The 122300-nt window shown below is 42.3% G+C and overlaps 14 protein-coding genes across 21 annotated transcripts in view; 7 read left to right on the top strand and 7 right to left on the bottom strand.

Annotated features, from left to right (window-relative positions):
- Positions 1 to 8398: 8398 nt before the first annotated feature.
- Positions 8399 to 10006, bottom strand: LOC107191451 (serine/threonine-protein kinase VRK1-like). Of its 2 annotated transcripts, XM_015580508.1 has the most exons (4): positions 9838 to 10006; positions 9392 to 9759; positions 8971 to 9144; positions 8399 to 8901 (listed from the first exon to the last, which is right to left on the bottom strand). In XM_015580508.1, the coding sequence occupies exons 2-4, from the start codon at positions 9726 to 9728 to the stop codon at positions 8399 to 8401; spliced, it is 1014 nt and encodes a 337-aa protein (XP_015435994.1). In that variant the 5' UTR covers positions 9729 to 9759; positions 9838 to 10006. The 2 variants fall into 2 exon arrangements, with proteins under 2 accessions (XP_015435994.1, XP_015435993.1); XM_015580507.1 differs by having other exon boundaries at positions 9392 to 10006.
- A 723-nt stretch (positions 10007 to 10729) lies between these two features.
- Positions 10730 to 12672, top strand: LOC107191456 (coiled-coil domain-containing protein 174). The gene is made up of 2 exons (XM_015580512.1): positions 10730 to 11104; positions 11189 to 12672. Exon 2 carries the CDS (start codon positions 11191 to 11193, stop codon positions 12670 to 12672), a length of 1482 nt encoding a protein of 493 aa, XP_015435998.1. The 5' UTR covers positions 10730 to 11104; positions 11189 to 11190.
- Positions 12673 to 12797: 125 nt separating this feature from the next.
- Positions 12798 to 14228, bottom strand: LOC107191459 (non-structural maintenance of chromosomes element 1 homolog). Of its 3 annotated transcripts, XM_015580516.1 has the most exons (6): positions 13893 to 14228; positions 13657 to 13798; positions 13390 to 13585; positions 13211 to 13324; positions 13014 to 13137; positions 12798 to 12936 (listed from the first exon to the last, which is right to left on the bottom strand). In XM_015580516.1, the coding sequence occupies exons 1-6, from the start codon at positions 13990 to 13992 to the stop codon at positions 12887 to 12889; spliced, it is 726 nt and encodes a 241-aa protein (XP_015436002.1). In that variant the 5' UTR covers positions 13993 to 14228; the 3' UTR covers positions 12798 to 12886. The 3 variants fall into 3 exon arrangements, with proteins under 3 accessions (XP_015436002.1, XP_015436001.1, XP_015436003.1); XM_015580515.1 differs by having other exon boundaries at positions 12798 to 13137; XM_015580517.1 differs by having other exon boundaries at positions 12798 to 13137; positions 13657 to 13820; positions 13893 to 13896.
- A 1016-nt stretch (positions 14229 to 15244) lies between these two features.
- Positions 15245 to 19465, top strand: LOC107191440 (calcium/calmodulin-dependent protein kinase type 1). 2 transcript variants are annotated; one of them, XM_015580495.1, is made up of 8 exons: positions 15245 to 15699; positions 16651 to 16785; positions 16865 to 16939; positions 17016 to 17278; positions 17356 to 17496; positions 17970 to 18096; positions 18704 to 18741; positions 18846 to 19465. In XM_015580495.1, the coding sequence occupies exons 1-8, from the start codon at positions 15590 to 15592 to the stop codon at positions 19274 to 19276; spliced, it is 1320 nt and encodes a 439-aa protein (XP_015435981.1). In that variant the 5' UTR covers positions 15245 to 15589; the 3' UTR covers positions 19277 to 19465. The 2 variants fall into 2 exon arrangements, with proteins under 2 accessions (XP_015435981.1, XP_015435982.1); XM_015580496.1 differs by having other exon boundaries at positions 18704 to 18791; positions 18885 to 19155.
- A 5106-nt stretch (positions 19466 to 24571) lies between these two features.
- LOC107191453 (sorting nexin lst-4) lies at positions 24572 to 27074 on the bottom strand. Its single transcript, XM_015580510.1, has 5 exons — positions 26603 to 27074; positions 26242 to 26431; positions 25699 to 26159; positions 24909 to 25604; positions 24572 to 24823 (listed from the first exon to the last, which is right to left on the bottom strand). The coding sequence occupies exons 1-5, from the start codon at positions 26615 to 26617 to the stop codon at positions 24572 to 24574; spliced, it is 1614 nt and encodes a 537-aa protein (XP_015435996.1). The 5' UTR covers positions 26618 to 27074.
- Positions 27075 to 27417: 343 nt separating this feature from the next.
- LOC107191445 (eukaryotic translation initiation factor 3 subunit H) lies at positions 27418 to 28688 on the bottom strand. Its single transcript, XM_015580500.1, has 2 exons — positions 28360 to 28688; positions 27418 to 28289 (listed from the first exon to the last, which is right to left on the bottom strand). Exons 1-2 carry the CDS (start codon positions 28620 to 28622, stop codon positions 27542 to 27544), a joined length of 1011 nt encoding a protein of 336 aa, XP_015435986.1. The 5' UTR covers positions 28623 to 28688; the 3' UTR covers positions 27418 to 27541.
- A 1110-nt stretch (positions 28689 to 29798) lies between these two features.
- LOC107191442 lies at positions 29799 to 35047 on the top strand. The gene is made up of 7 exons (XM_015580498.1): positions 29799 to 29913; positions 30053 to 32209; positions 32287 to 32449; positions 32523 to 32683; positions 32748 to 32961; positions 33109 to 33960; positions 34048 to 35047. Exons 1-7 carry the CDS (start codon positions 29830 to 29832, stop codon positions 34923 to 34925), a joined length of 4509 nt encoding a protein of 1502 aa, XP_015435984.1. The 5' UTR covers positions 29799 to 29829; the 3' UTR covers positions 34926 to 35047.
- Positions 35048 to 36309: 1262 nt separating this feature from the next.
- Positions 36310 to 39008, bottom strand: LOC107191417 (gastrula zinc finger protein xFG20-1-like). Its single transcript, XM_015580463.1, is given in 3 exon segments — positions 36310 to 37370; positions 37372 to 37650; positions 38263 to 39008. Coding segments are annotated over 3 exon segments (1707 nt in total). The 5' UTR covers positions 38630 to 39008.
- Positions 39009 to 40270: 1262 nt separating this feature from the next.
- On the top strand, positions 40271 to 43389 carry LOC107191429 (plasminogen activator inhibitor 1 RNA-binding protein-like). Of its 2 annotated transcripts, none has more exons than XM_015580475.1 (6): positions 40271 to 40658; positions 41569 to 41722; positions 41795 to 41977; positions 42058 to 42129; positions 42215 to 42722; positions 42822 to 43389. In XM_015580475.1, the coding sequence occupies exons 1-6, from the start codon at positions 40400 to 40402 to the stop codon at positions 42906 to 42908; spliced, it is 1263 nt and encodes a 420-aa protein (XP_015435961.1). In that variant the 5' UTR covers positions 40271 to 40399; the 3' UTR covers positions 42909 to 43389. The 2 variants fall into 2 exon arrangements, with proteins under 2 accessions (XP_015435961.1, XP_015435960.1); XM_015580474.1 differs by having other exon boundaries at positions 42055 to 42129.
- A 3374-nt stretch (positions 43390 to 46763) lies between these two features.
- Positions 46764 to 54029, top strand: LOC107191436 (plexin-B). Its single transcript, XM_015580490.1, has 7 exons — positions 46764 to 47309; positions 47393 to 48318; positions 48404 to 48807; positions 48877 to 49369; positions 49866 to 52658; positions 52785 to 53594; positions 53789 to 54029. The coding sequence occupies exons 1-7, from the start codon at positions 46889 to 46891 to the stop codon at positions 53894 to 53896; spliced, it is 5955 nt and encodes a 1984-aa protein (XP_015435976.1). The 5' UTR covers positions 46764 to 46888; the 3' UTR covers positions 53897 to 54029.
- Positions 54030 to 58935: 4906 nt separating this feature from the next.
- On the bottom strand, positions 58936 to 61281 carry LOC107191467 (integrator complex subunit 12-like). 3 transcript variants are annotated; one of them, XM_015580528.1, is made up of 5 exons: positions 61230 to 61281; positions 60286 to 60377; positions 59679 to 60044; positions 59472 to 59544; positions 58936 to 59398 (listed from the first exon to the last, which is right to left on the bottom strand). In XM_015580528.1, exons 2-5 carry the CDS (start codon positions 60310 to 60312, stop codon positions 59193 to 59195), a joined length of 672 nt encoding a protein of 223 aa, XP_015436014.1. In that variant the 5' UTR covers positions 60313 to 60377; positions 61230 to 61281; the 3' UTR covers positions 58936 to 59192. The 3 variants fall into 3 exon arrangements, with proteins under 3 accessions (XP_015436014.1, XP_015436013.1, XP_015436011.1); XM_015580527.1 differs by lacking the exon at positions 61230 to 61281 and adding an exon at positions 60629 to 60722 and having other exon boundaries at positions 60286 to 60466; XM_015580525.1 differs by lacking the exon at positions 61230 to 61281 and having other exon boundaries at positions 60286 to 60591.
- LOC107191466 (protein BCL9 homolog) lies at positions 60909 to 66830 on the top strand. The gene is made up of 7 exons (XM_015580524.1): positions 60909 to 62337; positions 62452 to 62690; positions 62772 to 63057; positions 63153 to 63517; positions 63577 to 64039; positions 64289 to 64496; positions 64581 to 66830. The coding sequence occupies exons 1-7, from the start codon at positions 62055 to 62057 to the stop codon at positions 66466 to 66468; spliced, it is 3732 nt and encodes a 1243-aa protein (XP_015436010.1). The 5' UTR covers positions 60909 to 62054; the 3' UTR covers positions 66469 to 66830.
- A 2025-nt stretch (positions 66831 to 68855) lies between these two features.
- On the bottom strand, positions 68856 to 71110 carry LOC107191448 (zinc finger Ran-binding domain-containing protein 2-like). The gene is made up of 8 exons (XM_015580504.1): positions 70730 to 71110; positions 70392 to 70444; positions 70141 to 70222; positions 69617 to 69947; positions 69448 to 69539; positions 69346 to 69384; positions 69093 to 69155; positions 68856 to 68872 (listed from the first exon to the last, which is right to left on the bottom strand). The coding sequence occupies exons 1-7, from the start codon at positions 70801 to 70803 to the stop codon at positions 69113 to 69115; spliced, it is 714 nt and encodes a 237-aa protein (XP_015435990.1). The 5' UTR covers positions 70804 to 71110; the 3' UTR covers positions 68856 to 68872; positions 69093 to 69112.
- Positions 71111 to 78015: 6905 nt separating this feature from the next.
- Positions 78016 to 122300, top strand: part of LOC107191468 (cytoplasmic polyadenylation element-binding protein 2) — a 47687-nt gene continuing 3402 nt past the window's right edge. Inside the window, exons 1-4 of the mRNA XM_015580529.1 lie at positions 78016 to 79505; positions 79587 to 80042; positions 88441 to 88552; positions 113671 to 113721. Coding sequence (XP_015436015.1) covers positions 78882 to 79505; positions 79587 to 80042; positions 88441 to 88552; positions 113671 to 113721 — 1243 coding nt within the window. The 5' untranslated portion in view covers positions 78016 to 78881. The remainder of the gene's footprint in view (positions 79506 to 79586; positions 80043 to 88440; positions 88553 to 113670; positions 113722 to 122300) is intronic.

The raw sequence follows: 122300 nt of genomic DNA, 5'->3' as shown, positions 1-122300 counted from the left end.
GGGGGGGGGGGGGGGGGGGGGGGGGGGGGGGTCCTAAGGTTCAGGGGAGTGGAGACATTTTCGTAACCGGTATCGATTTCAAATATACGACACGGTGATTAATGTTACGAGAGTTTTCGTGAGTCATAAAGTTAGCATTGGTAGGTAGCGGAGTCCTTATGCCTGTCGTCGTTCGCCTCCACCCTCGATCGCGCCGGGACGGGAGGCGGAATTCCGAGGCATTGGCAGCGCGAATTTATCGCGGTGTTAAGCCGTTAATATTTGCACTGGACTGGCTTTAAATCAATGAAAAATATTCTAATTGGAATATGAAAAAAGTTGGCGCACAGTCCGGTGCGCGTGAGCCCGGGGGGAATGGCGTGCGAAAGGGGAAGAAAGTCGAACTCTGTTCGCCGCATTACAGAATAGAATATAAATTGTCTTAACGAGAGAACCGGGCAAGAAAAATGGCAAAAAGTTTGCGACTCGAAGCGGGGTAGAGGTACCTACCGGCGCGAAACGGTATCGACCCCCTATAGATTCACCGGCGACCGGCTAACTACAAAGCAAGTTTACTAATATCCTGAATCGACCGAAAGCTATGCGTTAAACGGGGCACCCTTCACCCCCGGTTCCTGGCCTGTCGCGTCCCATTAATTCCCACGATCCATTAACATCTCGTGAATGTAACCGTCAAGGAGCACTCCGAACACGCGCACACGAACGGCTGGCTACGCTGCTAATTAAGGGGAATCAATTTATACGTAACACAAGACTGATAACTTATAGATAGTTAGCGTTTTCGCGTGTTACTCTCTCCGTGATTATTTTACACAGTTCGTTCTGCCGGATACTACTTAGATGTCGTTAAATCCGTTGAAAAGTTGCGCGAACTCTGTATCCAATCTTACCTGTTCCAACCTATTTCCCTGAACAATAAAAACCACGCTTCTTCCTGTATCGGATGGCGATCGCGCGTTATCAGCGTGAAATCCCCCCCCCCCCCGATGAAAAATGGTGTTCCTGAAATCACCACGGGATCCCGGGCAAAGAGTTCGGAATCATGGTATTAGAGGATGACGATCCGTAACACGAGGATTTTCAAGAACACGGCACGCGCGTAGGTGAAACCGCGCTATCGTCGTTTTCGGCCCTCCTCCAGCCATCGTCTCCCCCTTTACCCATCGGCGCCGGTTCGTCGACGATTTCGAGATCGAGCGATCGCGATCCCGTCTACCGGCAATAATTTCTCTTCGGTAACCGGCTGACACGAAATCCCGGGTTTTACTTGGAATACCGCATTGATTAACTTATCTAATCTAATTTAAATGCGAACAGGCGCGGGGGAATGGAGCGGCTGTCTCGCTTCCGCGTTCGATAGAGCGCGGCCGCGCGAGGGATGAACCCTTGTGGTGTGCCCGATGCTGCCGAGAGACGAAGAGAACCCGGGAGGAGCATTAAGCCCGATAGCGAGAGCCGGGCAAGGAACGAGACAAAGAGAAAAATGGGGATTCGAGAGAATGTAAGGGTGGAGGCAGTTGCTGGTGAGTTCGAATCCGAGCACGAGAAGCGAAAAAGGAACGGTCGCCAGGATAGAGAAAGGGAGAGCCAGATATCCCCAACGACGACGACGACGACGACGACGACGACGGGGTGGCCAGAAAGAGATAGAGAGAGAGAGAGAGAGAGAGAGAGAGAGAGCAATGAAGAGAGAGTGGTTGCACGAGATAATGAGAGAAGCGAGGGTGAAACAAAATGAAGCGATCTAGTATGGGCGGGTCGTAGGAGCAGTAATACGAACAGGGTGTACCGTGTTGAGTAAGGCGAGTTAGGGCATACAAACCGCTGTGTAACGTATCAAATCGAGTGCTGAATCCGGGATTAAATCGGTGAGAACGAGACAAGGGTAGAGGGGTGAACGACATTCGTGGAACCTGCGAAGACGGGAGAATCCGCACGGCTACGATTTTGACTAAACGTCTCTCCGAGTTCCTTCCGAAAATCTCGGCGAAAAACATTTTTATACGTTTTACATGTTAAAACATAGATACATACGATCACGATAGTCGATCACGTCTGTACACCCACGTTGGCGTTCTCGAATCGTCTCTCATACATGGAACCGACTGATTTGATTTGGTAATGTTTCGCCTCTGGTAGAATAACGTATGATTGACAGTACAATAATAACGGCGATTACGACAATATTGAAGCAGCGGCTGACTTTGTTACGGACATAACTAGGGGATTTTCCCCCTGTCCGTGGACACCCTAACTGCCCTTAACTCGCTGCATCAGCCACGCAAACTGGAGGACCCTTGCTCCGTATCCATTTTACAAATGAAAATGTTATAAAAAAAATGTTGCATCGGTAACACTTTGTTCAGAAATAAATCATAATTGTTCTTCGGTCTCTGATCTCTGACGATTACATCGGAACGATATACCGAAAAATTGAAAGAAGCTTTTCAAAACTCGGGTCCAAGTAGCATTCAGGCATCGGCGATTAACACGCGTATGATCGGGTTTGCAAATATTTGAAAAAAATAAAAGACGATTGTATTCGTATGAAGTTGAACGACTAAATTGAGGGTAGAAAGGAAAGAACACGACGGGTTCGCACCCCACCCTCACCCCCTAAACATGGTTTACCGTTCTTCCCTTCTCTATTTATCATCCTACTACTCATCTGCTGACTTGTTATTAAATTAATCCTTCGTTTAGTCAAATTGATGCATCGATATCATAGAGCAGTCATAACTCACGGCACCCTTTCCGCCGCGATTAGTACACACGCGGGCCCGTTTTCACGCGCGACCCCTGATCCGTCGAGCCGAGGGGTCTGTCTCTCTACTAGCCGATTCCCTATTTCCCTATTTGCGTCGATCCAGACTGCACTACTATTTATTAACATCGTTACTTCTCGTTTCGACCACTAGCGCACGTCACGATGACGTCACCGAGACGGAAATGCATTGTTACGTTGTCACCGATCGCACACAAACATTTTCAGGTTAAAACAACCCCCGTGGTACGCGTTTATTCTTTCTCGATCGTAACTCCGGTAACGTAGGTATTCGAATGCGTAATGTGTAAATGGAGCTTTAATACTAACAGTATAATATTTTCAAAATGGAAGGGAATATAAATCTGTAACAACGAGAACTGTCCGAATATTTATCGAACATACGATTCGATCAATCGTAACGCGACGGGAAGAAAATACTGAAATCAGTGAATCCGCGTAATTAGTATACAGCACGCGATAGAGACGTTGATGGCGCGCGGAAGTTTTGTTTTTCCGTCTCCTCCGGAAATATGATGGGGTGGGGAGGGGTGACACGAAGCGAAGGGGTGCGGGGTTGTAGAGCTGTACGTTTTTCAATTTGAATACCGATTAATCTGACCGAATAATCTTACCGTATATTCCGGACCCGGTCCTCCGATATTCGTTTGAGGGGATTTTTTAAAACTAAACGTTCCACTTTATCGTGGCGCGCAGCAATTAATAATAACACGCAATCGGCCGTATCTTTTATAACCTTTCGGAGTATAAATCGCGAAATTCTGGAATTATCAGGCAGCCGGAATGAAAGGCTATTTCCGTCGCGCGGAATCACGGGCAATATTTTACGTGGGATTGGGGTTGAACGCGGACACATCGACGTTTGATATTTTTATGCAGTGGCGCCACCGCGGAGAGATTTACGAGGCAGATATGCGATCACAAAATGTCCGACACTAAATCAAACATGTTGCATCGGAAAACATCAGAAATTATTATTGGGACTTTTATGGGATCGACGGGAACGAAAGGAGCGGGCGATGTAACGCGACGCGACCGTTTCACTCCCGTCACACTATCTTCCCGTCGATCTATCGCGGAATAAATCCTGATCTATTAGGCCCTCCCCGATCCTACCATTTTTATATCCCGACGAAGGAAGCGTTATAGCGGCTCATTGAACTGATTGTTACGCGTTACCCGATCCTTCTACGCGTCTTTATTACCTACAAACAGAATCTATATCTACCGTCGTATACATACATAAATTGCTTCTTCTCCGATATGTAACATCCCAGCGTCTCTGCACTCGGTTCATATTGCTTACTTTCTTATCGATGTTTACCGATCACACGGCTACCAGCAACCACAACAATCGTAAAAATAACAAGTAAATTATTTATAACGTTCTACCGCCAATAATGATCCAACCTGTATACCGTTCGTATACATTATGTTACTCGTGTTTACCAGAGATTGTATGTCATACATACCAGGCCATAAGAATGAACGGACACAGTCTGGAAAAACATCGTCTCAACGCAATGAATTCCATTGGATTCGGAGTCGTTTCCATACTGCTAACGAAGGAACACGAGTTTTCTCGTTACCTCCGGCACCCCCTAACCGGCTTCTAGATCCTTTTCATTCCTTATCCTTAGAAGAAATAAAGGCGGAGTCGTAACAGCGGGATGATTAATATCCGGCTGACAGTTTGTGAAACGGGCAGCCAATAAACGGGATAAAAATACTGGTGAAAAATAGCGCGCTCATTAGGGGTACAGTGACATCTGCGACTGCTGCGTCGAAAGTCTTCGAGGCGCATGGAAAAGCTGCATAGACGGAGGGGACAAAGAAGACAGGTTTATTAAAGTAATGGCGGATCACTTTAATATTCGAATGGAAACGCGCTGCGTTCTCACTCCCTCGAAACTCTGTAACTTCCCTCGAGAACATTATATATCAGCTAATTCCGAATCTTTCTTACATATACTCACTTTTTACGACAAGGAATGTAAAAATCGTCTTCGTTTTATTATTCATCAACCCCTTCATTCTGTTTCTATTATTCTAAATGTATTTAGAATCAATCTGGACAGGCTGTTCATATTCATATGATTTCTATGATTAATTATCGTCAACCATTGGAGAGTGGTTCCAAAAAGTAACGAAAAAAAAAAAAAAGAAGCACTATGCGTAGAAAAAAAAGAATTCTAATGACAACAGATTGTTTTACTTCTCAGCAACACAATCGATGTGGAACAGCATAATTGTGAACTATTTAAGTAATTATTACAGGAAGTGCCAAACACTCAAGGTCTCGTCATCTTGTGGCGAAACAGAGAACTGCGAAATTAGAAGAATATAAAAGCTTAAGCGTTAGTTAGCTCTCCTCAAAATTAATGCCATTACCTCAAATCGTTTCTTATGATCCAGCGCATCGAATCCATACAGCAAAACCCAATAATTAATGCGCTTTATACATTTTTAAAATAAGGCCTGCCCACTGGAACAGGCACGCTATAATCATCTGCGCGGCGAAAGAATGGAACTAAACCAGACCTGCCAAACGGAATCCACAGGCACGACCGCAATTGATTGCCAAATACAACGTTAGACGGACAATATTCATACTGACCACGAGATGTATTTGAAGCTTACAGAACGTAGGTTCACCCACGTGTATTGATAATAACAATAAGTGACCAGAACACTGTTAAAATCGCATTTAATCGCGGAATACCACTATTTTTATGACCGGTGGCGCCACTCGTGGCAATTCACTCAAACTGCTAGCCAAATCATACCGACAGGTGAGTAAAAATTTCTAGTGATAGAAAAATGCGAATATCTCCGTAATTAAGCGCTCAAAATGAACGTTATTAGTCTCAAATTGTTCCCGAGGACTTGACGCATTGACCCCATAATGCAGAACCACAGATTTAATAAAATTAAGTATGTCTGTATTACCACAGCCCCTTATGTAGCGGCAACCCTACTTGCAACACCTTTCGATCACATTTATACCGCTGAACGGGTATCATTTTTCCTCATCACGCATGAAATTCGAAGTTTTCAGAACATAGATTAGTTCTGTCTAGCTGCTGGGAACCAGTAATTACAAGAACATTGTTAAAATCACATTTATTTTCAACGGTTGACACTGTATCTCGTCATGCGTACCCCGTTTAGTTCACTTTGGACAGCTCTTATACCGTTATACGGATATCATTCGTTTAGATAAAGCACTCGATTTGAAGCTTAAAGAACGTAGATTAATTCCGAGCCATTGATACTAACAGTAAATGACTAGAACACTGTTAAAATCGTATTTAATCGCGGAATACCACTGTTTTTCGACCGGTGGTGCCGCCCGTGGCAATCCTCTCAAACTGCTAGCCAAATCATACCGACAGGTGAGTGAAAATTCCCAGTAATGGAAAAATACGAATATCTCAGTAATGAAGCGCTCAAAATGAACGTCATTAGTCTCAAATTACTCCTGACGATCCCGTGCATTTAACCAATACACCAGCATCCCATAATCAGGAGAATTATTTCTGTCAACACTACAAATGTACATATGTATCAACATTGGCAGAAATAATTTGTCTAATTATGGGGTTCTGCTGTATTCAGTCGACGCATTGAATCGTGTGGAATAATTTAAGACTATCATCCTTAACTTTGAACCCTTAATTACGGAGATATTCGCATTTTTCCATCACTAGGAATTTTCACTCACCTGTCGGTATGATTTGGCTAGAAGTTTGAGAGAATTGCCACGGGCGGCGCCACAGGTCGAAAAAATAGTGGTATTCCGCGATTAAATACGATTTTAACAGTGTTCTAGTCATTTACTGTTAGTATCAATGGCTCGGAATTAATCTACGTTCTTTAAGCTTCAAATCGAGTGCTTTATCTAAACGAAAGCTATCCGTATAACGGTGTAAGAGCTGTCCAAACTGAACTAAACGAGGTGCGCATAACAAGACACAGTATCAACCGTTGCAAACTATTGTAATTTTAACAATGTTCTTGTGATTATTTTGTCTCAAGCAATAAATTATATTAATCTACGTTGTTTAAGCTTTAAATCTAGTGCTTGAGAAATAAAAATGGTGGTCATATAACTGTGTAAATGCGGTCAAAATATGTGCAACTAATTTGCGAATGATTCTTGCCATTATTGATATAGAAATTCACGGAGAGAAGAGGCATCCATTATTCCAACATGTTTCGACAGCTCTTACACCGTTATACGAACAGCATCCGTCTTGAGCAAGCACTTGATTTGTTCCTTAAAAAACGTAGAATGACTTCCTAGTATTGATAATAACAATAAGTGAACAGAACACTGTTAAAATCGGATTTAAATGCGCTATGTATTATTAACATGTGGCGCCATCCGTGGCAAACCGCAGAAATAGTTTGTCTATCAGTTTGGAGCGATTTATCATGGATGGCACCACCTGTCATTTGCGACTGCAACAACGAGAATGATTGTTGCTACTTTTTACACACATTCTCAGAGCCAGAACGGCATAAAGTACATGAAATTGAATTACAACTATTAATAGAAACAGTTGTGTAAATCTTTCGAAGAATTTACCTAGTACACTATTTTTGGTATTAACCCCTTGGCACCGGTGGACGAGATATCTCGCCACGTGATTCCGTTCATGACATGCTTTTACGAGATCGTCCAAAGCATATCATGAACGAAATCACGTGGCGAGATATCTCGTCCACCGGTGCGATGGGGTTAAAATTGATTCTAATCAAATAGCGTATACATACCTTAACTTTTACATGACCACTTACATGTATGTACATTGATACATTTTCTGTAATGTATCACTCAAAACAGATTATAAAGTATAAAAAGTTAGCAGACTAATTTTGTAACAAAAAATAAACAAAAGATGAAATAAAAATAACTGTTATCAAGAATTAATGAGCACATAAACATTTATTGGAACCTGAAATAATGTAATATAAACTGAAATCTGATTGTCCTGTCAAGTTTTGTTGCTTCATGTATTTCACGTTAATGTATTTGCCTAAGAATGATATGATCATACACATACTTATAAGAATTCTACCAGTCAAATGTAACTTGCTGAATAACGGTATATATCATTTTAGATGTATTATAAGATTAAAATGTACACTTAGTTGCAGCATGTTTCTATATCTGAACATTCTGTAACCTTTTAATTCTCATTTTCAAGTAAAACGTAAGTCTTACTTAAAAAATATTACCGTTACTGAGAACGATCAATGTATGTTCATGGAAACTAATGGAATACTAAATACTGATCACTCTGCATTAATCATAATTAGCCTGAAATACAAAATGAGCAACAATTTTAAATATGATAATACTACTAAGTCGGCGCAACAACAAATGGATTTCAAAAACTATATTATGTAAAATAGTTTATGAAAAATACAAATAACTTTTCTTGGAACAATACATAACTGAAAGATATGACTGACCTCTTACAATGTACGTTTATCGAGTACTTCTAAACATGGAAATACTCACTAATATTTTTTATCTTTATGAAATATATTAAAATATTAATGATATATTAAGAAACACGTCAAGTAAAAATATAACACTGGCCCTTAATTTTCTTCTTCATTTACTGGTGAATTCATTACATTATTTTCATTAACTTCCTTCTTCGTTGTAGCTTCATCTGCTTTTTCTACCATTTCTGAACTTTTCGTTATTTTCGTTTCTTCCTGTTCAGAGTCTTCCTCTTTATGATTATTTTCTTCCAAGGATTTCGGTATGTTGTTATGATTAACAGTCTTGCCACGATTTTTGGTAACTTTCTTTTGCTGTGCTGTTTCCTCCTTCTTTTTCACATTCTTTCCTCTTTTTGTTAATTGAATAGACTCTGTTCCTTCCAATTGATTACTCTGGACCTCTTGATTCTCGTTGTCGCTAGTATTAACAGCTTCTGAAGAGGATGATTCTCCTGTTACTTTTGAGTCGTCTTCATCTTTTGATGCATCTTCAGGACTGACCATATTCTTGCGACCTCTTGTGTTCCTTGAAGTAGCTTTCACAGGTTTGTTACTAGCTACTTTTTTCGTTGTTCTTACAACCGCACTTGGCTTTTCTATTTTAATAACATAATTTTTAATCTCATTATAACTGGTTTGTTTATTTTCATTATAAATAACTTTACCTTTTACATCATTATCAACTCCGGCTTTCTTCCTAGTTGCTTTTGCCTTTGTATTATTTTCCTTAGATACTGCTTTAGTATTAGCCTGCTTTGTCTTTTTTGTAGTCGGTACTTCTAAACTTTCTATACTCTCAGCTATACCTTTTTTGGCTTTCTCCCTAGATTTTGATTTTGCTACAAGTAAAATAATGTTACATGACAAATGACTATATGTTAAATATATATCCTAACAATTAAGAGAATAAAACCCATTTCACATTTTTATACAATGATCCAAATTTTTTCTCAGAGTTCTACAATTAAATAACAGATGAAACGATACATATTTTCCATTAACGAATAACTGTTATGTCGAGACAAACGTCGAGAGAACAGCTAAACGACGTCGAAGTACGCAAGAAGTTTGAAAACGTGTACATACATGAACCCGTGTCGGCAGTTTCCTCGACGTCTTTGGTTTTCCTAGCAGCCGATGCCTTAACTTTTGAGTTCGCTTTCGTTGGAACATTTTTGGCGGACATAGTCTTGTTCACCGGTTTTGCATTTTTAGTTACGACCGGCGCGGTGTTGGCGATATCAGTTTGCTCGATTTTCGCCGATTTCGCGGCTCTTGGCAATCGCACTTGCTTCTCTTCGTCGCTTTTACTCGCAGTCTTCGCCGAAATTTTTTTTCTTTTCGGAGGCGATAAATCGCCGGCTTCTGCGACTCTGTCTACAACCTCCGCATCAGCATGTTTCGCGGTTTTTCGGGGTGGCATCGTGCTCTATCAATCTTATTTAGAATCACCTCTGAACAAAGTCGATGCGGTTCGATTATTCTATTCCCCTTATGTAAATACTACTGATATCGATACAACAAACAACTACCTTTTATGTATCCTCGTTTTTGATCGTTAACTGGCGTCCCAACGTGCTACGATCAGCTACGATTATTCGATGTTAGCAAGTTACACCACTAACATAGTAGCAGATCGGCAGCTTCAACTTCGGACTTGGTTTGATAATCGACAATCGATTTTTGGTTTGACAAATGGCGTCCGGATTATCTAACAATGACTAAATATTAAAAAATGTTGATAAATATCTGTAAATCTGTTGCGCACATTTCTGGAAATCGTAATGAAACAAATGAATGTTTTTTGCGCAATTTTTTTATATTACTTAAGAATCGAGCCTAAGACCTGCTAAAACCCACAAGTGTTGTTCCCTTCGTAATCGTTTCACACGTATGCTAATTTATCGTTTAAATGTATTTCACTGATTCATGTTCATCTTCAGTTTTATTTATTCTAACTATAATGTAAGTTTTCTGAAAAATTTCTTTAATTTTTAAGGTAATACTAATATTTAGAATGTTGAATATGTATCACCTTTTGCGAAAGAAATGCGGAATATGTTTTCATCGATTTATATATACTTATACATACATACATTCGATAAGTCGATGCATGCATTGCATATATATTTCTCACATTACAAATGTATGTTTCTATAGTTTGATTAACAAGCATAGAAATTTTAATTGAATTTATTTATTAATAAACAAAAAAATTCTTAACTTTCGTACAACTCTTGATTTATTATGTTTATGTTTAATTTTTTTATATCATTTAAGAACAAAATCCTAGCACTATCCCGTACCTCTACACTCTACACTCTACACACGATTCATTTATAAAACTTGAATGATGTAAATATATTTACTATATATATAGTTAACAAATTAAAAAATACATACATGTATTTGTATTTTGTTCGTGGTTATAGGGATCCGAGTATCATTTACAGACAGATATCATTCATAAGAATACATGTTATGGTATTACAAATAAAGACTGTACCATTCTGGGTAATTTTCATATTTACAATAAAAGTGAGTAGAAGTAAACTTCAATATCACTGATGATCACTGAACTGAACGATGATGATGTTATTACGATTTCACGGATCACTGTGTTGTATGTAATCAATTGTGATGCAGTGATGCTCTATCGAACTCACGAACTGTCATTCATGCAGCATGCGTGTAAACAAAAGTCGCCTTAATTTGTTCACAGAAATTGAATCAATTTATTTTATTAAGTACACGCTGCCAATTAAGCCACTCCTTTCTAATTTCAGGAGTCTATAAAAGGTGAGTGGTATCAACACCATAACCTACAACCGTTATGTTAAATTATTGGTTAGTAACAATACAATATTTACGTTATTTCTATAGAAATGAACACCAGCAAAAAGATCAACGTGAATTTTTCGTCTCTGGTGGGTCTAAAAGCAGAACTTTTGAGGAAACAGACTGAAGTAAATGAAGCTAAGCTGAAGTCAGAAATCAATTACACTGTACCAATAGTTAAGAAAAAGCCAAAAATAGTTAAGGAAAAGAGTACAGAAAAAAATATAGAAAAAACAGAATATATTGAAGATACAAATACCCATAAAAAATCAAAGCTAATGTTAGAAGCAAAAGCAAGATTATATGAACGATTAAAAAAATCCAAAAACAGTAATGATAATTTCCTTGTTGATTTTACAAATAAATCAGATGAATCTGAGGAAGAATCATTACTAAAAGATGACAAAGATGATGATGCATCATTGAAAAATGAAGATGATTGGGTGGAATATGAAGATTGCTTTGGTCGTACAAGGAAATGTTTACGTGAGGACTTACCTCTCATGCAAGAGAAAGATAACTTGATAAAGCAGCAGATTATAAACAAGAAAGGTATTGATCCAAAGACTAATGATAATATAGAACAAACTTTTGTTGAAGAAGAGAAAGAGCCTGAAATAGAAATTATGAGACGAAAATGGGAAGAGCAAACAAAGAAGTTAATAGACAAGGTAGACATACACTACCAAGATGTTTTGTTTGATGAAGCCAGAGCTCATGGTGTTGGTTATTATGCATTTTCACAAGATGAAGAGGAAAGAACTAAACAACAAGAGAACTTGTCCAATTTAAGAAAGGAAACAGAACGAAAACAGAGAGAGATTAAAGAACTTAAAGAGTTGCGAGAAAAAATGGAAAATAACAGATTAAAAGCTGCTAGAATTAGGCAAAGAGTCAGAGCAGGATTACCAATAGAACCAGAAGAAGATAGTATCAAGGTGAAAGAAGAAAATGAATTGAGCCTAAATGCATCAGAGATTAGTAATAAAGAACAGACAACTGAAGTTACAAACGAGAATTGTATTGAAACCGAAAAGAGTGAAGAAGAGAAAACCATAGAAAAAGAAAATAAAATCAGAGCATTAGGAGAATTATTGGGCAAAAGGAATCATTGGTATGAAATGTCGCAAGAAGAATGGATACATAAATGTAGAAAAGTTAGGCTTAGTGAATTTGGACCAGTATATGATAATTTTAAAAGTAGTGGTTATCTGATCCCTGATAATAATGACCACAAATTTGATCGTTCTGAAACAATTATTCAAACTGAATTACAAAGCAAAAATGATAGGAATACCAATACTTATGATATACCACTTCCTTCTACTTTGCTAAAAAGTAATGCCAATACTGAAGACATTACTCTTCCCCAAACAGATTCTACTACTCAGTATGACTCTGTTGTTGCAAACATAACTCTGAATGATATACAGAAGCAAATGAAATTTAACAAAAGCATAGATGAAGAAAGTATAGCAGCAGGTCTAAGATATTTAAGAGAGAAATTTGAAGAAAGTCAGAACACTTGAAACGTTATACTAGAAAAGACTACTTTCATTTTTAAACAAACCTGACAAAGTACTAAAAAATCGAAGAAATATATACAAACTCTTGTAAATACTCATATGTATATAAATGTATACAATGTAAAATATACTACAGATCCTCTTTAATACATTTTACATAAAAAATATTGATACGTTAATGACTCCTGAGCCTCAAGACCATTTTAATAGATGTCTGTTAATCTTCTGTATCTTCATCCATCAGTGCTGCATAATCATCTACACTACCTGTACAAGATGATTTTACCAGAAATTAATTGTAACAACGCAACATGTAAGTTCATGGCAAAGAAATAAAATATTACCAGATAAATTAACATTAAGAAAAACTGAACCACAAGTGGGACATGTCACAGGGTTGTGAACTGTAGCATATTGTTTTAAGCAATGTAAGTGTAATAAACTTTGACAGTGGTCGCACCTCTTGCTCTAAACAGAATAAAAAGAAAATGTAATTTGTAGTTTAATGCTATAATTATATCCATTCTTTATAAGAACTTACATAAAAGATAACTTGCTTACAAAGGCAACAAGTACTTATATTACCCTCATAAGTAGCTCGAAAATATGGCATTAATTCTGTTATACTTCTTATGCCCATGTAATAATTACCATTCTGTAAACATAAGAAACTATGTAACAAATAAAGTATAAAAGTTTTATTTGTCTTATTATTATTACCTTATAAGCTAACCATTTTCTATTAACTGCATCGTTCAAAAATTCTTCACCCATTGCTTTTGATAACTTAACATCTGGCAAAGAACACAAATTAAGACATGATGTACTTTGAGCGAATCCATTACTTGATGTTATGATTTCAGAAAATATGTTTCTTAATAAGGCTAACTGTCCTTTTGAAAATTCATTTTGAAATCTATAATAATTTGTGGTTTTAAACAAAAAATTAATGGTAATGTTAATCAAATTTGAAATATATGTATATACCTGGTTACTTCATCAAGCACAGTACTTATTAAAACCCAATATACTTGACCTGTAATTTCACACTGTGCTTTCTTGATTAACATATTTAAAGGTTGTAACTGCTCATTTATATGATTTATTACCAATGATATTTTATCATCGTCTAAAAAAATGTATAATTTCATCTACAAAGTATATGCACAAAACACAATAAATATACATTAAACAAAGTTTACTACAACATAAAATTCACTTACTAAATAATTTAATAACCAAATCTTTTATCTTATTTTCATCCAGAAGACCTTCGTGAATGATTATTTGTAAAAGTATTTTGTGTTTTTCCGTATAAACCATTTTTCTGTATTATTATTGTCATAAACAAAAACGTGACAAGGGGGTAAGTATTATGTATAAAAACATAGATATCTAAATAGTAATTCTCTATTACAATCTTTTAGAATTGAATTCTATCAATTTTAATGTAGAGGTACACCAGGAGAGCTGAGGAGAGCTCACGAGAAACCCTCCAATCAAATTTGTTCGTGACAAAGAAAGCGAACAAAAACACAAGATCAAGTGAGATAGAGCGATAACAGAGTAACACGTGTACTGATGTTAATGACGTGGCGTCTTGCAGTGCTAAGTATTGGTGACTATTGGTCGGCGAAATACCCCTCTTGGCCCTGTGCCGTCATGGATGATTTCTTCTGAGCAACACACTTTACCTTTTACTACATTTTAAAATCTCCAGTAAGCAATACTTAACGAAACAAACATAAATCAAACATAAAATACGAGTCCAAAGTATAGCTAATAAAGTTTACAAATAATGTTGAGACACTTATTCCTGCTACAGAGTGTTTCTCATGCTGCATCGAGGAAACTAAATTTCGGAACGTAATGTGAATCGAGCAGTGATTTTGACGTAATGAAAAAAGACGTATGGGAATCACTGATGCGACATGCTGCACTTTCACTGCATTATTATCGACGGATGAAAGTCAACTTGAATGCTGCAGCAGTTATCATAAGCGCAATTTAGGAGGGGGAAAAGAGACTACTATAAGTTGTATTGTTGACATTAAAATTGTTGCGTAATCATTACGCCGTAATGAATGTCGTCTTCAAACTGCAAAGTTACAATTAATATAAATTACAGTAAAACGAAAATCTTAAATCCACGTAAAATTCATCTGTAATCTAGGCATTTTACTACCTTACACTCAATCAACATGATCAACATCCATCAAGTATAAACAAGTATAAATAAGAAGCGAGAATCGGGTATGAGTTCGTAGTCCTCTATCGATGGATTCGCGAAACGTCAGCGTTTCGCCCAGTTTTGCCAGAAGAACATGATCCATCCTTATGCAAATTAATATGCATTTATTGGAAAGGCGAAAAAAGAATATTATCGTTACACGTTAAAACGGGGTAGCAGAACCGATCAAACACGTAGGAAGCATATCTGTTGGGTCTATAGTACAGTGTAGTACAGGCCACTACAGGCACAGGCTGTATCGTGAGGGCGCGAGGCCGCGACCCTGAGCCCGATACGCGCGACGCGGAATAGAGCGTTTCGGGAGCAGAAAAGTGCGCGGAACGAATACGTGTCAAACTCGGTCCACGAATACGGAAAGTAGAACAGCATCGTGTGGTGCACACGGGTATCTTGCTATCGTTTACGTGCGTAAAGGTCGAGAGTTCATGATCATTCATCGGCTCGAAACGATGATTTTACAAGACATTTGACCGACGATCTTTCCTCTCCTCGCTTTTCACTGCCGAAAGAATCGGAGTCCAGACGTCCAGAGACTGTAACACATCAAGAACTTTCGTTCGACCGATTTTCGTAACGCGACGTATAACCTGTCAGGAGTTTGCAGCCTTACGATCTCGACCTGAAAGAGCAGTGTGAAAGTGTGAGATACTGAGACACCAGAAAGCGAAAATGCCGCTTTTCGGTAAAAAGGATTCGAACAAGAAGATCAAGAAGGATGGAAAAGATGAAAAATCACCGTCCGTCGAGGATAAGTACATCCTGAAGGAGTTGCTCGGAACGTACGTATTATACATCATTACGGACTGCGTATTGGACCGTAATGGAATTATCACACCTATGTAGATATCCATCGAATTCTCGAGTGTGTATCGCTTGTAATGGCTGTTACGTATAAAGAATGTTTTGAAATTGCTTAACCGAACGCTATTATATAAATAATAGTATGTACATATTTAATGTTTGAAAAATCGTTCGGAATGTTACACATGAAAGTTGACCACCATTTACTGACTATTTAATTGACGTGTACTTTTAAAATGAAAGTTATACTTTATTAATCCTTTAATGAAACCTATGATTTATATGATACAGTACATATGTTAACGGTCACTTTATACAGCTACCTACAATTTTTCTTTTGTTTAGTCGTTGATGTTTCTTAAAATATTGAAGTATGGAAAGTGCTTTCTGTTAGTAGAGAATATTGTACAAGATTTCTTAATTTAGTGCATGCATATATAAACAGGAGAACATATGCAATATACAATACATATGTATATTTCATAGCATGAGGGATATCAATTTTTTAATACTTTTGTACTAAATATTGATAATGTTCTATTTATAGTAATTAATAGTAAAAAGTACATTTATTACTTACTTATATGAATTAATATTACAATGAAAGTACAGGAATATACATATTAGGGATTTACATTGAAATTCATATCAAAATATGCTGTAATCAATTGCATATAGTCTGTCATTAAATGAAAAGTCTGGCAGTGAATGTTGCAACATTTGCAGCAATAAACAATTGGGAATAATTACATAAGTCTTCTTACATTGTAATGCAATATGCTACCTTGTTGTAATTAATAATTTAATTTCTGTGATAAGCTTTGTGCCAAGGATTTAAAATTGAAATTAACACTGATATTTTAGATTAATATGACATTCAAGAATTTTATGTGTTTCTGTTTTATATATTGATAATGTGTACTTTTTAGGGGTGCTTTTTCTGAAGTACGCCTGGCAGAAACTAAGGAGAAGCCTGGTCAAGTGTTTGCAGTGAAGATCATTGACAAGAAAGCACTAAAAGGGAAGGAAGACTCTTTAGAAAATGAAATCAAAGTTTTGAGAAGGTAATGTACATTAGGATTTTCATTCTTTCATGGGTAAATAAATCAGTTACCTTATCTTTTATCTGCATACTTGTTACAGATTAATGCATCCAAATATTGTTCAACTGTTAGAAACATTTGAGGACAAGCATAAGGTTTATTTAGTTATGGAATTGTAAGTTATTATTTACTATTCTAATGTAAAATTATAGACAGTGCAGATTTCAGAATTCTTTGTTTTCTTCTGTTAGAGTCACTGGTGGAGAACTTTTTGATAGAATTGTTGAAAAAGGTTCCTATACAGAAAAGGATGCATCTGGTTTAATAAGACAAATTCTTGAAGCTGTTGATTATATGCATGAACAGGGTGTCGTACATAGAGATCTCAAACCTGAAAATCTTTTATATTATAGTCCACATGAAGATAGTAAGATTATGATTAGTGACTTTGGTTTATCGAAAATGGAAGACTCTGGTATCATGGAGACTGCTTGCGGTACTCCAGGATATGTTGGTAAGATAATAAAATGTTTTTGTGAACAGATAAAGATACAGATGGGAAGAGAATTAATTATGTATTTATGTGCACAGCTCCAGAAGTCTTAGCTCAGAAACCATATGGGAAGGCTGTTGATGTATGGAGCATAGGAGTAATTTCTTACATTTTATTATGTGGATACCCGCCGTTTTACGATGAGAATGACGCTGTCCTGTTTGCACAAATTTTGAAAGGTAATAAGATTATTTTTGGGAGAATACTTGTGGCATTTGGAAGGACTATACTATCATTTCAACTTAGTTACTACTTTTAGGACCACACAACCAACAAGCACATGCAATTGTTCATTAACTTGAAATTTTCATTTTTAAGGTACTATTCTAGTTTTTGTATGCTGCTTTATACATGCTAGTATAGTAAGTAAATGACATTCTGTGTGCGACCGCGTTTCTTCTTCTAAAAACTATTAGCTGTTAATTTATTAAAAAAAAAAAAAAAGAGGACACATTAAAAATTCGTTTTTAGTATTATATAGTACACTGTATAGTATTATCAATTATCGAGGAGTCTTTGACGCAAGTAAAAAAAAGATAAACTTTAGCTAACAGTATTTCTTCCAAATAAATTGTTTAATTTATATGAAATACTTCATAATAAAAAATAAAATCGTCTACTCTATAGCAAAGAGCTAACCAGACTGTTATAGGTGAATTTGAATTTGATTCGCCGTTCTGGGACGATATCAGTGACTCTGCAAAGGATTTCATACACAAGTTGATATGTGTCAATGTCGAAGAACGCTATACTTGCAAGCAAGCCCTTGCACATCCTTGGTAAGATCATTATTACCCTCAAATATTTCACACTGTTTGTTTCACTTGAAATTGCATTTGTTTTTCTATGTAGTCACACAGAATGAGTAATGAAGTTACACTGAAAAATTAACACCATTCTATAAAACCTTAGAGTATATTCTTGGCTCTAAACATTTCAAAAGTCGTGTTTTAAAAGTCAAGCAATAAAAACATTACAGGAACAGAATTGCCTTTAATAATATGATAAATATGGAATCAGTAAGTAAAAAATTACATTTATCTTGTCATCCAGTAACATAACATATTTTAAAAATACTGGTTGCATTCCCGGATGTGCAGAATAACCGAGTGTGCATTACAAATCTAAGATTAAAATATCTGTTTTTCCTGCATTGTAATGACGAATAATAGTCAATAAATTAACACAATAAAAGTCAATGAATGAATGTACGTTGGATAAAACAAGACTTTTTAAAAATACATTATTACTGTATAATGTCGGTACCATTCTATAATGATAATAAAAATTCAAGTGGTGTTCGCCGACGTGTTCATAAAACAATATGCTGTGTATCGTAGTGTCTATTTTCTTTTTAATGTGATATTGCGCAATTGATTTTTTCAGGATATCCGGCAACGCAGCTAGCAATAAAAATATCCATGGTACTGTATCGGAACAACTTAGAAAGAATTTCGCCAAATCAAGGTGGAAGGTTAGTATGGTTGAATGATTTTCAACCCGCTGATTGTATGTGTTTGCTCGCCAGGCTCCGTAGGAAAGTCTTCCTCATCTCTCATGGTTGCAGCAAGCCTATCACGCAGCCACGGTCATACGTCAAATGCAACGGCTGGCTCTCAACAGCGGCCAGCAACAGCAGCAGGGTCCAGGATCAACAGGCCCCTCCAGCGGCAACCCCATGCCATACCCCGATCAGTCGCAATCCAACAACCCCAGTCACCAAGCCAGATCAGTGGAACCTCCGAACAACCTCAATTGAAGCAAATACTTGAGCCGCCGTTGCCCGTATCAAGCTTGGTGGCCTCAAATCCTATTCCCATTGCGATCACCCCAAATTCACCACTATACTTACGCAACAAACGCTTCAAGCTGTGGGGTAGCACACGCACTGCTCTGTCTACTCTCTTTCAGACAAATATATCGTATCTTAGAAAGCAACGGAAGTATAAGAAAAGCTGAGTCACGCAACTAAATTTTCGTCTACGAGAATACTTACTCGAAGCCGTTGGATATGGCGTTTCAACTCCCTCGCCAAAACTATTTAATTTGGCGCAGGGATTTGTATAGATTTCAGCTAATCCGCTTTTATTCGGTGGTCTCCTGTGACACGGTTACCACTAGTTATGTACATTACAGACCTATGTAACAGCCCGCGTGATACAAAGCGATTTTCCATGTTTTTTTTTTCCACTTCGCTGGCTCTCTTCGGACAGTCGCGCATAGAGCTTCATTGTGTTAATACACATATTAACAATAGAATCGAATATCTATAGCTATCAATAGAAGTTTCATGGCGATATGTTAAAGGTTATTGATTTGATCGAGCGAGATCTATCATAGGTGTGTATCTGAACGATGTTACATAAATTGTGAAATTTCATATGACACTTTGCAAGAAATCTTGCTGGATCAAATCTAAGTGAATGTGTATAAAACAAGAACTAATGTTAACAGTACAACGACAAGTTTTTATCTTTTATAAAGTTCGGAGTAATGAATAGTGGCTGTTTAGATGATTTTTTGCAATGTAATAGCCTTGTTGTATCCTGGCAAATATGTTTCAAATTTCATAAATATAACTTCTTGCCCGGTACCTTTAGAGCAAATGGTACAACGGAATGTAACACTTTCTGAAATAACATTTTGATAGGTACTAAAAAAAGACGAATTTAGCGAAATGATTTCTGTAAAACGGGATCACTTTTAATTAGCGAGAAAAATCTTGCTATACGAGATCGTGTTGTGAGACTGTATAAGATCTGATTTCAAGTAATCCTTACTCTTACGTTTCGTTGATAACTAAAATATATATATGTATATTTTATTTCATAACATAGGTAAATGCAAGTGTTTGTACCAAGCCATGTACAGTCCACTGGATTATAAAATGTACATTGTGTACACAGTATACTCTTTCTGTTACATAGTGATATTGCTACATTTTTAAGAAACTCTGAATCAGATCTGTTAAAAACTAGATATAATATATGCATACATACATGTATATTAATGTCCTGATATTTTTAATCATACATTGCACTAAGAATGTCAGCAAATGTGTACATAATACATACACGATTCCTCGTTTGTCTCTTTGCAAAATGCAAATATAAAAAGCAAATTATATAGTTTCAGGTATTAGAATCCTACAAAGTTCCTTGAAAGTAAACGCACGATGCATATTTTTGGAAAATTTGTAACCACGTTCAGTTTTTAATACTTTGCATGTTTCTTGAACTACAGATAAATTAAAATTGTCTTGTGTCAAAAAAATCTGAAGTACAAACTTTACGTTTAATTAGTTACGCATTCATTGTCTAGATCCGAATATATATTGCAATAAGAATGTACATATTGTTTATATATGTTCCATTTTTTCAGTAAACATCTAATTAAACGCCATCAATACATTGTGATCATGCAAATATTTTTGTATTTAATACTTCTTTATGAAATATCGACATTTATTGTATACTAATGTCACTGCATATAATCTTGCTCTTTATATTTGTATCTTATTACAGTGTTGAAATACGCAGTATAACAAATATTTTAATGAAAGGCTTGAGGAACATTTTTATTATACAGTGGTACTACTTTATTTTTTTATAAATACTTGCAGTCAAGTGCAATAATACCATAATCTTGTGATAAATGATGTTATTATGGTTACACTCAATAGTAAATCAATATTAATATTAACGATCAATGTTAAGAATTTTAATTAACACTGAACAACCCTTTCAATTGAAATATGTACAATAATTTTTTGGAGTAATCAGCATTAGCATTTTGGAGTATTTTTACAGACATTTCAAGGCTTTGTTACATGAGTGAACAAAAAAAACAATTTATTGTGTAGCGCGCAAAATTGTATTTTAAAGGAAAACAATTTGATGTTTCTCGTGTCCTTTGAAACGTGCTTTTAAATAAATCTACATCGTATATAATCAATCTAAAAAAAAAAACATATTCTATAGATATATTCACATAAAAAAACTTATGTTATTTATCGAACAGGCACTCAGTTTATTATAAACTACTGCAGTCTTTTCTCTTTAACTTGTGAATTACAAATATGATAATAACTTTGGACACTGTCGCATTAGACATCCGTCCGTGTACCGGGCACTATTCGTATAGTAAACAATGTGTGAAAAAAAGTCGAAGGGATGCATTAAAGGTTACAAAATCATTTTTTGAATCGATACTAGTTATTCTAATCATAAGGTAGCTGATTATAATGTTCTTCAAACATTACGAAAATTTAGTGTTAAAACGTATTTACGAAGAAGAATAAGCTGAACGCGATGGTGATCATTATTTTATCCAAATGCTTTCATATCAAAATTAATTGAATTCGAGTTAATAAAAGGCCATTATAAAGTGCCTTGGATGACACGATGATGGAACAGTAAAGAGGAACATAAAAACTATAAACCAATACACTGTGAATAAAAATTACACTGTTCCTTAGTCTTGCTCCCTTCTAGTAATAGTAACTCTTTGTTACTTCCTATATACAGTTGCCTATTCGTACTGCACACTTAAAATTTTATTTTATACTGGTAATTACAATTATATTTTTTACATTACCAACATCGTGTTATCTAATAAGAACAGATCATTATAAAAACATTTATTATCCTGATATTTATACATTATTAACGAGCTTATAATTTAAAATTCTAAAAAGGAAGTAACAGGATCTTAGCTCGTATTTACAACTCCTTATCCTCCAAAAAAAGAAGAATGAAGAAGACCGCGCCACACGAATAAACATATCGGCAGGAACATTGCACATGTGATGTAAAAATAAGCTGATTTTAAATAGCAATGGAAATGTCTTGTTACCGAAGTCTTATTCGAGAAAATAATATAAAAAATGTCAGACTGATAGAGTACATATGAGAGTGAAAGAAGAAGAGCATGAAAGAGAGCGAACGCAAGACAGGGAGAATGTACGATTAATGAAACAAACTTTTAATTGTTGCCTATAAATTAAGCGTAATGCTCCTACATATATATATATATATTAACTGATATAGCAACAAACTTCTTCCTATTGTAATTCTCTGATTGCATAAGCCTTGTAATTGTTATGCTTAAATTTATGCATGTGGAGATATAAGTATCGAATGTCTCATTGTTAAATTGTACATGATAAGAAAAGGTAGTTGCTTCTAGAAAATTAATGAACAAGTTTGTCACATCTATGGCGACGGATATTAGTATTCAGAATACAGTTGATCTAGTTTACAGTGCCAATATATTCGTAATCATTGAAAAACTGATGGAAATTACCGATTTAAAGTTTCTGTAAACAATTCACTTTGAGCAACCAAGGATGTGAAAGTAGAGATTCTGGAGATTGGTAGTAAATACTACTTGTTCACAAAGCTGGCTTGTGATTATGAAAATTATAAAAAATGGACATTAATTACTCAGCTTTCAAGATTAACATATTTTTATCAATTTCTTGATTGTGGTGCTACTTCATAGAATGTTGATGAATAAAAAAAAAACATATATATATACGATGCAGCTGATTTACCTTTTTAGTTTGTTATATTTATAGCACAGTTACTTTTTCGTATACACTCTAAAGAGCTAAATTAAGTCGTAAGACTATTAAAAATAATGGAAATATTAAACGCTGGTAGCTTAAAACATATGAGAAATAACAGCTATTCTTTAAATTATTACACATTTATTGGAATTTCCTTTTGAATAAGAAAAGAAAAGTGTGATGACTGAAAATGATAATGAGGATGATGATGATAATAATAGTAATAGTAAAAATGAAAATAATAATAGTGATAATATCAATAATAGTAATAATCTTTTACAAAATTGTCTGTGTTTCCGCTTAAAATTAAGCTACATTTTTTATACAATTTACTTTCAAAGCATTAACAACGATATGCTCGAGTTTATAATGCTTAACTGATGGTCTGTAGTCGTAACAGTTGAAATTCCCACATAGTAGATTAAGTAGAAAATGTACACAGTGGCTGCCTTAGTCTGACATTAAATTATACATTAAGAATATATAAATTGTGTAGGATGTTTGATGTTTGTTTAAACATAAGTCGGTTGATCAATGTGAGTGTAATAATAATTTCGTAAACGAAAACAGTTTACATTATATTCTATACACACTATAATAGTTTATAATATACATAAATGAAGTTATACACTTTTAGATCTGTGATTATGTATACATGCAATTGATTTTATATTCAGTGAAACCATTACTAAAATTATATTCATACCGTAGTTTACGAATGCTACAACACAATAGTACTAAATATATACAGATGCTTATCAAGGCAGGATATTCACATACTTTTAATTGTAATATAAAAGGAACTGATAAATTTTACAGATGTTTTACGTTTATTGTAGAATATAATGTAAACTTTTACACTACACAGTAGTTAATTGCGATTTTGTTTTTAATATACATTGACTTAATTATATGATACATGTAAAATTCAACTTATGTTTCAAGCACATATTAATATTGTGTAATATACGATATAAATGATATATACATAAATTTACTGTGGCAAAAAGAGTTCATGATCAAACTTAACATACACAATGAAAGATACCTATATACGAAAAAAGACATAATAAATTATAAAGTAACTATTTCAATTTCTAAAAGTAGCAGCCACAAAAGATTAACTTTCACACCAACATGTAATATATTACTATGCAGCATTAATAATAGCACTTAATCGACATTAATTTACTTGGTTTTTAGAAACTGCATTCTACCTTTTCCAATCCAATTTGATATAATTTCTTCCTATTGAATTGCTTTGATAGTACCTGAATGTTCAATTGAAATGAACATGAGAAAGTAACATAAATAAAAAATATATATTTGCATATTTATATATACGTGTATGTATATATATACATAAATATATATATATATATATATATATATATATATATATATATTATATGGTGTGACTTTTTGGTACATTTAAAAAAAACTATTGGACCCTTCTAATTCACTTATGTAATTCTTCAGCAAACAATTCTTATCAATACTTAAACACAATATGCTTCATACTGTTTGTTTTCAACTGTTGTGTTTCTATACTGTGTACGAATGACGAGCACGATTCGTCGCTTTACTTTATACAATTCATACTCCTTACAAGTAATTATCGAGTTTCAATATTATGAATTTAATGAGACAAGCAAAACCTTCTTACATTACAACAGATATAAGGTTCAGCCTTCATATGCATTTAATGCTTCTCGTAATTTATCTACAATTTTTTGATAAAATGTAATCTGTTCCGTGAGATGCGTTTTCATGGCTTGATTTATATATATTTCTTGCTCTGTCTGAATATGTGATTCCTCAGCGAGCAGGGCTCGCGCTATTATATCCGTTCGATGAGAAAGTTCTCGCAACTGCTGCGGTTCCATTTTATGTTCACTGACTAATCTTTCACAGTCTTTCCTCTTTTGTACAGCACTCTAGTGAAAAAACATATACTGTTAGTCATATAGTATTTTGTGTAATAGAATTTACAGATAAACACTCTGCTTCTCTTTTGTTCACCTTATGTATACTGATTACATCTGGGAAATTACTGATAATTCCCCTATAAATATGAAACTTATCAGCAAGAGGTTCCCAATCGAACTTGGGTTGCTCTTCGTACAACTTGCCTATGTCATTATAAGCTTCACCTGTAACTTTCAATGCATGAGTCAATCTTCCTCGGCTGCTATCATCAACTTCCAGTGCATGACTCAATGCCGTGAAAGACTGACTAATCTTCTGAAATTCTCTTTTATACAGAACTAGATTTTTCTTTGTCTGATCAACAGCCATGGCCATGAAATTCTTCACTACAGGATCTAAGCCACTTATAAATTTACTATAAGCATCCGTTTGTATTTCCACTTTTATAGCATCTAAGGAGCTTTCGGGACATTGAATAGCATTAAAGTAATTTACACCTATTACTTCATCCTTTTCCGCTAGCCTCTTGCCAGCCTTCCACCTTTTCTCATCTGTACAAGTTATGAAATGCTCCCAAACACGGCTACGTGCTAGTACAGGATGTCTACAGACATAATCAACAAACTCCTGCAGTTGTGTACGTCGGTTTTCTATAAATTGTTTTTCATATCTTCCTGATATTTGTTTATCAGGCAGTGGTGGAATTGGAATGAAACAATATTTTTCTTCCAAACGTTCATGCAGCCAATCAAAATGTTTGTATCTTCTTGAGACTTGAATGTTGTTGAACTGTTACACAGAGAATTAGTGGTATTATTATTATATCAGTGGTACTTGATAATTAAAAAAGTAAAAAAATGTAAAATGATGCATATCTAAATACCGTAGGCGTGAGTTGATAAACTATAAAACTTTTAAGACCCTTCAGCTTGGACTCCTTTTTAGGAGATGTTACCACACAATTGTAGGATTCTCCTTTTGGAACCCATCTACAATGCCCTCCTTCCACTTCCTCTACATATATTTTTTCACTTTCAGAGATAGTTGGTATTCTAATCCCTGATAAAAAGCTATCTTCACCTGACTTTATTAAAGTAGAAAATTTATTGTTTTTCTTTGGTATATTTGGCATAGGCCTTTCAGGTATCACAGAATGAATGGTTTGCATAGAAAAAGCATCTCCATAATCAATGGTGCTATGTTCTTGTGTTAACTGTATTGTATGCTGCTGTTGTTGTTGTTGCTGATTAGGAACATAGGCTTGTGTTTGACCAACTTCTGAATCATCATCCCAATCATCATCCCAATAATCTCCAGAACTTTGCTGGGACGATGTCATGGCACCTAATACATAAAAATATTCACATATTGTATAATCCTTATAATAATCCTTTAATAAATCCTTTGATATACAAATTGTTAATACTTGACATGGATGCTGCAGCTTCTACAACTTGAACATAAGCTGCTGGAAATAGTCCAGATTTTCCACTTTGATTGAAACCTTCGCACCAACCATCACCTACATTGTCTCTCATGACAGTCAACACTTCTCCTGCTACAATAGATAATTCGGCTGTTCCTGATTCTCCTGTAAAGTCATACAGTGCCCTTACCTATTTAGAAAAGAGAAGTTGGAAGTTAAATGCGAATGTTTGAAAGATTGAAATACAAAGGAACTATATTTAACTAGTATATGAATGAATGAGTCATAACATGTTGATCAAACTTTACAACAATGTATCCGATAGTTTGTCGGTATCATCAATAGGTTTTTAGATACATACCTGATGACCCTCCATCGTAAATACATGCACCCACAGTTACGTCAAATACCAACCGCTAGCACGACAGATTTTCGTCTTCTCAATTTAAATTATTTGATTGCACCCGGTCACATACCTATACCGATCACCTCAGCCGTATGACTGACATTTACGTATTTGTGGTTAGACGTGTGTGCGATTCCGTGCCACATAAATGGAAATATTAAACGACTGTACTGTACCATTAAGTACTCGTCGCGGCGCATAACACCCATAACACGCTTTCGTGACTTCAAAAACCTACGCTTTCCATAAATGGCCGGGTTGTATCGTTGCTGATCATTGCAACAAGTTGTAAATAAAGTCATCAAGTTTAAAGTCACGGACGGCGAAATGATATAGATGCATTGAAAGAATTTTTATCGTTGTTTTATCACTCGAGGTGAGATACGAAGGCACGGGGCACGGAAATTTATGATTTGTCATTGAAACTTAGATCGCCTCTGCGAGTTAATTCGCGAATAAACTTTTGCTCAAGACTGTACAGCTGAAACTCCAGAATTAAGTAAATTTTCTGTACAATTAAAGTGTTAGATAAGTACAACCTGTTGTACTAAATGTTAAAAAAGAAGTTTAATTCCTCCTTTAAAAATCAAACATAATGAATTACAATTAATTTATTGAATTACTGTCTATCATATCAACATGTAGACTTGACAAGATTATCAAACTAATGAAATAAATAAAATAAATCTATTTTCTTCTCTTTTAATAAAATAACGAAAAAGAGTTCGTAAGGAATTGAAATAATGTATACTTATTGCAATTATGTTCTAGATATTTAATGTAGAGGAAAAATAAGTATTGACCATACTTGGAGAAAATTTTATGATTTTTTACTTTTTAACATCACATATGACGTTTAATATTACAGACGTTTCAATTGTTGTTACTATTCCTTCAGTGCAAAGATTTTGACTCCTTTGCATTCTGAAGGCTTTGAGTAATATACAATTTTGCTAAACTCTGAGCACAGAATTGAGAAATGTGCTCACTGTATGTATTAATCTGTCCAGCTACAATCATGGGGTTTAGTCTTGGTGGAACAGGTACAGGCCTCATCAATTTATTAATATCATCATCTGGTAATGGAGGCTCATCTTTAGCAGCCCTGGCTGCATTCTCTTGAGCCCTCTTGGCCAAAAGCCTGTTCTTCTCTTGTTGTTGACGAACAACTAACTGTTGGTACCTATTAAACTTCATAGCTTCTTGATTCAATTCGTCTACACGATCCATCATACAACGTAGCTGATTTTCCAAAACAGTAGCTGTTCCCAGGTCTAAGTATTTGGTACCCTCCTCCTCGGGGATCATCTCTTCCAGTTCAGACATCATTATATTCGTCAGATTACTATTCTTTATTACAACTGGTATCTCAATGAACAGGTTTTCATAACCAATTTTCAAGGTCCTTAGAGCTTCAGGTGTAAATTCACCTTCCTTGTACATTTGAATAGCTTGGGGAGTAAGTCTATATGCTTTCAGTGTCAAGAAACCCCTGGCTGATTTGGCAGTATCATATATAAGAACCACAGATTCTTCTATGGAAGTCTGATAGTGATATTGCGATTCCAACAGTGAAACATTCAAAAAGTTTCCAACATCTGCACTCTGGTACCAACCGACATGGAAGTGATCAACATTGACCCTACAAAATTATTATGTTAAACGTAGTCGCGCCATCGTGGTTAATTTTGTTAGTTCGATATATTACTTACCATCTGAGACGACGCATCATGGCAAGCTGATATTCTTCTTCATCCATAATCTCATCATTCTTAGGGAATGGAAAACAATTTGTAATCTCTAAACGGTTTTGAACGACCAAGCCGAGAAGAGCGCCTTGAGCAACATCCATGTTATTCAAAGATTCTTCGTGACAGTGCTTCACCATTTTCATAACAACTAATCCATCACACTGAACGTAATCTATGCGTGGTTCCACTTCGGGTATTCTTCTCGCCTGTGTTCTCGAATTCATCTTTCAAACAATAGTTATGATATACAAATAGTTATGATTTTAGCTTCACGTGTCCTATCTGTTAGCTTCCTGTCCATTCATTCCTATCCATGGAGATACATCTCACCGGTTTTTCTTGGTCATTTTGCAGCACCATAGGTGACAAGGCTCAGTACTAAAACAAGTGCCGGAAATCCGGGACACATTTGAATTTCGGAACGATTTATAATAGGCAAGATACTGATTATGAATTCGGTAAAGTAAGGTAAGTATCAACTTGCACGATCTCAGTACAGTTGCTGCCTCAATTCAGTGCTGCCATGGACGAAGTATAGGAGTAGACATTTTATCCAATGTATTTTTGCAACCCACTTTTCTGGGCCCTTAGTGTCACCACCGACTAGGTATAGGATAGACCTATCATCTTATGGAGGACTTCGTGTCTCATGTTCTGAAATACCGATAGTGTAAAAAGTCAGGGATTTTCTGCTGCCCTCTACGTTATGAGAACGGTGAATTTGTGAACTACGTTAAATCTAAGAAGGGACCATGGTCGTGAACGGATTCTCTTCCATCCGTTCGCTGTAAAGTAAACGTAGTAGAAAGAGTCTTGAATCATATAGATACACGTAATATGAATGGAATATATAACACTTCATTTGTGCTAATAATACTCAGAATTCATGCTTTATCGGTAACGTCGGGTATTGACACTAAAATGGTAACAGAGCTACGTAGCCCTATGAACGTAGGACAGGAAAAAGCATTGAATGATAGGTCTATTCTATACCTAGTCGGTGGTGTCACTATCCACCATAGATTTACCCATATTTACCGTTCTTATAACGTAAAGGTCACTACTTCATTCACAGATTTTTTGAGGCGTCGGTACTACGGTTTAAGTGGGCCACCTTCTTATACATATCTCGTCTGTGATCGCATGTAATCCGTGCCACTCACCAGTACGGTTTTGGGGCAGCACAAGCACAGAGTAAGAGCAGCACAGAGTCGCTATTATTGTAGAGTCTCTGGTTTAAATATTTTGTGATTTTGTGTATGGCGACCACGTTCTAGACACGTAAGACACCACACTTTGTCTGTGTCAAATTTCTGCCGGGTAAATGTGAAATGAAAAGTGATGAAAATTGAAGTGGAGCACAGTAATCGTCCGTAAAAAAAGTTAAACTTATTCAGTTTTTTCGTCTTCAGTCATTATTCGTCCCGAAAAATGAATAATATTGAAAAAAATGTAAAAAGATGGATTGAATTCATTCAAACGGAACAATTGGATAGAATAACGGACGAGATTCAGGTCAGTTATACACTGATAAACAAATTTTATATTTATTACATATTGATTTCTTTAAGTCTCTCACTACGTACTTCGTCTGAAATTAATTGAAATTAATTAATATCTTGTAGCTACTATAACGGAATTGAAACTTTTTCAGATAATCGATCATTCAGATTCAACAGAGAATGTAAACAAACATGTTTTCAAACTGTTATTATATTTGTCACACACTGCAGACAGATGCAACAAGCGAAATAGTGCCATAGGAAAGGAGATTTACAGGTTGACATGTCAATTGCGTTTAATTCTGACTGAAATACCCGATAGTAAAAAATTTATTTCTAGTTTGTACCATATTATTCGCTGTTTATTAATTATGTGTATGTATAAGGAAGCATTTAGAGTTTGTTCTTTCTTAAACACTGAAGCTATATGCATTTCTGATACAGCTGTGAGTGACATACTATTAAAAATAGCTTATTTGTGGTCTAATGCTGTGAATAGTGCATTCAATATTTTACAAAGAGATCCTTCAAATCTCAGATATTATTATGAAATGAAAGATGTTATAAAGTATGAATTAGATATGATACGAATAGCATATGTAAGTTATACGAAACATTTGCTTATGAAGATAAGTTCATATACAGACAAAATGGCACCATTAAATAAAGAAGATTTCTGTATATTTATAATTGAATATTTGAACCAGATAAAAATCATTATAAAGGAAGACGAGAAGTATGTTATATCTCGTTATGTGCTTCACATAGTAAGTAGGGTCATGTGTGAATACGCTAATGAAGAAAGCCTGAAGACTGCAATACAAGTTTTGGGTAATTTGAGCAACTGTTTTAAACCAATTTTAATAGAAGATGAAGAATGTTATCAATGCTACCAGCAGCTTGAATCTCTCTGCCTTATAATCATGAAACCAATTGAATGTTTAGTGAATAATACTGCTAATAGCATTCAAGATTTTTGTAATGATTATTTAAAAATTCCAAAGAGATACGGGTATTCTGGATCTATTAAATGGACCACTTTCAGTATTGTTCAAATTCTACAATCTTTATTTATATATTGGGAAATGTGTATCAAAGCAGGAAAGAAAGTGTTCCTGAGGAATAATGTATTATTAGAAATAATGAACTTGGTTCCTCACATAAGTAAATGCTTTCTTCATCAGATATCAGATAAATGCAAATCTTGCCAAAGTAGAGAATGTATGGTAAGAACAGATATGTACAATGTGATAGTAATAAAAACCAGATGTATTAATTTAATTAGCAAGCTCTCTGCAAACGATCTGTCAAAAGATATTTGTAGACTTGCTCAAAGATTCTTGGAACAAAATGTAGCGCATATTTACAAAATGAAAGAATGCAGGTGTAAGTGTTGGCCACAGTTATGGTCTACCTGTAGTGCTTTGCTCTATAATTTGGGCATAATGTCTGAATGCTTTTACAAAGAAAGCGTGTCTTTGTTTTCTTTACTATGCTCTTCTATTGTACAATTTGAGGGTGTCCAACAGAAGTCTCAGTACATTAATCTTCAGAATCCCATATGCTTCACATTGCATAGATTGTCTTCACTTCATTATAATCATGGTATGTACAGAGAAGCTATGACTGTGACAGCATTAAATGCTCTATTAAGTTATAAAGATTCAGACACAAAAGCATTTCGCATGTGGGCAAACATTAAACATAAATCTGTAAATTCCAAGGAAATAATGGAAATGACGATTTTGTCTTGCTTAAAGACAGATAGAGCAAAGATAGAAGAATTGGGACTGTTCTTTGAACTGTCCCAATATGACCTCGTTGAAATATGTTTGAGAGAGGCAAAAGGATTGCAAGAAGCAAAAGTCAATCTTTCAGATGCCATTCGTAAAGTGCTTGGTGAAATGATAACATTAAACGCGACTCCGATCCTATACGCTCGTGTAGTTCAAATGTTAGTATACCATTTGCTAAATTTCGTTTACATTGAGAACACTTTAGACTGCCTTAAGCAAGCAGTTTCCAATTTAGAACGGATAAAGACGAGTAACTCTGTTTTGTGTTTGCAAGCCAATTTGGAATTTTATATTTTTATAACAAAATTGCAAATTATGAGTGAGAAAACTCAAGTAGAAATGGAGAACACGAAATTTGCATTGCATGCACCAAAGATATCAGAAATCGGTGAAAATGAGTCCCGTGATGTGGTCCCTGCTTATTCTACGATAAATATTAAAGAGGATTCTAGACTTGTAACATATTTAGAGACGCCTTTGGGGAAATGGAATAAATGCTTAGAACAAAACATTGTAAGTTTAATTATAGAAAATCGAATGTATTTTATTACTAGGTGCTACAATATTAATTATTTGCTTGTAATTGATAGGAAGAAATTGTTAGAGGCTCTGAACCACTGATAACACTTTACACACTAATAATAGCTGGTGAATATGCTCGTTTGTATCGTTATCAGAAATGTGAAGTTAATATATGGAAACTTGCATACAAATTAGCTAGTGAGATGCAAGATAATCGAGCGATTATTTATAGTAAAGATCTCTACTCGTCTACTTCGGTAACACTGGTAAAAGTTATGTATTAATTAAAGCTTTTTTTTTTAAGTTACTGGTCGTAGTGTATCACTGAGACATATTAACCAGAAATGGATTATAACTGCAAAAGAGCTTGCTAACAAACTCCAAGATACCAACGATGAAGACACGATTTACGCGATTGCCGTTTTTTGGATAAGTTTGTCAGACTTTTATTTTGAATGTAATATGGTAAGTTAAATAGTTATGAATTATTAGTAGGTATGCTAACACTTTGTATAACTGTTAATTTTAGTATGGTGAAGCTAGAAAGTTACTAAATGAATCCAGAAAACTACCGGGAATTTCTTTTTTTTCTAACACAGCTGTATATTTATACAGTCTGGATAGAATTTTGTGGAATTGTTCTATGTACAAAGAAGATATCAAGCATGAAGAATACACTCGCTATATTGTTGAAACATTGTACACTATAGTCAATTTAAACGAGGAGTTATCTGCAAAAAAATGTAATAGTTTAATCTATTTAGGATAATATTCTAATGACTTATCCAGGGTTGTCTCGCCACAATCGATAAAACAGCAAAATAGAAAACGTAACCCCCTAATAGATTATATTTGTGATAGTGTTTAAATAGTTTTGTATCTTTTCACAGGGAAATCTCGAGACAAGTATCTCTTCGGCTTCGATATACTACTATCTGCAACAATTAATTTATCCTTGCGAATGAATAGTTTATTGTCATTTAGAGAAATTGGTGCCCATCTAGTACGGCGACTAAGAACAGCACAAACTTTAGGAGCAACCATAAGAGTCGCAGAAGTATTAAAATCACTTTGTTACATTGACCTGTCACGTTCGCAATTAAGTGATTGTGAAGTGAAACTACAAGGGTTGGAACATATCTTAAATATTGAGTCATTTAAAGCATCGATGACTATTAGTTCAGCAAAAGTCACAGTGCAGAACGTTTTGACTCCAGTTCGAGTTCTGGAATCTGTCAGGGACGTTCCGCAAAACGATGCATCGCCAATTCTTCGAAATAAATGCTTCGATCTTCCCGAATTTATGCTTCACACAGATTGTGCATGCTATGCATGTCAAAATTTATCATACTGTTATTTGGTGTTTGTGGGCACTCATATCAGGGCCCAATTGTATGCACTACAAAAGAAATTTTCGGCATCGTTGCAACACTTCAGTGGTGCATTTCGGATAAAAGAAAAATTAATAAAGATGGAGAAATCTGTGTCGAGGCAAAAAAAGGGATATTTCTCTTTGCAAGAACGCCTTTATAGTATTGATTACGTACTCTTATTGATCAACTTCTCTTATTTCCTAAATAATTATCTAAAACCAAGACAAGATAAAACAATGAATATCCTTTTCCTGGCAGTTAAAATATGCGGTATGTACAAACTTAAAGGACATCCAGTTTATATGTCGGTTAAAGAATTAATTCTCAATTACCGTTTCCAAAAGACAATCGATAGCCTTGATTGTTCAAGTGAGTATTTTACTATAAATTGTATTATTATGTATTATTAAATCCTCGTGTTATTCCTCTTACGATTAACTACTGTTGTCTACGCAGCATTTACGGTCTTGAAATCATCAGACATTAATCTAACGAAATACATACAAGAATCCAAAACTGAAGATACCATTTGCGTTACACCAACTACTAATAATTCTCGAACGAAGAAACCTATCACTCTAAAACGAAATCGAACTCCTCCTCTGCTGAAACTGAATAAAGTTAGTATGAACTTCAGTGACGATGAAGATAATACTTCTTCATCAACGTATGGATATCGGAGGACAAGGTCTCGTAGCAAATTGACCAGAAGAAAAATTTTTGATGAAGAGGATACAAGCAATACTAGTAAAGCATTAGAAGATATAAATGAACCGCGAAAAGTACTTTTACAAGAGCCTGTAAATCTAAACGAAGAAAATATTAGTAACATTTCTATGAATGATGTTATTAATAAAATTACATCGTTAGTGCCAGACGTTTCGGAGTATTTGCTTGAAGCGGTTGACAAATTGGAGGATCCTGTAACGAGTAATAACATGCAACAATTAATCAAGAAAATAGAAGACCTTAAATTAAACGCGACTACACAAAAGAATGTTCGAAAAACCCGACATTTGAAGCAACTGACTTCAAACGACTGTAAGAAAATTAATAAAATAATTGCATTTTTTAAAGACTTAGGTATCAATGAAAAGGAAGATAAAAATAATTTAATGTCTGAACGAAGTAATATAAGCGAGAGCAACAGTGTGGAGAGATTAGAGCCAAGTAATTTGTTTGTTGAACAATACAATTCTGTAGATAATTTGAAGAAAATACACAGTAACGAAAGTACAAAATCAAAAATTACAAGACAATCAGTGAAACAAAGTATAACACCCCAAGAGACGCACAACGCGAAAACTAGAAGCTCTAAAAGAAACTCGTCGTGATATAACGCAACAATATTGCCAGTATTGTATTTTTATATTGAAATTTAAAAAGAAATTTTAGTATGTATGTATTTTGTAAAGAATTAAAATTTATTACAAAACCACTGTTATAAGTCATCGAACCGCACGCGTTACCTTCTTAAATAACTTTCTTATCGTTACATGCATAAACTACTTATAAGAATTACTAAACATAATTTGGTGAAGTTTTAAAAAATATTTATTAAAATATTTCACATATATACACATTCAGTAAAAAATCGTAGAAGTTAAAATTACTTAATGATTATGAATGAAAGTTTCTACTTTATTCTACCCATTACTCTCTTTGTATCTATAACTCTAATTTATAAATAATAACCATATTTGTTCCAATTAAATATTTTACAAACATCATTTACTACTTTTTCAAAACAATTTCTTTCGTTAATTTCTTTTATTACCATTCTAAGTATCACACACATTTTCACTGTTACATAGTATGGCCGATACTAATAAATAAATTTTTGCATTATCACCTAAACAGGAATATAATTTATATGGGTTTCGTAATTTCATAGAATGGAAGATCAGTCGTAGAAAATTGTATATATACGTATGTAAATATAGCTTTAATGGTGTGATAAGAAACATTTTAACTATTTAACTAACATAGCATTCAAAGTAATAGTTGGAAAATCTTTTAAGTGAGATGAAAAGGCAAGTTGATAGATATCTAAATTAAATACATAGATTCAAAATCAATTCTGGTCATTTTCTATGTTTACTATAAAAGAAAATAAAAAATTCACATTGTAAACCAATACAAATTTCCATAACGATTGACGTCATTAAATAGCAACAAAAATTTAGAAGTAAACGTGAAACATTGCTCTTCTCTGACATTATACAATAGTATGTCAAGAATTGCGAAAGTACAATATCTGCAGAATATTAAAAATAGTACAAATTTTCAGAACTTTATGCAACTGTAGTCAAACGAAATTAATGATAGACGTGATACCGATTATAAAAGAAAAAAATAGTTTTCTACGTTCTTTAATTTTATCCAGAAAAAAAAAGATGGAGATAATAACAAATTTTTACAATTCTTAATATTTATGAGAAAATAGTAGCACATAGTTTAGCAGCAAAATGCAAATAAGAGATAAATGTAATAAATTGTAACACGATAACGTAATTAGGAAATTATTTTAAAAGATTGTAAAAAAATGCTACTCAATTGTGTAAGATGAAAAATAGAGATAATTCTAAACAACGATTTCCTTTATGTTTACTTATCAGATGATTAAATGCATTATGGCAATAAATGCACTTTTATTTGTTTCTTCTCTGCCATACAATAATAACACAAGTCAGAATTACAATAGCCATTAATCACAGTCTATAAGAGTTGTTTTAGACTTAAACCTCTTACTGTCTCTTCTTGGTTTTTAGCTAGCTCCATTAAAGCTAATGCACCTAACCATTTCTGACTGTCCTCTGGAATTGGTAACTTTATATGGTCATCTTCCTGTTTAACAATAACTACTTTTGTTGTTGTCTCAGGCTCTGCAGGTATTACTTTTAAAACACTATCTTTATTGCTATTATTGTTATTAGAACTTCCAGCTAACATCAGGACAGTTGGTCTCATTATGTTCTCACTAATATGAGATTGCATAAATGTATCTTGTGTAGATACCTCTTTTTGAGCTAAATTCGTATTCTTCATATGCGCTTGATTCAACAAGGACTTGGAATTCTCTTTAACCACATCATTATCCCATTCAAGCTTACACACAGACTGACTGATATTAGTTTTAATTTCGGCTTCATTATTTGAAAAATCATTTGTGTTATTCTGAGAACTCCAAATAGTTTGAGACATTGCAGTATGGGCTTCAAAGACATACTTCTGTTCCTCTTTTGCAGGGTCTTTTAGAGATTCATTATTACCGTTAGTTACATCCCAAGATGCATGAGTAGATATATAAGCAGGATCCAACTCTGACTTTACAAGTTCAATTTCTTTTTTGCATGCATTTGCACACGAAGTGTCTGAAACATTAGACGAGTTATCTATCAGTGCACTCCAGTGCACCTGACTACCATTATTATTTTTGAATGAAGTGGTTACTGCTACATTAACAGGCTTATTATCCCAATTTAAAGGTTTAGCTAACTGCTGCTCCAAACAAGCTTCACGTAACCACCTTTTCTTTGGTTGAAGTCTATCTAAAGGTCTTCTTAAGGGAGTAATTGCCAATTTTGTAGATAGTTCTTCATCTTCTGATATTTGCAACATATTACATGTTTCTGCTGGGTCCTCATCTTGACTTTCCTCTTGGCTATCTTGACTTTCACCACAGTACAATCTTTGATTGGAAGCCTTACAGTCTAAGTTCTCTTGTTCACCTGTTGCATCCATCATCAGGCCCTTCCTAGACTTGACTCTTTTGTGATTCCCTAGACATTTTATAACGCTCCAACCATCTAGTTACATCATGAGGTAATTCAGTATTTTCAGATACAGGCTTTAATACAAAGTCATCAGAACGAGTTAGAGTTGCATAGGGATGATCTGGACAGTGTCTGTTTGCATGTGTAAATCTCATTTCACAACCAGGTTCTGTACACAGAAATGGTTTTTCTCCTGTATGTAATCTCTGATGAGTTTTTAATTGTCCTGATTGTGTAAAAGCTTTTGTGCATCCTGGATAATCACAAGGATATGGACGTTCCCCTGAAAAAAACAATTATTTATTTTCTATGATTTAATTTAAGAAATTTAATTTTATTAGTTTAGAACAATAATCCCAAGTCACTAAGTTTTACGAAATATTACATTAAAAATACATATATCAGAGCATTCTTTTTAGACCATTGTGATGATATCTTAAAAATAGTTATGCTTAAAAAATCGGTACTGCAACGCATTTATATACTTGTTTTAGACAAAAGAGGTTCCAGACAAAGACTAAATATATACATCGCTTCGGACCCTTTCAACAGACAAAAAATATATTCCGAAGCATTAAATGATTATCGTTTCTATAACGACGCACATTAAGAGAGAAGAGGGGAAAAAAGTGCGGCGCAGCGTATCACCATTCATGAAATTCGCTATTTTCCAAACAAGCCATTTAACCATTTAAAGCACGCATGATGGCGATTGGCGGGAGGCGTGAGCACACGATGCCGCGCAAGCCTCGTTGCGATCATACGGCCGTACGCGTTGTTGAGTAGACGTGTACAAACTTTTCTCACAGAAAGTTCCATCGAAATGACGTGTACAGCTACATGAGGCATGCAAAATGTAGAATAATAAGATAAAACCAGTATAATGGAGGTATACCTGTGTGGGTACGCAAATGTGCTTGGAGGCTTTTTTCTCGTGGGAAGACCCGGTTGCAATAGGTGCATTTTATGCTACTCGGCGACGTGCTTCCCTGTATCATGAGGTTCGAGAGAGCATCCGCTCTGGGCCGGCCACGGCGATGACTCTCGGAGCCTCCGGAACGTGATCTAGGACCCGTTCTCGTAGCTACCACGCTATGATCCCGATACTCCGGCGAAGAGCAAGAGCTGCCTGGGCTCAGGTTCACATTTCTGGCCTCTTCGCCCCAGTTCCACGGATAAAGCATTGTATCGCACATAGGCGGGCTGCACGGCAACGCTTCCGTCATAGGCCGCGATTCACGTTTCGGAGTGTGCAATTCCATGTCACGTTTCTCACTTCACCGTGCAGCTTGCCGGTCACCTAAAAAACCAACGTTACCGCGATACCACCTTCCTTCCTCTGCTTAATCGCGCGCGCGCTCTCTTTCTCTCTCTCTCTCACTCCCTGCTGCTACCCTCCGCCGCCGTATGCCGCGTGCGTGCACCAGCAAACCGCCAAAACGAATTTGTGCGGCGTGATACACAATACGCGTGCGTAAGTATGGCCGACACGAACAATTGCGCGTTAGTTATATTCTTCAGTTTTCTGATAATGAAACCGAGGAGAATGGAAAAGGTAATAATTTCCCTTAACACAGCACCAACAACGGAATCACACCTCGATCCCCTTGCTGTATCGTTGGCATCGTCATAACGACTGCTTCTACACGCGGCTTCTGGCTGATGCGCGCGCATCCTTCCCTCGTGATCCCATGACCAATCACAAACTTGCAATTAAAGGAACACGTATATATATATCATACATATATACTACGTAAAGCTACTTATGTATGTATGTACATACAACGTGATGGCGCACCATATTACTGACACATATGTAAATATGTATTCTTATATTAAATCATTATACCGTTTGGACTTGACAAACTATTTTGATGTATTGAAATCAGATACATTTACAAATTTTTCAGTTAGTACATATGGTACAAAATACTTTAACTTTTTCATTTAAAAGATTGTTTTTATAAAAGACAAGATGATCGTACCAAAAATTTGTATTATTCTTATAGATTAACAATAACTTGATTACTGCGTCATTTGGTATTTTATTTCTATATAGATAAAAAAATTCATTTCACACATGAAAATGCTGCATAATGATTGTGCAATAGGTCTAATTTACAACAAAGTGTACAACGATAAAGACATTAAACGAAATATGCATTGAACAGTCCAAGAACCTGAAGATAAATTTACATTCACGAACTACTCTGTTTATTCGGCAGAAAATTAAAAGAAAGTCGTAAAAAGTATATGTATCTTTAATAAGGTACCAAGGTACGTTTTACTTCAAGCAAAAATTCTTGAACATTAGAGGCTTAAAATATGATAAATGTAGGTGTACGTTAATAGTAATCTCCGTTTCAAACAAGTAGTTAACATTGTCACTCGGAAAATATACAAAAATATTAGAAGTTACAGGAAGGTAATATTACATTTACAACTGGACATTTGAAACACGTGTTTTCCCGGCATGGGAACGTACAAATTCTGGATTCGCGGGCTACATCGAAACTCTTACGAGTCGACACAGACGCCGGTTAATTTTTATTTGTCATTCAAATACAATAAAATACGACGCAGGATGTAAATAATGCATGATAGCTGAATAAATATTATTACACAACAATAAGATAAAGCATAAAAGATAAGAAAATCTATTTGGTCGTACGTTAAGTAATTCATGGAAATAATGCCGGTTCTTTGAGAACTACGGCTAATCAAGATTGCATCGCTTTATCGTCAGATGATTGATATTTTAAAAAAATGATACAATTAAAATTAAAAATTCGATTTTAGACAGCGTTTGCTAACATAAAAGCTTCTAAAATTATTAAGATAAACAATATTGGAGGGGAGGTGGCGCGCTGGGTGCAAGACAATTATGCGGTCCCTCCCTGAGAACAGACCTCGTGGTGAACTATCTCCGGACTCGGCCATATTGAAATATTGAATGTCTCTGTTACACAAGGGCTCAAGAGTAGCCGTGAAATTTTCGCGTGATCCTCGACGAAGAGAGGATAAGAGACACCATGGAGTCCGTGTACAGCATTAACGTTACCAACAAATTCTTGGTACCGTTGTTGGCCGACGATGCGGATCTGCACGAGATAGTGCAGCAACGGGAACAAGAGAAGGAAGCTAAGAAAAAGGAGAAGCTTTCGGAAAAGGAGAATAAGAGTAAGCAGCCGGACGTGCAAAAGCCTACCGGTATCAAAACGCAAAAAAGCCGTGTTATTAAGGATGCGCAGCAACCAGCATCGAAGGTCCAAGATCCAAAGAAAGATCAAGGTTAGCAATTTTTCATTAGAATCATTGCCTCGTGCGCGGTATTATGGCCGTCGCTTTGGTTCCCTCGTGGGTCCATGTGCTTTCGATATTTTGTCGTGTTTTACCGAACTTTTCTTGACCGTAAACATTCATTTTCTTTAATTTCAATGTTTAATTCGTGATGCGCGTTACGTATGAAACTGTGTATAAAGGAATTGTTCCTTAGCCTTCATATTTCTTGCAATTCGTCAACAATTTCTCATGCCGCATAGTGTGGGGTTCACTTCGTATCGTAAAAATAGAATTTGCTGATTATGACCCCACGTGTCGTTTAACGAATATTTTTCCTGAAATTCTATCATTTATTATTAAAATTTTATGTTAATCGTAAAACAAATAATAATATTAGCGTTCAAAGAGAATATATTACTGGACAAAAAATGTTTATATCACATTTAATGGCCAGTTCTATTAGTATTTTTGTTACATATAATCAATATATTGCAATTGAATGTTGTTAATAGATGGATATATGCTGTTTAGTAATGAAAATAGATAAATTAATACATGAATATCATTATATTTTTTCAAGTAAAATTGACACAATTAAGAATTATCCTACAATGTGCAAGATATTCTTAAGCACATATGTTTTTAAATGAAGATATGCTCATAAACTTGTTTGTTACAACTGTGTTTAATTGGGAAACTGATATTCTGATATATTTTTTAATGTGACTTTTATAAATATTTAATGTTTATAGTTTGTTGCAAGTCTATAGAACATAGTATTTGATTTTGGTACTCAGAAATCAGTGGTTGTTTGAATGAAAATGTTTATATTAATATGGAAAATGTTAAGATGTGAGATATGACTATATCTCTGCATGGACTACATATTTGGTAATTATTTTAATTAACTTGTTCTCAGGAGAGAAAAAGCCACCACAATCAAGAACCAGTGGTGGAGATCGCAATGTAAAATTCTCTGGAGACAACAGAGAGGAACGCAATAACAGACGTAATCGCGAAGATGGAGAAAGAACACCCCGTGGTCAAGGAGAACTGAGACGTGGACCTCCTGGGTTTGTATTATAGAAACTGAAGTCGTTGGACACTCACAAGAAGCACATGATTTTAATATTGTATTCTTTTAGCGAGGGCCGTGAAACACGAGAATTCAGAAATTCTAATGATACTCAACGTGCAGAATATGGAGAACGCAGAGGTCGAGGTGGACTGCGTGGGATTAGTCGCGGACGCGGAGGACCACGTGGTCGTGGAGGATACGATAACCGCGGAAAACGTGAATTCGATCGCCAATCAGGCTCTGATAAAACGTAATTAATATTTCATAACTTATTTTAAATTATACTATTTGCATTTCGTCTAATTAACTGCTATATATTTATATAAGCAGCGGGATTAAACCGGTCGATAAAAAAGATGGTGCTGGAAGCCATAATTGGGGTACTCACAATGATGAAATTGAGTAAGTTTTATAGAAGTTATTCATTAGGCACAGTATGTGTATATATAAAACGGTTTTCTAATTCTTTTTTTTTTTAAACGCTTAGAGAAAGTTTGAATCAAGAGAGTCAAGATTGGCCTAACGAGAAACCTGATGGAGATGCTCCCCAAGCATCTCCGGATGCAAAAGAGGGTGAGGCAAATCCGGACGCAACTGAAGAGAAGCCCGCTGAGGAAGAACCTCGTGAATTAACATTGGACGAATGGAAAGCTTTACGTAATACTAGAGAGAAACCTCAATACAACATACGCAAAGCTGGAGAAGGTGAAGACATGACTCGCTGGAAGAAAATGTATGCACTCGCGAATAAGAAGGAAGGTGGTGATGACGACGAAGAAGATGAAGAAGACTATGATGCTGCGGCGGAATATCCTCAACGTGTTGGAAGACAGAAACGTGTATTAGGCATCGAGATACAGTTCAGTGATTCTCGACGTGGTTCTGGTGGACGTGGTCAGAGACGTGGAGGCCGTGGAGGAGAACGTGCCAACGGTCGTGGATTTGGAAATCGTGGTGGAGGAGCTCCTAGAGACGCAGGAGACTCGCGTGGTCCTGTAAGTATTTTTTTTTTTATTATTTTACATCTGATTTTGTACGTGCGCTAAATACTAATTATAATTAAATTAATTGATAATGTTCATTTAATTGTATAGCCTCCGCAAACTGAGCAAAGGTCGCCTCGGGGACGTCAAAATGCTCCGAAAGTAGACGATGAGAACGACTTCCCTTCACTGGGATAGGTGATTTCATCCGTCATCCATACAGTATCCCACCACTATCGTCACCATCAGTACTACTACCACAGATAAAATTACCACAATTACTAAAAACAATATTACTATCAACATTTTTGCATCCATGAAAACGTTAATGCATAATACAATACCCTTTGCGCAAGTAATTGTCCATGTTACCAAAGGTACGTAATGTTTCTTGAGTGTCCAAAGGAGCCAAGTGCTTTTCAAGTATTTATGGTGGTATGGGCAAATTCCATTGTGCCAAGGTACACATTTGCAAAATGAGACGCGTAATTTATATAAATAAAACGTAGCGCTTGAACGCGCTCTTACATATTGGCACGTTGACGTAAACATAAGGAAAAGATGTCGCATGATATGAATACTGTAGATCACGATCCTTTTTTGTACTTGTAACAACACGGTTTGTCCGTAACTAGTATCCAGGGGCTAGTTGACAGATGAACAATAACAAGAACGAGGCTGGTGTAATATCAAAAGATATATTCATTTTTCAATGATAGTTTGATGCTGCTTAAATCTGTGTGAAACCAGACAATTACGATCTGGAAATGAAATATTCCACCTGTATGCAAAAGGAGTTGAGGCACTCGCCTTGATTTTAATTTTGATGTCGTATATCAAAGGCCTAAGGAGGCTGGCCATAGCACCGACTCTCACAAACACGTGTATAATAACTTGTTAGGTGGTAAATTTTAAACATTCTTTCTGTTTTATAATTTTTATACGGTGTTAGGAGAAGCCTTCCTTGTAACCGACAAGTCGTCCTTGTCTACCGTAAAACATAAGAGACTTTTAAAGCGTGTATTTCTATCTAAGAAGAAAAAAAAACATCTCTGATATTAAAGTGTCTACTTAGGTATGATAAGTTTGGCTTATATAGAACTATGTAGAGATTTTTTCCTTTGAAGATGTAACCGGTCTGTAAGAAGTTAACATTTAAGTAAATATTAGGCACAGCTTTACATATATATTGTATAACGAATTTAAGAGAACGCGATCGAAACACGCCGAGAGGGACGTTAGTATGAATCCAGTCTTACATAGTTACGTTATACGTCGATCATCATGTTCTATGACTCGCTATATTAGTTATCTATTGTATTTGTTACATGTAAAATGAACGATACCTACAGCCAAATGAAAAAATTCAAACCCTCTCCATAATGCGAAGAAAAAAACGTTATTAAGCTGTTCAAAGCTTAGATATATGTGTAAATAACATGATATTTACAGTAATAAATCGTGACCACAGGAGTCACTTTGGACTTGACTACTTAACCAGTCGACTTACGAAGAAAGATAGAAAAGGTTTTTATTTGTGTAGTATGTAAAGAATGTGAGTACAAAAGAGAGGAAACATGAAGATACGTGTGTACCATCTTACATCGATGCCTTTGTTTTAAGGTATGATGAGAATTGGGCGTCAGTGAAAGCTGTGGAGAAAAGTGAAAAATACGAGGTGCTGTACCCAATAAAGTTATGAGTCAAATTTCATTGTGAAGCATATTATTACTCAACAACACAGCCCCACGCATTGGGGCGGGTAAGAATATGTGTTACTGATTTTTAGCAGAACTTTGAAGGACACTTTCGAATTTTTCTGGAAACTGGTAATTTTCCTTCGACCATAGCTGTATAGAATTTAGAACAGGAGTGTGCCCCAAGTTCCTTTTTAAAAGTTGGCGCCATTCCAAGTTTTGCGTGGAGGCGGCCATTTTGATAAATTCAGATTTGATTACAATATTTCATAGTTATAAGTCAAATTTGTTTCCTATAGTGTAAAGTCATGATTACGTTTTTTTTCTATCTAATTGCTTTTGGCAAAATAAAAGTTTAGTCATCGTTGACAATGAATCAATTATAAATTGAAGTAATTGTCACGGAGAAAATATCGTAACTACTTTTACCTATTCAAGAATAAGTACAAGGTTTTGGCCATTGGAGGACGCTGTCGGTTCTCGATGTACCAAAAGGGAAAGAAAAGGAAAGTTGAGAGAAGAGAGCGATAGAACTATCGAAGAAGAGACACTGAACCGTGGGAAAAGCGCGACGAGAGCGCAGCCAAACGAGCAAACAAGAAAGAAAAAGAGAGAGAGAAAGAGAGAGGGATAATGAACAAGCAGCGCATGCCGTAGCCACGGCCCCCAGCCCCAACTTGCTCTAAACTCGTGCAGCCTGTCGCTGTCGGTCGAATTTTAATGGCGGATCATTCCGATCCTCTCTGTTTAGTAGTGTTATTGTAAAACAGTGAACGGCATTTGTACTCCTCTTTATGTTAACCAAAGAAACGTTAGGGGGTACCAGTGAATCTCGTTATTCGGTGTTTGATCGGCCGAGGACCTGTATCGGGGCTTGTATCAAGGACATGGTGCATATCCGCGATGTGTTGTAGCGATCCTTGCGTACGAACATTCCATCGTGCGATCGTGTTGTACGCTTTGACTTTTTCGTGAAAAAACCGATTACGAGTGACAAATTAGGGGTGGTTCAGTTATAGTTTTACCCGATATACGATGCGTACGTATACTCGTTATGAAAACTGATGATAGCCGCTGACGGGCTGACCAATGATCATATCAGAACGAACGAATCGAAGCTGCGAGCTTTTTCCAACCCAGAGGTACATAATTCTTTTTCTTTTTGAGTGCCTGTTTGCAATGTATTTCTGCTTAATGTAATTCTATTGAATATATTTACGTATTTTATTAGCTGAACTTAACTAAATCGCTTGTATGCGCGTTATTGCCAGGCGATTATCGACAAGAAGCTGAATATCCTTGCCTTTGTGTGAAGACACTGGTCTTAGCTGTCAAGTGCAGCTATGCTGTTCACACTAATGAAGGGCGGTGTGTGCAACGGTGTTACTCGAAAAGTGTATAGCCATATGCCCTAGCCTGACATCGTCGTCGAGATGTTTTAATATCGAAATTGGTCAGTAATACATTATTTACGTTTCTGACAGTCTACTTCGATTTATATAGTCGGCTCATGCCTTGACCATGCACGCACGGTTTTTTGGCAAACAATACGAATCCCTTGCAACACAAGTATTCAAAGAATTCTAACAAGTATTTCGGCATTACCGATTTTTACGAAAATTCAGAAGTTAATAACAAAAAAAAAATGCATACCTTGGACTCTACTTTTCAAGAAACAGGAAACTTCCTAACTTGATTAAAATTTTGTGAATTTATTTAATTTTATTTCTTTTACCAAATTGTATTTAGACGCAGCTTTCTTTTGCTGCTGTGAAGCATGAATTGAAGTCATTCAACAAAGCCTTTCTTGTAACAAGACAGACGGAACAATATACAATAACTAAATCAGATTAAATACATTGTACATATACTATACATTGCTAATGGAACATTGTCAGTTATTGGACTCAGTATGGTTCCTGTATGTCACATCTGATACGGCAATATTTATTTTTGAAAACTCATTAAGATTTTAATGTCACATTTTTTTATGATTAAACTTAACTGAATTGTTGATTCATTTTTTTTTCCTTCCTTCTTTTTCATGCTTTTGGATATGAATCATGAAGCTGTTTCATGTCAGTTACAGTGAATAAATGATTTATTGATAACAAATGATAAGAATAAAACATAGATTTAAACATTGTCTTAATGTGGTTTCAGGTTCAAAATAGAGATGGTGTTTAATGTAAAAAGGGAGATCTTTCAATTTGCTTTTCAAAATATTCTATGTACACAATTTTTTTTTTGTTCTTAAATGCTCTAAAATGTATCTTTTTACAATTATATAATGATATTCTGTTTGGAATGTTTCAGGGGTACCAGGCAATGAGCATCATGTCGGTGCCTGGATACATGTATCTTTGGTAGTATTGTATTAATACTGGCTCTCTACCTGTGGGACTGACACCCTTATTATACCTTCTACACTTCCTACCCTAGACTTGTACACGCACAAACGCACACGCATAGCGTGTGCGCATGTGCTTTGTCAACTATTGTTCACACATCATGAGATTCTTGGGATTTGTATCATTTCCCACTTCTCCTACGGCACCATCGTCTCCTAAACTGCTGCTGCAGTCACATGGATTATCCTTTTCATCCATGTCTATTGCCACTTGGTTTATGGTAGTATTGGTAACTGCAGCAATAGATACACCCATGAGTACTTCTCCACCCATACAAGACAACAGATCTCTACATGTAATAGCACAGTTCCCTGCAGGAGATGGTCAACGATATGGATTTTATCCTTTAGATCCAAATACAACGAGAGAAGGTGCCCTCCGATTTAATCACCTTACTATAGATCCTGTTACAGGGAGACTGTATGCAGGTGCCATTAACAGACTATTGCAGTTAGATTCTAATTTAAGACTGGAAGAATATGTTTCTACAGGTGAGCCACTAATTTTCATTTTCTATTATACGTTTTATACAGAAGTTATTGGAAACTGATTATTGTTTGTCTATTATTTTCAGGACCAAGACCGGATAATCCTCAGTGTCATGCAACAGGCTGCCCTTCTAGAGACATAACAACATCTCTAATGGACAATGTAAACAAACTACTAATCGCCGATGTTGAATCACAAACATTAATCGCTTGCGGTTCTCTTCTCCAAGGTGCTTGTGAAAAGTACAAAATGTCTAACATATCCATTAAACCGGAGTTCATTCCCCATAGTGTAGCTGCTAACGACGAAGCTTCCTCTACATATGCTTTTATTGGACCTGAAAAATATAATGCATGGGGTCAAACAAATATTCTGTATGTTGGCACCACATTTACTAATCGGGGAGACTATAGGCACGATGTGCCCGCCATTTCTAGTAGAAATCTTCATAATTTAGAATTCGCAGAATATACGTTTAACAAGCAGTCAATTGTGTATATCGACGTTAAATATCGGGATCACTTTTTGGTGAAATATGTATATGGTTTTAATGCAAGCGATTATGCGTACTTTGTATTGGTACAAAAGAAATCTTTTCTTCCTGAAGAAGAGGAACGAGGTTACATCTCTAGATTGGCTCGAAGTTGTATCAGTGATCCGAATTATGACAGTTATACAGAGGTGACGCTGGAGTGTACTGTTGACTTGGGAGATGGAAAACAACATTACTATAATTTAGTGCAAGATGCAAAAGTTGCATCAGCTGGGAGTGATATAGCCGCGCAATTAGGCATTTCCGTTGGCGACCCTATTTTCGTTTCTGTATTTTCACCAAGCAGAACCATAACTAACGAGCCATTGTCTCGTTCAGCCGTTTGTGTATACAGCTTGCAAGAGATTGAGATGAAGTTCAATGAAAATATTCATATGTGTTTTAATGGTAGTACTAAATATAGGAACATGGGTTACGTCAGTGGTCCTATACAGGATGGAAAGTGTCCTATAGCAGGAGTAAGTGTAAAACAGAGTATTGTTCATCTGTAATATATACTTCAGTCTTTTCTTTACTTTTGTATACATTTTTTAATATTTATAGACAACAGGTAACATTCTGAACTTCTGTGAAGTGGGCTTGAAAATATCTGGCACATCGTCAATCGTAGGACAAGCAATCTTACATTTTCCTGATGAATTCATTACCTCTGTAACAATAGCTAATACAGAAAGCCACACTGTAGCATTTCTGGGAACTAACGATGGATTCCTCAAGAAAGTTTTACTTGCTGGAACTGAAGCATTTGTATATGAAAGCATTGTAATTGATAAGGGAAACAGAATAATGCCAGACAGTTTAATTTCACCAGATGGAGAGCATATTTACATTTTATCGAGTTCTAAAATCTCAAAGGTTCAAGTAGAGCATTGCAGTAGCTACACTAATTGCAGCAGCTGTCTTGATGCAAAAGATCCTTACTGTGGATGGTGTTCCCTAGAAAAAAGGTATTTTGCTTAAGAAAAAACTATTTATCAATTCGTTTTCTATTTTACAATCTTAACTTATGCTTTTAGATGCACTGTCAGAGGAGACTGTCAGAAGGCAAGTCAGAGCAGTCCAAGATGGCTGTCTCTCGGTACAGGGCAGCAATGCATTGATTTCGAGCAAGTTTTACCAGACCGCATGCCTATCAATCAAATGACCACAGTTCATTTGACGATCAGAACTTTGCCCGAATTACCAGCTGGTGCAAATTACAAGTGCGTCTTTGGTAATGCAGAGCCTATTGACGCATTGATGACCGTTTTTGGATTATTATGTCCTACGCCACCCGTTATGGAGAGGCCTAACATACCAGAGGGGGCCGATCATGTATTGGTACCACTCTCTGTGCGTTCCAGTGAGACAAACAAAGACTTCGTTTCACGGAATTTTGCATTCTTCGATTGTTCCCGACATACAGTATGCACTGAGTGTGTACAATCTCAGTGGCCGTGCAGTTGGTGCGTGTACGATAACAAATGTACGCATAACACAAGCTGTCAGGGGATAATTTCAGGAGAGAACGTGAGTATCTATATTTTTATGTATATGTGTGTATGTACATGTAGAGGGTGTCACAAAAAGATGGGACAATCCGCAACATGGACATTTCTCGTGCAAATACAAATCAAAAAGTCCTTTACCGGTTTGTAATCTGAAGCTCCATTTCCGAGATATTAGGCAGTTAAACGAAGTCACGCGTACGCGCAGATACAGTCAAGAAACGCAGGGCCCAAGTCACTGGGCTCTGCTTCTTGACTGTATCTGCAGCCGTATGCGTGGCTCACCTCTCATCTGATCGTCAAATGCTAATTGTTGTAAGCCGAGTTCGTTTAACTGTGTTAATATCTCGGAAATGGAGCTTCAGATTACAAAACGGTAAACGATTTTTCGATTTGTTTTTGCATGAGGAATATGCACGGTTCGGATTGTCCATCTTTTTAGGAGACCCTATATATTTATACTTAATAAGATTTTGTATTTACAGAACCAGGCTCATCTTGCTGCACATGGTGTAGAGTACTGTCCAAGATTCGTCCAACGCAAGGAACCCTTAATGTTACCTAACAGTGTACCCAAAGAAATAGTACTCGAAGTGGAGAATTTGCCTCATCCTCAAGTTGGACATAGTGGTTTTCAATGTATCGTTACCATCGAGGGTGCGAATCTAAAAGTACAAGCTCGCGTCGACAGCAGTCGCCTCATAGTTTGTGATAAGACTGTTTACTCGTACGAGGCAGTGACAGGTGAATACGAAGCGGAGGTGACGGTTGTCTGGAACACCAATCATCACGTCGACAAGACTACTATTAAACTGTATAAATGTGAAGTGTTGGGTTCGCATCGTGAGCATGCAGACTGTTCCCTTTGCGTGACTAGAGATGCTCGTTTCGAATGTACTTGGTGCGGCAACAGTTGCGTTTATAGGCATTCGTGCTTACACTCGCCGTTCGCCGAATGCCCAAAACCAAGGATAGACATGATAAAACCCCTCAGTGGACCGATTGAAGGTGGAACATTGGTGACTATCGAAGGCAGTAATTTGGGATTAAAGGAGAGCGATGTGGAGGGAAAAATTCATATTGGTAATACTCCCTGCAATCTGGTCGACTATGAGGTTTCCGTTCGTATAGTTTGCCGTACCGGACGACACGAAGCTACCGATACGGCCTCTGTGGTTGTTGGTAACGACGCAGGTTACACCGAGAGTGCAGTGCTATTCAATTACAAAGACATACGCTTGTCTGGTGTTTATCCGGCAGTTGGACCACAAAGTGGCGGTACGCAACTCGCCATCACTGGTATGTACTTGAACATCGGTAGCACCATTTCAGCCTACTTGGACGAGCTACCATGCCACGTAAATGCAACGCAGGCGAGTAGTACTAGATTGACTTGTGTTAGTAGTAAATCCGATCGAGTGAGAAGAGTAGAAAGACTGACACTGAGTATAGATGGTGCAAATCGCACTTTAGTAGGTAACCCTTACAATTATACTCATGACCCTACCATCATGGAGATCAAGCCATTAACAAGTTTCGCTTCCGGTGGTCGTATGATCACTGTCCACGGCACCAATTTAGATACAATACAGAAACCTGAGATGGAGGTTTATTTCGACAATGAATCACTGCCAGTAAACAGAACTGTTTGCACTGTATTGAATCCGACTCAAATGGAGTGTCCTAGTCCCAGTATTGCCAAACGATTTATATCCCTGCGACGTAACAAACGAGCAGCCGTTAATGTTCAGAGCGCACCTGTACAGTCCTTGAAATTGAAAGAATCTCAGTTGTCGTTGAGGATAGCATTCATTATGGATAACGTGGAGAGCGTCAAAGATTTGGAGAAGCATTTCAAGAATCTCAGGAACCGTTTGTTGTATGTCGAAGATCCGAAATTCTTGGCATTCCCACGAAACATTAAATTGTACAAAGGCGACACGTTAGTCATCGAAGGGGAGAATTTAATTTTTGCCAGCGACGAGTCTGACGTGAATGTTACAGTGGGTACGATGCCATGTAATGTGACTTCACTCGCTTCTACCCAGTTAGTTTGTATTCCTCCTGATCAACAACCTGCGGACACGGACGAGCTTGGAATTAAAACTGAAAATGGTCTGCCGTTGGTTGTGGTGAGGGTAGGAAGAAGCTTGCGTTTCCCCATTGGTTATCTTCGCTATGAAGTAATTAAATCTTACCCAATTCCACCGGAAGCAATCGCTGGTATTGCGGCTGGTACATTCAGTCTGGTATTTCTATTCGTTTTGGTTTTAATAATTTATAGGAGAAAGAGTACACAGGCAGAGAGAGAGTATAAGAGAATACAAATACAGATGGATACGCTTGAAAGTAACGTTAGGATGGAGTGTAAACAGGCATTTGCCGAGTTACAGACAGACATGACTGATTTAACAGCCGACCTGGAATCTTCTGGTATTCCAACGTTAGATCACAAGAATTACATTATGAAAGTATTTTTTCCCGGTGTGACGCATCATCCAATATTAAATGACCCCAGATCTCGCAGCAATGTTTCGCGAACTAATTATGACGCAGCTATGATACAGTTCGAGCAGCTTGTTAATAATAAGTACTTCGTACTAACATTTATCGAAACTCTGGAGGCTCAAAAAGACTTTAACATTAGAGATAAAGTGAATGTTGCATCTTTACTTATGGTAGTTTTGATGGGTAAAATGGAATATGCAACTGATATACTAATGAATCTTTTACTCAGACTTATTGAAAAAGCAGTGAACACTAAACATCCACAGCTGATGCTGAGAAGGACAGAATCTGTGGTGGAGAAGATGCTTACAAACTGGATGGCGCTTTGTATGTACAATTACCTAAAAGACTATGCTGGTTCCTCACTATTTTTACTTTTCAAGGCAATAAAACATCAGATAGAAAAAGGCCCTGTGGACGTAATAACGCACGACGCCAGATACTCATTGTCTGAAGAGAGATTGCTCCGAGAGCAGATCGAACATAGCGTTGTTACCTTGCACGTCGTCCAAGATGATCTCGATGAGAAGATACAGTGCAAGGTTCTAGATTGTGATACTATAAATCAAGTGAAATCCAAGATTCTAGATGCTCTCTACAAGAATACTCCTTTCTCACTGAGGCCGTCCGTCCATGACGTAGATTTGGAATGGAGACATGGTAGAGGTGGTCATTTGACCCTTCAGGATGAAGATCTCACGACAAAATGTAGCGGAGAGTGGAAAAAGATAAACACGTTAGCACACTACGGTGTTAAGGAGTCGGCGGTGATGTCATTGATCCCTAGACAGAACGATGGCTTTTCTATCGCGTGCAAACCACCATGCCATAACTGCAAACCGTCTCATTATCACCACCAACAGCAACCGATTCATCATCATTCGCATCACCATCATCTACATCGACATACGAATCATTGCTCGTCTACGCATCTTCCATCCACACCTAATCACAACTTAATTAGTCCTATAATGTATAATCATCCGGTTAGCGGTTTGTATTTCGAATCTCAGCACTCACCGCCAAATATAACAGCGAATGGTGATGTCGAGAGTGGTCACGGAGGTAATCAACGATTGTATCACTTAGTAAGGCCTATAGAAGACAGTCAGTATCCGCCTGGAATGGGCTTTACGGGAAGCAAGCATCACCATCCGGAACGAACACACAAAGCCATTCCTGAAATATTTTTAACGAGACTATTATCGACGAAGGGTACTGTACAGAAATTCGTCGACGATTTTTTGAACACGATACTGTCCGCAAACGAGGCATTGCCCAGTGCTGTAAAGTGGTTGTTCGATCTTCTCGACGAGGCTGCGAAACAACACGGAATCGTGGATCCGGAAGTGCCCCACGCATGGAAGTCGAATAGTTTACCGCTTAGGTTTTGGGTGAATTTTATTAAGAATCCAGACTTCATGTTTGATATTAATAAATCTACGACCGTCGATTCCAGCCTGTCCGTGATAGCACAAACGTTTATGGATTCGTGTTCGATGACAGAGCATAGGCTAGGGAAGGATTCGCCCTCTAATAAGTTACTCTTTGCAAAAGACATACCACACTACCGAGAGAAAGTAGGTCGTTTTTACACAGATGTACAGAGACTTCCTCAAATTACTGATCAAGAAATGTCTAGTGCCATGCAACAGTTAAGTGCGTCGCATGCAAACGAATTCGATGTGATTGCAGCACTGAAAGAACTTTACATCTATGTCAGCAAGTATTACGAACAAGTAAGTACATTCAAAACAAAGGCTCTTATTGTACATATAGGAAAAATACGAATTTATATTTTACTTGTCTTAAGATAGATAAATAGAGATCTTACATTGGTTGTAATTTGATATCATGTAAAAAGTAAGATCCAGCAAGAAGTATATTTGCTGCTACTAAATCTAACTTTAACTATACATGAACTGTTTCACAGATCTTAGAGGCCTTGGAGACAGACGCGGGCTGTCGTAAATTACATCTAGCCCACAGGCTAGAGAATGTGGCGTGTACACTCGAGGGTGAAGAAACCAGTGCCTGCTGACACAACCTCCTCACTGCCATCCCAGGACCCGTCAATCTCTCCAAAAACACTGACTAGTGCCTCCACTTCATGCATCAGATACACCTCGTTACATATGTACAAATCTACACACCGTGTGAATAACAATGCCGTAATTACGTGCGATTTCGTTAAGGCTAGTCAGGCGATAGTTTTGCAGGATAATTAGTCCTGGTGTAGTGTTTGCGTCTCTATGGTCATGGCCGTATCGAAATACGCTCGTGCACACGTACAGATATTAGCAGACGGTAAGATAATGCGACTCTGACCCTTAAACCTGATCTGTTTTTATTAATATTGTATATTTCATTTATTTTACTATACATATATTTTCAATGGCGTATGCTAAGTATTGATCGTGTACACGTTTAAGGATTTGAGATGCAGATTCGTGAAAATATACTTATTACAAAGGAGAAAGAGAGGAATGAGAAAAGTAACGATTTCAGTTTCTTGTTGGCCGAATGTCTATACGTGTATACGTAAGTACGGGACAGATAACGTAACGTATAAAGAAAATAACTTGTGTAAAAGTAAGTGAAAAAGCCATAGTGTCCACCAGACTGTCTGTACAGAGGGAGTACGACAGCGAGTAGTCTGTGATCCGAGCACGAGTGGCTATGCCTACTATCTTCATTACGATATATACAATTATTAATATGAGAGAGAGAGAGAGAGAGAGAGAGAGAGAGAGAGAGAGAGAGAGAGAGAGAGCAAAGATCACGCAACGTACACCTCCACCACAGATTGTAGTGAGCTAGTTATATAGAGAGGGTCTATATATGTATTATAAGTTGGGACGACGATCCCTTTCAGAGAGAGTAAAAGAATATTAAATTAAGGCAATTAAAATAATGTTAAAGTGAAGAAAAGAATTAAAAATTAAGAATTACGAGGGGATGCTCTCACGTCTCTAGGCCTATCTACGTAAATTGATTACGTAAAAAAGTTCTTCGTTCTTAGTACTGTTTGTTTATTCGAACCTGTTTCTATTTAATTTACATTATTACACGTATAAGTACGATTGTTACTATGATTTTTAAGACTATCATGTCGATCACACGATGACTTTACAACTATTTTATGAATTATACCTATTATTGCTCTTACTATCGCTAAGTTGTATTATCTATATACGTACAATTCAACAATGGTTATTGTCGCATCCTGTTAAGCGTAAAACTCATTTAAATAAGCACAAAAAGGCGATCTTTTATGTGACATCGGTAAAAGAATCTTTAGGTTTCTTTAATTGTTCAAAATGAATTATCAAGGAGAAAACCAATTTTTTATGCGTCAATGTTTACTGTTTTTCCGATTTGTTCAATGTCTCAGGTCGAACGCATCGAAGAAACAAAAGTTAACAATACACAACGACGAACAGTATTTCTTGAAATTACATTTTCATTATTTCGTTCACATAAGACTGTCTGATTTTTAATGTTGCATTTTTAGGGGGCCATTGTCTCCGGTATACTTATTTATTATTCCAAGTGAATTATATAATTGAATTCACTGCCCGTTGCGCACTGCCAAGTTTCTCCATGCGCTTTCACAAACTGTTTAAATTCAAATAGACCTATTTAACCACTCAATTAAATATGCAAAGAAAATAATTATTTGACAACTTGCCAGCGTAGGTCTGGGAAGACTGGGGACACGCTCACACTTGTACTTAATTAACGCTCTCTCGTGTATGTGTCAACTACTCTACAGGCCCCCAGATTTCCTTTTCCTGACCACCAACCCGTGTGTGTTTTTATTATGCGTATTGTATTTGTTTATATTATGATGAACAAATTAATTTCATGGGGAATTGTACGTCAATCTGTCCTATGTGATGTAGCGTGTTATTTCTCATTCATATATGTATGCATGAAACTTGCATATTAAGACTGTGTGCATATTCGTGTACTTGGTTTCTTTTTCCATATGTCAGTATACGTGCTGCAATTTTCTTGATTTTTCATTTAAGTTTCTCAGACATGCAGACAAAAACTTACTACTGAGGTATTTCAAACATTTGAATAACACACTGGAAGCGATATAATAATTTAATTTTGTATACACTATATAATTCCAGTGAACATTACATGCAAAGTGTTCGTTGCGAGCGACGAAGGAATAATAACAGAATGAATAAGTTGTTCAAACTCGGAGCACCTTTTGAATCTGTGACAAATTATAACTTCATTCTGTTATCATTTCTATTTTATTTTAAACATTTTTTATATGTATTTAAAGTAGTTGCTCGTAAGCAATTAATTAAAATTCTTTTGTATATTGACTTTAAAGTAGGTGTACTGTAAGTAATGGGATATTACTTTGCAGAATATTCTTATTTGTTGAACATATTTTGTTTGTACGCTTAGTTTATTGTAGAGAATATAATGATAATTTTGTTTTATAATTTAATGCAATGTACAATACATAAAGCAGACTTTTTCGGTTTGAATGATGCTAATGTTCCAATAATATAGGTACATACATAGAAGATAGGACTGCATCTAATTGACCCAAATTAAGAAATTGAAACTAAACTGTGTTAATTCGAATTCCTCAATCATTCGTCAAGTAACGATATTTACGTCTTACACAGCTTTATTTGTAAGAGGAGTAAGCAAAGTATATTGCAGTCTTGTATAAAAAATGAATGTATAGAGGTACGGATGAAAACACTGACTATATTTATAAATGCATCAAGTGTATTCTTCTTCTACTTCGTGTGTAGAGTAAAATTCATACTGAATATATAGGAATTTTAGACGATTGAAAGAAACACTTGTCTTTTCAAAATCTTGGAACACATTGGACGTGCAGTCGTTTCCTTTTTCTAATATCATTTGTAAAATAAAATATTCTGGCAAGTAGTGTTCACACTAAACTTGTATTCCTTTCGATTGTATTGTACTGTTAGATAGTCTTCCTACATTGAATGAAATTATAATCTGTAAAATAACTTTTACCTTTCATTCAAAGTAATGAACTTGGTTCTATAAGTCTGATATTCTAAATCTCGTAACGCGAATATTTATGTTAAATTAAAGTATTATGCAAATGATGTATTCTTTATATACAGTTTAATTGTAAACTGTATTAAATATTTTTTTCTTAACTTCATCATTAAGTTACTATAACATTTTTTTGCCCACAGAATATAAGTAGTTACAGAAAGCTACACTAGGAAATTATTTAACAATTAACGAAAACAATACAGAACTTAATAAAGTGAGATTTTAGTCTGAAAATCATTTCTCTTACTTAAGAGCTACTTGTCTCACCTTTTATACTACACTATTTTAATTCTGATTTATTGCAACCCCCGAAGTTGTGGAGACAATATGTATACATTCCAAGAAATGTTTTCAAATCTCTATTGGCATTACTATAATAATGCAACATTTTTATGTTACAGAATAATATGCAAAAAGGATTTGAGCTCCATGAAACATTAAACATTTTTCAAGTAATTTACAATTAACTTGTCTATGATGAAGAAAATCAGCATGTTACGTCCACAATGTAAGGATCAATTGTTCCGAAGATATAAAAAATGTTCAATTTATATTGTTGTGTATAGTTCAGATTGACGTACGCTTATATACGTGCGGACTTATTTGCACACGCATTTGGTTGCTTTATAACAGAATCAGAGCACGAATGATTCGTAACAAGTGTGCGGTACATTCTTAAATGATCGTTTATTTCAGAGGTCTACACAAAATATATTGTACAGTACACGAAGTACATCATACGTTCGAGCGCAATTCGATGGGAATGCCCTGTGCAACACGCTACATTTTTTAACGCATGTATGCACATAGAAATTTCGATGAAAATCTGCTGCGTTTCCTCAAATGTTTTAACTCTGAACAAACGTTTATCCGGTGAAAAAGAAAGAATTTACTTATATAATTATGATATCGCCTTAGAGTAACTTGAAGCTTCATAAGAGGTCACTCATTTAAGTTATACCAAACGTCATCTTGTGTTAAATCCCTCATTGTTTCAGAAATATAGAAATTCATTTGAAATTTGTATAAATAGTAGCAGAATTTCCCGATTTTCGTAAACGCTCGACAATTAACTCCATCCATCTGAAAAGCTTGTCAATTCCGCATTCAACGTATGTATTGTATTGTAATTAAACTGAAAGAATGTTCAGCGGTTTACGAGTCGATTAGTACGTTATGCTTCGTAGTATAGGCTGATCCGAACGTTGCGTCGAGTTAAAATTATTCTCTGTTAAGGCTTCGAAAACGATGGGGGGATGATTATGCCCTGGAAGAATAGACTTAAGTGTATTCATATCCAGGATCCAAGTGTATGAAAATAATACATAAAGCGGGCGCGTCTTTGTTCCGCGAATTTCGAATGTATCTTTTTCTCGTTATGTGCCCTACTTATACATAACGTGTATGTGTAGGTAATGGTGAAGATATGATAAACCCTTAAGCTTTTAATGAGTCATTAGTACTGACAGGAAAAGAACTTGTATAATTATTTAATCTTTACCCTTGTTACAGAAGTACGTAACTGAATGATTTTGTATATTAATAATTTGTATTGTATACATGTTTTTGTTTGTACAAATAATTTCATTTAAGGGTTTATCAAATCGTTTATACTGAAAGTGTACATCACTGCTTTACGTGTGCTGCGCGATTGAGAATTTGTCGATGTGTGTGTGCGTGCGTGGAAAATGCAACCCCTCTGTAAATAGTACTCAACCCCCCATCTCGCATATAAGTAGGTTTTAAGTAACAATCGAGAACGAAATGACTCTTGCCAAATTTTCAATGGGACGTAGGGACAAACAAATAAGCATTTGGAAAATTGCAAAAATATATTGGTATTATAAATGAATTTGATTCTTGAAAAACCTGTGACCGACTACAATGTTTAAAAACTTTCTTCCATGTGAACTATATTTGTATTTAAATTTAACGTACATCTGTACCAAAAATTCTATTCTTCTAGCTTTAAAAACTATCATAACAAATCACATCATGCGTCACGGTTCTTAGACTTTTTTTGGAAACGTTGTGTGTAGCTGGATATAAAGTTAATATTCATTATTTAATGATTACTCATATGCTCATTGGCATAAAACAATATTAGTGTTTTGTTAACTATGTTACCAATAGTCATCGAAATTGCTATTATAGTCCAATTAGCTAAGCACTTATAATCGTCTCATAAAGTTGATATTATAAAATTCGTTTAAATTTCTTCTGTGTTATAAAATATTGTCACGATTATCGTATAGAGCAGAATTTCATTCTACACCTGACTTAATTTTGTATAATAAGGACTTCTCCTGAGATTTTGTTGAAGACAGTGCTGGCAAACTGGATGAGGAATTCTTTGAACTTTGAGTGGTATTTGTACTTCGTTTATCTTGCTTTGCTTTTTTCATCATGTCCTTTAATCTCCTGTCTGCACTTATAATATGAATATTAGGTGTTACTTTATTTCCTGCACCTACTCAAATAAAAGGAGACATAAATTCAAGATGAATATATGTATTTATGGATAACTTGAACATCAAACTTACTCGAATTAGATTTCTTCTGTTCTTTGGACTTGCTTTCTGTTACTGTTTTTGGTGAACTCCTTTCTTTTGAGATCTATGAATTAGAAGAGGAGTAATTTATAATTATTTATAATTTACAGTTCATTTATTAGTTCTAAACAAACATAAGGAAAGTAATCATAGATACAAGAGGAAATCATAAGCTATAATGTGAGTGAATACACACACCTGAGATTTGGAACAATTTGAGCAATACCATGTCAGCTCTGGAACATCTATTTGTGAGTCTAAAATGTGTGGAATGTGACATTCTTGGTGATACAAAGAATGACATTCCAAACATTCTACAAGTCTGTTCCGTGCTCCAACATCCATTCCTTTGCAAATGACACAGGTCAAGTCATCCTCTAATATTTCTAACGCTAATGTGTCATCAGTCTGTATAATAGGTGGAGTGTCACGTGTTGGCAGATTCACTGGGGAACTATTTTTACTGGATTTGCTCGAATGTTTGGAAGAAGATCCAGAGCTTCTGCTTTTTTTACTACTGCTGCTGCTGCTATGATCACTTAGCACTGGTTCTTCCATCATGTACTGAAAATCCAAAAAATCTAGGAACACTAGTTCAAAAAATACAGAATAATGATTGTGTTATATCAAGGATCAATTACTGGGTATCTTTTTCTGTAAATTATATCTTCTACGCTTCACAAGTGTCCTGATATCGGAACTAAATCCGTAAATATATCTTGGTAAATATTGATCAATTTAGTTCAAATAATACTTCCGACAGTGTAAGGAATACACCTTGTTCAATTACACTAGTATAAATTACCTTTTTGTGCAACACATTGGACAACATTTTTGATGGTCCATATTTCTGTTTAATTGCCTCATCCAAGAGTACTCGTAGTTGTTCTGCTGAATCTTTATTAGTGGAATGTAAAAGATGTAAACCTTGGGTAAATTGAGGATCCAGCTCAAACTGTGACATGGTTCAATAATTTTGTTTTAACCTGTGAGGTATGAAAATATTGATATAAATTCTTTGTTGCATTATATACATTTCTTATGAATCTTACAAAATACTGTAGGTTATATTTATCTCGTATAAATTACGTGACTGCAATTAATGTTAAAAAAACACACACACACTCCCTGATATTATATGTATTTACCTGTTATCTTTTGTATTGCATTTAATAGGTGCGATGAATTTATATAATACAGTTAGAAAATCTGTCGATTCGTATTCACAGATATCAATTAAGAAAAATTAATATACAAAAAATTTTTCTTTAATTCAAACCAAGCTAAATGGGAATGATACAATTCTAACAAGTTTACGATAATCTCGGTCTTCTTCTCCTCATGTTCTTTCAATCAAGGGTAACGATGTATTTACCCATCTGCAGTTATAACTTGAATACTTACAGTAAGAAATTACAAATAATTATTAAATTTTTAACCCGAATTTGCATTTTTTTTAAATTGATTTTAAAAATACCGCCTTGAAACTATAACCATATACGGAACGGTGTCGTTCCGCCGCATACAGTAAAAAGTAACGAGAGTTAAAAGAACAGTGGCACTGGCGCCGATAGTCTCTTGTCCCTGTCTCTTCGCGTATTCGAAATTTAATTTTCACATAGTTTTAATTCTGTGGGTAAAATAAATGCGGTGTCCTGGTATCTAGGGAGATATCGGCGTGGAAATATAAGTCCGTGTTGGTGGCGCGGAACGGACAAAGGTATGCGCGTTCGGTATGTGGATACTCACGATAAAGGTGCGAAAGAATGGTGAAAATACAAGCAAAGAAAGACTAAAATAGTAACCCTGCGGGCAATCGAGTGTAAGGGAACGAGTCAAGTACGGCTGGATGCGCTGTTAGTTCGGTCCTTCTCTATCGAGCGCGGGTAAGAATAAGTCGCTCCTTGTCGTCTCGAGGCGCATTAAAACGATGTCTAACTTTCGACGGGTGGTTGGCAGCCGTGCGTAAAAGAAATAAATAATCAAAGCGACCATGAAGTGACAAATAAAGTTGGAGAACAATGCTCGCGAATGGCAAGGAAATTTGAGTGCAGCGTGCATTGGCCCCCGTTCTATGTTTTGGACACATCTTACGCGGTTACATCGTAGTGTTCCCAACGACATTAAAGCCGGAGGCGCGCTATGTACTTGCTGCGGAGACGAGGCTGACATTTAGAATATTTTCATCGTTACCACCTCCGTGGGTATTGGTTTTGGCTATCGTGTTCCTGTATCAGTCGGCCGCTGACAACCGAGATTCCTCCATACGTAGGAATCCGATTCCGCGGTTGGCCCGGATTAAATGACTGAAAACGTACGGGAGCGACGGTCACCAGAACGTTTCGTGAGAATCAACAGATCCACAGATATGACTTCCACGCGAAGGCTATCGTGCACCGTTCTGTGAGGACACACTTGCACCACGATACCGGTCAACGATATTCCTGTTGTTAACCTCAATCAACGTTTCGTGTGCGTCGTTATTCCGCGCGGTGCGGACTGTAGTGGCCATGCGTCTGATTTTTATACAGCTGACCAACGTCTGACAGGATAATTGACAAGCAGCCTCCAAACATGAAAACAGAAAAGAAACCCAGTGAACCGAGTTGTGTGCCTACTACTGTTGTGAAAGAGGAGCCTGATACAGATCCGGTCAAAATCAAGGAAGAAGGTGGTGGAGCCAACAATGATGATACAACTGGAGAGGACACAACAGAATGTCCACGAGACCCTTGCCTGGATTCTACTAACGGGGACAGTACGTTACCAGGAGAAAATCAAAATAACACGAATCAACCGATCTTAAATTCAGTGAAACAGGAAGGAGATCATAATAATCCCACAGATGATTTACCCGGTACTGATAGATTTACTTTAAGTTCTGAATTCAATTATAATCTTTAAGTTTTTCAGTTAATCAGCCAGGTTGCCATTCTTTTCATGTAATTATGTTTTATTTGTTTCTTTCTAGATTGTAGTGGTAATGTGATCTCTGGAGATGGAATTCAGCCATTAGTTAGTAATGTTCTTGGAAAACAAATGGGAACTAGTACAGGAAGCGGTGAAGCTCAATACATGCAACAACAAAGTCAAATTTTTGTATTTTCTACAACATTAGCAAACAAGGGTGCAGATGCAGTGTTGCAAGGGCAATATCCATCAATTATTGCTTATCATTGTGCACAGCCAGGCACTAAAAAGTATTTAGAGGTATGCATATATAGAGGGTTAAGGACTTGTTCTTATTATCTTGATATTTGTCAATATAAAAATTTAATTCTATTATTCTAGAAACACCCAAATAAAGTAAATCAGTTTCGACAGAATCCTGCACAATGGTTAAACAATCTGGCTATGATGAAACAGAAAGGTCATCAAGGAGGTACGAATAATACTTTTCCAACAGAACAACCTCCAGACCTACCAGCTATAGATCCTAATGCTCCTCCATTCTGGAATGAACAACCTAATTTAAGAAACTTGAATGGTGGGAACACTCTCGGTAATTCTGAACCATCACTGGATGATGCTAATATAGATGTGCCTTGCCTTGTACCAAATTCACCTGGTAATTCAGGTAATTATACACTTGATATATCAATTGGTCATATATCTAAAAATGAAATACAATTGATATTTTATGTTTATGAAATATGCATAATTTTATTGTAGCAAATCCACAGCCACCTAATAGTACAACAATGGGCCACAGTCCCAATTTATTAGGAGGTAGTACCAGTCCAGGTCCAGGGAGTCTGCAACCATCTTTGCAAGGTGTTAAAGTTCCGGATGAAAATTTAACCCCACAACAAAGGCAGCATAGAGAAGTTCAATTAGCGACCATAAGGAAAATGCAAATGATGTTATTTCCTGAGCATAAAGAAGAACCTACGAACTCGTTAGATGCAACACAAGGAACAACACAAGCAGTATCATCGTGTCCTCCAACAAATGTTCCTTCAGTTGTATCAACACAGTGTCCGCCGAGCATGGACTGGCATAAATTACAGCACCAGTTTCTTGATGGAAAAACCAAGGTAAACTGATTTGGAATATGATACCCGATTCGAATATCTGACTTTGGTATATATTACAGGCCAGTGTAGGAAGTCCTGGTACCGGTGTTTCATTACGAGGTGCTGGAATGGTTGGAGTTCCTAGAAGTCAAGGACCACCACCGCCATATCATCAAACAACTCGATCAGCAAGTGTGCCAATCGCAATACAAAGTCCAAATCCTTCGTCACCTAATAATCCCACTAGTAATTTGTCGTTACCGTCGCCTCGTGCAAGTTCAGCACTAAATTCACCAGCAGACTGCAACAGACAGTTCCAACTCAGCAATCAGAGAACGAATCACCTGCCAGGACAAAGTCCGACCAGTCAGGATTCCCCTAATCCGACAGTTGGTAACGCAACCGCAGTTTCAACGACAAGACTAAACCACAGTAATCCAGGCACACCGGTTTCTCACTCGCACATTTCGACGCTTAGTCCAAGTGGAACGACTGCTCAAAAGGATTCATCTTTGGACTTCCCTACCAGTCAACCACCTAATGGTAAGTCTAGAAGTAAAAACAATAACGTCTTCGTCGGTGTAATAAGTTTACTGTCTTTAAAATACAGCGAATCGGTGTAATAAGTTTACTGTCTTTAAAATACATTCAATAACATATCTCACATTAAATCGCACTCGAAGGATTTTGATACAAGAACTAAGTAACACTGTGATATTATATAGAATATTTTAAAAGTTCACTGCTGTTGTATTATGCGGTGGATTGACCATGTTATATGTTACAACATAGTGGATGGTATGTTTTGCCGCACGCTGCAATCCTTAGCCCAGCAAAAGCAACAACACACTGGAGCAGTGAATGCAGCGGGTGTTAAGGAAGCGAACTTGATGCCTGTTCCGAGTCCACAACAAATTCAGTATCTTAACACGTTTGAAGGGCAGGAGTTGACTATACAGAAGCAGCCGAATACTAGCTTGAAGGATGGCAATTTGTCCACGTAAGTCAATCGTGTACTTGTTTTTAGTGATGATTCGGAATAATTGTTTATTGGTGGTTCTTTAACAGAATTTTCGTCTTTCAGAAACACCGCCAGCAATACAGATATACCGAACAGAATTTTGTCGGGAAATATGGATAACAGCAATCAGTATGCTGCTAGATCTGAAGGTGCAAGTCCAGTTCAGATGGATAGTATGAACCGTGGTTTTACAGGTTCATTGCACAGCCCACACACTCCTCATACTCCACACACACCGGGTAACGGTGCTCCTCATACTCCAGTAGATCCTGGGAAACCCGGCAACAAGTCAAGCGCAAGTGCACAAAGTAGTCCGGTACCACACAATACAAACATACCAGACAGTATGGGTCCTCCAAGAACAGTACCAGCATCACCTACTACAAAACCCGACACATCTCCGCCATCAACAAAGGATAATCCACAACAGCAGCCCCAGAATCAGCAGCAGCAACAGCAGCAGCAACAGCAACACCAACAGCAGCAGCCACAACCACAACAACAACCACAATCACAACAACAACAACAGCAGCAACAGCAAACGCAGCAGCAACAACCGCCACAGCAACAACAGTCTACAGTAGTGAATTCCAATAATTCTGGAAACACAACAGTAGTGCCTCCGTTAGGTGGAGGCACTGCCGCCTCGTTTCCTTGCGGAAGACCTTCTATAAACGTGAGTCAACCTTCAGACAATGTGCCTCTAAATCCCAACAATATCGGAGGGCGACTCGGCAGTTTGACCGCCATGAGTACAAATCACTTTGACCCTATAACTTCCTTGGCTCAAATGAGTCAGCAACTCACCAACACAGCAACTAGTAATTCACTGGGTAACGATGGTTCTATTCATTCCGGTAACACCGGAATGATGCAGTTCGGTAACCCACACGGTATGCACATGATGCAAATGGGCAGCGAGATGAATGGAAATTGCCACATGGGTGGTCCCGCTAGCGAACCAGGCGAAGTAGGAGGAATGTGCATGGGTTTACCTGGACCACCGACTAGCTACAGTCCAACCACTTCGCATACAGGAAGTCCTGGGGTACCTAGTAAAATGGGGCACCCCATAATGGGTCACGGCATGATGAGTAGCCATTCGGGTAATGCAGGCGGTGCGTATCCGGGTGGCGATCCCCATGCACCACCACCGAGACTAATGACAGGACACGTTGCTGGTCCTAGTCCTTACAACGGAGCAAATGTTCAAGTGAAACCTAGTGCTCCGAACACAATACAATATCTACCAGCGAGACCCAACGTTGGTCATACACCCAGAGGACCGCCGAGTTTGGACTTCCTTCAACGATTCACAAATCCTTTAACTAATTTAGAATCAAAGATGGGCACACCCTCTGTAAATCTTCAGTACTTCCCAAATGGATGTGTACCAAATAGTATGGGCCCGCACGGTGGCATGCCGTCAACCATGAGTGGTGGTATTCCTGGTATGGGAGGCTCACCAAGGATGGACGGACAATCCATGAATACGTCAGTTGGTGTGCATCCTTCGATGAGACCTGTCGGCAACATGAGACCTCAGCCAAACTTAATGAGAATGCAGCACATGGTTGGGGGTGGAGTCTTTCCAGGAAGTTCAATGGATCCAGATAAAGTCTTCCCACCCGAGATGGTGTCGCAAGTTCCCAATCAACCCAACCCCGGTATGTACGTGTCCGGCAGCAAAGGCAGCCCGATGGGTCTAGGACCTCCTCCTGACGCGACTCAACCACTACCACCAAGCATGGGTGGTGCTACTAGTAATTTTAAAAACAGCCCTTTCGTTGGTAGTGGACCTAGCATGTCGGACCCAAATTATGCTCAACAATTCCATAACTTCCAACAACAGTTATACGCCACCGGTACTAGGGGTAGTGGGCCACCGCATCCTAATTTACATCCACCGCCGAATTCACATTCGCATCAGCAGTTCTTTATGCCCAAATAAAACGTGTGTATGACGGAGAGAGAGAGAGAGAGAGAGAGAGAGAGAGAGAGAGAGAGAGAACGAGAGAGAGTGTGAGCGAGCGAGTGGTAGAATGCGGTGGGGGGGGGGTGCGTGAGAGAGCGAGAGAGAAAGAGTAAGTTGCCGAGAGAGTGGCGCGTGGGAGGGGGAGCGCATGTGCGTTTACGAGTGTGTGGGTATGAAAGGAAAGATATATCGTAACTGCGATGATTACGATTGTGGTGGCCTTTGTTGGTGTCCTTTCGACAATTGCGTTTAACTGAGGACAGGACCTGATCCGATGTCGAGTATGAAAATATTTCTGGAGAGTGTACACTTTTATTATTAAATTAAGCGATCTTGTAAAGGACAGACATGTCGACTTTGTTAAGGTTCTAATGTTGATGTATTAATTATCAAGAGTAATTATGCGTAACCATTTCATCGTAGTGGTTACATCGACTGGCGTGCGACGAGAAGACGCTTTTCTCGTTCAATTCTTTGTTTACGGTGTTGTTTCTCTGTACACGTTGTAACCATTAAGCGTTTCTCGAAACTGAAGACGATCAAATCATTTCATCGAACACCTCGTGTTTCCGAACATCCGTTCTGAATCGCCTTTTAAGGGGAGTTTTGTTTTTCTTTCGTATCAGAATTTTCTCTCTGTAAATTTGGAACTTTCACGAGAAAAGAGAAAAATAGTCGCGTAACGCACGTTGTTTATGCGATCGTGTAAATACTAATGTAAAATCCGGTTTCTTCGTAGTGATCGTTGTTTCGTCGATCGGAATATACGGTAGTAACTAAAGAGAAATCCGAAAACGTTTCTAGACTCCATGGATTATTAAAACGAAGAAAAACGAAGAAAAAAGGAGAAAAACAAAATCGAACATATACATTGTATCTCCTCTTTCTTTATCGTTCAAATAATTACTCGTGATAAAGTAATTGTGCGAGAATCAAGAGAAAAAAGTATTTCGAAGGAGCGAGAATGAATACGCTGGTAAATACGCCATTCATCATCCTTCCTTTTTATCACTGAATACTTAAAGAAAAAAAAACAAAAAGAAACGCAGTCAAGCAAGCTCAAATTCATAATTGTACATATATACGATATACATATTATATATATATTATATATATATTATATATACCTGTTGCAACATACTCCTTGCAGTATCACCCGTCCCTTCTCACCTCCTCTCCCCTCGTCGATTCCCACGTGACCAATAAAACTGTGCATAATCATGACCCCATGTAGTTTATGATAAATAAGGTAAAAACAAGAGTAACTGACTAAGAACAATTATGTTGTTGATGAATGATTTTTATTATAAATGAAAAATAAAGATATTTACAAGAAGTCAGTACATCAAAATTGATCGATAAATGGGTTCTCGTGGTGCGGTATTTGAGTGCGGGCGTTGGAGGATTCTTTTTCGTCTCGATATATTTACCGTTTTCAAGCCTGTTGTGGATAAGCGCAGGCCTTGACATGGTGAAAAGAAAATCTCATGTCATTATATCTTTCAATTAAGCAGGCTGCTTCCAGCTTACTCGGATCTGTGATAGTCAAAGCAAGAACGTGTATCCTTTTTCTCTTCATTCCGAAGACATCAAATACATATCTGTATTCATTAGGGAATGATTCTTTTTAATACTACATTACATTTTATTTAACTGTTAGTGTTTTACGCGTGGAAAAAGAAAACGAGAGAGACTGAGAGAGAGAGAGAGAGAGAGAGAGAGAAAGAGAAAGAGACAGAGTGAAAGTGAGAGAAGCGAGAGAAATAAACTATGAAAGAAATGAAAAGGAAGTAATTTTTGTCGAAGCAGCTTGAGGCAATCTTAAAGCGAATCGTGATTACCAGGGCGTCGTGCGTTTGTGATATCATAATTAGAAGTCTTAACGATGCGGCGATGATAGAGAGCTATTTACGGATACTTGATACGTTTGAATTAGTTAGAAATAAGATTTCTTCTACGAATTCGTAATGCAGAATTGTACAACGAGTCGCATAACATCGTCCATAGAGTTATAATTAGAATTACATTTTTCGTATCGTTTTTTTTTCTCTGACTTTTAGTTTCTTCACTAGCGAAACGTTCTACCTGCGCCAAGTACTTTTTACGACTCTCCATATTACTAGATGCAATATTTTTAAAACAATATTGCGCAAATAGCTAACCTACATTTTCACTCTCCATCCATTGAGTCAACGAAGCTATGAGGTTCAATCACAAAAATGTAAAGCTTATTGTTAATCGATTCCCTTTGCAATAAGTCATAATATTGTCCATCATCACTTTATCCAAAGGTGCTTACTAAATCACTAAATTTCTCACGTCGCATGAATCTCTTTAAGTTTCACCAAGAAATTCTCGCTCATGTGGGGTTTCCTCTCACCTGTAAAAAGATCATTCACTTAACAAGCGATTCTAGTTTTAACCCCCTCAGGTTTTGTTAAGTCTATATATCTTCCTCTTTGACCATGCCATTTTAGAATCTAACATCTACTGGTCTACAATAGAATATAGTAAAGATTACACTTTCTAAAGATACAAAGCAATCGTGTAATTGCAATTCATTGTCACAATCAATTTTATACCCGAAACCCAAGTCAAACCTTTCCTTCTGCGCAGCATCTCATTGACTGGATGTACCCGAATCGCGCCAATCGTCTTTATCTCTGTAAAAACGTTACAAATACTGTATAAAATTCATTTGTTAACACCTTCCTGGCAATAGAGTACATTATACATTTTTGACTTGTTTAATTAATAATAAAGAAATTATCATCAACGATGTCAGTAAACTTCTACGAAATTCTACTTAGATAGTCTACGGTTACTTTCTTTTTAATTTCTTATCGTGATTACCTTGATCGCTCCTCTGAGGACGGTGTGCTTCCGTTTGTACTAAAAATTAATATTGTGTAATATAGTAATTGTATAAGAATATTACTAGTTGTGGAAATTTACTTTTTCTTTACTGCAAAGTCATCCCACTCGCTCAGATCGTACTTGGACAAATCTCCATCTTCGTCATCGTCGTCCTCCTCTTCGCCTTCTTCCTAAAATTGTAAATATATTCTATCAACAACTTTTCGTTTTTTTTTCGAATTAGTTCAACAATTCGGAAAAACATTACGTTTTCTTCATTATGATCTTCACCCTCAACAACATTTCTCTGATCTTCATTTTTCGGTCTATTTCGTACAGGGCTGCTATACCTAGAATCTTTCGAATCGTCATCTGAGCGATTTTCAATTTTCCGTTTCTTCTTACGACGCCCGAATTCGTCATAATCATCATCGTCGTCTCGTCTTTCTTTATACTCAACAATTCCTCTATCATTGTAACCTCCTCCATATCCTGTACGCTCCTCAATTTCACCAAACTTCGGTGCGTTACACATATTGCATTGTTGTCTGCGAGCCCAATTTACATTGCCACATTTACTACATTGCCAATCATCAGCGCTGAAATATTAACGAAAATTTTAACATCAAGTTATTTACCTTTATCTGCTGATTTCTGTTATTTATTATTTGTGAATATTTCTTGAAAATACATAACATACAAGGTAATGTTTAAGCTGAGAAGATTTTAATACAGGATAAAGATATTATCTCAATGGACTGACTACATAATGTATAAATGTGTGATATTCACCTGAATAAGCCTCTGCTTTTTTCTGCAGCTGCTTTTCCAATTTCTTGACCCAATTTCTTTTTTTTAGGACACTCTCCTCTATCTATATCAGAATAAGTATTTGTTAATAATAATGCATAATGTATGAATCTTGATTCTAGCAAAACAGCAATTAACTCCAGATATTATTAACCAATTATTGATACAATATTACTTTAAGCAATATTATTAAAGAAATTGTTTCATACATTACCATATCAAATATCATATACCTTTTCCACAACGATTACAAGAGTTTCTTCTTGCAAAATTTACATTTGCACACCTGTAACATTAAATTGCTAACTACTTGAAAACAATGATGTGTAAAATAAGACTTTAAAAATATTACAAAGATAATATAAACGGTACAATGTGATGACTATTACTGATTATTCTATCGATCTAATAATTTATTAGATGCTAAGCTATTTTTTTTATATCAAAAATGACACTATCTGGTAATTAAACAACAGTTTTATGATTCACTGCTGGATGGGTTTTGGAAAATGAGTAATGTGGTTTTTAAAAATTAACGAAGAACGTTAAATGTCATTAAGAAATTACGTACTGAGAATCGGGGCAAATCCAGTCCCCGTCATTAATATTACGTTGATTATCGTCATCTACTTTACTACTATCCATTTTGTCCCCGGCCTAATTGCCTGTAAGTAAACCCAGTGGCTACTTGTCACAGTCACACTTGCATCTGATTCTCAGGTAAGATTTCTTCTAAGTGAATCTAACCTTTGCACTGATATGACTGATTTTATAGTTCAAGCCACGTAAAGTGAAATATTTCCAGGAAATTAAACGTACAGCTTAGTAAAACACGTTCTACGCGTTTCAAAGCTATTGCATTATGACGGGGGTACAAATTAATACACTGAAACTCTCTGGAGTACAGCACACTGTAAATTGCTGTAAATGCAACGTTAACCGCACAATCACAAGGTTTACGAATGTTTAAAAAAAAAAAAGCCATAACGTGGCGGTTCTAAAGCACTACTCAAACGACGCCATACGAAAAATCTGTCACTAGATGGCTACGGACAACCATTCCTTCAAGCAATTATTATAAATTATTAGGAGTATATAATTTATTTCCCTTTAGTCAATCTTATGCGTTCATACGTTGCATACGTTAAATTCTCGAATATTAAATTTCAGAATTAATGACATGTGGCGTCATCTATTTTAGAAGTGCCCTCACCCCCTCCGCGCGCTCGCCAAACATACAAAATATCAGGATTAGTTCAGTCTGTCACCCAAAGATGCCACAACCAGTTGGCTTCTTGGAGAGGAAATTAACCAAACCACAGATGGCGTTCAGGAAAGCATTGCACGTTTAAAAACGTCGAGACAAGGACGTTAAAAATACTACATATGTGATTTATTGTACATTGATGCTTTCCATCTAAAGCAAATTGTAATAACACATTTATGCGGATAGATCGAGGTATGTACGCAGTTGAATTCCTCAATGAATCGTAGAGTAAATTGAAATGCGAGTTTTCGAAAATATTGGTCAGCCAGAGGGACAAAATTAGTTTACAACCCAGGGATTTCTGCGAAATCATGCTCGTGCCTCTGTTTTTCTCTATTATGGGGGTTACTGTTATCTAAGCTATTTTCGTATGTATACAGTAAAAATGTAACACGAAAGTATAATACGGCGGAGAATATTATACTTTGTTACAATAGCAATTGGAGGGGGGAGAGGATTTACCTTCATCTACTGATCCACTAATCACGATCCTCGTAAGATAGCCGAATCAACCAATCGTGACGAGTTAGAGACAGCCTAAGAGTCATTCGTCTCGGGAAAGCTGGAGTGACAAGATGTAGAAGCAGTTTGCTCGTGCCAAAGTAGGTAACATTTAATTTAAGAACTAAGTTAAAGTAGTTAATTACTTAACTAATTCCCTTTTGTTACTTTCCTTTGAGTTTTTATCCAGTTTAAATCAAATAATCTTAAATTAATTCGATATCGTGAGAAAGGGTAAATCGGTCTTCGCGGCTTCTATTAACCACCTTGTACCAATTAGTATTTATGCAGTTCTTCTTGAAATTGCAACATGTGGGCACACTCCTCGACTCAATTATCGTTTATTTGTGAATCGACCATTGTTAATGTAATGTAATTACTTGTAATTAACGTTTATTTTATGTTTCAGAATTACGGTTGGAAAGAACGCGCGCTACTGGTGCCACAACCAGACGCAATTTGGCGGGAAATCGATGAATTCTGGTAATATATTATAACAAACATCTGACATTTCACGATATATTTTTCATTTTATCGTGTTTTTATTGTTTTTGATTGAAACTGTGATCGCGATTTTGTGATTTGCTGTGCAAAGATTAAACGAGAATTTTTTCAAGAAATATTTTCATTTCAAATGCGTAGTTGAAGCATTCAATATGGCTTCCTTTACCGTTAGGAAATTTAAACGTCAATATCTGCAGACATTCAAATTGGAAATACTCGTAACTTACTGATGTAGCCCGGTCACGAAACTTCTTTTTATATTAATAATTTTACATGTTTATCTTTATGAAGACATTGTATTTGTATTTATATACAGTTTAGAATCTGCCAAGTATGAGTAAATTGCGAAATTTGGTAAGTGCAATGAATTTCTGAATATTTACAAAAAACGGGACGCGGTTTAGACGGAAAAGCATGCTTACAACTCTAAAAACGAATGTCATTAGTATAATATATTAGTAATAAATATTCATACATCATTAATGAATACTATTTATTCATAAACTGAGGAATTATTTTACATGACTTTAAAATTGTATATTTTTAATCACTCGTGTGTAGTTAATGCCATATTTGTATGTTTAAGCTCATATTTATCGTTGAATTTGTTTCTTTTTTTCAGCTTTTTGATACCTTGCGTCATTGAACAATGGGGAAAATATATTTTTATGAGGCTCTATCACCAAAGAGTGTGAGTATCTTTATATGTATATTATAACGTACATTTTTCAATTAAACAGCTTGAATTTTGGGAAGAGATAATAACGAATTTCGTTTGTTTTTGTTTAGATTCTTCCTATATTTCATCACTCAAGATGTCATATTTCTCAGAAGTATTGGATTTCTTACTCCTACTTTTCTTTCAGAGAATTTGGTGATCGCGCGCAATGCGGTCGAGTAGAGTCAGTGTTCGCATTGTAGAAGTTTTTTTGTTTAACTGGAGCGAATTGGCTCCGAGTAGAATCTCACCGGAGATGCTGGGTTCTTGGGAAAGTAGAGTCAGTGTCTATTGATTATTATCAATTACTTTTAAAGCGTCCATACACTGTTTGCTTTTTGAGTCGCGAAAATAGTATTTCTTGTTCGCTGGCTGGAATCTATGGTCGCAATTAATACTTTTTTCTTTTTGTTCTTTATACTTCCAATTAAAAATGATTGTTCGTGATAGTAGACTCAGTGCATCACCGAAGAAAATGTCTCTGGGTGAAGCTCTACCAACAGAGATTGTAAGTATCTTTATATTTTATTACGTACACTATTCAATTGAAGCAGTTAGAATTTTGAGAAGAGATAATAACAAATTTTGTTCCCATTTTTCAGATTAATTACGTATTTCATAAACACTCACGAAGATGTAAGTCCTCGGGCAAAGCTTACATTCATCAGCTAGATATTTCATCACTGAACACTGAAACAGAAGATGTTCTCGGGCAAAGCTTCACCATCAAGGAAAGTAAGTATCTTTATATTTTATGACATACAGAGGTAAAACTTTGAGAAGAGATTGTAACGTATTTCTCTTCTTTTTTTTTCAGATCTTTGGAATCTTAAAAGGAGCCCTTCTATCATCGGGTGAGTCGCATGCTTTTTGGTTCCTCTGGTCCCCAATCATGCCGTAGGTCGATTGGGCCGAATCGGCACGGGCGACTGGTTGTATGTACTAATATGTATACATGTTGAAGCGAGTACAGTGAATGTCGGTATGCAATTATACCTGCAAGTAGTAACACTCATCTGTTATATTTTCTAGCTAGGGTAGGGTCTTCTTGTTCACCGCGTTTGCCACTACAAGTAATACAATTGATAAATATTTTGTAATTTGATGCACTGCTCGTGACACGGCTTCTTTAAGTATTCTATTTAACATGAGCTGTTGATCTCAGACGTTTTGATACGGGGAGATCCTATTAATAGGATCCATATAGAATGAGCTGCAATGTAACATTCTGTATAAGTAAACACAATTATTACATACCATGTACAAGAAGGCATCCCGCGACGGGTAGATTTCTGAGTCGAAGCAACATGTCGGTTACACTTATGTTATGTGTCTTACATTGGTTTTGACGAAGGGATCACCCGAGTATTGTTCAATGTATAGAGTCAAATATCTTATTACAGAATCATGATTAGAGTTTTTTGTCTTAAAATGAATTTCCATTCAATTCTTTTTCTTAATAATTAAATTGTTTATATTAATGAATATTCAGTCTTTACTTGGTAATTTTCATTAATACAGAGTTGAGCCATTTTTGTTGTCAATTAATTAAGAAAGAATTAAAGAATATTAGCCCGTTAGAAGAGCAGTAACTAATAAAGTTTTTAGTCAGGATTTTCAGGATAATTATTCCGTGTTCGGTGCTCAAATCCTTTCACGTGCTCAGGTGCTACTTGATTGGGTGAGAGCAACGGTGCACGATGGCTTGATTTCACATAATAATAACATGCCTATGCGACTGGCAATGCGTTAGCTCACCGTGCACGACGTATTTTCCACTTATGCGTGTGTGGTTGTGGTTAGGCAGTGGAATTGCGTCGGTTAAATTTGTATGAATTAATATTTCATATGTAATTGTTCCTTGGGACAATTATTCAGAATTTCCGGTATCGGTCGTACATATTCCTTTGTTTTACACAATGTTTGTAATGAAATTTCCATGGACTATGTACTGTTTTAAAATCTCTCGTTATCAGACGAGAAAATGAAAATAGATAATCGATATAAAGTATACCAAGTATACGTACACTATGTTGCTTAGGCAATTTTTCTATTTTCGCAATGGATGCTAGCCTTTGCCGGTCGATTTCAGGAAAATGGTACGTACTTATAGACCTTAGGAGTGTGTAAGATTAGGCTAATTTTTAACCGTGGAGCGTTGTGTGTTGGTGAGAATGTGTCTTTTGCTATATTTTTTTCTAAATATAAGGCTAGGTAGGCAGGTAGTATACTTTCTGGTGTGTGAGGGCATGATTAGACTAAGTAGGCAGGGGCCGGGGCAGGCTATCAAAGTCTCTGATCGGGTGGTAGGCAGTTCGGTTCCGTGTGATAGTCTGCTACCGGGGTAATTTGTAGTGTCGATTCGAAGCTGGTCCACGCAGAGCATATCGTTTGCTTCCAGTTTCGACATCGATTCTTCAAATTTGGCGAACTCCAAAGGGGTCGTCGTCGCGATCGCGGTCGGGCAGATAGGATCGTCGAAACGTACGACCTGTATCAGGGTTTCAGGTGGGCGGACCGTCGAAGAAAAGAAGAGGCTATATGCCGAAGAGGCCCGACAAAAATAATGTCATTGAAGAGGGCAACTACTAATGGCTCTGCATCTTCGGATGGGGAGTCATTCCGTTACTACTTTGTCACTGTACTCGCTTGTAGTAGTAGTAGTAGTTTGTATTTTGGCCAGCATATCGGCCAAACAAGATCAGCATTATCTTTCGGATGGGGAGTCATTCCGTTACTACTTTGTCACTGTACTCGCTTGTAGTAGTAGTAGTAGTAGTTTGTATTTTGGCCAGCATATCGGCCAAACAAGATCAGCATTATTGGGTAAATCGCGATAGAAATTAGTGTTACTTTGAAATATAGTTTTTATATTTCCAGATAATGTTGCGATAATGACTGACCGCGATTGATTATATTTTTCCTTTGCTGTATTAGTGTTGCGCTATAAATGAATCGAGGTTGGTTTGATTTATTATAGACTTTTGTCTCGAATTCGATTATTTTGAAATTATCCTATCGAATTAGAATTACAATATTGATTGGTTCAAATAGTCCATTTGTTTTGTTGAATTAGTGTTGCGACGTGGAATGATCGGGTTTGTTTCAGTGTTACGATTCATGATACGCCCGAAAGATTGCTGGAACCATTGTCGGAACCACATAGCAGCTGAAACAGCTGCACAGAGTGATGTTACATTAAGTTCTTAATCGTTTAATTTTGTGTTTCATGGTTCGTCGTGGGATGAAACTTGAAATTATCCAAGTTGACGTGTCGATAAACTTGTTTTATCGCAATCCTTTGAGTTTCTGTTTCAGGGATCGCTGTGGGATCAAGTTTCAAAACTGCGTTACTTTTCAGGGGGTAATTATTCACAGGTATCTATTCGTATTTTCGTACTTACGTATGTGGCCCGACGACGGTGGCGCCGTCTAGTGCAACAACTACGTAATAAATTGACTACCGGTTAACGGTGTTTGCCACGGATGGCGCCACTGTTAATTTTTCGGCCTGTTTTCGCGACGCCTAACGGTTGTTGCCGCGTTCGTGCAGACATATGACATACAAGGGTTGCATCTTGTCAGGGGCATCGCTCGTTTCTGCTCAGCATTGGTAGATGGTGGTAAAGTTCGAATGATCTAGGGTCTGATTTGATCCCGATAACGCGGATCGAACGCGTAACGTGGAAACGCTATTGCATACGCAGTTTTCTCGACATAACATATCGCGCTTTAGAAAAGATGCAATTAGATTACGTTGTTGGACGTGTCCAGTAAAGGAAACCGGTACGAAAATTCATCGGCGATTTTCCAACGAGCCAGAGAGTTTAGCGTTGTTTCGTAATTACAGCTACTTACTTAGGATTTTCATCGGTGTACGAGTTCACCAAGCGGTTTCGGGTAATTCAAGTAGAATTGGAAAATTCAAAGGAACGATAACAGGTTGTTATAACGGGGTGACAAGGAGGGAGAGACGTCGGTCGCAGCGCGACGTCGTAGGCCGCAGTGGTTTTCGGTGGTTATCGGTGACGGTGGTGACGATGGCGAAGGCGGCGACAGCGACGACGACGGGGACGGCGACGGCGGCGGCTCGAAGAAGAATGCGCGTGCGTGACCGACGTCGCTGCGCGACGACGCAACAGCGACGTAGCGACGACAACGTCGACGAGGACGAGGACGAGGACGAAGCGGCGGGCCGAAGATCGCCGAGCGAGCGCACGGCTACGCGGAGAGAACTACGGCTGGTATGGTGTGGGCCGCGGCACGGCCACAGTGTTCCAAAAGTCGGCACGACGCACGAATCGCATTACGCTGCTCGACGCAGTGCCACGAAGCCGCGTCGTCGAATCGGGCTGTTCTGGCCTCCGATCGGGAGCCCCGTCGAGCGCAGCCAGTGCAGCGACCGCGGTCTTCCAGCCGCGGAAGACAAACGTCTGATCGCGGACTAGTCGAATCTACTGGTGCCGCTACACTGGTACGGCCGAACGAGCACGGGAAACTATTACTTGCTTGGGACACACACGTTGCTCGCGAATCCGCCAGTTATTATACCACCAACGCTTTACCGTTTCGAGAGCCGTCGTGGCACGCGAACGTATACCGAGCGAGCGGTGCCGCGGAAACCAGCACCATCGACGTAACTAGTGCGTAAAATATGCGAGTTACCGATAAGACGCGGAGTTAGATCGGACGAGGAACACGAGAGACACGGAGGTGGAGACGGTGGTGTCGCGAGTTTGCTTGAAAATTTCCAACCGGTCACGGGGACGTCGAATCTCACGGACAAGGGGGAAATAATAGATAGTGCTTCGAAAAGAAAACGGTTCGAACGAATCCACACGGAAGTTTCATCGGGATTGGCGATATTCGCGCGGGTTGTCCGCGCACAACAGAGTGCGTACGGTGATTCGTGTCGTGTGCGCGGGTATCGACGCGTTTCCTAGGTTTCGCGGCGATCGAATGACCGATCGTCGTCGATTCGTGAAACGGTCTCGAGCGGGTCACGGGTCGCTCTCACCGGGGCTGCTCTGTGTTCAGTGATACAACTATAGTGCCGGGTACGAGAAGGAAAAAAAACGTCCGAGCCGTAGAGGTGTTCGAAGCGAGTACGTAGTTGGTGTTTGTCGAGGAGCAGAGAAAAAAAGTTATGTTCATCGAGGAGAAGTGAGAGGACGAGATCGCCGAAGGAATCGACGTACCGAGAATAAACGTCGTGTCGTCGAGCGACCGATTGCTCGATAACGAAGAGAATGCCACGGAAGCAAAGTCATTGCCGAATTATCCGGGGGAGACGCGTCGTTAGTGTAATTTAATCGATTCGAAGGTGGACGAACCGCTTGGAGGATAAAATAGTAGGGAATCTCGTGGTCGATTTAGGCCGAGAGAGAAACAGAGAGAGAGAGAGAGGGGGAGAGAAGAAGAGAGAAAAGTGTATTGCTATCCGAAAGGTGTCGAGAAAACCATCGAAGGGGGAAAAGCGATATCGAGAGATAATCTACGAAGAGAAGGAAGAGGATCCAAGTAGGCCGGTGTGGTCTGCACAGCTTCCTGTATTCGTCGTAGGTGTTTTTACGCGTACGGTGTGGATCGATAGGTGTCTCGCGAGCTCCGGTCGGTTGGTCGACAACGTTCGTGCCGGCAAGAACGAGCCCGTTGGCGTTCGAGAACGGCGAGGACCGACTTCTGGGAACGAACGGACAGACGAAGAACATCCCCCTCCCGCCCCGTGAATTTATGGGGGACTTTAGCGCGACGAGTCTCTTCTCGAACTCTTTGTCCGCCACGACGAAATCGTCGATCGGTGGTATCAGCGCGAACAACGCCGTAACCGTGACGACCTCGACGATGCAGGACGATCTGTTGATCGAGAAACAGGCTACCGGTAAGACCGCGCCGTTATCGCCGAGCACCGGCTTGGATACCGTGGTCGGACAGGAGAAGTCGAAAGACTCGGTCGAGGTCGAGAGTATCGCAATCACGCCGACGACGCCCTCCTCCACCGAGAAAGACATCACATGCAACACAGGCTCGGCTCTTCAGGGCTTCACCGATCCCAGCAGGGTGCCTAGTCTCTGGTCCGCACCGGATGACACCGGTCTGCACGCGTTGCCGGTCAATGGAACCATCGGCGCGTTTCAGAATTTCCCGAGCGGCGGACCGACCGGTCTGTTCGCCGGCACCGCGACGGCTGTGTCCACGGGAGCTCGTCGCGCCATTACCGCTAGTCATAATTTTCCTCAACAGCACGGAAACGCCGGTGCTCCCGGGAACAGACACGGTCTGCAGGTAACCTCTGCTCAACAGCAACAACAGCAACAACAACAACAGCAACAACAGCAACAACAGCAACAACAACAACAACAGCAACAACAGCAACAACAACAACAACAACAACAACAACAACAGCAGCAGCAGCAACAACAACAACAACAACAGCACCAACAACAACAACAACAACAACAACAACAACAGCCACCGGCTACTTCGCATCCAGGTGTTTACCTTCCGGGAAAGGGTTACGCGGCTTGGTCCGGTGGTCCGCAAGCACCTCAACAATGGGGCGCCGGACCACAGGCAGCCGCGGTCGCGAGTAGCGGCCTTTCGCCGTGGAGTCGCGGTAGATCGGTACCGAATCTACCACCGTTGCACTCGTCGTTGCACGCCGCCGCCGCGGCAGCAGCCGCGGCTGGTCTGCAAGGTAGAAAACCGAGCCCGACGTTTCCCGGTCATCCGGGACCCGCTGCTGCTCATCCGTCTTGCATCAGTCCGGTGAAATTTCGACGGAGCATCTCGTATCCCGGCAAGGGCAACATATACCCGCCCCAACCGGCGCCTACCTTTGAGGTTACCGCTGCGGATGAGAGGGATTTGTTGCAGTTGCCGCCGTTCCAGCAAGTACGTTCCTCGTTCTCTGTTCGATTATTGGATCCTGACAGGTGGTGGAATCCTTCCTCTACGTTTTCGATTCCGCTAGGTCTACTCGAATCTTGACTCGACGTTCGAGCGCGACATCGATCGTGGCCCGCAAATAGAAAAATGTGTTTTCCTTCTTGGACGTCGCGGCGGCGGCGGCGGCGGCGGCGGCGGCGGCACGAAAGCGCGGCAACGTAGGCGTGTGTTTCCTCGACTTTTACTCTGGCATTCCGTTATCGATCGTTGACCACCTACCGCGTTGTAGGCTGTAGGCAAAGGGTACACGCGCGATGCGACACCGCTCCTGCGATCGTGCACAAACCCGTCGATAAAGTATGTACGTATATACATCGGTAGCTCGGACTTCCGCAGTTTCGTTCGTGCACGCACTCGATGCCAGGTTATGCAACCGACTTCGAGACTCGAATTTAAATTTAGACGGCGCAACCGGCTGTTTCGACGGTCGCCCGCTATACGCCGAGACGTCGTCTCGTCTTCGAATGGTCTGTCGTACGTCCGGAAATTCGAGAGGATCTCCGCCGTGATGGGGTGCTCGAACGCGTTCGATGGTATACAAGTATACGTATACTTTGGTGTTTGCCGTTCGTTTCGCGTGTTCACCGTACGTCTGTACGAACGATCTTTTGAAAATGTTTTTTCATTCGTTACAGAGTGTGTTTAGTAGTGGTCGCGGTTTCGACCTGCAAAATCCTGAGAATCGAACCAACGTATCTGACCTCGAGCTAACCGCAAGTTGCAAAACAATCTTTTCAAATCAGGATCGAGGGACTGACTGCGCGTCCGGTAATTTTTAGCGCAGCTCGATTCACCACGAGAAAAGAAAGGCTTTCCGTCTACTTATTTAGTCGTTGATGTCTGACCCAATTCCTTTCGCACTCGGCCGCTCGAACAGTGTGTCTAGCAGAAGTTTAAGCTCAGCTATTTTAACCACTTGTCAAAAATAGACCTGCATGCATACTGTCCGAGAGAAATGGCGGATTTTCTAGCGCGAACGCTCGCGCCCTTCGCGAACCTTCTTTCCGTCGTTTAACGGCCGTATCGTTTTATTTCTTCTATTCTCATCTATAACTTGTACTAAACCCGATGAAAAATGATCTCTTGTTGTTCCAATTCGCGATACCAGATGCGCTCGATAGGTGACGATGTTCTTCGCTCGAATGTGACACGTGAATTTTACCAACGTCCAACGTGCCTATGTGCCGACTCGCAGAAATGTTTCCGAGCATGGTAACTCGCGCGTATGAACATTGAACGGGCGTTGAATTTGCCCATCGCTTATCGACGTTGCCAACCTTAACGTCGTCGAATCGATTACGAGTAGCGTTTCTCAGACCTTGTACGTACGATCCAGTGACTTGAAAACGAGCACGATGGTCGAGGACGAGCCTCGAAACGAAAAGAGGTTACGCGTCTCGCGTTGTTCCACGGAGAAGGAAGGGACCCGATTACGTGCGCGCGATAACCCGCGGTGATCGATCATTTTGATATCGTTCGAGAAATATCCAAAGTCGCGCCCGGTGAATTCTACTGGGTATAATCGGTAAACGCGAGATGTGCCACGGTCTCGTTGCTTGATAATCACGCACGGTCCGCAATGCAGACGGCGTGTTACGACTTTATCAATCGTCCGCATATTTTGTTTGCTGTTTTACAATTTCCTTTCCGGTTCTACGTCACTCCTAGAGGTCGTTACACGCACGTGCAACATCAAGCGAATCTACGATTCGATGATGATTCGCAAGTGTTTTTCGTTCCGAATGATTTACTTACACAGTGGTGGAGTACGCGCGTAATCAGGTACGAGCTACGATATAATAAACAGTAAACGTAGTTTACGGATCGAAAGGAGGAATTCGGGGCGCGTTGTGTCGTCGATGTATGTACTTACGACGCGCGTCGATGAAAAGCACCCAACGAAGCGAAAAAATGCTCGAGCTCTACGAGTCCGATAACTCGGTCGGTCGTCATTCACCTTGGAAGCGAATCGGGACACGTGCCATAGGCCGCCGCTTCGCGTCGCTCCGCTCCACTCCGCTCCACTCCGCTCCGGTCTGGCTGCCCAGTCGGAGCAAACCAATCGACGACGAGCACCACCCGCGTGTTCTATCTCTATTCACGCATGTGTGTGTGTGTGTGTGTGTGTGTGTGTGTGTGTGTGTGTGTGTGTGTGTGTATGTCTACGTACGCCCGAATACGCCTATTTTTCCGTCGTGCCTCGGAACCTTCGAATCTATCGATGATCGAACTTCGTTTTTCCTCTTATCGAACATTCACGTTCTATCCGCGAAAACGGTGGAACGATCGAACCAAAAAAATCCGCAAGGCCTGCGAATTACAAAGGATTCCCCGTGGTTGCGTTACCTTGACGAGCACCAGGCGTCGTTGCACGTTGCTCGTTGTCGTCGTCAAAGTATTTCGTTACGAAATACAGACCGAGCGAATCTGACGAAATAGGACGCGCGCAACGTCGCTCGATATTGCCGTTCGATCGTCGACTTTCCTTACGCTCGCTTAAGCGTTGCAAACCGGGGATATGGAAAGGTGCACGGACGCGATACGTTTCGCTCCGTTCGTCGTCGCCGAGCCGATCGTTTCGTTGAGAAACGAAGACGAGCGCGACACGCGATGCACCGATTTTCTACGAGAACGTCGCTCTCGTGCTTTTGCTAGTCGATGACGAGTACACATACGTACATATATCGAGCGTATCTAGCGTATCTAGCGTATCTAGCGTATCTAGCATATCGAAATATAGGCGGTGACGAGTGGCATCTGGCATTTGAAAGCGGTGTCGATACGCGTGGTGGCGGCAGGGAAGGCACGCGAGAAAATTGATAAAAGTCGATTAGCCGGTTAATCGGCGGGACGGTTGTGTACCAGATACCGAGGAGCGGGCGTTATTAATAAAGACGCGATAATCGTTTCTATCGAGAATCGAACGGTAACGTCCGCGAGACCGTGAACGGTATAGGTATAGGAGGTATGTTGGTATAGTCGACGGACATGATTTTTTCTTCTCGTAAAATTAAGCGGTTAGCAAGGCGTTTATTCGTGTAACCGCACCAAGGGCTGTACGCACCCCTGTGCTAGTGTTGCCGTAAGGGGCTAACGCTCTAACATTTTAGAAGTGGCTCGAATCTCAGGCTGCAAACGTCATTTCCGAATTTATGCTTAAAACTCTTGCTTACGGTATTCACATTCACTGCCGCCTCTTACTTAATAGTAATTACTAGACTGCGGAACTTTATGCAAAATATACCATTCTTCGAGTGATTTTTTAATGATTTTATTATTAGAAGAATAAGACAGAAAATATGTTAGATCCGACGTATCGGTGAAAAAAATTGTTCTACAGGTAACCCATTTCGATTTAACAGCGTCAAATTACTGGTCCGGCTGCCGTAAACGAGGCTTCCCTTAGAATTTAATGGTTTTACGAGAACAGAATATCGTGTCCGTCTACTATACCTACGTGTCGCGAGAGCATCGCGACACACGCAGCCAGAAGCGTTAATTCCATCGTCGCTCTGGTCGCGCTGCGTAAATTCGTCCTTGAAATAGGCACTAAACGAGAAAAAAGGCGGCCGCGCGCCGCGAATTTCGTCGGTGCGAAACAACAAGACGACGGACGCAACTCTTTCAACTAATTCGAGGGACGACGGAATATCTGGATGTTAACCCAATTCGGGAACCCTCCTATTTGAATTGGGAACTGCGCCGGTGCGGAGATGCCCCGGCACGAGGTTTATAGGTCAGTCCGGTTTCGCGCGGTATAGATTTTTCGTCCAGGGCTCGTCGCCGTTCCGCGCACCGCTGCCCCAAGATTCTCGAAAACCGCCCCACTCTCACCGCTTGCGATCCAGGGAATTCCACGCGATGCAACCCACCCTCGTGCTTTCTTCTTGTATTTCCGTTCGACACGGTTTCTTTGGGCTTTCTTGGCGGCCTGGAATTAATCGTAATTCGCTTAGAACTCTTAACAAGATGAACGACTTATGTAATAAAACAACGTGTTTTCATTCTTCACGAGGAGAGCGCCGCTGCTCTTGAAGCGTTGCAGTGATCGGAGAGAATACGGCATCCGTGGTCTGCAGCCACCCGCTATCGAACGCGTCGTTCTCTCGTCCTATTCCTTGCGTTCAACCCTTGCATCAGCATTCGCATTCGCATTCGCATTCGCATTCGCATTCGCAATGACTGCTTTTCGTGATACATAACTGGTAACGAAACAAACTCGATCGACTGTATTTTCGTCGGTAACGGTCGCAACATCGATCGGCCGGAACCACTGTCGAGCATTGATCTTTTGAAAACCTGCACTAATTTGTCCGACAACGTATCCTCGGTCAAACGATGTTTCCTTAGAGTTACATACCTTTTAAGATTAAATACAAACGATGATTGAAATCCGATCGCGGGGAAGAGTAATCGGTAACGACGAGCCAGAGCAGTCCGTGTTCGTAGCCCTTCCGCTACCCTCCCTCTGTCGTTTCCACACCCTGCGTTTCGCTCTACCGTTGTTCCCCTTTCTCTTCCCTTTCTCGTCAACGTCTCGCTTCCACCGACGATGACCTAGTTCGCGGTAGCCGACTGGAATCGTTTCTTCCGTACTTGCCTCGAGATTCAGGTTACGTTGTCCCGGTCTCTACGCTCGATTTCCACAACTTCACCGCGCGTTGCCTCGCCTCGTCTCGCCACGCATCGTTACGCGTGTGCCTCGCCAACGGAACCGAACCAACCGCGTCCGTTTCGATTCGACCGCGCCTCCTCTCTCTCTCTCTCTCTCTCTCTCTCTCTTTCGTCCACCCTCGCTTCCCCTCCTCGTCTTTCGATTCCGCGACAGACCGATTTTCATGTCGCGTCAGCGGATCCATCTTTCGAAGCGACAGCAAATTATTACTCTCTCGATTCCTTTCGCAACGTCTACCTCACGATTCGATTAGTTAAGCCCACCCCCTCTTCCCCTCCGTCCGGAAGCCAATGGACGTTTCGAGAATGACACTCCGTTCCTAAGGAAAGGGGAGAAACAGTTCGACAGAGGGATGAGTTACGTGGCGGCAGTGGATCGTATATGTATGTATCCCATGTAGTACGTGTCTGCCGCGTCACGCGAAAGAAAGACAAACTCGAGGAGCAGAAAAACGGGCTCGGTACAACAGGGGGCTGTTCGTTGCGTAAGAACGCTCGTGTCTAGACCGTCTGGATGCGCGCGGAAATGGAGAACTCGAAGATGGATATATGTACACCCGAATGCATCTACGAGGACACACGCTCGCTAACAACCCCTTTCACGGTCTTTTACTTCTATCGTGCGCGGCCCCTATCGTTTCCGTCACCCCCCGACTCGTTCTCGTCGTCGTCGTCGTCGTCCTTAGTCTCCCTTTTTTGTTTCGACCAAGACGTTTGCGAAAGCCCAGCCCACGATTAAATGCCCCCCGCGTCTTTCGACGGTGCATGTATCATTCTATCGGACAACTGGATCATCGACCGCCTTTTGAGAGAACGGATTCGTGCCGTGTCTCGCGATTCGAATCTTCGATCCGGTAATCTAATTCGCGGGCAGAGAATCGACAGCGCCGGTATGCGGTTGCTCGAAGGATGCCGTTGCTTTTTACGAGCTTGAAACTTTGGAACTGGGCCAATCCGTGTGCGGGGGGCACATGCTTCGCAGCCGTATAGCGCAGAATCCTGGGGTCACCGTCGCTGCTCTCTCTCTCTCTCTCTTTCTCTCTTTACCCCACCGTGTGCCCTCGAACGCGACGAATTCTTGCATGGCCACGAACCACGCTGCGCGTATCACGGCATCGTATTTCCTTACGGTTACGAATTTTCCTAGTTTGAAAACCTCCGATCATGGTTCGCTCGATGATTCGTGGAGAATGAAGACAGTTCGGCATCGAAATTTACGGGGCTTACCCATTGGAAATTAATGAGCAACCGTGAGGAAGCGAAATGCGAGGTAGGGAGATCCGGCGAATGGGAAACGAATCGCGGAAACCGCCGGAATCGATCAGAGGAGGGGGATTGGGTTGGGTGGGTGAGGGGATAGTAATGGATCGCGCGAGGGAGAAGAACCAGAAGAACGAGAAGAAAGGTGTATGAATGGGCTTACGGAATCGAGGAGAATAAGTGAGACAGAGCGAGAGAGGGGCGTGGAGAAAGGGAAGGTGATAGAGCAGTGGCTAGAACAGCTAGAGTAGTGGCGATTCCACGATGGAGCGTGAGCACAGAGGTTGCTGTCGACGCCCTGCCGCTGCTTCCTGGTTTCCCTATATTGATTTTCTAGCGTGCCTCCAGCTAGACGGGAACGGAGCGACGCAACCGAAAGAGGGAGGAAAATCGTTGTATCCCGTGGTGGTTGCGCTCGCACAACGGGGTATCCGCGCGTTGCACGCTTGCGTCACGCTAGCCGACAAGAAGGGCGCACGCGCGCTGTTTCACTTTGGTCTCTCTGTCACGGTCGTATACACAGGTCCGGAAACTCCTGTGGTGGGGGTGTTCCCTTAAGAAAGACCGAAAGTTTCATGAATCTTCCGCTAGCCACACAGCGCTCTAATCGTTGTGTACTGTGTACGTACATCATGTTTTAAAAGCAAGAATAGGCGTATGAGCCCTGATGCACCACAGGGAATGTATACGACCGCGACTGAATCCATGGACATAAGAATTAGAAGACGGAGTGCAAGGTCCCATTCCTAGGTCCATGACTGGATCCAAAAGACTGTAGTGCCCTCGCTTCGTGGCAAAGTTCGAAAGTACACTTTGTTTCTTTAAGGGATCACCCCCACCACGGGAGTTTCCGGACCTGTGTATACGACCGTGGTCTCTGTGCACGAGTGAGGGCCACCGGTAGAGGAGGAGGGCGAGGAGAAGCAGAAGGGGGTTGAACAGCCCCGTGATCTCCCGTGACCGAGGAGGGTGGAAAAGAGCGGGTAGCGTGTTGTATAGGGCTTGCGAGTGTTCGCACGGGACGTGGAAACGATGGCGAGGGTGGGTCCACCTTTTACACCTCCGCCGGTGATGCTCGAGGAGTGCAGGTGGGAGGAGAGAATTATTCGACGTCGAGCTAGGCGGATGGACGCGTGCTCTTCGTTTCGCGGCTCGTCGTCCTTTGGTTTGGCCTTAAGTCTCCCCTTCCTCCCGATGTCGCGTCTCCCGTCATCCTTTCCAAGCAGACGACACGTCACGTAAATATCATCGTTGTTCGCGTGACTGTTCGTGTTTCTCGTATAACAATCACTGTCGCTGTTCTTCAGTTTCTTGTTTCAAGCAAAAGAAGAGGCGAACAGGGTTTTGTAGTCAACGATACCATATCCGATGATGTACGATACCCTGTAAACTCGTTCGTCGATCCGCCGAGAACGACGAGGCGTTGCAGTCTCGTAATAGACCGCGGCAAGTAGTAAGGAACGACGAATGGTCGGGCGATTCGCCAGCCACACGAGCACACGAATCTTTGTTGCAACGGTCGTCAGCTTTCTCGACCGATCATCGTCGAACAATGTCGAACGAATTTCGGGCCGAATCGTCGTAGTACTCGTGTTGTACTCCAGTCCCTCCGTCTGATGTTTCTTTTTGGTCGAAGCCCTAGAAACGGCGGAGGAAGCCTACTGCGACAAAGGTAGCGAATACGCATTTCGCGAAAGACCGCGGGCGAATGACAGCCTTGCTTCATCGTTTTTTATACGGCAACGATGAAAAAGAACAAACGATCGTATTCGTTCGGAGAGGAGGGTTCAATGTATAAATCCTTGGAACGTGTACGCGATCGATACAGATCTCTCTCTCTCTCTCTCTCTCTCTCTCTCTCTCTCTCTCTCTCTCTGTCTCTGTCTCTGCTTTTCTTCACCTCTCTCTCCCTCCGTGTCCTCAATTATTTTTGAATCGGCTTACACAATGTCAAAGTTAAATATATCGAACGACGCGCGACATTCAGCCTTCGCTCCTATTCGTTACAAGCTGCCCCTTCTTCTCGTCGTTACTTCACTTCACAGTAGCTAACTCCTCTGTTGTTGATCGCGTCTAAACATCTCGCCGTTTTTTCCCCGGCTTGTTCATTGTTCACTGGATCGGTGGTCTCCCATAGGACATTTCTGTACGGTCAACCTACTCTATTGCACGAAGAACCGCTTCTTCGTCCTCGAAAGACTCCGTTCGAGTTGGTTTCGATCGCTCATGATAACGATGAGACCGATGAGAAATTGAAATCCTAGCCGCAAGGGCTGCGGGTGTCATCAATCCGTTGACGCCTCGCGATCTATGGGAATATCACCGATGAATTCAACCGACCAACCACGTTTTCCCCGATCTCCGCTGAACAGTCATGAAAGCACATGATCTTATGATATTTTCTTCGCAGGATCGCATGACGGCCAATGGAAACTCCCCGCTGGACAGCATGAGAACTCTGGAGCATTACCTGAGCGATATCATGAGAACCGGTGCCACAGATACCCCGGAACACGTGAAGGGTAAGTGTCAACGACGAATGTGTATTTCAGAGGTGATTCTTAGACTTAGGTTTATCAACGGATTTTACGACGGTCTCGTACAGAAGCTGTCGCAATGGAAATACGAGGAATCCTTTGAATTCTATTCTCGCGGGGGCCGAGTTTATCCGTTCGAGTGCTTCAGGAATGCGTTAAGAATTCAGCAGAGGGGTTTAGCCTGCGTATCGTTCTCGTACCTACGCTCCGGTTCCTGCGATAGCTTCTCGAGCCGAAAGGATGTTTTTGTCGACGCATAGATGAAGCGCGGGTAAACCGAAACAACGAGAGACCGAGGGAATGCCAACCAACGTACCACTCGACGTGCCATGGCTCTCGTCGCGGCACCCTCGACGCGACGCGCGACTTTCGCTGCTCGCTCTGCTCGCGCCTTGGAAATTCCACGCGAGTGCGTGAGGTTCGCGCGAGCCCTCGTCGACGATGGCGAATCGAAATGGAAGAAGGAAAGCTCGCGAACGCTTTGCGTGTCTCGCTTGCACACACACTCTCGCTCTCTCGATCCCTGCGTGTCCCCACGCTTTCTTTTTCATGTCTACTTACCCTGTCTCTACGAGCTCCGGGAACTCTCAGACGAGCGTTCTCGCGCTTACCGTCAAGGGCAAGGGTGGTATCGCGCGCTAGGCCTCTTCTTCCTGATGCTTGTCCCTATCGAAATCGTGCGACGACGAGAGACCGAGCTTTCCACGGGTACTTATTCTCCCGGTCTAGAGTCGTCACGAGTATTATTCCTTTCGCCTGGAGAGGGTTGCGCGCGAGCCGCGTCGTCACACCTGAAGCACCTTCGTTCGATTTAGAAACTCGTCGGAAAGATCTGAAACTCGACGACTGGTTGGATCGAGTGGTAAACGTGCACGAGGATCTTACATTCGAAACGTCTGGAACGAACACAAGGATAAATGAGTTCTCGTTAGGGATTCTCGTCGCGGCAGCACATCGGGGCGGGTGCTGTCCAGGCTTGTCGGTCCACTGAATGCGGTCTCGTTTATTATATCGGGTCTAGATCTTTTCGAGACGGGACTTATTATTCGACGATACTCCCGTTGCAACGGACGGAGAGGATATCTCGTGAGGTTGGGTCGGCGGTCGTCGAGGAGAATGCGAAAGAGGCTCTCGGAGAAGACGGTGACACCACCGCGGACCGGCGACTCTTTTGTATCGCGTAATTATCGTTTCTCTGCCAGGGGAACCACTGGCCGACCAAAAGACCAAGGAGGATGTCCCCGCCTTGTCCGTCTTTTCTTTTTAGCTCGCCGCGCACAGACCCTTATTCTCGCAATTAAAAATCCGGCCACCCCTCGAAATCACGTCCCAAGAATAACAGAGATCGGGTGAACGGTTAAAAGATTTGAATTTCCGTCGATGTCTCGCCACGATCGCGGCTCGTCTTTTGGATCGAAATTTCCCGATGAATCTTGATCGGCCAGGAATAAACGCCCTGGCGAAGAAACTCCCCGTTGAAAGAGGGAGTGGGTGGGAGGAGAGTACGGTCGAGGATACGATATAGGAATGGCATTGTACCGCGAACAAGTCTTTATTCGAGAACAAAAACTACTCTCGAGGCATTGTAAGGCTCACACAGCCGCCGAGTGGGCGTACACGCCACCGCGCCATCTTCGGAAGTGTCGGCGTGGCACTTTAAACCGCACTAGTAGGTCGAGTCTCGTAAAATCCGGGAGTTAGGCAGCGCGACAACGAAGCCGTGGGGTACGTGTACCTCTTCTTCGTGTCCCCGTTCTTCGAACTTCCCCCCCCCCCTCCTCCTCCTCCTCCTCCCCCAGGACAGCCGTTGTTTCCTTCGTTTCACCGCGTAACGATCTATCGTTTGCAATGTACCTACCGTTAGAAACGTACGATCGATATTGCGAGACCGATCATGCGCTGGTATTGTGACTGCGCGGGTCTCGCGTGTTTAGCTCGATAAGATCTTTGTAAAAATAAGCATATCGATGCCACGTTATCGTGGGCGTTTTTGCAGCAGGCTCGAGATTCCTGTGCTGGAAGAGCGTTCGCCATTTTCGCGGCCAAAAAAACGATTGGAAGATTCGAAGCCATTCCTCGATTCGTTGGACGTTTCTCGGGTCGGAGCCCGTGAACGTTTCCAATCTACCGCGGATTTTCGGGTGGACAAACAGTCAGCTACGATGACGAACATTGTGATTCGCATGGACTCTGAATATTTCGCGGCGAACAGAAGGCTGTGGTAACGGCCAACTCTGCGTCCTTGAACGGTGCAGCCTTTGCGATCGCATTCTCTGACCTATATTACCAGCACGCGTGTCATGTAATCGGTTAGTAACGCCGCCGGGATTCGTAGAGGGTGGTTTCACCGTCGCTCTCGAGCCATCTAGGGTTTCATTCGATCGTATTTTCTCCCCCACGTTTCGTTTCCATTGCCACCCCCTCTAACCCTCTCCCGTGGCGATATGCATACGCGTACGTAATACGCATAATTGAAAGGCTGAATGGATAAAGAGAGGGGCTGGGCGGGAGGAGAAACGCATAAATACGCGAACTCGAGATCCAGTCCCCGAAAGGAGTCTGATTTCCTCCAATCCTTGTGTGCTGCCTTCGGAAAACTTCATTGGGAACGCGCGTTCATGGGAAACTATGATAATGATAACGTAGACGAACGTGAATCGTAGATAATGTTCCGAAAAATAAAGGTAACGCCCGATAACGAGGAACGGTGCAAACATTAAGCGAGCAGAGAGATAAGACGCGATTAGACTAAGAATAGAATTTCAAGCGCGTTGGAAGAACGACAATTCCAACGAAATGAAATGCGTGCAAAGGCATTTTCTTCTGTCCAGAGACTATCGGGTATAACGATGAACCCTTTTATCTCTCTGGATCGGTCTTAGCGAATTTTTGAAGCGCGAGGACAAGATTTGCGGCCGCAAACGCTTTTGTTCGTGCTACATACGACACGACGAACGTGAAACGTATGCGTGTCTATATCGAAAAACACTAAGCCGCGGCCCCGAGAAAACAATGTCTACGATAACAACGCAATCGTATCGAAAGAACGATTGAATTTTACGATCCCTTCTCGTGTGTTGGCTTACGAGAAGAGAAAATGTAAAGAAGCGCGCGCCATTCTTGCGAATACCGACCGAGTAAGTACGCGTGTTTTTCCCACTGCGAAACGATTCGTCGACCAGGAAAGTTATATGCTGCCATCTCTGGGTCATCTTTCGAAGAAACTACGATCGTTAGGAAGCTCTTGCGCGTGCGATCTCTTTTACACGCGCGAAATTTGAACGTACGACTGCGGTTATGAATCCGAGACTGTGTAACCTTTGTCGGAGAATTAAACAACAACGATGGCAAAATTACGACGAGAAACTTGGACACGAATGCTTTTTCGTAAGTAAAGTACATACACGTATAAAACGTAAATCGATCGGTGGAAATCTGTGTCGATCGCGTAATCTTTAGTGGAATCGGTCGGCACACGAGACCGGGGGAGGGATCCCTCGTGAAAATAACAGATTCGGAGGTAACCGTGCGAAATGGCACAAGGGTTTATTTAGATTCGATCGGGATTGGCTGGTTGCCTATTGACCAACTGCCACCGTCAGCCGCATTGCAGTGACCCGCAACATTGCCACGTTCGAATACATACGTGGAATATCTATAGGGTTTCGATGGTTTAAAGTGTTTAAACCCTGGCTCAGGAGAGCAGACTGCTTTTCATTCGTTATCGTTCATAAGTAGACACGACTATTTCACGTGGTTCTAATTGTCGATAAGCTTTTCCAAAGTACTTGTTCAGAAAGACGCGGAGCGGATGGAACGAAACGATTCCCGACCTCGAACGATCCACCGGTTGTTTTCTCGACTCGATGGTCAAAGTATAAATAAACATTTGTCGGCATCCAGGAGGCTACCTTTTGTATCTTCGGACTGGTGTCATTAGCAACGTATGTTTAAGCCCGGTACGCAGCCAGTCGACGAAACAAAGCTCCGCAAATATCCTGGGGTGGTGGGTACAAAAGGCTTACGTCAAAGAATAAAGAAAAAGAAAAAGGGTAAAAGGGTGAAAGAGCGCGAGAGTGGATGAAAGCGTTTGGCAGACGAACGAACGACGCACACTCGACGATGCGTCTCGTACCGAAACACGGAACACCCTCCCTGCTTGGCCTTGCGCTTGAATCTTGGCAAGGTCGCCTTTTCAATATCGCGTTGTCTCCTTATATTTATGACGTTCCTCGGTTTCTCTTGATTTTTATCTCGACGTATTGATTCGTCGACAACGAGTAGGGTAGTATCTTGCATTCGATCCCTCGAAGGGAAAAGTATCGTATCGCGATCGCTTCTTTGGAGAATTTCGTGATTTGCCCAAAGAACAACAATACTTTCCCCGCGTCATGCGATAACACGAGAACTCATTGGGGTCAGAGTCTCGAGATCGCGAGGAAATTGACGATCAACCGAAGGAAAAGGCATGCGCAGCACCCTCGTGACGAACAGTAAATACACCACGGTATAAGATAACGCAGGGGCGTGAGAAGCAAACAAGAGGAAAGAAAATACGAAAGAAGCGAAGAACGGTGAGATAAGACGAGTCAGGGTGCGTGGTTCCTTCGGATATTACGTGCAGGAAGAAACGTGCGGCGGTAACCGAGGATCGGCATGGCGTCGCGATCGCGATCTCGTCCTGAGATCGCGTCGATCGGTGGCTGACGGTAGATTTCATCGTTCGAGCTTCTTCATTCGCAACGGTGATACCTAAGGCGTACGCTGGGTATCCATCAACGACGTCGTTTGCTCGGAGTCTAGGGGTGGATCCTTTCTCGGCCCCGAGACCAAGTGCATCGACCCTCTTTGCCGTTAGTTTCCTCTACTCCCCGCTGATACTAGCCCAGCGTCTCTCAAACGATCGTCGTCGATTCCCTGGCATTTAGAATCGTCCGCAGGATTCTCGCGCAATCGCAATCATCGATCCGTCCCGTCTCTCTGTTGTACTATCCGTGATCGATCCTGAGAACGTCTTGCTTCCTGTTCCACGGCAGTTTCAGCCGGAAGACTCGTAGACAAGCCGACATTTCGGACCAGAATGGAGATTGAGAAACTCTGCTTGAAGGTAGCTACGACCGCTACTCGTAAAAATCGCCACCCTACGCTCGCGAAACGAGCAAGTTTTGTGCGTCTCCAGGGAAACTAGGAGCCACTAACCATCTCTACGATCTCAGACCACGCGATCCGATACCATGCGTCACGGCTGAAGGAGAAAATGCTTTCGAACCACGATTGCGCGAAGAATCGCGAAGACACGAAGATTTTAAGATTCGCGCTTGTGACGCAGACCACTCCCGTGTACTCGTTATCGCATTTACCGATAATGATGATAAGAGCGGAAACACGTACGCACAGGCGTAATTCACGGCGATTTCTTCCGTCGTTTTTTATATAAACAGCTCGTTCGACAGGTAGCGAACTGCCGTTAGATCTCGACGCCGATTCGTCGTTCGTTTAGTCGCAAACGGATGACGAGAATTTTTACCGCGATGCAACGAATCGCCGCAGCCTTCGTCGGCGGAGATAGGCTAAAGAAGCCCGTCGAGTAATGAAAGAACGACCGTTATATAAATTCAAGGATAACACGGATCGTGAGCGCAAACGCAGTATCAAGTGTCGTGTCTGTATTTGTTGAAACTATTATGTATGTGGGTGGCGTAACAGTGATCCGACGTACAACGTCGACGCGTAACAATAATCCAGAATAATCGTCCGATCGAAACACCGTTGTCGTCACGTTCCTTGTTCTTAACGGGGACCGTGTATGCAGCATTCGTTTCCTCAAATTCGACGCAATCTCGAGAGTTTCGCGATCGGTTCAAATAGACATGGGAACCAGCGAAATCAGCGTGTACGACGATCACCTATACGACCCTTCTTTTTACTCGACATTATCAGTTTTTGGGCGTGTTTCGTCTTATCTGCCAGAGTGTATGGTAGTAGTGTCTTCTTGGTCTCTGCGTTGCGCGTCGAGCGTCTGCTTTCTTCGGTAAACACCCGTCGTTCGACCGTGGTCTCTCTTCCTTTCCTCGGCTCTTATCGACCGGTCGTTGACGGAGCTTCCGTGGACGCCCATACATCGGTGCACGAAAAATACATTCGAAACAAACGTGTAAGTATATCCACGATGTTTCCAAAGGTTTAGAGTTGGGTAATCGGACGCACGACATTCACCTGGTACATCAGGAAAAACGCCTTATTCCGGGAATCGGATTTTACCATCGTCACACGGCGTGACTTTGCAACGTGAACTATAATTCGTGTTTTCGTCGAGGGAGACTCGGACTGACTCCCGTTTCCGCGGATCGTGCTCGAGGCTGTCGCGTCGAAGAAGAATCGCGATCGTATTGCCGTGTGGGCCTGATACACCACCGTCAGGAGATATCCGATCGAAAATCGTGAGCGCGCGCCGCGAAACGATCAACGCTTTCGCGGTCGGTCGACGACCGACATTGTTGAGTTACGTAACAGCGCTAAAAATAAATCGGCTCCGAGCAGGAATTCTCGGCTGGTAATTGCTTCGAGTTTCTCTTCAGAAATCCAAAGTGGAATCGATCGTGAGCGCGCGTAGCCTGACTGGTGGTCTCTCTCCTCGTTGTCCCGATAAGCCTCGGTAATGCGCTCGTTGATTCACCGTAGTCCTCGGGGCAATGAACGCGAGTGCTGCTCCTGGAACGCGATGACAATTAACAATGCCCCCGCAATTCGGGATCGTATAACGTTTCGTGGCGAGCTGACCCGATTCGCCGTTTTACGGTTCGCGCCCGGGACAGGCTTGGCCCCAGTTTCTTTCCGCAAACCGCGAGCCACGAGAACACCGATAAGAACCGCGGTAGACCGGCTCCGATTTCGATCGAGCCCTGTTCTATACGTTTCCTAGCAAACGTTATAGATATCTTTCGCGACTCTCGTAACGCTGCGTCGATAATAACGAAGTAAAATAAAAAACTGGACTTTCTCGAGTCCTGGAAGACCACCGCATAGGCTATAGGCTGTTGCGTTGGGTCATCGTTGCTACTGGATACCTATGGCTGCGAGCGCGCCGTACCGCGAGAATCGAATCGGAGCGGGGGTCTTTCAACGCGGAACACGGGAGAAGGAACAGGCCACGATGATGCATCATCCTCTATCGCTACAGCTGTTTTGGTAGTCAGCTGGTTCCGCTTTTGCGCGCATGTACGCGTGCTCACGACCCGGTCTTCGTGAGGAAATACTTAATTGTAAAGCCGCACGCACACGGAACCGACCGTGTCCGTTCAATCGTTGAGCGTGAAAAGCGAATGACGCGAAAAATAAAAGCTTGGTCGACTGGTCGACGCGTCTTCCTAACTAATAAACGAGAAAACATGGGGTCGGAGTACACGCGATTGAAATGTTTTCATTTTTGTCCCGATCGAACGAGCCTCTGCCTTCTTTTCCCAGTGTTTACCGGTTCGTCGAAAACTTTGTCGTATGTCGAGGGAACCGAAGAACCGCTCGAGATATCGAAATGCAAATGGGGACCAGTTTTCCGCGACGACGGTCTCCCCACGATCCTCATTAAGGATGCACGGGCCTGCATATTTATGCGTCAGAGTCCGGACCAGAAATTGACTCGGTGGAGGAAAAGACGACGGCATGGATGTGAACGGAACAGAACAGAACAGAACAGGACAGGGTAGTGTGGACCAAAGGATGAGCACACGCTATCGTCTAAATTTAGGATCGCTCGTGTTCCTTACTTCCGCTTATTTTAGCCGAAGGGGAGGACGTTTCGGCCGAGAAGCATTTCGTGCGTCTCTTTTCCCCATCGTATTTCCTCCTTGGTCACTTTTATCCCCTCGACTGGGGTAGTTTCTCGCGGCCTCCGAACAATGCCCGTAGAAATTCGACCACCCCTGATAACCAAGATCTCCGAGTTACATTGTACAGTCTAACCAAGATCGTTTCATTGGCTCCAGAATCGCCCCCCCCCCCGTCTTCTTCCTCCTCGTTCGTTTCTGTCGCGTTTCTCTGTGTTTGATCGTTTCGTTAACGAGACAAACGGCTCGCGGGTTCCGTCGAGCGAGATGGTTAGCAGGCTGCGTTACGAAATATAAGGATAGGTAGCAGTGTCGTTTCAGCCTCAGGAAAGTATAACGGGGAACGGTCGAGGTATTTTCGCGATTCGAAGAACAAACGCCATCAGTACCGAGTTTCAACGGCTGCAACCGGCCGACGTTAACTCGAAACGCCAACACAACCAATCCTCTGGAGTTCTCGAGTCGGTCTATCCGTTTCGAGGTCTCAACCGAAAGGTTTTATTGGATTATCGCGACTGTTAATCCTCGAGTTATCGTAATCCCTAGCTCCTCGTATCCGTATCTTTTGTTACATATGTATAATTTGACATCGAGTCGGGCTGCCGGAGGTCGTTTGGACTCGTCGTTAGTCTTCCCTTCCCTCCTATCCCCTCGATTCATAATTTATCGACCGCCCAGACACGCCACGATACCGTAACGAGCGATCGTTCGACATTTGCGTCGTGCCACGACATTGCCCACTTTTCCTCGCCTGTCGCATTCACTCCTGGCTCCCTATAGTTCTTCCGCACGATCTGTACATTCGTGGTTCGTCGATCGTATCGCGGATCGTCGTCGATTTCGTGGTCGTCTGCCCCGGTAGCGAAAGATACGCCATTTGCATAACGTAAACGGTCGAGACCGCCGGATTTTCTCGAAATTCTGCCTCTACTCGCGATCTTTGGAGAACGCGCCGCACAGGGAATGGAGCTAAAACGATGGCTCGTGGGCGCACAAGACTATATCGATAGACAGTGCGAATACGCGTATGTCGAGTTTTATACGGTTGCAGGAACGGAGGTCGGTGGTTATGCAACGGGTGTACGTCACGAAACGCACGCGAAGAGCATCGGGAGACGCGTACTCGAGCCGCGAGAGAGCGACACCGAGACCATGGGGACACGTTGCAAACGGGTAATAATCCCGTCCTTTAACCTTGGACATTGATTGAACCGAACCAACGTAAAGCGCAGATGACGGTCGTCCAATCGCGCGACGACCACGACGCGTACGCGATGTAAATCCTAATATTCCGTTCTTTCCTCCTCCTTTTTTTTTTTTTGACGCATCCACGATTGCACTTTAGGCGTGCCCCGGCCTCTGTATGCCGGATAAACCACCGGGGGAGTGATCTCATATTTGATGCCATCCTTAATACAGGGGTTGCTAGGATGCGCTCGCGCGCGTGCGCGCCCGAGACTAACGGAGCACCCCGTGAACACGCGAACGCGTTTTATCAACGGGACGAAAAGGTTAGCGTGTGCACGGCTCGCGACGACGATGATGGATAACGGGATGGAAATCTGTTTGGCGAACTCGCGTGTACTCGCGACCGTGCGACTATCCATTTCGAATACGGTAGGTAGGTACGCGCGTATTACGAGCTGCCCGCCGGCTCACGAGCGATACGACGTACGCGAATTGCGCGTAAAACGACAGGCTCGCGAGCAAACAGCCTTGAGCGTATTATCGAGTTGCTCGGCAGTGTCGTCGTTGCACAGTCCTCCGGTCGACGCGATACGGCATTTTTGTTGTTCCAACGTTTCTCGCAGCCGTGTGGCCTCCACTCGTTCCGCGTGGTAACTACCGGAGGAAAAGATCGACGATGAAAGAACGAGCGTGCGTAGGCCCCTGTCCGTCCGGTTGCGTTTCACGGTGAAAGATCGGCAATCGTTTCCCCTCCCTCAAGGTATCCTCCCTATAGTATTCTCGAGATTTCCGTGACGAATGAAAAATCGACGAGTTTCGAATAGATTCAGGAAACGAGAATGAAAGAGAGAGAGAGGGAATGCATACAGTAGATGCGGTGGATACATGCGCGGTACGCCAACGCGAGGTGGAAGCGCACACGCGCGCGTTTTTGAGTCATCGCGTTTCAATGCCGTGCGAGTGAGCTAGCGAGCGAGTGCATCGAGAGATCGGTGGCTCGCACGCGAGCGCGTGCACATGTATGTACGAGCGAGCGAGCAAGCGTGCGCTCGATTCCCATTTTTAGCTTCGTCACACTTGCTCGTACTCCGCTCGTGCGAACTCTGTCTCTCCTTTAGACGCACATGCGTGCAGCCTCTTCTTGTCTTTGTTTTTTATCTTCGACCGGCTTCCCCTCTTTTTCTTCTTCCTTCTCCACCTCCTCCTCCCTCGTGAGTTTTGACACGCACCCCACCTGAACCCCATGGCAACCACGAACCCAGACCACCACTCGAGCTCAGGTTCGTACAGCGGAACGAACGCGCCTAAACGAGCAATCCAGGATCGTCGCGTATACCTACATCCTACATACATATATGTATACTTTTTCGATGTATCCTTGGCTTTTAAAGTATCGGAGCAGGCGAAACGTTAGGTCCTGTGGGGGCGATATCGTACCGAACGAATCATCGCTTTGAATACCATAAAAACAGGAGGGGAGGAGGATTATACAGAGCTTTACCGAACGAAATGCTAGCTGAAATATCACTAGGGGAAGCATGGTTGGTCACGGGGTGTTGCACGATCAGCTACGTCCCTGTCGTACGGGTCTCTCTCGTCGTCCCTCGCCGCTCGTTGCTTCGTCCCTGACGTTTCTCTGTCTCTTTCTTTGTCGGAACGCGCGCGTGTGTGGGTACGCGCAAGCGATCGTGTGCGTGAACGATCGCGCTCCCTCTCTGTCGGACGAATGAAGCTGTCTCGCTCGATCCGGCTGTAGCGAGCGGTTTCGGACGGCTTCGTCGGCGCCATCGATCCCTGTAGCGCGCATTCTACTCCGTTCGTTCCGTGGTCGTCTGTCTCTCCGAGGTGGAGGGACACGCACGTACGCACGCACGCACGCACGCACGCACGCACGCACGTAACACACGAACGCAAGCGCGTCGCGTATGTACACACACGGGGATCCGCGACGATAGACTTCGCTTCGCCTCGCTTGGATTTGCCCCTCCACACGCTGGCCGCCGTCGCTCCGTGTCTCGCCTCGCTACCCGCTTCCTCCCACGCCTGGGGGCCGGGGACCATCGCGGAGCGGCCATTCCTTGAGCGAGCTTCGAACAGCGCGCATCGCATCTCGTGTTCGGGGTATCGCGCAACCGCACTCGCAGCCGCGACAACGACCGTACTCGCAAAACCGTAACCACGCCTTTTCCGAAAACAAACAGCCGACCGTGCGCGTTCGCCGGAAGTCCAAGGAACCGACCGGCTGCACCTCGAAGAGGCAACGACGTGACGGCACGAAGGAAAACGAAATAATTCGGGGGGAAAAAACCGGATAAAGCGAGAAAGACAGATCGACGTGAGAATCATCTGTCCCGACGTTGGTGCTAGGTCGTTTCAGTGCGCGTAATCTCTCGGTAGCAACGAATCTTGTCGTCGCGTTCTCGGCCGTGACGCGCGCGCGGCCAGCCGTCGCGAGGAAAATCGTGGCAACGCGAACCGTGAACGGTGCTGCGAACGATAGAACACGAAGAAGAAGAGGAAGAAGAAGAAGAAGAAGAGGAGGAGGAGGAGGAGGAGGAGGAAGAATCGTGAGGAAGACCAGTGAAACGACAGCGACGACAACGACGACGGCGACGACGACGAGGACCAGGACGAAGTCGAGGACAAGAAGGAGGTCCGCGACGATATCCCGGAATCGAAGGTTTCCACTTTGGACGTCTGGTGTGGTACGGTGGATCGCGATAGCGGAACAGGAAGAAGCTTTATCCAGGGGTCATCGGGAAACGGTACCCTCGTGCTCCGCTGGCTCCGCGCTCCGATCCGGTTGCTCGTCGTCGCACGGTCTTCCCGTCCGTATGTGTGTTGTGCATCAACTCGGAACTTCCGATGCTCTGATCGCCGCCTCTGCCTCCACCTCCATCACCGCCTCCGCCTTCGTAGTGTTCCCGAGCGCACAAACCCATCGTCGTCCCGTACGCGGTACCGCACCGAGCGTTTCGAGAATCGAGAGTCGATCGCCGCCGAGGTGAGGTTCAAAGTGCGCGAGAGTCCGACCGGTCGGCTCGACGACCACGACGACGACAACAACAACAACAACAACAACGACAACGACAACGACAACGACAACGGTGGACGGGTTTACGGTGAAACGAGTTTACGGACGAGAAGGAGAGCGCGGTGATCTCGCGGAGCACGACACACCGAGGTAGAATCTCGCGAGATCGTGGTGACGGAGCGGCTCGAGTCGGATCGAGTGGACGAATACTTGTGCAGTGTTGGTGAGATCGGTACCGCGAGAAGAGGATCCCGATTGGAAGATGTTCCGTGCTTACGGTGCTGCGCCGGCTGAGACACCTTCGACCGCCGACATCTATCCATGGACCACCGCGTTCCTCAACAAAGGTGCCAATTCCGATTATTCCTATGCATACACCGAAACATTGCGTATCGAATATACGCGACACTTTTTTGTACGCAAGACGCGGCGATACCGATTGCGTACCGAGAGGCGTTTTCTCGAGTTTCGTGTTGCAGCCACGGGGCCGAAACGGTGACGCAACCGCTCGTGTTGCCTCCTCGCCGTTTTCGGCTCGGGCCACCACGAGACAGATGGGGAGGGAAAAACAGAAACAGAGAGAGAGAGAGAGAGAGAGCCGGCGCGTGTCCCGCCACGTGATCACACATCGTGTCCCTTGCGTTTTTCTCGCGACTGCTCCGTATTAAAGCCCTCTGATACGAAACATCGATAAACAACCGCAGACTCGACAATAAAAATCGGTGCAACTAATCGACACAATGGGGTAACCCTTTTGTAGCAACGATTTGTATCGTGAAATCCGAGGAACGTGTCGCAACGTCCCCGCCGAGACATTGAAACGCTTTTCGAGCAACGATTACGTGCCTCGTATTCCCTCTGTCCCGCGAAATGTCCCAGCCTGTCGTCCAGTTACGCAATCCTTTGCATGCCGGAGAGACAGAGACGAGTAGTCGCGAACAGACGTCCACGTACGTATTATTCGTTCGAGTAGGCTGCCTTTTTAACCAGGAAATCCGGACAATTACACTCGTGGATCAACGTTGATCTCTGCGAACGATATCGGAGTTGCGAGAACGATAAAAAATTCGTGCTTATATAGGTATAGAATGTTTGATCGTCGAGCGAGCCGAAAGTAGCCAGGAGATCGAATTCGAGACGCTTGCGCGTGCACGTGCCAGAGTGTGTACGTTTGGCTCGTGTCGTTTCACCGGGACCGCTTCCGAACCGCAGGGTTTGCGTCCAATAGGTTCTCTTTCGCGAAAGAGGGGCCCTTTAAAGTTTAAAAGGTCCCTTCCGTAGGTCAGGTGCGATGCACCTGTTCCACGCTCCTCGGAGCCGAAAGGAGCACGCGCGCTCGCTACCGGGAAACGAACGATCCCAGAACCCACAGTTACGAGACACGAAGTCGTACACGGTGGTTCAGAAAGTGATGAGACCTACGAGCCGCGACTCGCGACCGAACATCGACACGTTCCTTCGTACGCTACTAAATCAGATGCGAATTCAGTAAGAATAATAGCTCTAGGTATATGTCGGTATGTATACATTCCAACGTGTTGTCTGTTTTCGATACGATGCACACGGCTCGTATATCCAACGAATCCGATCGTTTGGCCCACCCTGTATTTCGTCCAGCGGTGAGTGCGCCGACCAGCCTGACCTGCGCAACTTTACGCCCTACCCCTTGGGAAAACTTCCTTCTCCCTCTGCTCGCGCCGCTTGGAACCGCTTGGAACGATGGAACGCGTTTCGTTTCAGGTTATTCGCCCCTCTTCGACTTCTGTCCGCCTATCGGGCTTTCGCGACGAGTCGCGCGCCCTACGGAATCCTTTCCGTCTTCGTTTTCGTCGGCGAATCCGCTCGAGAAACCTTCCACTTCGCGGGCTTTTCAATTTCTTCGGGAATGTCTCGATCCGAGGGTGTAGCCCTTTCAATACGCGGTCGTCTCGCGACATTTTCCTGTTTCTTTCGTTTCTGTTCCCCGTAGTCGAACGGTTGCACGCGGAAAACCCTTTTCTCGGTGGTTATAACGGTGCTCGAAAGGCTTTCCAAGAGTGTTTTATACGCGAATTAGGGGTAACAGGGGTTCGGAAACGAGAAACGCGAACCCCACCACAGTCCACGTTTCACCCTCGGTCGAATCTGTCTGACCAAAGTCACGCGGAACGAAGAAGCCATGTTGCGTATCGCGGTAATCGATAATGTCCTGGCGTCGTTTATCCGTCTCTACCCTCGCTCGTTGGCTGCTCGATGAACAGAAATGGGACGTATCTCGCTTTTGCCAGGAACGGGACGAAGGGTGTCGTATCGACCGATCCGTTGAAAACGTCATCCTCCCAGCCGTTTATGTCGATAGAAGGAATTCGCAACGCGAAAGGGATTGGCGTTCTCGACGATGCTGTTCGTGGACCGCTTCAGAGAAAATTCAAATAACCTCTGATCGATTGATACCTGAACGGAGTAGTAGGATGTGTCGCGACACACCTGGTCCACGAACGATCAATCCCCATGTAAAAGATTCGTATCCAACTTGTGTAATTCGAAGCGTCTCATTTCAAAGTTTCAAGTACACGGATGACGCGTCAGACTTACGACTCGCCGCCTCGTGCCTGACGTAATCGAGGGAATCGTTCGTTTCGTTGCATAAACAACTCTCGAAGCTGTTTCGTAGGGAACAGTTGGACGAAACTTTATTTCGTTGACAATCGAATCCGTCGACCGACAGATCGTTTCGTTTCCAATTTTTTAGCGGTACTCAGTTGCCCGTTATCGATCCTAGAGTCTTCTCGGCTCCCTGTTTTCTCACGAGTTTCTCGAAAAAATTCTTCTCCACCGGATGTGGACTCACCGTTTCACTCGCTTCCGATATCTCGCTGTTTTTTCGTTTAACGTCAAGGTTACGCGAGCAACGATGTGTACGGCGATCACGTAACGCGCACGGTTAACGCATAAAGGATGTCGACGTGGTTCCGGTGGTATATAACGCGCAAAGTCCAATGTTTTCGACAGCTATCGTTCCCGACTGGCGCTGTATCGTTTCCGCTACGCGAATTCTCATTGTGATCGCGCACTGATCGCACGATCCGTCGAACGATCATAGGTTTGCGTTGCGTCGCGTAAACCAGGAAAACAGGGTGCCGGGTGAGTAATCGTCGTCGCGTGATACATACCGTGTTTACGGCTTTCCGCGGTTTGTCTTTCCAAACACGGTCCCGGTATCTCCGTTTTGATACGCAACGATAAGACGCGCGTATACCGTCGCTGTGGATCGAGCAACGGCAATTACGTCTCTTTGCCGAGATAACCGTGAATCCGCGCAACGTCTGGCGCCATTATGCAAACTCACCGTTATTGCGACGGTAATAAGTACTCTATCTTTTCGATCTTTTCGCGGCGTTATCGATCATACACCGCGACGATTCTTTATGATCTCTTGTTTCGGAACGAGACGCGGCCCCTGCCTTTCGATCGAACACTTTCAAATTTTCCACGCATTTATAGTACCCTGGTGATGATCTCGATCTTCGAACGAGGAGGTTTTCGAATAAAAGCTGAATTCCGTGGTTTCTACTCGAACGCGCAATTTTCAACAAGCCGTGGACGCTGTTATCGATAAACATCGATAAGATTTTTGGTATTTCTGCCCGCGTTTACGTCCTAGGTTCTCAAGCGTATCGGAGCTAATTAACAGAGCCGAAGTAACTGTGTGCAGTCGAAGCATCCATAGATTTTTCGAGCCATTATCGCGGCATGTTTTATCGATCCTCCGACTGGATTCGGCTCACGCATACCTTCGGGCATGGTAACGAGAAAAATACAAGGTGGTCTCACACCTGTGCGACGTGTAATTTGCAACGGTTAAAATTAGACGAGGATCGACGCAAGCCGCTGATCGCATCGATTATTATTTTAGCGTCGTATACGCATACACACACGCGCACGTACACACGTGTTATCGTTTACGAACGAGCGGTTTCCTTTCTCGCGCGGTATATGTATGTATGTAATCCCGATACAACACAGAAACACCGCGACGCTCGTAAACCCATTCGCGGATTAACAAGTACGGCGAGACCGGCTTAGGTGGGCGTATTTCGTAAAACAAGAGACCGTGACCGATCTACCTTGTCAAGATATACCCATTCCAGTGGATCATAAGTCACTGGTTTTCGTGTCGAACACGGGCTACGATGAACAAAAGATGGATAGAAAAAGCATAAGTAGAAATCCGAGTACGAGACCGTCTCGATGCCATCGCGGCTCGGAAGAAGGTTGTTTCGTTTCGACGGAAATTTCCAACCGAGACACGAGTCCATCGCTCGTCGATAGTGACGCCCCGACGTATTGCGCGCTATCGAATCATTTTTCTCCGGCTGTCGTCGCGTACACTCCGGATAGAAAAGAGGCGCGAGCGAGACGCGCATCGTACTTACACCTCCTCGTAAGCGGTGTAAGAAAGAGGAAAGGAAACGCAACAAGGCGGGCACCACCGCTGGTCAAGATAGTGTGCAGACGGAGGAGCCGTGACGGGTTGGGTCAGGGGAAAAAGAAAGAGTTCGCAGGGGCGAGAGTCGTAGGCGAGCAGGCAGGTACGGGCTACGCATGTCAACTAGAGGGCATTCAACTATCGATCGCATAGTTTCAGAGCCACCCTCTGCCGCCGTACCGGATCCGTCCTTCTTTCGCTCCTCTGCTTCTGCTTCTGCTTCTCTTCCTCCTGTCTGTGTCTCTACGCTTTCCACGATTCCATTTTCCCCCCGGTGGTTTTCCGTCGTCGTCGGGCTACAAAATCAGACCCCGCGGTTCACCAGCTTCTTCTACTCGGCCCGCAAAGATCTTGGAGCGAAAAACGAGACGTTATACAGGTGCAGTTCCAGTCGAACCGTTCGAACGTATGTACGTATACATGTACTTACGCGCGACGATCGTTGTTCCCAACAGGCTACGAGCCTCCCCCTGTTGGACACTGGACAGGCAATACGTCAATAACCGACGATTACGGATGTCAGTGACGTTGGTATATCCGGACAGTTTGTCGCGTTCTTTTGGGCTCCGCAAGCCCTGTTCGCGTCATCGTGCAACATCGCTGCCACCCCGTGCGTCAACCTTCCCCATCCCCCTTGGATCCCTACCCCCTTCCCGCCGCCGCCGCCGCCGCCGCCGCCGCCGACGACGACGACGACGACGACGACGACGTAGCCGTACGTCCCTATTCCCCCTTTTTGTTCGACCCTCGTCGCATCTCCTCCAGGTCTTTTCTACGCGGCGCGTATCCAACGACGCGAAAACAGACACGGGGAGAATGAGCCACCTCGGCTGCAATAACTCCATTCACAAGAACGTATTCATACGGGCGTGTTACGCATCCGGAAGCGTCTCTTGCAATTGACGCAGGTACAACGACCGGCCAGGCGGACCCTAGAAAATTGCACGGTGTGTTTACCCTGTGCTCGCCGCCGTTGAATAACCCGTTTCCGCGATACGGAACATTTTCACGGAGACCCGGCTGTATTGTCGCGATCTACGCCCAGCGTCTAGACGACGCATCGCGCCGCGACCGATTCGCCCCGAGAATCCCTCGACTGAAACGACACGGGGGAAACCTCGTCGCGATGCTTCAACGGATCGGGAAGTGACGGAACAGTCGAGTGGATCGAATGAATCGGTATAGAGAGAGAGAGAGAGAGAGAGAGAGAGATAAAGATAGATGGATAGATAGAGAGAAGGATGCGTTGTTGGGCCATCGGCACGCGTAGGTATATGTACGTGTTACATGCATACGTATGAGGTCCACGTTCGAACAGAATCGTAGAGACGGGTTACGGTTCGAGGCTCTGGTGGCGGGTCTGTGGACGGCTGCCAGTGCGTTTTCGTTAACGATACGCTGCCGAGTACCGGGCCATTTAAATTTAGCTCGACTCCCCGAATCGCCCGCATCGTTTCGCCCGTACGGGTCTCTGCTAGACCCGAGCCCAGTCGGATAACGATCGCCTCGCACCGATCTCGAGTGTGCCCTTTCGGTACGGTTCGGGGGACCAGCCCCTACCGCAACCCTATTGGGATTCAAATTTTCAACCGTGGCCCCACCGTCGTCGTGGTCGTCGTCGAACCCACGTTGTATGTTAATACACCGGACAGGACCGCGTCCTGGGAAACGCGTTCGTCTTTCCTTCTCCGTTTGCTTCCTCGTTCGTTATCCAACGCGTTTAACGCGTACAAAACGTGGGAAGCCCATTGTTGGACGATTCTACGCTCGGTAACGGTCTCTCGAAGCGCGTGCTCGTACAATATTTCCGGTCGACCGAGTTTATCCCAGCCACGGTCGCGGTTCGGATCAAGACGCGATAGAGCGATTTCAAGCGGGAGTTTAGTGACTCGATTCGATCGCTGGGCTGCTTCTCCTCTCGGAGACGCGAATAAGGGGCCGTCTAGTAGCTCCAGTGGCTCGCTGACGTTGTTGCGTTGCTCGCCTAGCAAGGACGGGAATAGAAACGAAACCGGGCGCGCAGGGGCCGTGTGCGTTCCGACGTCGATGGGTAGGCGCTTGTTTCCTCTTTTGTAACCGCGACCAGGGTACCTGCAACGAAGAACGCGATCAACAATTAGCCAGCTTGAATTGGTAGAAGCGATCGATGCTCTCGGCAAAATGACTATGACAATTGTTTTTTTGTTTTTTTTTCACCAAACAGGCCAAAGACTCGATCGAACGTTGTCGTCCGCGCGAATGAACTCTGTGCTGTTTCACCGGCTGACATCGTTGCGGAAGCACGGAACGATTCGCGGAACAGGAGTTCACGAAACTCGTGTAATTTTAACGCGACCCATTTTCCAACGGTCGACAGAGCTTTCCGCGGTTCTTCTCTCGCCTTCGCTCGGATCGATCGATTCGCTTTGCCCTTTCGCGACCGCAGCAAGTATTTTCCGCGGGTACCTACACGTACATACATACGTAGGTGTGTGTGTGTGTGTGTGTATAACTATCCTTTTATGCGACTAGATATTCACCGAGGAAAAGCCTCTGGTGCTCTCGTGTTGGAGCGCCTTCGTATTTCACTCGGCGACTTTGACGGAGTTTTCAACCTTTTTGTTCGCCCGTTATTCCTCGTACGCGATGTCTGTCCCCTCTCTTTCTCGCATCGCCGTTACCTCGTCGACTCGTCTCTCCGTTCATCTTCTATTCTCTGTCTCTCGCGTTTGTCGTCGATTCAACCTCTCGAAGACTTTGAGGCGCAGCTCGATACTATTCTTAACTAACTAAGAATGTTATAGCAAGTCCGTTCTTCGAGTCATCTTTTCTTTTCGCTTGCTCTCTCTTTCTCTTTCTCTTTCTCTTTCTATCTGTTTCTCTGTCTTTCTCTCTCTCTCTCTCCCCCCCCCTCTCTCTCTCTCTCTCTCTCTCTCTCTCTCTGTCCAGAGTGTGTCGATCGACGAATACTTGAGAAGACACGGTCGGACATCGGATGCGATGCGATCGTAGAATAAACGTTCGTTCCGTTTTACCTACGGCAGGTATTCTCGTCGCATATATGTATACAGGCATTTCAATCGCGAGGTCCCCGTCCTCGCGGGTGTATGTATACCTTTGACCGAGCCGTATTCGTATGTAAATCGCCACGACGAGAACGACCGAGCAACAAATGGAACAGAATAGAATTTCGGATACGAGCTGCGTTCGTCTGGCGCCCCGTTGAAAATGCTATTCTTCGTTTCTAGAACCCACTTATCTTTACACCGTTCTCGTTTGAATACGTTTCGGTATACGAGACAAGAAAATGCAAACGATTACTTTCACCTAGGTGCGAGGGCGCGACCATTCGATAGTCGTTGGGAAGTGGCCAAAGCATATTCGTGTAATCGGTCTGCATCCTCGTTAACGGGAACACCTCGCAACGTCGAGGAGAAGAAAGATCGTCGAGTGGAAAATCGTCCAAAGGAGTCGGAGCAAGCCTGCTTACCCGAATTTCTAGAACCCGCTCTATTCTTATCTCTGACTTCCTCTTGTATATCGCGAATAATGCGGTTAACCTTTGCTCGGAAGGCTTTACGCGGCTAACGGGACGCGTACCAGTCGCTCGACAACTACCGAAGAGGATCGTCGAGTTTGGCGACCGATTCGAACGAGAGTATTTTTAAACTTTATTTTCCGGTGGTCGAACGATCGCTGACACGCAACTTTGTTATCTCGGTGTATGTCGGGTAGGTGTACGTTTCTCATTCCATGGTCAATCGTTTGTTCGTGCTCGTGGATGCGAACGATTCGATTCGCGTGTACACCTTCTTCCGTGTCTATTCCAACGAACAACCCGGACGAACCAGACCGGTTGCACCGGTCGCGGCTGCCTGTCCGCCCGCCCGGTCGCGACGCGTATCATGCATTGTCCGTGCGTAACGGAGCTAAATGGGTTAATATGCACATCCGTATCGTAGCTCGCGTTATGTCACCGATGCCTGCCTAATTGAATAGGCCGAGAGCCTGTACCGGGTGTCTTGAGCCTTTTGAACCTGCGCCACGGCCGGGAATCGAAGAAAGCGACGCGTAACGGAGTGTCGCAACTTGGTGTGTCCGTTGCAAAACACACGGGACGGAATTCAACGATTCGTGGGGCGAGGGGGAGGGGGAGCGGTTCGGAGAGAGGAGATTGCGATGGAAAAAGTTGATCGAAAAGGTCCCCCGATCGTTTTACTCGCGTATTTATTCGGAAAGAGACCCAGTAGGAGAATAAGGTCGCTTCATAATGCGGCCAACGTTCAACCTGGTCCAGCCGATCAGGTGATGCGTTATCTAACGCTTTCACCGTGGAAACGTTGATTCGTTCGTTGCTCGACAAAAAGATCCTGGCGTGTGTCGTGTACGCCTCGTCTTTTACCGGTGTCACAGCGAAAAAAAAAACCATCACCGCGAGCGCGATGTCGACTCGATGCAACTATGACAAGGTTGCATGGACGGTATACACGCGTACCTATACGACTCGTAGGTATCGGCGAAGGTACGTAACGCGCACGAGCAGACGATGCGGTCGACCTTCGCTCGGTGTTCCATTCGATCTGTCGCGTCGCGATTATACAACTCGCGAACAAGAGAGAAGCGAGGTGCTGGTCGACGTTGTCGGGTCGATCCGGTGCATCGGGCGATTACTCTGCCGGAGACTGTCGTCGGGAAACCCGTCACCGCGGTCGCCATGTACGAGTATTTATTCAGCGAACCGGACCAGTCGCGGAAGTTCACTGCTTTCGATATACATACCTACATATGATTGGAAACTTGCTCGGAACTGTCTAAATAGTCCTGGGCCTCGTGGCCTGCTTGCTCGAGGTACCGATTCCGTGTAAATTGCTCGACTTTCGATCGTCAAAGATGCGTTTCCCCCTCTCTCTCTCTCTCTCTCTCTCTCTCTCTCTCTCTCACTCTCTTTCGTTCCGATTATAGACAAAGCGAACAACATTTAGGGAAAGTAACGACGGATAAATAACGGACGGTATTTCTTTCGTGGACGATTGGAGACTGGACTCGGTTGGGAGCGTAGTACTTTTTAGGTACCTATACACGGATCGGTACAGTCGTTCGTTGGTTCGTTCGTTCGGTTCGCCGACGAGCCATTCGAGCGTAAAGGAAAGTCGAACTAATTCGCAACGGATACATTTCCATTTGCGACTCGAGCGTGAACGAGCTTCGATAGGTTTTCTAAGAGACGCGGCGAATCGCTCGAAGTTTTAGCGGAGCGGAACGCAGGAACGAAAGTCGCGAAGAGATTGAACGAAAAGTGCTTATTCCGTAGTTTCGCGTGAAATAGACCGCGTCGACGCGCCCCCCGTTTCATCCTCAGGAATCGATCATCTGTCGACGATCGATAAGCCGATCCTCGCGACAGCCTGGCCAGCTGTCGTGGTTACACGGACTCTCGACGACGCGTAAATTACGTAACGCTCGTTCCGATTTACGAGCAGAGCCGGAGACTAGAACCTGTACGCTCAGAAGCTTGACGAAACACCGGAATCGTGAACAACGGGGAGGCGAGGATACTTACGGCCAGAGCCTCGGTTAACACGTGTCTCGTCGACGCGCGGCTCGTCGACAACGAGTCGTTCGTCATCGCGATGTTGTACGCGATGTACGATGTTCGCCGAGATTATCGCAAACCTGGGGAACACCTTTCTCGCCGTTTAAAGCGATTCGACACCGTGGGCTGTTTCGAAGCAGTCGCAAAACTCTCGTCGAGACGCGAACCTTTGTGTTTCCTCCTCTTGAATATCTCGCCAGAAATTGTAACAATATTCTGGAAGATTCGTGGAACACTGATGGAAGAACTAGTAAGAAGTAGTCAACGAACCTCTAGTTACGCGATGGCTTTTTCCTCTTACGCGGATGATTTTATTGTATACACCGCTGTTGCGGCTTGGTGAAACGTTAGTATTTAAATGTCAACGGCTGCGACGAAGGAAAAGGTTAAGTATTATCGTCAACGATTCTCGTTAATTTGAATTCTTAACGCGACGCAAGTATCCGTCTTGCGAGAGTCGCAGAACTTGGACGACACAGGGATACCGGTATTCGGTTCGACCGGACAGATAGACGAAGGAACGCGCCTCGTCGCGCGCGGCGCTCGCCACGATTCAAGCAGCGGATCATCATTCTAGTTATCGTCGTGTTTGAGCTCTAAGACGACGAAAGACGCGTCTTTGCGAGCGGAACGAATTTCTCCGCTGGGGAGGGGCCGAGAAATACAGAGAGAGAGAGATGGAGAGAGATCTATGGAGGAACAGAGAAAGGGTTATATCCTCCCAAGTTTTCCTTCGAACCATCCAAACGATCGCGGAATCGAAAGGTCGTCGCTCGAACCCACCTCGTGGAACTTGGATTATACTATATGTTATTTTTTCACGTAACTATTTCACCATTGATACCTTTCTACACTAATGGGGACTTTATCCCCATTTATCCTCATCATCTGTATTAATAAAGATGATATTAAATAAATAAGTTGCAGACGTCCAAGCATGGGATAGAAATGCCTGAGAATTTCTTCGAATCGGCGTACCCGCGGTGCAGGCGAACAGACAGGCTCGTTTGGCAAAAAGTCAAATCTTTTGTGATTCTGCGACTCTCGGCGTTTCACGGGGAAGAAACGCGAGTCATTCGGTCGAAACGAACATTTTGTTTCTGAAATATCAGCGGTGCGTGACGACAGCCGTAGGAAACGAAGCGACGAAATGGAAGTTCGTTGGAACGATATTCGGTTCTCGAGTATCGAAATTCGAGATTCTCTGCCGAGCAGAAATTTCGTGAGAGCGAGAAGAGAGAGAACAGCACGCGACCGGGCTATTTTCGAAACTTTTCGAAGGTGGTGCCCGTCGAAAAAAACAAAAAAATTGAACTTGCGCCGCGACGCAATAAGATGGAATATCGCTTTCTCCTCCCGAGCAGATGATGCGTTTCCCGAGAAAGTCATATCTAGCTAGCGTCCGTCGTAGCTTAGGTAATTAAACCTACGGTGGTCCACGTTTTAGGTGGTTTCTACTCGATCGATCCTCTGGCTAAAGGATAGTCGTCTCGAGGCAGGCATGAACACCTTAGAAGACGATGGATAAACGTGGGGTAGGTCGAGATAGAAATCGGAGCAACGAACTCGAGCTCTCGCGTTCCGTTATTCGGTTATCGCCGATGAAAAGGAGGAGACGCGACGAGACGCGCGACATCGCAGCGAACTCGGCCGCGTCTATTCGATCTTCAAAGCGAGAGATCGAACACGCGACACTTTGCGGAAAAGTAAAATCGCGAAAACGCGATTGCCTCGCGACGACCGGGTCTCCGCCTAGCCATCTTTGTCCGAGGGAGTGTCCCCTTCCTTTCGGTCGCGACGTTTCTCTTCTGCTAGCATTGCTCGGTCACCGGTATTACCTTAACGGTACGGGAGAGAGAGAGAGATTAGTCACGAGCAACGTTTCTTATATTCGCAAACTTTTTAACCGTTCGCTGGGTCAGGATCGTGTCTCCGCACGGTAGCTCCAAGTTCTCGATCGTCGACCGAACCGTTGACATTGGTACGCCTCGCGTCCAACATACCTACCTATATTCCATGCAGGCAAGAATGTTAATTTCCACGCGGTGAAATCGCGCGCGTCACCGTGTGGTAAACGGAAGGGCGTGTAGAAAGACGTCCGCATGGACGGAGGAGCAGCTCCGTCGATGGCGCAATCGAGCTCGCTGGAAAGTTAAAAGCCAGCCAGTTCCGCGTCCGAACGAGACTCGGGACTAAAGGTTACCTAGTTGTCGGGTATGTGTCTTGTACACGCGCCCGCTATGTCTACAGGTGTTTGAGCGACGCTACGAGGATGCAACGCGATAATATCCCCGAACACCGGTGACAGTAACCGTTCGCTTCAAACAGAACACTACCTATTCTTCATACATAGATACTTACCGATCTCGCGACAACTACATATAATACACATGCTCCGTGGCAACCCGCGCCTGCTCGCTATTTTGTACTCGGTAGCCGGCTCGTTTCCATTACGATAAAACACAGACTTTTTCGAAACTGTGAAACCGCGTTTGACCCACATATCCGGTGGCGGGCTTTCGAGCCAATACTTGCGACACCACCGCGCAACGTGATCTCTGAGAACGGCACGCGAGCTGCGTGTGTTTGTACGCGTTTGTGTGCGTGTGCTCGTTCTTTTTCATTTCCATTCTACGTTTGTTCAGCTTCACGCCCCTGCTACGCGATACGACCGAGCCTAACCTCGCGTTCCCTGGTCGCGTTACCACGAGGAAACAAAATCGGTTAATCGATTTATCCGAGAAAATTCGGATGAGTCCTCTACCGAGCCTAGGTGCAACGGAACGAATTTCCATCTTCTCTAGAACGGATGAGATGAGATTTTTCGAGCGTGTGTGTATCCCCGTTGGATCTCGGCAAGAGCAACGGAGGCCGCTTTCACGCGGCATCAACACGACGATCGGTGATGAAATTTCGGAACGGAAGATTACGCGACTCGCCACGGCGAACGCACCTCTCCGCGTTTGTCCAACGAAACGACTTTTTTTTTCTAATCGAATTATTGCTTTTCTGTTTCAGGATACATAAACTGCAATGCCAGCACCTTGCAGTCCCTCGCACAGCTACACGGTGAGTGAAAACTGCCTGACCCCGTCCTCTCGTTGTTTCGGTCTATTTTCTTCGGTTCGTTCTGTTCCGCATGTATCTCGGGCCACCGTGAAAATCTATAGTTGCGCAGTGTCCTTGCAGGAAACGCGGCCGTCCTCCGCAACGTTCGCTTCCGCTTTCTTCATCGCGATAGCTGAAAGAGAAATACGCCTCGATCATGTGCAATTTACACGACAGTCCGTTAGAAACGGACGGGACGCAACCTTTTCTGATAATTCGATGTATTTGGCAACTTCGTTATCGTTTCAGATGTTTCTTATCGGTAAGGAACTTGAATACGAATATACGTCCTCGAACGGAGAACACCGACGAACCCGGGGGGTTCTCAGTTCCCGAGAACTTTCTATTAGAGGCTAATCTCATGCAAAGTATCGGGTCTCGAATATGTGTTTAAGACCTTCCGCAATTCATGGGTTGGCCAATCGCTCGCGCGGTTTTGCATCCGAAGAAGAGCTCGAGTTGCGAAACGCGTAAACGAGTCCCGTCCGCGTGGAATGTTACGCGTTCGGACGACAAACGGGCGCGCTCATGCTGGTGCGAACGATCTAGCGTGTCTCCGCTAACGAGATACCACGGGTCATACGATCGTTTCAGGACCGTCAGTCCGTAAGTTACCTTCTGCTACCGTAACATTTACGTACGATTCACGGTAATTTCAACCTAGAACCATGCCCCTTCTTTTTTCACCGTCTCGAGAAAAGCCAAAAGGCACCTATACATATACGCGTGGAGTAATTCCGAGATCAAGTCGATCGTTGTATATTCAACGAATGCAGATCTCACGGGGACCACCACGGTTACCGAATCAACACACGCGTCGGCTAGTCCAAGACAGAGGGCGGAGTACTTTCGAAGGTGGCGAATTCTTGTGCAACCGTGTGTGTCTCGAGAGTGTCGTTTTCGAGGAAAAACTTGAATGTACGAGATGGTTTCGTCGAGGCGTCGCGTCGCATAAGAGTTCCAGTTACGGCGAAACGCTCGATGCCTCGCAATTTCGAGCGTACTGTGAAACGCATCGAAGCCAAGGCGCAAGGTTTTCCTTGTCCCACATTCCTGGCATCCTTGGCAAAGTTTCGCGACGTCGATGCTCTCCGTTTCCAGGATAAATTCTGTACACACTCGTGTAGACGATTTACACGATCTCGGCGATGCGTTCCGTAAAGAGTCGGCCGGAATCGGAAATCGGGTCGAAAATTAGATCCGTTCGAAGGATGATGGAGGCACGACGAAGTTCTCTCCAAGGACACGGAGCTATTAAAACGAAACTATCATCGCGACGGAGGTTATCGGACCGAGACGCGGCGCGATTAAAGGGTAATTACCGCGGAGCGACCTATTCGTGTCGCGGATCGTGCGACAACACCGCGAGAGATACTTTTACCCGCTGAGAACGGGGGCCTAAAAGTGGTACATATCTAGCATGGCGCGAGCACGCGATGCGGCTCTCTATCCCGATTGTTCTCTCGTCGTGTTTTCAGTTGTCGTTCACGAACGTTCCCTGTCGCCCGTGGACCTTGACAACTTCTTGTGATAATTGACGCCTGCTCGAGGAAAATCTCTCGTGAAAATGGGAAACTGGCGTACCGGTGCGTCAGAGTTTGTCTGTGGATTCAGTGTACATACACCTGGATTTCGGTTTCCGTTGTTCGGAAACAGACTACGGTAAATCATTCATGAGTGTTCGATAGCTCCAGGCCCCGAGCGTTCAGACGTCAGACATCCCCTCCACTGGGGACACCATCTCAGTGGTGGGGATATCGTCGGGAACACTCAGCGCCGAGAAGCCTTCGGACTCTCATCGATGATTTACTGTACTCCGAATAAAGAGCCACAACCTTTTCTGGTCGTATTCTCGGTTCTCTTCGGTTCTTTCGTTCCATCGCTAACCGCGCGTACATCCGAGGACACCGACCGAGAAGCTAAGACCTCTGTTCCCGTAATTCGATCGGTTCGGATCGATACGCGGTAACGGTACACCATTGAACAGAGCCGAGGAGATTGCGCGTTTGTCGCGTGGCAACCGTCGAGATTTCGAAGAGTCCGTCACCGTAGAGAATTGGGGAAAATTTTCGCGGAACGGAGGGCTCGATCGAGGTTCTAGTCGCGATCGCGTTAAAAGAGCCGTGCACCGCGACGAAGCCGAGGGAAACGGAAGGAGAGAAGAAAGAGAAAAACAGGAGCCGGGTAGACCTGTTTTCAAGACCTGCCTTCACGCGTTAGGAGTCGCGTCTCGTATCAAGAGCACTTTCGCGCTCGACGTCGATGCAAAAACGGGGAAACGGCGAAAGACGCGTTCTTCCCCGGCTCTGGTGGGGGATAGAGCGAGTTTAAACACGCGCGGACGGAGAAAGTTTTGGTGGTCGGATTTGGAGCCGGCTACCGCGATATCATCGTTTCGATCAATTGATTAGATCGTTCTAAGTTCGATTAGCTCAGAAAACATCGTAATCGGGTGATTTTTCGCCTTCCTGTTCCGTCCGGTCCGATTCCGCGATGCAACCGCGTCGAAAGTACGCGAGACGGCCCACAATTTCGCTTGCGCAACACTCTCGAAAGGTCAGGAGTGCAGCGTGCCTCGGATACCCTTTCTTTAGAGCGGATTCGTCGCGCCAGCGATAGATTCCACGGTCACTCGAGCATCGAATTTCAATATATTATATGTTCTCTTGTGCAACACACATACACACGCGCAGATGTTCTCCGGTTTTAAACGAACACCACCGTTGGCAGGTTCGTGTTCCCTCGCGGTGATGCTCGCGCTCGATTATCGCGTCGTGCTGTCACGGTGCAAGTGGCTCGTGTTGAAGGGACAGACGGCCTCAGTAAAACCGGATCGTTCGACGTGTATACCGAGTTCTCCGACGAGATTCTTCGATCCCGTGAATTTTTCATTTCTCGCACCGGTAAGCAACGCTCGTTTCAAGCAATCTTTCCGGGCCGAGACGGAAGACGATGCGTACGGAGGTGAAAAAAAGGGAGTGGAAGGAGAAACGCTAGATCACGGTTCGAGGGTTACCGAATGAAATTACCTGTAAACGAAGAAAAATCTCCCTTTCGCTCTCGGTTTACCGAATTGCAAGGTACTTCAATTCCCTCCAACTCCCTTACTCCCTTGGAAGGGTGTTGCTAGAGGTAGCTCTGCGAGGCCGCCCATTTCTTGCTCGATCCTAGTTTTCCTTCGTTAACGGGCAGGGTTGTGGTGTATCCACGGACACGTTTCCCAACATTTCCACGTGCATCCAAAGATCGCGACGTCACCACAGATCGCGAGACCCCCGCCGTCCTTCGAGCCTCCTCCATCTCGTTGAACCACGGCGGCACTCTTTTCGTGTTCCTCTCTCGGTGGTTAGATCGTGGTCTAAAGGGTCGAGAAGGAGGCGTGTGCGAGGCGGAAGCTGGAGAGGCGGAGTGGCAACTCGTCGGGATCGGCGAGACGAAAGAACGCAGGAGGAGGGCTGTCGTGTAGACGCGCGCGCGAGCGCGCGCTCGCTTGTTGCCTCTTGAGACGCGCGCTCGTTAATCCACGAGATTTTCTAAGTCGTTAATAAGCCCATAATTACGAATTTTTATAAGTTGCTCGCTACGCAAATGGAAAATTCGCGCGAAGTGGAGTCGAGAACGAGGGGTCGGTACCGTGGAAAGCGCGATCTAGCTCTGGGCTTAGAGGTTACGACGGGAAACTGGAAAAATTAAAACAGGTGGCGAAAACGTCGCGGGTCTGGTAACGTTTTAATTGCTGCTTTCCCTCGATTACCATTATCGTCGCCAGCCTACGCGGCCGATGCGCCTCGTTCTCGGCATACCCGTCGTCTCGTGGCAGTAATTTCAATTTTTCCTCGCCGGGGTTAACCGACGATCTTCCGCCAGCGATAATTAACGCGCCTTCGTTCGTAACCGGCGAGTGCTTGTAGCTCTCCCTGTTCGTTTCGTCTTTTCCTCGTTCGTCAATCTTGCCGGAAGATAAACCGTATCCGTTTGGGAGGCATTGGATTTTTCATACGGTGCTCGCAGTTTCTCAAATCGGTACGGAAAGGGAGTCAATAATTTTGACAATCTTTTTGTTATCGTCCCATTACTTAATGTCTTTAGGAGTTCGATAAGGTTCAGATCAATCAGAGATTCCGTGGACAGGCCCTGCTCCTCCCCTTGTCGGTGATTTCGCGTCGTTCCGACTTTGGATCGTAAAATCATCGGTTGTTCGTTCACGTAAACTTTACGCGCGCGTTCATCGTGATCAGGTAACCTGTACCCACCTGACGTTGCTCTTCGACCGTCGGTGTCATCCCTGGCAGCGGATCCAGAGCCTGCAGGACCCAGAATAAAAAGATAGGGATCCCGGTTCTCGGTCGTTGATTGTGATTCACGAGCGACAAGTTGCCGTCGACGCGAACTCGCGCGAATTTAAATAACGGTATATGGGGAGAAAGTTCGTAACGATTCCTATTGGAGTGGTTTAATCGCGGAACGACCGTGTCCACGGCAAAAATGTCAGCCGAGCGGTATTTTCGAGGTGTTGGCGTTTCGAGCAGAAGGAGCGTGAACACGACCGCGGCAAGTTGCTTTCGATTCGTTTTCCAATCGGTACGCGTGTGCGCGATCGTTTCACGAACAGATGCAAGCCAGTTCATCGATTGACAATTTCGATCGAGAATATACACTTTCCTCGTGCGAATAATTCCTCCGCGCGAGAAATCGGGCTCTGCGGGCGTGGCGCAAAGGAAAGGGAAATCGCGGTCTATCGTGATCCGAGTCGAACGGATCACTTGTCTAATATTTTCTGCGAACCGCTAAACGACTTTCCGAGGGCGGCTCGTCGTCGGCGTCGTCGTCGTTTACCGACATCCGAAAGTCTGCGAGGCCTAACGGAGTGATGGCGAAGCTCCCGTGACGGATAGCAACGAACCCTCGAACTCTTCGACGTGAAAGTCAATCTCTTAAGCCTTATCTAAAATGAAATCGGTTAACGGGGCAAGGAGACCCGGGCGAATAGTTGCGGGGAATTCAAGGGAGCGTAGGACAGGAAGAACGTCATGAGAGAAGAATAGCCCGGCGTCGTCCATGAGACAACGTTCATTATATTCCCTCAACAATGGCCGATTATTACGATAAACCCTCTTCTTCCTACGTAACCGGCTTTTCCCCTTTTACTCTCGAAATTGGATTAGATGGAGGAGCGCTTCTGTGTGCCATCGTTGACGTCGTGCCGTTTCCCTGCCTTTTAATATTCGGTTGAAAACAGGCTCGATCGATGGACCGTTAACAACCGAGGTCTCTTTCGAAATCGTTGCTTCGAATTTACGGGGGTCCCGTATCGATATGAAAATAACAGTTGGCAAGAGGGTTTATCGCGTAAACGCGGCCATCATTTGCATACTGCTCGTAAAAAGTCGCGTGACCAACCGTCCGTTTCCCACTGGCAGCCCTCGCCGCGGTCCCCGAAATAAGCGGTGTCCAGTTACTTACCCTCTGTGGAACAGCGCGCACGGCACTGCGGAGGGTGGCAGGGAAACTTGTATTTTTATCGATCCTGTCCTAAAAGCTGGTCACGCGGAAAAGCGCAGCGTTTCGCGGCGGGCAACCTGTGCGTGATTCATTATGCATCGTGACGCTGAAGCACGCTACTACCCCTGCCGCGCGTAAAATACAATTTCACAATCACGTCGGCTCTTCGACGAGCTCGACGACATCGGAGTAGATCCGCGTTGCCTCTGCACAGGACATGGTTACGTGATTCTCCGTGGTCAGACAAGAAATACATACCTATCTATACGTATATCTAACTACCTATTGAAAAACGAAGGGAAGCAGCACAATGGCACTCGCGACTCGCGTTGCATCGTCGTTGGGACGTCAGAGAAACGCCGCACCGCGGAGCCATTGGTAGGAAAGCGAGCGGGCTAATGGCTGGAAAAGGGCATTAACCTCGATTCGCTGCCGCGCGCGTTTACGCGGTTTCGAATGGTTTGTTGGTCGCGGAACTTGGGAAACGCTATTTTTTCCAGTTGATACTAGATCGCGACACGACCGAAATAGAAGGAAATACGTGGTCACGGTTTATTCCGGTTTCTGGACAGAAAGAAATTTCCTGTACATTCGTTAAAAAGGACAGAATTGTTCGCGCCGTAGGTGGACTCGGAGCCTCCTTTCGGTCTGCGATACGCGACAGCACGTGCCCGTGACGTATCTGACCCCTATCCGGGGCTAGCGCTCGCATAATGCTATCAGTCGCCTGGCGATACACCCACACCTGTCTTCGAACAGCCCGTATCAGCTGCCCACTTGATTTTTGTCGCTTGTACAGGTCGGTGTACAGTTACGTTAGCTTTCCATCCGCGTGTGTAACGTGTCCATTCTGAACTGCGACTACATAGACTCGTACGAGCTGCTTCCTTGTGTACTAAAAGCCTGCTGCTGCTGCTCTGACGTAAATAGCTGCGCCGATTGCACAGTAGCGAAATCGGACCCGCGTTGAACGTTTTGGGGGTGGCGTGGAGGAAGTGTATCGTTGGTCGACGAACGAAGGGCGACACGGGAACGGGAACGGGAACGACAACAAGAACGGGTGTGTCGGGGGCCAGAGAGCTACCTGTAATATTGATCCGTGCAAGCTCGTAGCGATGGCAGTGTTGTCGCGCGTTACAGGGATGTTCCATAACTGTCGCCGAGCGTCGAAACGAAAACGATGCTGGTTTTCGGTGGCTTTGAATCGTTTCTGGGCTGCTTACTTATGCTTCGCCCTTTTCCTTCTTCCCTTCTCCCCAGTTTTTTCGGTGAAACCCGACGAGGGACTGGCAACGACGGAGGGAGACGCGAGCCAACCACCGTTTCCCTCGGCCGCGATCAATTCGGAAAGGGACCAATTAGAGGGCGAGGATAACCCCTATCTAACCCCTGGTAGATACCGAAACGAGTTATCTCCCCGCCCCGACGATTCTTTTCGGTGAGATCGTTGAAAATTTTTCGTTCCCTCGCGTTTACGACGGTAGCCCGGGACTTCATCTTCTCGAGAACCGTGACTCGTTCAGATATCGAGATTCATGTTCTCCTAAAAATATCTCGAACCTTTGACTCTCTCTGTACACGCTTTCCATAATCGGTCGATAACGATCGTCAACGCGGTCGCGATAACGTTTTAATGCGTCGGTTCGGACTACGAGAAAGAAATAATGCTTTTCGAATCTGTTCGAACAACCCTCCTGCGAACACAGCTGCTACCACGTTCGCAGCCATTTCTCGACCCTAATTCGACTGGACGTTTTCCTTTAATTAATTCCCCATTTTCCCGGTTGGTACGGGTACCACACCACCGAATTGTAATACACGAACAAGTAATTCGCGTGGAACTAAATGGAGTGTAGCGTGAACGGTTCGAAGCCTCGCGCGCGTCCAAAGCCGTTTCGATTAGTTCCCGGCGGCGCGGCGTGTGTAACGCGAAACGACGAGGCGGATGAGCACGAACCGCGTGCAAAAGGAGGCAGCGTCGTGCTGACGCAGGAGGCATACCAACGGTGAGTCACGCTCGTCGAGCCACGAGGAAAACGTTAAGTAATTTTGGCCGGGGAGCTGGATCGCGAAAACGACAACAAGTTCGCCGAAATGCCAGCCAACCAGCCAGCCAGCCAGCGCGCGATCACGAACCGGCTGCCGGGACCCTCGCGATAAAACCGTGATTATCCGTGCAGATTATTCCGCGGCCGACACCCGGCTCTTGGTGCCCCCCTCGTCGTTCCTGAACCCTCGCCCCGTTTCGTGTCTCGAGTCGATTCTCTACGTATCGCGATCACGCATGCACCGACTTGGATATATTCGCCTCGACCGATCGCCCGAAAGGGTCGTAGAACCTGTCGAATCGTGATTAAGCCTCGAGTCGCTGGTTCTCCCCTTGAAGGGGGTGGCGCGCGCTGTGACAGACCTTGGAGCAACCTATCGGCCCGCATTGTCCCTTGGTCCCTTGGACCCTTGCACTCTCCCGCAGCCTCGTCGATACCACCACCACCATCACCATCCCTCTTCTTCGTTTCCTTGCACAGCCTCGACCCTCCACTCGACGAATTCTACCCTCGACGCGTAACGAAATCGCGCGGCAGACCGTGTTGCGAGAAAACCCCGGACTAGAAAAAAAAATTACCGAAACGACCAGAGCGAACGATGAACGTCACCGTTTCCACGGCTGAAGCGTGTGCTCCTAACGTGTAAAAAAGCGACGCGGATCGATCCAGACCGCCGACCCTCCTGTTCCGTTTCTGCTCGCGTGACGCCGGTCTGCGATTTCTCCGACGAACGTTTTGCTCGCCGTCCACGTGACGTGAATCCCTTGGAAACTGTCCGAGAAAATGGGCACGAGAAGAACGATGATAGACCTTACCACCCTCGGACCCGATCGAAACTCTCCTGCCGGGGTTGCCGGATGATTAACGAGGATTCGAGGCTCAGGGTTACCAGGAAGGAAGACCCGGGGGCCTAAAACCTTCCAATCGATACGAGCACGCTGGCCGCGCCAGTCAGGCTCCGGCGTCGATGAAACGTCACGCGACTACCTA

The sequence above is a fragment of the Dufourea novaeangliae genome, unplaced genomic scaffold (assembly GCF_001272555.1).
Source record: "Dufourea novaeangliae isolate 0120121106 unplaced genomic scaffold, ASM127255v1 scaffold267, whole genome shotgun sequence".
NCBI classification, from domain to species: Eukaryota; Metazoa; Arthropoda; class Insecta; order Hymenoptera; family Halictidae; genus Dufourea; species Dufourea novaeangliae.
Note: the sequence above shows the minus strand (reverse complement) of the source record. Positions and strands in the feature narration are given on the sequence as shown.

What these genes read in the sequence shown, in the direction of transcription:
- LOC107191451 (XM_015580507.1), bottom strand. Translation starts at nt 9,728, where the DNA reads ATGCCACCCCGAAAAACCGCGAAACATGCTGATGCGGAGGTTGTAGAC. An exon ending in AACTGCCGACACGGGTTCAT is followed by an intron (nt 9,145 to 9,391) that starts GTATGTACACGT and finishes TTTTACTTGTAG; the next exon opens with CAAAATCAAAATCTAGGGAG. An exon ending in AGTTGATAATGATGTAAAAG is followed by an intron (nt 8,902 to 8,970) that starts GTAAAGTTATTT and finishes TTATTAAAATAG; the next exon opens with AAAAGCCAAGTGCGGTTGTA.
- LOC107191456 (XM_015580512.1), top strand. Translation starts at nt 11,191, where the DNA reads ATGAACACCAGCAAAAAGATCAACGTGAATTTTTCGTCTCTGGTGGGT.
- LOC107191459 (XM_015580515.1), bottom strand. Translation starts at nt 13,992, where the DNA reads ATGGTTTATACGGAAAAACACAAAATACTTTTACAAATAATCATTCAC. An exon ending in GTGCTTGATGAAGTAACCAG is followed by an intron (nt 13,586 to 13,656) that starts GTATATACATAT and finishes AAATTATTATAG; the next exon opens with ATTTCAAAATGAATTTTCAA. An exon ending in GAAAATGGTTAGCTTATAAG is followed by an intron (nt 13,325 to 13,389) that starts GTAATAATAATA and finishes TTATGTTTACAG; the next exon opens with AATGGTAATTATTACATGGG.
- LOC107191440 (XM_015580495.1), top strand. Translation starts at nt 15,590, where the DNA reads ATGCCGCTTTTCGGTAAAAAGGATTCGAACAAGAAGATCAAGAAGGAT. An exon ending in CAAGCCCTTGCACATCCTTG is followed by an intron (nt 18,097 to 18,703) that starts GTAAGATCATTA and finishes TGATTTTTTCAG; the next exon opens with GATATCCGGCAACGCAGCTA. An exon ending in TAGCAATAAAAATATCCATG is followed by an intron (nt 18,742 to 18,845) that starts GTACTGTATCGG and finishes TTTGCTCGCCAG; the next exon opens with GCTCCGTAGGAAAGTCTTCC.
- LOC107191453 (XM_015580510.1), bottom strand. An exon ending in AGCTGCAGCATCCATGTCAA is followed by an intron (nt 26,160 to 26,241) that starts GTATTAACAATT and finishes TTTATGTATTAG; the next exon opens with GTGCCATGACATCGTCCCAG. An exon ending in ATGTAATCAGTATACATAAG is followed by an intron (nt 24,824 to 24,908) that starts GTGAACAAAAGA and finishes TTTTTTCACTAG; the next exon opens with AGTGCTGTACAAAAGAGGAA.
- LOC107191445 (XM_015580500.1), bottom strand. Translation starts at nt 28,622, where the DNA reads ATGAATTCGAGAACACAGGCGAGAAGAATACCCGAAGTGGAACCACGC. An exon ending in ATGATGCGTCGTCTCAGATG is followed by an intron (nt 28,290 to 28,359) that starts GTAAGTAATATA and finishes ATAATTTTGTAG; the next exon opens with GGTCAATGTTGATCACTTCC.
- LOC107191442 (XM_015580498.1), top strand. Translation starts at nt 29,830, where the DNA reads ATGAATAATATTGAAAAAAATGTAAAAAGATGGATTGAATTCATTCAA. An exon ending in GAATAACGGACGAGATTCAG is followed by an intron (nt 29,914 to 30,052) that starts GTCAGTTATACA and finishes AAACTTTTTCAG; the next exon opens with ATAATCGATCATTCAGATTC. An exon ending in TAATCGAGCGATTATTTATA is followed by an intron (nt 32,450 to 32,522) that starts GTAAAGATCTCT and finishes TTTTTTTTTAAG; the next exon opens with TTACTGGTCGTAGTGTATCA.
- LOC107191429 (XM_015580474.1), top strand. Translation starts at nt 40,400, where the DNA reads ATGGAGTCCGTGTACAGCATTAACGTTACCAACAAATTCTTGGTACCG. An exon ending in AGATCCAAAGAAAGATCAAG is followed by an intron (nt 40,659 to 41,568) that starts GTTAGCAATTTT and finishes ACTTGTTCTCAG; the next exon opens with GAGAGAAAAAGCCACCACAA. An exon ending in CTGAGACGTGGACCTCCTGG is followed by an intron (nt 41,723 to 41,794) that starts GTTTGTATTATA and finishes GTATTCTTTTAG; the next exon opens with CGAGGGCCGTGAAACACGAG.
- LOC107191436 (XM_015580490.1), top strand. Translation starts at nt 46,889, where the DNA reads ATGTGCTTTGTCAACTATTGTTCACACATCATGAGATTCTTGGGATTT. An exon ending in TGGTGTTCCCTAGAAAAAAG is followed by an intron (nt 48,808 to 48,876) that starts GTATTTTGCTTA and finishes TTATGCTTTTAG; the next exon opens with ATGCACTGTCAGAGGAGACT. An exon ending in CTAGACAGAACGATGGCTTT is followed by an intron (nt 52,659 to 52,784) that starts TCTATCGCGTGC and finishes TGCTCGTCTACG; the next exon opens with CATCTTCCATCCACACCTAA.
- LOC107191467 (XM_015580527.1), bottom strand. Translation starts at nt 60,444, where the DNA reads ATGTCACAGTTTGAGCTGGATCCTCAATTTACCCAAGGTTTACATCTT. An exon ending in CAAATTGTTCCAAATCTCAG is followed by an intron (nt 59,545 to 59,678) that starts GTGTGTGTATTC and finishes TCTAATTCATAG; the next exon opens with ATCTCAAAAGAAAGGAGTTC. An exon ending in ACAGAAGAAATCTAATTCGA is followed by an intron (nt 59,399 to 59,471) that starts GTAAGTTTGATG and finishes TTATTTGAGTAG; the next exon opens with GTGCAGGAAATAAAGTAACA.
- LOC107191466 (XM_015580524.1), top strand. Translation starts at nt 62,055, where the DNA reads ATGAAAACAGAAAAGAAACCCAGTGAACCGAGTTGTGTGCCTACTACT. An exon ending in GCACTAAAAAGTATTTAGAG is followed by an intron (nt 62,691 to 62,771) that starts GTATGCATATAT and finishes CTATTATTCTAG; the next exon opens with AAACACCCAAATAAAGTAAA. An exon ending in TACCAGTCAACCACCTAATG is followed by an intron (nt 64,040 to 64,288) that starts GTAAGTCTAGAA and finishes GTTACAACATAG; the next exon opens with TGGATGGTATGTTTTGCCGC.
- LOC107191448 (XM_015580504.1), bottom strand. Translation starts at nt 70,803, where the DNA reads ATGGATAGTAGTAAAGTAGATGACGATAATCAACGTAATATTAATGAC. An exon ending in TTGTAATCGTTGTGGAAAAG is followed by an intron (nt 70,223 to 70,391) that starts GTATATGATATT and finishes ATTCTGATATAG; the next exon opens with ATAGAGGAGAGTGTCCTAAA. An exon ending in AAGATCATAATGAAGAAAAC is followed by an intron (nt 69,540 to 69,616) that starts GTAATGTTTTTC and finishes TTACAATTTTAG; the next exon opens with GAAGAAGGCGAAGAGGAGGA.